The sequence below is a fragment of the Anomaloglossus baeobatrachus genome, chromosome 11 (genome assembly GCF_048569485.1).
Source record: "Anomaloglossus baeobatrachus isolate aAnoBae1 chromosome 11, aAnoBae1.hap1, whole genome shotgun sequence".
In the NCBI taxonomy this organism is placed as follows: domain Eukaryota; kingdom Metazoa; phylum Chordata; class Amphibia; order Anura; family Aromobatidae; genus Anomaloglossus; species Anomaloglossus baeobatrachus.
Window position 1 is genome coordinate 149,075,625 of NC_134363.1, and position 126,384 is coordinate 149,202,008.

Genomic DNA, 126,384 nt, shown 5'->3' on the forward strand with positions numbered 1-126,384 from the left:
AACTCTGGAACGCTTCAACGGATCCCGGTGATTCTGACATTGTTTTTTCGTGACATATTGTACTTCATGATAGTTATAAATTTAGAACGATATTTTTTGCTTTTATTTGTGAAAAAATCGGAAATTTGATGAAAATTTTGAAAATTTTGCAATTTTCAAACTTTTAATTTTTATGCCCTTAACCCAGAGAGTTATGTCACACAAAACAGTTAATAAATAACATTTCCCACATGTCTACTTTACATTAGCGCAATTTCTGAAACAAAATGTTTTGGGGTTAGGAAGTTAGAAGGGGTCAAAGTTCATCTGCAATTTCCCATTTTTTCAACAAAATTCACAAAACCATTTTTTTAGGGACCACATCACATTTGAAGTGACTTTGAGAGGCCTAAGTGACAGAAAATACCTAAAAGTGACACCATTCTCAAAACAGCACCCCTCAAAGTACTCAAAACCACATCCAAGAAGTTTATTAACCCTTCAGGTGCTTCACAGGAACTAAAGCAAAGTGGAATGAAAAAAAGCAAAAAATAAAATTTTACCTAAAATGTTGCTCTACCCCAAATTTATTCACTTTTAGAAGAAATAACACAACAAAATGAACCCCAAAACTTGTTCCCCACTTTCTTATGAGCGCGCCAATACCCCACATGTGGTCAGAAACCTTTGTTTGGACAAATGGGAGGGCTCGGAACAGAAGGAGCAATATTTGAATTTTGGAAAGCAAATTTGGCTGAAATAGATTGCGGGCACCATGTTGCATTTACATGTCCGCTAAGGTACCTAAACAGCAGAAACCCCTCACAAGTGACACCATTTTGGAAACTAGACCCCTTAAGGCTTCTATCTAGGGGTATAGTGAGCATTTTGGATCCACAAGTACTTCACAGATTTTGATAACGTTACGTTGTCACATTGAAAATTTTCATTTTTTTCTCAAAAATGTTGCTTTAGGGTATGTGCACACGTTGCTTTTTTTTCCGCGCGGAAAAAAACGCACCCTCTGGCAGAGGGGAGAATTGTAAACAATGCTTTTTGAGAAACAACGCATCGAAAACGCATGCGTTTTTCATGCGTTTTTCATGCGTTTTTCATGCGTTTTTCATGCGTTTTTTTAGGTGCGGTTTTTAAGACTTGTCAGTGATAATAAAGTTGGTTGAACACAGACCTTTGGAAAAAAAAACCTGTGATGTCATTTCCTTCTCCACATTCTGTTTGGATAAATGGGAGCGCTTGGAATGGAAGGAGCACCATTTGAATTTTGGAAAAGTTGAAATAAACTTCGCGCACCAAGCCCCTTAGGTACCTATACGTCAGAAAACCCCCACAAGTGACCCCATTTTGGAATCTGCACCCATCAAGGATTTTATTCAGGAGTATATTAAGCATTTTGAATCCACAGCTACTTCCCCCAAAATGTTGCTGTAGCAACAATATTCTCACTTTTAGGCCCGCTTCACATGTCAGTGAAAAACACTGACGTTTTTCACTGGCGTGTAAAACATGCACATGTCCCTCCGTGTGCCGTGAATCACGGCACACGTGGGTTGTCTAAGTGCAATCCGGGCTCCGTTCTCCGTGGCCCGTGATTGCACTTAGAGATTAACTCACCTGCACCCGCTCCCGCTCTCCATGGTGCTGATCGCTCACGCGGTGCAGCATCCGGCCGGCGCTGACCCCCGCAGCAGCTGGTTCCGGGTTGGCTGTGTCGTGCATCATGAATATGCGCGACAATAATGAGCCGGCACAGAAGGAGCAGGGAGGACGGGCTGCAGAGGACATCACTGGAGCCGGGTGAGTTAAAATGTTTTTTATTTTAAAAGCACGTTTTTTTCTGGCACGTGTTTCACGGACCACACCACTGCGTGGTCCGTGGGACATCAGTGATGCCAGAAAAAAATGGACATGTCTCCGTGCGGCAATCACGCACACGCGGGTACGCCGCATGGAGACACGTGCAGTGAAAAATCACTGACGTGTGAGCAGACCCATTCATTATAATGGGTCTGCGTATGTCAGTGATCCTGGTACGTTTAAAAAAAAAGCACAAACGTACCAGAATCACTGACGTGTGAAAGGGGCCTAAGGCTATGTGGCCATGATCCAGCGACACGGCGTCTAGTACACAGTGCCAGCCTTCCTGCAGCTGCCCATGCCCACGATTTGGGTTCAGGCTGCTGTGGAGCTCTATGCTACCTGCAGAGAACACTCGTCTCCGCAGCATAAATTGACATGCTGAGGCTCAGGAAGCCACGCTACCGGTCAGTTTATGCTGCGGAGAAAAGAAGCACAGTGGGCATGGGATCTCCAAAAATCCTTCCACTGTGCTTCTACTGCACAACGCAGCGTTATGGACGCAGGGAAAACACTCAGCGCCCATAACGCTGCAAACCCTGATTGTGGACACACAGCCTAAAAAGCGTCAATGGATGAATGGATGTCAAATATATAGAACGTCCTACCCCCGCCAGCATATTCTAAGCTGGCACCTTTAGTACCTTTCATGTGGCACTAAAGGGTGCCTAGCTTAGTATTTATCCAATAAAAAAAAAAAAAAAAAAAAAATGAAAAAAATGGCGTGGGGTCCCCCCTATTTTTGATAGCCAGTCAGGGTAAAGCAGACAGCTGTAGCCTGCAAACCACAGCTGGCAGCTTCATCTTGGCTGGTGATCAATTTGGAGGGCTCCCCAGGCTTTTTTTTTTATTTATAAATAAAGAATTAAAAAAAAAATAACGTGGGGTCCCCCCAAATTAGATCACCAGCCAAGGTGAAGCTGACAGCTGGGGTCTGGTATTCTCAGGGTGGGAAGAGCCATGGTTATTGGACTCTTCCCAGCCTAAAAATAGCAGGCCGCAGCCGCCCCAGAAGTGGCGCATCCATTAGATGCGCCAATCCTGGCGCTTCGCCCCAACTCATCCCGCGCCCTGGTGCGTTGGCTAACGGGGTAATAAATGGGGTTGATACCAGATGTGTAATGTCACCTGGCATCAAGCCCAGCAATTAGTGATGTCACGGCGTCTATCAGACACCCGACATAACTAATTGACAGTAAACAAAAGCAAAAAAAGACAACAAAAAATGTTTTATTAGAAAAAACACTCCCCAAATCATTCCCTTGTTCTCCAATTTAATTAAAAAAAATGGGTCCGCAGAAATCCATATGGATGTCCCACGTCGCCTCTGGACCTTCTAGAATATGGGGGCACGTTCAGGAAACGTATCCCCCATTTTCTAGGAGGGCAGACCCTCCATTTGAGGAGAGTGGGTGCAAAAATCTGCACCCACTCTCCCCGGGTCACAGCTGCAGACTGCGAGCAGCCAGCACAGCTCACACTGAACACTGTGCTGGCTGTCAGCTGCTCTGCACATGTGACCGGCCAGCGTGCACTGAAGGAGGAGGGGGCCGCGGGGGATCAGCGCTGCAACCGGACAGGTATGTATGACACCGGGGGGAATAGGGGGTGACCGGGCAGGGCCTGGGGAACAGTTTTCTGTCGCATGTGTTATTGCACATGCGACAGAAATCATAGGAGCAGGGCGGCCGATGCGCTACTGTGCGCGCGGCCATGTTGGATTTTCGGGAGGGGGGTCGGGGACTCGGGGGTCGGGGCGGGCACTTTGGCGACACCGGGGGCTTTGCCAGGAAGTGAGGTCAACAGGAAACCTCTTGACCTCACTTCCAGGTAAATGCCTGCGTTCTGGCATGCCGACAAAGGCCGCGGACCGCAACAAAAAAGCAGGTCCATGCGTTGTGGCTGCGTTCTGACCCGCATCATTGATTTCAATGGGGGAGAGAACGCAGCCACAACGCACAAAAGAAGTGACATGCTGCTTTTCTTTCCGCACCGATTTTTGGCATCCAAAACGCTGCGGAAAGAAACGCAGCATGTGCACTGATTTTTCAGCTTTCCCATACACTTTGCTGGGAAAGCTGAACGCATGCAATTTGCCACTGAAACGCTGCGGTTCAAAACGCAGCGTTTCCGCGGTAAAAAACGCATCGTGTGCACACAGCCTTAGCATCAATTTTTTCACTTTTTCAAGAGGTAATTCCAAAAATTTGACCCCAACGTTTGTTACCCACTTTTTTATGAGCGCGGTGATACCTCACTTGTGGTCTGAAACCTTTGTTTGGAGAAATGGGAGGGCTTGGAACGGAAGGAGCAATATTTGAATTTTGGAAAGGAAATTTGGCTGAAAAAGATTGCAGGCACCATGTCGCATTTGGAGGACCCCTAAGGTACGTAAACAGCAAAAAAACACCACAAGTGACCCCATATTGGAAACTAGGCCCCTCAAGGAATTTATCTTGATGTTTGGTGAGTACCCTGAACCCCCAGGTGCTTTACAGAAGTTTATAACGTTGAGCCATGAAAATAAAAAAATAAAATTTTACCACAAAATTGTTACTTCAACCAGGTAGCTTTTTTTTTCACAAGGGTAACAGGAAATAAATCACCATGAAATTTATTGCGCAATTTCTCCTGAGTTTGTTGATATCTTGTATGTGGTGGAAATCAACTGTTTGGGCACACTACAGGGCTCAGAAGAGAAGGAGTGCAGTTTGACTGCAAAATTGGCTGGAATCAATAGCGGACGCCATGTTGCATTAGGAGAGCCCCTGAGGTGCCTAAGCAGTGGAGGTCCCCCACAAGTGACCCCATTCTGGAAATAAGACCCCTCAAGGCTTTAATCTAGGTGTATATTGAGCATTTTGAATCCACGAATACTTCACAGAATTTGATAAGCTTAGGTTGCCATATTGAAATTTTCATTTTTTTCACAAAAATGTTGATTTAGCGACACATTTTTCACTTTTTCAAGAGGCAACAACAAAACGTGTACCCCACAGGTTGTTATCTAATTTCTTGTGAGCGCAGGGATACCACACATGTGGCCAAAAACCTTTGTTTGGATAAATGGGAGGGCTTGGAATGGAAGGAGCACCATTTGAATTTTGGAAAAGTTGAAGTAAATTGCGCGCACCATGTCACATTAGCAGGGCCCCTTGGGTACCTATACATCAGAAACCCCCCACAAGTGACCTCATTTTGGAAACTGGACCCCTCAAGGATTTTATTCAGGAGTATAGTAAGCATTTTGAATCCACAGGTACTTCACAAAAATGTTGCTGTAGCAACAAATTTCTCACTGTTAAGGGGGCTTTACACGCTGCGACATCGCTAATGCGGAGTCGTTAGGGTCACGGAATTGGTGACGCACATCCAGCCGCATTAGCGATGTTGCTGCGTGTGACACCGATGAGCGATTTTGCATCGTTGCAAAAACGTGCAAAATCGCTCATCGGTGACATGGGGGTCCATTCTCGATTATCGTTACTGCAGCAGTAACGATGTAGTTCGTCGCTCCTGCGGCAGCACACATCGCTATGTGTGACGCCGCAGGAACGAGGAACCTCTCCTTACCTGCCTCCCGGCCGCTATGAGGAAGGAAGAAGGTGGGCGGGATGTTCCGGCCACTCATCTCCGCCCCTCCGCTTCTATTGGGCGGCCGCTCAGTGACGTCACTGTGATGCCACACGGACCGCCCCCTTAGAAAGGAGGCGGTTCGCCGGTCACAGCGACGTCGCCGGGCAGGTAAGTATGTGTGATGCGTCTGCGCGATGTTGTGCGGCACGGGCAGCGATTTGCCCGTGTCGCACAACAGATGGGGGCGGGTACCCACACTAGCGATATCGGGACCGATATCGCAGCGTGTAAAGTAGCCTTTAGGCTATGTGGCCATGATCCAGCGACACGGCGTCTAGTACACAGTGTCAGCCTCCTGCAGAAATGTGAGTGTTGTCCACGGGAGAACGCAGCTGGCCATGCCCACGATTTGGGTTCAGGCTGCTGTGGACTTTAGTTTTATTCTACCTGCAAAGAACACTCATCTCCGCAGCATAAATTGACATGCTGAGGCTCGGGAAGCTGCGCCACAGGTCGGTTTATGCTGCGGAGAAAAGAAACACAGTGGGCACGGGATTTCTAAAAATCCTGCCACTGTGCTTCTACTGCACAACGCAGCGTTATGGACGCAGGGAAAACACTCTGCGCCCAAAACGCTGCAAACCCTGATTGTGGGCACACAGCGTAAAATGCACCAGTGGATGAATGGATAGATGTCAAACATATATAACGTCCCACCCCCCTGCATATTCTAAGCTGGCGCCCTTTAGTGCCTTTCATGTGACACTAAAGGATGCCTAGCCTTGTATTTAGCCCAAAAAAAAAAAAAAAAATTAAAATAAATGACGTGGGGTCCCCCCTATTTTTGATAGCCAGCTAGGGTAAAGCAGACAGCTGTAGCCTGCAAACCACAGCTGACAGCTTCATCTTGTCTGGTGATCAATTTGGAGGGCTCCCCAAGCTGTTTTTTTTTTTTTAATTATTTATAAATAAATAATTAAAAAAAACAAACAAACGTGGGGTCCCCCCAAATTAGATCACCAGCCAAGGTGAAGCTGACAGCTGGGGTCTGGTATTCTCAGGGTGGGAAGAGCCATGGTTATTGGACTCTTCCCAGCCTAAAAATAGCAGGCCGCAGCCGCCCCAGAAGTGGCGCATCCATTAGATGCGCCAATTCTGGCGCTTCGCCCCAGCTCATCCCGCGCCCTGGTGCGTTGGCTAACGGGGTAATGAATGGGGTTGATACCAGGTGTGTAATGTCACCTGGCATCAAGCCCAGCAATTAGTTATGTCACGGCGTCTATCAGATACCCGACATAACTAATTGACAGTAATAAGAAAAAAAATTGACAACAAAAAAAAATTTATTTGAAAAAACACTCCCCAAAACATTCCCTGATTGACCAATTTATTGAAAAGAAAAAAAAAAATCCATTTGGATGTCCCACGTCGCCTCTGGACCTTCTAGAATATGGGGGACACGTTCAGGGAACGTATCCCCCATTTTCTAGGAGGGCAGACCCTCCATTTGAGGAGAGTGGGTGCAAAAAGCTGCACCCACCCTCCCCGGGTCACAGCTGCACAGTGCTGAGCAGCCAGCGTCCTGAACACAGGAAGCTGTCATCTGCTCGGCACATGTGACCGGCGTCTGCAGAGAAGGAGGAGGGGGCCGCGGGGGATCAGCGCTCCGGTATGTATGACACCGGGGGACACCGGGGGACACCAGGGGGGGGTAGGGGGGGACCCGGCAGGGCCTAGGGAGCAGGTTTCTGTCGTATGTGTTATGGCACATACGACAGAAACCATAGGAACACTGTAAATGCGGCCGGCGCGCTGCTGTGCTCTCCGATGCGCGCGGCCATCTTGGATTTTCGGGAGGGGGTTGGGGGTCGGGGGGGGCACTTTGGGGATACCGAGGGGACCGGAGGGAACCGGGAAAAAGATTTATCTCCCATCTGGCATGTTTGATCATGCCAGATGGGAGATAAATGATTTTTTACCGGCGCGGTCATTTACTATAACTTGATGATCGGTATACGGTGTATACCGGTCATCAGGTGAGCGGGGACCGGAAAAACCGGCCCGAATCATGATCTCCAGGGTCTCAGCTACCCCCGGCAGCTGAGACCCCGGAAATTTTCTGACTCTGGGGGGCGCTAGACCCTTTTTTCCGACCGCCGTTTTAAAACGGCAGAAAGGAATAAGTACCCTTTTTTAGTGCCGTTTTAAAACGTAACGCGGTCGTAATGGGGTTAAAAATGTCAGCTCAGGACGCAAAAAGATAAGCCCTCACACAGCCCCGGAACCTGAAAAATGAGAATGTTACGGGTCTCGGAATATGGCGACAAAAGCGCAATTATTATTTTTTTTACACATTTCTGAATTTGTTTTTGCCACTAAAATAATAAAACAAACTATATGTTTGGTATCTATGAACTCGTACTGGCCTGGGGAATAATACTGCCAGGTCAGTTTTACCATATAGTGAACATGGTAAATAAAAAAGATAAATAAATAACATTATGGAATTGCACTTTTTATTTTTGCAATTTCACCGCACTTGGAATTTTTTCCCCATTTTCCAGTACACTATATGGTAAAATGAATGGTGCCATTCAAAAGTACAACTCATCCCACAAAAAAAAAAAACAAGCCTTCATATGGCTATATTGAGAGAAAAATAAAAAGTTATGGCTCTTGGAATTAAGGGAGGGAAATAAATGGCAATGAAAAAAAGATTAAACAAACTAAAGACCATAAGTGCACAAATATATGCAAATAAAATGCAAACCAAATGCCAATATTCTAAAGACACATAAAGAAACTAATCAAATCCCCCAAAGGCACATATCAATAGATGTTAATGAGATACCACAGATAGATGTTTTAAAATGAGATACAATTCCTAGCAATTGTATGCATGGATATAGGGAGACCAAAACATCTGCAAATGAAACCCACACTGCAGGTGGCGATATGTGGATATCTCCTTCTTTCCTAATCTTATCTTTGCCCTACTCACAGGCTCCTTTCATTTGCAGATTTTTTTTTATGTTGTTTCCCTGGATCGATGCATGCAAGTGCATTCACATGTAATAAAGGATATATATTTTTAGAAGATCCCAGTATTGGTATATACTTTTTTATACATAGCATATTCTCAAGTATGTATACTGGTTGATCTCTCCTCTTATTAAGAGTGCCCTCAGGTCTTTCTTCTCCTCCTATCATGCTCGGGTGCTCAGTTCTCGTAACTAGTGATGAGTGGGCACTACCATGCTTGGGTGCTCAGTACTCGTAACTAGTGATGAGCGGGCACTACCATGCTCGGGTGCTCAGTACTCATAACTAGTGATGAGCGGGCACTACCATACTCAGGTGCTCAGTACTCGTAACTAGTGATGAGCGGGCACTACCATGCTCGGGTGCTCAGTACTCGTAACTAGTGATGAGCGGGCACTATCATGCTCGGGTGCTCAGTACTCATAACTAGTGATGAGCGGGCACTACCATGCTCGGGTGCTCAGTACTCGTAACTAGTGATGAGCGGGCACTACCATGCTCGGGTGCTCAGTACTCATAACTAGTGATGAGCGGGCACTACCATACTCAGGTGCTCAGTACTCGTAACTAGTGATGAGCGGGCACTACCATGCTCGGGTGCTCAGTACTCGTAACTAGTGATGAGTGGGCACTACCATGCTCGGGTGCTCTGTACTCGTAACTAGTGATGAGCGGGCACTATCATGCTCGGGTGCTCAGTACTCATAACTAGTGATGAGCGGGCACTACCATGCTCGGGTGCTCAGTACTCGTAACTAGTGATGAGCGGGCACTACCATGCTCGGGTGCTCAGTACTCGTAACTAGTGATGAGTGGGCACTATCATGCTCGGGTGCTCAGTACGGGTAACTAGTGATGAGCGGGCACTACCATGCTCGGGTGCTCAGTACTCGTAACTAGTGATGAGCGGGCACTACCATGCTCGGGTGCTCAGTACTCGTAACTAGTGATGAGCGGGCACTACCATGCTCGGGTGCTCAGTACTCGTAACTAGTGATGAGCGGGCACTACCATGCTCGGGTGCTCAGTACTCGTAACTAGTGATGAGCGGGCACTACCATGCTCAGGTGCTCGGTACTAATAACTAGTGATGAGCGAGCACTACCATGCTCGGGTGCTTGGTACTTGTAACTAGTGATGAGCGGGCACTACCATGCTCAGGTGCTCAGTACTCGTAACTAGTGATGAGTGGGCACTACCATGCTCGGGTGCTCAGTACTCGTAACTAGTGATGAGCGAGCACTACCATGCTCAGGTGCTCGGTACTAGTAACTAGTGATGAGCGAGCACTACCATGCTCGGGTGCTTGGTACTTGTAACTAGTGAGGAGCCGGCACTACCATGCTCAGGTGCTCAGTACTCGTAACTAGTGATGAGCGGGCACTACCATGCTCGGGTGCTCAGTACTCGTAACTAGTGATGAGCGAGCACTACCATGCTCAGGTGCTCGGTACTAGTAACTAGTGATGAGCGAGCACTACCATGCTCGGGTGCTTGGTACTTGTAACTAGTGATGAGCCGGCACTACCATGCTCAGGTGCTCAGTACTCGTAACTAGTGATGAGTGGGCACTACCATGCTCGGGTGCTCAGTACTCGTAACTAGTGATGAGGGGGCACTACCATGCTCGGGTGCTCTGTACTCATAACTAGTGATAAGTGAGCACTACCATGCTCAGGTGCTTGGTACTCGTAACTAGTGATGACTGAGCAGTTATGTCACTAGTTATGAGTACCGAGCACCCAAGCATGGTAGTGCTCGATCATCAGTAGTTACGAGTACTGAGCACCCGAGCATGGTAGTGCCCGCTCATCACTAGCATTAAACACTTATAGGGCTCGTGCGCACGTTGCGTAATATCATGCATTTACGCTGCGTATTGCACTGCAGCGTAAATGCATGCATCCTGTGTCCCCAGCACAATCTATGTAGATTGTGCATGATATGTGCGCACGTTGCTTTTTTGAACGCAGCGATTTGGATGCTAAAATTTTGACCCAAATCCGTGCATTCAAAAAAGCAGCATGTCAATTAATTTGTGCGTTTTCGATGCAGCTCCCACTCTGTCTATGGCCCCGTTCACACGCACGGGAAAAACACGTGCGTGTCTTACGTTCTGTTTTTCGGGTCCGTGTTCTGTATTATATGTCCGTTTCTCCAATACGTGTGACATCCGTGTGATGGCGTATGCTAGCCGTGTGTGCATGTGGAATGTCCGTGTGTGCATGAGATACGTTCGTGTAATGTCCGTGTGTTGTCCGTGTGAAATGATCCGTGTGTGATGCACAATGTCGTTGATACATACTCGCTGACAGCAGACAGAGTCGCGCGATGAGAATGAACTCGGGTGAACTTCACCCGACTTCATTGTCATACCACGGCTCTGTTGGTGTGTCGCGTACTGATTAGCGGTCACCCGTGAAGGACTCACCGGTGACTGCTAATCCCCTGAGTGACTAAAGTGAGCAGCGTGATTAGCGCTGCTGTCACTCAGGATATCCACGGCTAGCTGGAGTCCTCCACCCGAGACCGCAACTCCCCTGTGACTTCATCGCTGATCGCGCAGCTCACTTCAGTCACTCGGGCAACTCGCTGTCACAGTTGGAGGAACCAGCGGTGGCCGCGAGTAACCTGAGTGACGTCATCGCTGATTGCGCGACTCACTTCAGTTGCTGTGTGGAGCTGACAGGAGCGGCGGTGTTCTACTGCAGCTCTTGTCAGCTTCATGTAGCTGAGCTGAGAGCGTCGTGGGGTCTCTGTGGATTACATCGGACATGGATTGGTTTTTGGGGCTAAATAAAGTGGTGAAAGAGGGTGTTTGTTATTGTTTATTATTTCAAATAAAGGATTTTTTGACTGTGTGTGTTTATTTACTTTAACTTACAGGTTAATCATGGAAGGTATCTCGGGGAGACGTCTGCCATGATTAATCTAGGACTTAGTGGCAGCTATGGGTTGCTGCCATTAACTCCTTATTACCTCGATTGCCACCGCACCAGGGCAATTCGGGATGAGTCGGGTAGAGTCCCGAAACTGTCGTATCTAATGGATGCGGCAGTTCTGGGCGGCTGCTGGCTGATATTGTTAGGCTGGGGGGCTCCCCATAACGTGGAGCTCCCCATCCTGAGAATACCAGCCTTCAGCCTTGTGGCTTTACCCTGGCTGGTATCCAAATTGGGGGGGACCGCACGTCGTTTTTTTTAGAATTATTTTTTTTTTTTTTTACTGCTTGATATAGACCCGCCCACCGGCGGCTGTGATTGGTTGCAGTGAGACAGCTGTCACTCAGCGTGGGGGCGTGTCTAACTGCAACCAATCATAGGCGCCGGTGGGCGGGGAAAGCAGTGAATACGAGATTGAATAATGAGCGGCAGGCTTTTTCAAAATAGTAAAAGCCGCCGGAGCTATTTTAACAGCTGTGCAGCGCTGCGCCGGTGATCGAGGAACGGTGAGTATGAGAGAGGGGGGAGACTGACCGACAGACTGTGAGAGGGACAGACAAGACAGAGAGATTGACCGACATACACATAAAAAGAAAGAATGACCGACATCGCTAGAAAAAAGCACAAAACGTACACGGAGCATACGGAGATGCATCCGTGTCACGTACGTGTGCTGACGGACCCATAGACTTCCACTGGGTCCGTGTGTGCGTGTTCCATGCAGAAAACGGACATGCTTCCGTGAAAAACGGATACACATACGTATCACGGACCGTATGGAATAACGCACGTGTGACCTCAAACATAGCATAACATTGGTGCACGTTTGTCCGTGTCTCCGGTATATACGGAAACGGACCAAACACGCACGTGTTTCACGGATGTGTGTTTGAGGCCTTATTCTTAGTTTGGTACTGGTTTTATCAGTTTTTTCAGAGATAACAATAAAGTTTCTCTTATTTAGCAGTCAACACACACGTCATCTGAGCGTTGTCTAAATTCTTAACGGACCTGTAGATTTTCGTTGTCGATTTTGATCTGACCCTCGAATGAATGTCGGACAAGTCCCCGCAATTTTGTGCTGGCCGCTCATTCAAAAAACAAATCGGATGTGTGAACAGCGCCACAGATTATACTAAAACTCACCAAATACTGAGGTAAAAAACTCACTAAATACTCAGTGTGCACATGGCTTAGTGATGCAATTTCTATTTTGCCACGTGCACACAAAGGTTTTTTTTTACCTCAGTATTTGGTGAGTTTTTAACCTCAGTATTTGGTGTTTTTTACCTCAGTATTTGGTGTTTTTTTTACCTCAGTATTTGGTGAGTTTTTTACCTCAGTATTTGGTGAGTTTTTTACCTCAGTATTTGGTGTTTTTTTACCTCAGTATTTGGTGAGTTTTTTACCTCAGTATTTGGTGAGGCTTTTACCTCCAGTATTTAGTTTTTTAACCTCAGTATTTAGCGAGGATTTATTTTACCTCAGTATTTAGTGAGTTTTTTGTTACCTCAGTATTTGGTGAGGGTTATTTTTACCTCAGTATTTGGTGGGTTTTTTGTTACCTCAGTATTTGGTGAGGGTTATTTTTACCTCAGTATTTGGTGAGTTTTTTGTTACCTCAGTATTTGGTGAGGGTTATTTTTACCTCAGTATTTGGTGTTTTTTTTTATCTCAGTATTTAGTGAGGTTTTTACTTCAGTATTTGGTACACAAAACCAGGAGTGGGTGAAGAATACAGAAGTGGTGATGTGTTTCTATTATACTTTTCCTCTGATTGTTCCACTCCTGGTTTTCCCTTATAAATTCTGAGGTAAAACCTCACCAAATACTCAATATGTGCACGTGGACATATGAGGTAAAATGGACATCGTCAATTAAAACTACAAGTCATCCAGCTAACAAAAAAAAACAATCTATGGCTGGCTTTTGGAAGAAAATGAGGAAAATTTCCCTTAGTTTCCTCGTACCACACAGTGAGAGACTCCGACCATGACTTCCTGTCAGCAGACGTTACGCAAGCAGCGGCGCCATGATGACTCTGCCCGGTCGCCCGCCTCTCCTCACACGTCACTTCCCCGCCCGGCCGCCATTTTAGTTCCTGTGGTGTCGGAACGCAGGCGGAAGTGCCGCCATCTACTAGCAGCGGCTGCGGTCTCCTCCTTCGCTCCTCGTCGTCAGGAGGTTTTTGTGAGGGGAGATCTCGGCGTCGTGATACAACAATGCCGTCCACACCGCTCCGTGTAGCCGTGGTGTGCTCCAGCAACCAGAACCGCAGCATGGAGGCGCACAATATTCTCAGGTAATGGCGCAGCCTCCGCTTCTTCATACATGTCTGTCCTGTCCGTGTGTGTCGTGTGGAGCTGGGTGAGGTCTCCACTCAGTATGTCATGGACATACACATTATTTCATTATAGTCGCCATTTTGTTTTACAGGTTTTTAACCGAATCCTACAATTTTTATTTTTTTTCTTTATGGTCAATCAATTTGCCACTATATATATATATATATATATTTATTTTTATTCTATGTATGGCCTGGAAGGGGTTAAAATATAATTGTGTGAGGTACTGTGACTTCTCCCTGGTCTGCTGGCACCGACTGGGTCTCGTGTAGGTGGTGGTCAGCACCAAAAGATCTGTGATGGCGACAGGACTGGCGACAATGGGTTATTTATTTTTCTGTAACCTATTTTAAGTATTACGCTTAAGGGTCTTGAATTACGAGAGTCTAATGTGGGTTTTTTATTTGGGGGGGGGAGGAAGATGGACTGTAGACTTGATTCAGGGCAAATATTATTTGGACTTAATTTTGTTGCAAGTCAATCCATTTGTCTCTGAGCAACTATGTGTGATCTAGGCAAAGATGGCTGCCAGGCGAGCGAGGGCCTATGGGCGGGTGTGCGTGCCGGGCAAACATGGCTGGCAGATGAGCAAGTGCCGGGCCTAAAGATGGCTGCCAGCCGAGCGAAAGCCTATATGTGTGAGCGAGCCAGGCAGAGATGGCTGCCAGCCAAGTGAGCACTTGTGTGTAAATGAGCCGAGCAAAGATAGCTGCCAGCTGAGCAAGGGCCCTTGTGTGAGCCGTGCAAAGATGGCTGCCAGATGAGCGCGCATCTGTGTGTGTGAGCCGTGCAAAGATGGCTGCCAGATGAGCGCGCATCTGTGTGTGTGAGCCGTGCAAAGATGGCTGCCAGATGAGCGAGCATCTGTGTGTGTGAGCCGTGCAAAGATGGCTGCCAGATGAGCGAGCATCTGTGTGTGTGTGAGCCGTGCAAAGATGGCTGCCAGATGAGCGAGCATCTGTGTGTGTGAGCCGTGCAAAGATGGCTGCCAGATGAGCGAGCATCTGTGTGTGTGTGAGCCGTGCAAAGATGGCTGCCAGATGAGCGAGCATCTGTGTGTGTGTGAGCCGTGCAAAGATGGCTGCCAGATGAGCGAGCATCTGTGTGTGTGTGAGCCGTGCAAAGATGGCTGCCAGATGAGCGAGCATCTGTGTGTGTGTGAGCCGTGCAAAGATGGCTGCCAGATGAGCGAGCATCTGTGTGTGTGTGAGCCGTGCAAAGATGGCTGCCAGATGAGCGAGCATCTGTGTGTGTGTGAGCCGTGCAAAGATGGCTGCCAGATGAGCGAGCATCTGTGTGTGTGTGAGCCGTGCAAAGATGGCTGCCAGATGAGCGAGCATCTGTGTGTGTGTGAGCCGTGCAAAGATGGCTGCCAGATGAGCGAGCATCTGTGTGTGTGTGTGAGCCGTGCAAAGATGGCTGCCAGATGAGCGAGCATCTGTGTGTGTGTGAGCCGTGCAAAGATGGCTGCCAGATGAGCGAGCATCTGTGTGTGTGTGAGCCGTGCAAAGATGGCTGCCAGATGAGCGAGCATCTGTGTGTGTGTGAGCCGTGCAAAGATGGCTGCCAGATGAGCGAGCATCTGTGTGTGTGTGAGCCGTGCAAAGATGGCTGCCAGATGAGCGAGCATCTGTGTGTGTGTGAGCCGTGCAAAGATGGCTGCCAGATGAGCGAGCATCTGTGTGTGTGTGAGCCGTGCAAAGATGGCTGCCAGATGAGCGAGCATCTGTGTGTGTGTGAGCCGTGCAAAGATGGCTGCCAGATGAGCGAGCATCTGTGTGTGTGTGAGCCGTGCAAAGATGGCTGCCAGATGAGCGAGCATCTGTGTGTGTGTGAGCCGTGCAAAGATGGCTGCCAGATGAGCGAGCATCTGTGTGTGTGTGAGCCGTGCAAAGATGGCTGCCAGATGAGCGAGCATCTGTGTGTGTGTGAGCCGTGCAAAGATGGCTGCCAGATGAGCGAGCATCTGTGTGTGTGTGAGCCGTGCAAAGATGGCTGCCAGATGAGCGAGCATCTGTGTGTGTGTGAGCCGTGCAAAGATGGCTGCCAGATGAGCGAGCATCGGTGTGTGTGTGAGCCGTGCAAAGATGGCTGCCAGATGAGCGAGCATCGGTGTGTGTGTGAGCCGTGCAAAGATGGCTGCCAGATGAGCGAGCATCGGTGTGTGTGTGAGCCGTGCAAAGATGGCTGCCAGATGAGCGAGCATCGGTGTGTGTGTGAGCCGTGCAAAGATGGCTGCCAGATGAGCGAGCATCGGTGTGTGTGTGAGCCGTGCAAAGATGGCTGCCAGATGAGCGAGCATCGGTGTGTGTGTGAGCCGTGCAAAGATGGCTGCCAGATGAGCGAGCATCGGTGTGTGTGTGAGCCGTGCAAAGATGGCTGCCAGATGAGTGTGTGTGTGATTGCAAGCTGATCAAAAAATGGCTGCCAGATGAGTGAGCGCTGGTGTGTGTATGAGTTGGGTAAATATGGCTGCCATACGAGCAAGAGTGTTTGTAATCCGGGCAAAGATTGCTGCCAGCCAAGTGAGCACCTGTGTGTAAGTAAGCCGGGCAAAGATGGCTGCCAGCTTAGCGAGCGTGCGTTTGTGAGCGAGATGCGTAAAGATGGCTGCTAGATGTGCGTGAGCGAGTTGGGGAAAGATTGCTGCCAAGCGAGCGAACACCCTTGTGTCTGTGCATGCAAGCCAGGCAGAGAAGGCTGCCAGGCGAGCGAGCACCCTTGTGTTTGTGAGCGAGCCGGGCAAAGATGGCTGCCAGACGAGTGAGCGCCTGTGTGTGTGTGAGCCAGGCAAAGATGGATGCCAGATGAGCGAGTGCCTGTGTGGGAGTGCTTTCTGGGCAAATATGGCTGCCATATGAGTGCCTGTGTTTTATAAGCGAGCCGGTCAAAAATGGCTGCCAGCCCAGCAAGTGTCCCGTCTGTGAGCGAGCTGCGCAAAGACTGCTGTCAGTAGAGCGAGCATCTGTGTGAGCGAGCGGGGCAAATGTGGCTGCAAGGTGTGCGAGCTGGGCAAAGATGGCTGCCAGGGCGAGCAAGTGTGCGAGCTGGGCAAAGATGGCTGCCAGGTGAGCGAGGGCCCGTGCGTGAGAGCGAGCCAGGCAAAGATTGATGCTCCCTGGGCTGGCAGCTATGGGCCATCTGCACTGTGTGGGGGCATTACATTTATTCTGGTTCCATGGCATATTGTCGCACCACTATCTTGCCATGTGACCGAAGTCAGCATCTGGCCCTAGTGAAAACCAAATGGTACATGAGGTGCATGTGTAATTTCGTTGACTCTTATTACCTGTTTTGTTTGGTTTTTTTTTTTTGTTGAGAAAAATATTTTGGGGTCTTTTCACAGTAAAACATCTACCCTGAATATAATCTAAAGGGTATAATAATTCACCCGTCTGCCAAGAGAGCCCTTCTCGAATCCATCTGCTCGCTGTACATCCAAGAAAAATATAGGCTGGTTTGTCAGTTTTGAAATGTTGCAAAGTTAAATTTTCTTGGGGGGGGGGGGGGGGGAAAGGGGGGAGGGGGGTTGTCAAAGGATAGGAGAGTACGTATGTAGTTTGTGCTGCCAGCAACTCAATGGAATTGAGAGCAGGGAGTGAAGAACATGCGTTGTTTTTTTTTTTTTTTTAATCTATGCATTTTGAAATTCACTGGTTTCTTCATCAGGACAAATCACAATGGCTTACCCCGATAAAAGAAAAAACCAGTGGGTATGAAAACGTGTAGATGCCATTGTTTTTTTTTTTTAATATATATTTTATTATGCGCATGCACAGAATGTGGCAGAGATGAGACTCAGTAGGTCAGAACAAATTAATAATTTATCCCACACGAGTGGTGAAATTTTGACAAATGTACTACTCCAGAAAATGACTGCAGTATGACGACCGGTCCTCAGCTCCTTTTATTCAGCCTTCTTATGTATACAGCCTGCTCCTGTAGTAAGTAGTACATTGCTCTTCAGCCCCTTCTGTATACAGCCTGCTCCTGTAGTTAGTATGTTACTCCTCAGCCCCTTCTGTATAGAGAATCCTCCTGTAGTATGTTACTCCTCAGCCCCTTCTGTATACAGCCTCCTCCTCTAGTAAGTAGTACATTGCTCTTCAGCCCCTTCTGTATACAGCCTGCTCCTGTAGTTAGTATTTTATTCCTCAGCCCCTTCTGTATAGTGTCCTCCTGTAGTTAGTGCATTGCTTGTTCTGTATACAGCCTCCTCCTGTAGTTATACCTCTCCTCAGTCCCTTCTGTATACAGCTTCCTCTTGTAGTACATTACTCCTCAGCACCTTCTGTATACAGCCTTCTCCTGTAGTTAGCACACCTCTCCTTAGCCCCAGGGGTGCAGATTCTAAAGGGTACTTCTCACATAGCGAGATCGCTGCTGAGTCACGGTTTTTGTGACGCACCAGTGACCTCATTAGCGATCTCGCTGTGTGTGACACTGAGCAGCGATCTGGCCCCTGCTGTGAAATCGCTGCTCGTTACACACAGTGCTGGTTCATTTTTTGGACGTTACTCTCCCGCTGTGAAGCACACATCGCTGTGTTTGACAGCGAGAGAGCAACGATCTGAATGTGCAGGGAGCAGGCGTCTGGCAGCCTGCGGTAAGCTGTAACCAAGGTAAATATCGGGTAACCAACCGAAGCCTTTTGCTTGCTTACCCGATATTTACCTTGGTTACTAGCGTCCGTTGCTCTCGCGCTGTCAGTGCCTGCTCCCTGCAAAAGTAGCCGGAGTACACATCGGGTAAATAAGCAAAGCGGTTTGCTTATTAACCCGATGTGTACCCTGGCTAGGAGTGCAGGGAGCCAGCGCTAAGCGGTGTGCGCTGGTAACCAAGGTAAATATCGGGTAACCAAGCGCTTGGTTACCTGATATTTACCTTAGTTACCAAGCGCAGCATCGCTTCCACGTGTCGCTGGGGGCTGGTCACTGGTCGCTGGTGACATCTGCCTGATTGAAAGCTCACCAGTGACCATGTAGCGACGCACCAGCGATACTGACCAGGTCAGATCGCTGGTGGGATCGCTGGAGCGTCGCTAAAGTGTGACGGTACCCTAAGGCTATGTGCCCACGGGACTCTGTACCTGCGGATTTTGCTGTGGAAAACCTGCGGATTTATCTGTATTTTCTACATAAATCCGCAGGTTTTAGCAAGTACAGACACTCCATGTTATCCTATGGGACATGGGGAGTGTGTCAGTGCTGCGGTATGTGCGGCTGCGGAATATGTCCCACAGCCGCATGTAACTGCATGTCAATTATTCCTGTGGAATTTCTGCGGAATTCCCGGCCCTCCACTATTGCGATAGAGGCCAGGACTTCCGCAGGTAAGTCGCACAAATGTCCACAGGTTTACTGCAGGTATTTCTCTGGAATCCCGCAGCAATGTATTGCTGCGGATTTCGGGGAGCTGTTGCGGGAAACCTGCGGATATATCTGCAGGGACAAGGTCCTGTGGGCACATAGCCTAAAGGCCCAGTCACACTAAACAACTTACCAGCGATCCCAACAACGATACAACCTGATAGGGATCGCTGGTAAGTTGCTAGGAGGTCGCTAGTGGGATGTCACACTAAGCGACGCTCCAGCGATCCCACCAGCAACCTGACCTGGCAGGGATCGCTGGAGCGTCTCTACACGGGTTGCTGGTGAGCTTGTCACACAGGCAGATCTTACCAGCAACCCGTGACCAGCCCCCAGCGCCGCGTGGAAGCGATGCTGCGCTTGGTAACTAAGGTAAATATCGGGTAACCAACCCGAAATTTACCTTGGTTACCAGCGCACACCGCTTAGCGCTGGCTCCCTGCACACCTAGCCACAGTACACATGGGGTTAATTACCCGATGTGTAGTCTGCTACGTGTGCAGGCAGCAGGAGCCGGCTTCTGCGGACGCTGGTAACCACAGTAAACATCGGGTAACCAAGAAGCCCTTACCTTGGTTACCCGATATTTACCTTCGTTACCAGCGTCCGCCGCTCTCACGCTGTCAGTGCCGGCTCCTGTTCTCTGCACACGTAGCCACAGTACACATCGGGTTAATTACCTGATGTGTACTGTGGCTACGTGTGTAGAGAACAGGAGCCGGCACTGACAGCGTGAGAGCGGCGGACGCTGGTAACGAAGGTAAATATCGGGTAACCAAGGTAAGGGCTTCTTGGTTACCCGATGTTTACTGTGGTTACCAGCGTCCGCAGAAGCCGGCTCACTGAACATTTAGTTGTTGCTCTGTCGCTGTCGCACACAGCGATGTGTGCTTCACAGCGGGAGAGCAACAACTAAAAAATGGCCCAGGACATTCAGCAGCAACCGGCGACCTCACAGCAGGGGCCAGGTTGTTGCTGGATGTCACACACAGCAACATCGTTAGCAACATCGCTGCTACGTCACAAAAGTTGTTCCTTAGCAGCGACGTTGCTTAGTGTGACGTGGCCTTAAGGCTAGTTTCACACTTGTGTTGGACGGGATCCGTAGCATTGCGTTGTGTGACGCATGCAACGGATGCGTTGCATATAGTGGCACAACGGATGCTACGGATCGTACAAAATAACGCAATCCGTTATAGGTTTTTTTTCCCTTGACTTTACACATCTGGGCATGCGCAGTTGTGTAAAGACGGATGCATTAACGGAATCCGTCAAATGACGCATTCTAACGGAATCCGTCACCATAGGCGTCCATTATAAAAACGGATTCCTGCAGGTTGCGTTTTTTGACACTCCGCCAAGCGCAGAAAAACGTTACATGCTGCGTTCCATCCGCCCGACGCAGCGTCAAAATAACGACGCTGCGTCGTCCAGCGGATGCAACGCAGACACTTGCGTTACAGTGCGTCGTCCATACAAGTCTATGGAGAATAGCGCAGTGCGTTAACGGACTGCGCTATTCTCCATAGTGACGGAATGCGCTGAACGCAAGTGTAAAACTAGCCTAAGACTCCGACTCCTAGCGATCAACAGGGCTTTTAAGAAGCTGTAACATATCAAATGTTTAGTTGCCCTTTTAAAGGGAACCTGTCATCAGAAATTTTGCACTAAACCTAAAAGTTCCCCCTCTGCAGCTCCTGGGCTGCATTCTAGCAATGTTCCTGTTTATGTGCCCCCTTTCTGACCAAAATAAAGACTTTATAAAGTGGCACCTTTTTGTATTCAGATCTTGATAATGGTACACGGGGGCGGGCTCTCTGGTGTCCGTTAGTCTGCCTCCTGTCGCTTTAGGCCGTCCCCCATCACGCAGTTTTAAAGAGGTGACGTGAGGTAAGCTGGCCAGCGCTTGCGCAGAAAGGTGGAGGCGGCGATGAAAGCGTGACCACGAGATTATGGGTGGGTACTTGCTGATGACATTCACAGCGCTGCCCATAATCTCCCGCATGCGCAACACGTCACCAGCGGTCACACTGTGCACATTGCACAGTCCCACGAGAGTGGCACGGCGCATGCACGAGATTATGGGAGGCGCTGTGATTGTCATCAGCAAGTACCCACCCATAATCTCGTAGTCACGCTTTCATCGCCGCCTCCACCTTTCTGCGCAAGCGCTTGCCAGCTTACCTCACGTCACCTCTTTGAAATTGCGCGATGGGGGACGGCCTAAATCGACAGGAGGCAGACTAACGGACACCAGAGAGCCCGCCCCCGTGTACCATTATCAAGATCTGAATACAAAAAGGTGCCACTTTATAAAATCTTTATTTTGGTCAGAAAGGGGGCACATAAACAGGAACATTGCTAGAATGCAGCCCAGGAGCTGCAGAGGGAAAATCTTTTAGGCCTAAGCCATATGGCGAGAAAAACAGTGCGAGTGGAGTGCGATAAAACATCGCATTCCCCTCGGACCAATTCTAGCCTGTGTGTCAGCACACATGGGCGATTATTTTCTCAGCCCTAATCGGACTGAGAAAACAATCGCAGCATGCTGCGATTGTAAGCTGAGTCTCTTTCTCTCGCACCCATTCAAGTGAATGGGGCGAGAGAAAAATCGCACTGCACTCGCGGTACACCGGTGTACTGCTAGTGCAGTGCGAGAATGGCAATAGCTGGCTATGCAGGAGAGAGGGAGAGAAATCCCTCCCTCCCCTCCTGAGTGCCGGCCCGCCCCCCGCAGCTGAGGTCTGCTCACACGAACGGACCTCAGTTGCAAGGACACACGCATGACACTCGGCTCTGCTGTACTGCCAGCACGAGCCGAGTGTCATGCAAGGGGATCGCAGTAGTCCCCGTGTGGCCCCAGCCTTAGGTTTAGTGCAAAATTTCTGATGACGGGTTTCCTTTAAATTGTCACTATTTCAAAAAGATAAAAGTGCCAGATGTCACTCATGGTCGTCTTGCAGTCTGGGCATTTTGTGCAGTGAACAAATGACTAGCCTGGGAATTCTGGTGCTGGTTGCCTGATGTTGGCAACACCATGTAGCACTCTGACATGACTGTTTCAGTGATTATGTCTTTTCTTTGGGAAATATAAGGCCTTGTGCGCACTAGGTGTTTTTGCTGCGTTTTTATCGGCGTTTTTTACCGCGTCTTTGTGCTGAAAACGCAGTGACATTGCTTCCCCAGCAATGTCTGAGTTTTCATTTTTGCTGTCCGCGCACAGCGGTTTTTTGTAGCTGCGTTTTTGTGGAGACCACAAAAACGCAGCATGTCAATTATTTCTGCGTTTTTTCACTGCGGTTTTCACCCATTGAGTTCAATGAGATGTTCAAAAACGCAATGAAAAACGCATATAGCTGCGTTTCTATGACTAAAAACGCAGCTATAAACGCAAGGGGTGGTTACTATAGTGACATGTACAGGAAGAGGATTCCTTCTGTTGGTAAACACAGAAGCATGAATCCTCCCGGTACCGTCACCGCTACTTCCACAACCCGCCCGGTGCCATGTCTGCTCCCGTGTGGCGCCATGTCTGGGCGGGAGGTGGAGGCAGCGGCGAAAACAAAAGTGAACAGTAGAAAAAAAAATGTCATACTCACCTGTCTGCAGGGTCCCGGTGCCATGTCAGCTCCCAGCTCCTCTCCCGGTACCGCCGCTCCGGCTGTGTGCAGTGTCCCCGGGCACGTACGATGCCTGCAGGACCTGGCGATGGATCACCTGATGCAGTCACCTGACGCATCAGCTTATCGTAATTCTCGCAGTGTCGCCGGCTTTTTAGCGCCCGGCCGGCTTAACTTATCAGCTGATCCTGCCGTCAGGAGACTGCATCAGCTGATTACCGGCAGCTCCTGCAGCGATGGGACAGGATCAGACTCTCATCCGATCGCTCCAGGAGCTGCCGGTAATAAACACGGACGTGACTCGTTTTTTTTGGTTTTTTTTTCTACTGATGCATCAGCTGATGTGTGATGTGATTCACGTCCTTGATCCTGACATCATCTGATCGCTTTGCCTTCTAGCAAACCGATCAGATGATATTGGATCCGGATTGGACGGCGCGGGACCCTTGACCCAGGATTACTGCAGAGGGAGGTTCTTTATTTCAATAAAGATGGAGTCACTAATTGTGTGGTGGTTTATTTCTAATAAAAATATTTTTCTGTGTTTTTTTTTATCTTTACTAGAAATTCATGGTGGCCATGTCTAATATTGGCGTGACATCATGAATTTCGGGCTTAGGGCCAGCTGACAATATACAGCTAGCCCTAACCCTATTATTACCCAGCAAGCCACCCAACATCAGGGCAGCTGTAAGAGTTAGATACAGCGCCAGAAGATGGCGCTTCTATGAAAGCGCCATTTTCTGGGGTGGCTGCGGACTGCAATTTTCAGCGGGGGTGCCCAGAAAGCATGGGCACCCTGTACTGCGGATTCCAATGCAGAGCTGCCTAGTTGTACCTGGCTGCACTCAAAAATTGGGTGAAGACCACGTCATTTTTTTTATATATATATATATATTTCTTGAAATTCATGAAATTAAAAAAAAGGGGCTTCCCTATATTTTTGATTGCCAGGCGGGTACAAATAGGCAGCTGGGGGTTGGGGGCAGCCCGTACCTGCCTGCTGTACCTGGCTAGCAGGGCTGTGGAGTCGGTAAGCCAAACCTTCGACTCCGACTCCTCAAATTCTCTTGCACCGACTCCGACTCCGGCTCCGACTCCGGCTCCGACTCCGACTCCTACATATATTGCTTATAGTTAGGTGAAAAATTTATTGTAGTACATGAATATGTGTATGTGAACATCAGACATTTAATAATTTTTATGATACAATAATCAAGATATTTGGATAGAACATAAAATATATTTATTGGAATACAACTTTAGAACACAAAAAACTGTAATAAATTGTAAATATGTAATACACTATGTAATATACAGTAGATTACATATATATCTTGTGTGTGTGTATATACACTGTATATATATATATATTATATATATTACATATTTACAATTTATTAGTTTTTTTGTGTTCTAAAGTTGTATTCCAATAAATATTTTATGTTCTATCCAAATCTTGATTATTGTATCATAAAAACAATTAAATGTCTGATGTTCACATTGTACTACAATAAATTTTTCACTTAAATAGAAGCATTATACTAAATGTTGTTATTTAGTAAAATATTCAGCACATTCTGCATTGCACTCCTGTCCCCAATTTATTATATATTTTAGGAGTCGGAGTCGGTGCATTTTATACCGACTCCGACTCCACCAAAATGAGCTCCGACTCCGACTCCACGACTCCGACTCCACAGCCCTGATTAAAAACGCAGTGAGCAAAAAACGCACCAAAACGTGGTAACAACGCATGCGTTTTTGCCGCGGGTGCGTTTTTAAGACAAAAACGCAGCGTGAAAAAAACGCCTAGTGCGCACATACCTTGACAGTGTTTAGCATCTGACTGTGTCAGTTGTTTTAGCTTTCATAAACAGAAGGAAAATGTTTGATGTGGCTGAATGGTAATACTGGTATATTCCATCAGACATGTAGTGGTAGTAAAGTACAGGATAGACTGCCACAATTTTTGTTCTTGGTGTACTTGTGTATTATACTGTGAAAGCTACCACCATGTACCACAGTCAAGGGGGTATTCCCAGAATTCAACATTATACTATGGGTATTTCCATAGGGTAACTTATGGTGCATTTACTAAAGCAGATTATCAGTGAAATTATTTTTCACTGTGAGGCTCATTTTTCAATTATCTGCTAGTTTAGAAATGATTCACTTTCTGAATGAGCAAAACGATTATTCGTTGGGTGATAGTTTATGCTGGCAAAAAAAATCGTGTTATCGACAGCACATCACAATTGTACAGGATGATGTGCTGCCAATAGCACAATTGTGTAAGGACATAATTGTATTAGCAATTGTTCTGTCTGTATAGTTATGTCATGTGTAAACAAGCGCCAATTGACTTGTGTATAGTCTATCTTTCTTCTAGAATATGCTCACACTTTCACCCCCACCCCCTCCTGCAAACCAGTGTAAATGGTAGCGTCCTGTGTTCTCCAGTATCCAGCACAGTTAGTTCTCTTCTGGGTCACACGGTGCTGGGTGTGACCCGGCAGTGGCTTGTATATTGTAAGCCTATGGTACGTCAGAAAGAGGACTATATGGTGCATTTACAGGCCAACATCAGCATGTCTGAATATACTATTACTTACTGCTGGAGTCTGATGGGACACTCGGTAATGCCAAAAACGGGGCGGTGCATTGCCTCACCACCATTGGAGCTAAGGTGCGTAAGGAGAGAGTACAGTTTTCGACTGTGAGGGTTTTTTTTGTTTGTTGAAAAGGAGACCTTAATGTCCCAAAGTTGACGGTTGTTTTCCATCTTGTTTTTGGTTGTTGAACCTTTCAACATATATTATGCAGTCAGAGCTTTAAGTCCATGCAGTCATTCCATAGATTTGTTGAACATGTAAATGGCTATTCCCATCCCAGCTTCTTATGGTAGCCAGGAATAACATCCAGCTGTGACCACTGGAGGTGGTTACAGAAATGGCCACATGGGCGTAAGCTATGCGGTTTCCGTAGCTCTTTAGGCTATGTGCGCACGTTGCGTACTAGCCCTGCAGATATTTCTGCAGCGATCTGAAGAGCACATGTGCGCTTTAGATCGCTGCAGAAATGTCCGTAGTGAGCGCCGATTCCATGCGCTCTGCCTGCAGCTCCTCCCATAGACAGAGCAGGAGCTGCCGGCAAAGCGCAGGAAAGAAGTGACATGTCACTTCTTTTTGCGCAGCGCTTCGGCAGTAGCCGAAGCGCTGCGCTCTGAGACGCCACGTGCGCACAGCCCCTGCACAATCTCCATAAACTGTGCAGGGGACGCAGGACGCATGCAGTTACGCTGCGCTGCAAAGCGCAGCGTAACTGCATGAATTTACGCAACGTGCGCACATAGCCTTATATAAATGTATGTAAGTTACAGAAATGTATCGTAATAGCTTGGCGCCTCCTGGCAGTTTCTGTAGCGCCGCCTGCATGAAAGACTGAGATGGTATATTTATATGTTCAATAGTATGGTTCTTTATGTTCCTATAGTAAAGAAAAGTTTTCACAGTGTAGTGTTGCTGATGCCCATTGTACAAAAGCTTATTCTGTGTTAGCAATACTTGTTGAATAATATTTTTGAATGTTAAAGCAATGACTGTCTTCGTTGTTTAACCCATTCATGACCTTGGATGTACTGGTATGTCTAAGGTCATATCCCTGTCTTTGATGCGGGCTCGCACAAAAAGCCCACACTTTAATCTGCATATATCTGCTGATCTAGTCAGCCAACTTGCCTCTAAAGGCCGCTTTACACACTGCGATATCGGTACAGATATCGCCAGCCTGCGTACCCGCCCCCATCGGTTGTGCGACACAGGCAAATCGCTGCCCGTGTCGCACAACATCGCCCGGACCAGTCACACTACTTACCTTCCCTGCGACGTCGCTGTGACCGGCGAACCGCCTCCTTTCTAAGGGGGCGTTCGTTCAGCGTCACAGCAGCGTCACTGAACCGCTGCCCAATAGAAGCGGAGGGGCGGAGATGAGCGGGATGAACATCCCGCCCACCTCCTTCCTTCTGCATTGTGGCCGGGAGGCAGGTAAGGAGAGCTTCCTCGTTCCTGCGGTGTCACACGGAGCGATGTGTGCTGCTGCAGGAGCGAGGAAAAACTTCGTTACTGCTGCAGTAACGATATTTGAGAATGGACCCCCATGTCAACGATGAGCGATTTTGCACGTTTTTGCGACGATGCAAAATCGCTCATAGGTTTCACATGCAACGGCATTGCTACAGCGGCCAGATGTGCGTCACAAAATCCGTGACACCAACGAGATCGCTGTAGCGATCTTGTATCGTAGCGTGTAAAGCCCGCTTTAGGCTATGTGCCCACGTTGCGTTCTGTCCCTGCAGAAATTTCTGCAGCGGTTTGAACAGCACACGTGGGCTTCAAATCGCTGCAGAAACAGTCCGGCATGAAAGAAGTGACATGTTGCTTTTTAGAACGCAGCGCTTCGGCAGTAGCCAAAGCGCTGCGTTCTAATACGCCATGTGGGCGTGGATTAGGCACAATCTTCATAGATTGTGCTGGGGGCGCAGGACGCATGCGGTTACGCTGCAGTGCAGATCACAGCGTAACTGCATGAAAATACGCTATGTGGGCGCACAGCCTAAGGCTAAGGCACCGCTGATAGCACGACTCACTTCAGTTGCTGCGTCGAGCTCACAGCGAGTGGTCATGCTCTATGGCTGTGAGTGTCAGATGTAGCAGAGCTGGAAGCGTCCTGGGACCTCGTGTGGATTACGTCAGACCTAGAGGGTTGTGTTGGGGTAATAAAGTGGTAAGAGGTTTTTTTTTTGTGTTTCCCCCCTTTCAAATAAAATTTTTTTTCAGTGTTTGTGTTTTACATTCACTTACAGTTTAGTGATGGAGGGGTGTCTCATTGACATCTGCCATCACTAAACTAGGACTTAGTGGCAGCTATGGGCTGCCATTCACTCATTATTACCCCGATTGCTACCGCACCAAGGCATTTGGGATGAGCTTGGTAAAGTCTCGGGAATGTCGCATTTAATGGATTTGGCAATTCCGGGCGGCTACTGGCTGATTTTTAGTCTGGGGGAGATCCCAATAATGTGTGTTGCCCCAGTCTGAGAATACCAGCTCTCAGCTGTGTGGCTTTATCTTGAATGGGTATAAATATTGGGAGGGACCACACGCCTTCACGCCCTTTTTTTTTTTTTTTTTTCCTCCGTACGGCACGATATAGACCTGCCCACCGGCAGCTATGATTGATTGCAGTCAGATGTGCCCCCATGCTGACAGCTGTCTCTTTGCAACCAATCATAGGCGCTGGTGGGCAGGGGAGGCACTGTAATGAGCAGCCGGCACTTTCCGAAGCAGTAGAGGCCGCAGGAGCAGTGTGACAGCTGCGCCAGTGATCGGTGAGTATGAAGTAGAGGGGGATAGAGAGACCTGCGTTACAGATCCAAAATGCAGTGCAAACGCACAGCTAAACATTTTGGCTACGTTTTGACACACCTCATTTCAATAGGTGGAAAATGTTCACAAAACGCAATTAAGTAACGTGCTGCTTTTGTTTTTGCAACAACTTTGACAAATACTTGTCAAACAAAACGCTGTTAAAAAAAAGCAATGTGTGGATGGAAATTCTGACTTTTCATAGACTTTGCTGGGGAAGCAAAACGCATGCATTTTGTCATTGACACGGTGCAGTTTAAAATGCAGGAAAAAACGCAACGTGCGCATATAGCCTTACTGTAATAAAACATCCTATCGCATAACTGAGGGTATGCCTGGATTCAGCATCCTAGCGCTAGTATAGCACTGTCTTTACTTTTGACTTGAAAATCTTGTAGGTTGGTTCTCTTTAAATGTTTTACTCTAATTGCATATTTAAACAGAATCTTACAAGGGATTGTTCACCAAAAGACAACCCCATCTTAATAGGACTGTTTCCCTCTTTCAAAATTTCCCATTAAATATCAAATCCTTACATTTTCAGCATTGTGATCTTGACAGGACAAACATGCATATTTTTATATAGTTGTGAAATCAGCACATCAGGCCAAAATTAATATCGGTTAGATGAATTATGCTATCTATGCCGTGTTTCAGGCTTATAGAAAGACCATGTTAAGAACCATGACCACAATATTTTCCGCCTGGGACCTCCGGGGGGGAGATATTCTGAAAGTTGGGGGATCTCCTCCTAACCTTCTAGGGACTGAAGCCACATCATATGTCCTACCCTGTTATGAGTCACCAGAGAGAGGGGAGATATGTGGTTGTAACCTTTTGTTAAGAAAAGCAGTTGCCAAATTATGATCCTTGTTCAATGGTAGGAAGATGCAATTCTCCATGGGATTGGTCCACATATCATTGGAGTTCTTTCCTGCATAACTGAGACATTTCTGAGACACAGGTTTAGTGCTTTCCTTTTGTTAATCCTTTATGTAGCTGCGTATGCTGATACTCCATACTTTTTGGGGGCCATATATAAAATGTATTTAATCTTGGTTCCTTTAGCTCTATAAACTGTATCCCTAAAAGCATATGTACCATTAACAGGTGTCCAATTAGCCCTTATGAATGATTGGTAGTAGCTAGTAATGTTTCTTGGGTTATTGTGGAGCTTGGCATTAACTGTACGTGTGTGTGTGTGTATAATATGTGCGGCCTGTGCCATTGCAGCCTCTTTTTCCATAAATATGTAAAGTTTATTTTTTTTTTCAGTTAAGATATATTCATTTGCAGCAATGTGACCCTACCATTACTAACGAGTTCCCTTTAAGGGTACGTGCCCACGATCAATGTTTGCAGCTTTTTGGACTCAGTGTGTTTTTGCTGTATCCAAAATGCTGCATTGTACAGTACAAGCACAGTGGATGGGATTTATAGAAATCCCATGCCCATTTTTTTTTTTTTTTTTTTTTTTTTTTTACACAGCATAAACTGATATGCAACGTGGCTTTCCGAGCCGCAGCATGTCAACTTATGCTTGTGGATATGAAAGTGTTTCTGGCGGGAGAACACAGCAAAAATCTGATGCGCCCAGAATCCTGATCTTGGGTACGGACACTGCATTTTTCCGCTGAGAACACAGGTGTCTAGAACGCAGGGTCTCCGGAATGTGGGCTCGTACCCGGAGGGTGACTTCACACCTGCAGGAAATTATGCAACTGAAATATGGTTCCGCTCAAGCGAATGAGGTTATTTCAGATGAATGGGACATTTGCAGAACTTTCTGGAACAAAATCTGTAACAAATACGCAATGTGTGATCAAACCCTAAGTTTACATTCCCATGATGATCCTTTGCTCAGTCTTTTTATACAGAATTTCTGGACCTAATATGTAAATTGGGTTACCAGTGTTTTCTTGCGTTGACACTGCGATTTTTCTTTCTTTTTGCTGTGTCATGCTTTAAAGCTGCTTTTGCTTTTGAAACGTCATATAATTTGGCTTTGGCAACCTTATTGATATATTTGTGTGGATTACTTGAGTTTGATCTTGCAAGACTGACAAACGAGCCATAAATAAGATGCATGTCCTGCAGGGCAGGAAAATGTACCAAATGACCCAGAACAAAGCAAATCCAATGAATCAGACCAAATCTAATGAGCATTGCTAGAAATGTTCTATGTGCTCTTTCACTAATAGTTATTATCTGAAGGTCCAATGACTTCCCTCATGCCCTGTTGGACCGGAGGTTAAGCAGCCAACTTGTAACCTAAATTACATATTACATAAAAAGAAACAGCAAATGAAGGAAGGACAGCAAAAATTGCCTTAGTTGCCAGGGAAAGGTTTTAGGCCTTGTGCGCAGGGCTGTGGAGTCGGAGTCGTGGAGTCGGAGTCGGAGCTCATTTTGGTGGAGTCGGAGTCGGTATAAAATGCACCGACTCCGACTCCTAAAATATATAATAAATTGGGGACAGGAGTGCAATGCAGAATGTGCTGAATATTTTACTAAATAACAACATTTAGTATAATGCTTATATTTAAGTGAAAAATTTATTGTAGTACAATGTGAACATCAGACATTTAATTGTTTTTATGATACAATAATCAAGATATTTGGATAGAACATAAAATATTTATTGGAATACAACTTTAGAACACAAAAAAACTAATAAATTGTAAATATGTAATATGTCACAAACCACCGGGGGGGTCACTCAGAAATCCCCCGCGCTGGCTACCAGTACGTCACAATCGGGGGGTAACAAGTGGGGGTCACCCCTCCTTTATACCTCCCGACCGACAGACAGAGCACGTGACGCGCTCTCTAGCGCCCCTCTTATAGTCAGGCCAATTATGGAATTGCCCGACCATAAGCAAGGAGGCCGCTATACTACTTATGCCGATTATTGAAGGGTCCCCGGTGAGAGTAAGGTATATATTCCCCCGACCTCCGCGGGCGGAATATATAAAACCTCCCTGAATCTCACTGGCCTCCCCACAATAATCCTTGGCACAACTCGCTGCCACCAACCGATTTACGGTAACTATTAGCCGAACACACAGACGTGGGATTCAAGATCGAGATAACAGAACAGCCCAAGATTAATTATATAATTTAATCAGCCTAAAGCACACTAGAAACTACAATATATACAATAGGGAATCTACAGAATATCCATAGGTCAGAGTACAGTTACAATCAAAGCATGGGTTACAAACAGGCATACACAGTTCCAGCAGTTACCTTGTTGCGTCTGGCCACAGGGGGGCGCTGTACCCAGGTTTCTAGGATCCTTCCCACAGATGTTTCCTACACGTGCCCCCAGCGAAAAGAACACTGGAAAATGGCCGAAGTAGGGTTATCAACCTGGGCCAATCCAGGTCCCCTCCTACCTTAGTGACCTCAGAGGGAGCACTGCTCCACCCCTGGCTTGAGTTATGGACAAAATCCACAACATGGAATATGGCCATAACTTTGCCTGGGAGCGTCGTAGGCGGACGCCAATGCTCTCATTGTGACAGTTATGAATTTAGCTACAGAACGAGGGGACTCATGACCTGTCTGCCAGTTCCCCATTGGCTGATATCACGCCTGGGGCATTTCCCAATGTCCTGCTCCCATAAAAAGGGTGTGCCGGCATCGTCCGCATGCGGAGACACCATTTTTATGGTTGCCATATTTATCGGAAATATGGCTTGCGAGATATGAACCATTTTTTACTGGAGTCGTTCTGTCTGGCTATTTCCATAGCCTTGCTAATGAGATACAGCTCTTGTTACAGGGTGACGGCAGGGAGTCATCCTGTGTCCATTGTTCCCACACCACCTCATTTCCATATCACAGGACATGGCCATGGAGGTGTAAGTGGAACACTGAGAACAAGAAGGGAGGGGGGCACTGCCAGGGAGTGATGAGGGATTATGACTGGAGTCATAATTCATCTTCATATCCCGGGATTTGCCTCACACCTCCCCCCTTTTGAGGGCGCTAGGGGGCAGCACACTCCGGTGTTCCCCCGTGCGCCCGTCCGCGACCTCTCCTTGTCGGGACAGCCCGTCTGCGTTACCGTGGTCACGGCCCCTTTTGTGGCGAATGGTGAAGTTGTATTGCTGGAGCGCAAGGCTCCATCGCAACAATCGCCCATTCGTCCCAGAGACGGTGTGCAACCAGCTGAGGGGATTGTGGTCCGTCTCCACGATGAAGTGGCGCCCGTATAGATAGGGTTGCAGACGCTGCAGGGCCCACACTATGGCCAAGCACTCCTTCTCCATCGTGGAATAGGCAACTTCCCTTGGTAACAGCTTCCTGCTCAGGTACAAGACTGGGTGCTCTTGGCTCGCAGAGTCCACCTGGCTGAGCACCGCACCGAGGCCGAAGTCACTGGCGTCGGTCTGTACTACAAACGGCCGCGTGAAGTCGGCTGCCTGTAGCACGGGCGGGCTGGACAGGGCGTCCTTTAGGGCCCGGAAGGCTGTCTCGCAGTCCATTGTCCAATCGACTGCAGAGGGCAGCTTCTTCTTGGTGAGGTCCGTCAAGGGCTTTGCCAGGCTACTATAGCATGGAACAAACCTCCTATAGTACCCAGCGGTCCCCAAGAAGGACATCACCTGCTTCTTGGTCCTGGGGGTGGGCCAGGATGCGATGGCTTCCACTTTCTCAGGCTCGGGCTTCAGTGTTCTCCCACCTACCCGGTGACCGAGGTACTGGACCTCGCTCATGGCCAGCTGACACTTTCCCGGCTTGATGGTCAAACCTGCCCGGTGGATCCGCCTGAGCACCTGTGCTAGATGCTCTAGGTGGTCCTCCCAGGTGGGACTGAAGACGGCAATGTCATCCAGGTACGCGGCCGCGTACCCTTCAAGTCCCTTGAGCAGGGTGTTGACCATCCGCTGGAAAGTGGCAGGGGCATTCCTCATCCCGAATGGCATCACCGTGGACTCGTACAGTCCAAATGGGGTAATAAAGGCAGAGCGTTCCCTGGCCTTGCGAGTCAGGGGGATCTGCCAATATCCCCGGCTCAGATCCATGATGGTCAGGTACTGAGCCCCGGCCAACTGATCGAGCAGGTCATCGATGCGTGGCATTGGGTACGCATCGGTGACCGTGACCGCATTGAGCCCCCTGTAGTCCACGCAGAATCGAGTGGTTCGGTCCTTCTTAGGGACGAGGACTACAGGCGAGGCCCAAGCGCTGTTGGATGCCTGGATCACCCCCAGCTTCAGCATCTCGTCAATCTCCTGGCGCATGTGTTGCTGCACCTCCAGGGAGACCCGATATGCTGAACGCCGGATCGGGGGATGATCCCCAGTGTCCACGTGATGGACAGCCAAGTCAGTCCTTCCGGGCTGGTTGGTAAACAACCCCCGGAAGGGGTGTAGGGTGGCCCACAGCTGGGACCGTTGGTCCTCCAAGAGCTGGTGGCCAACCTCCACATCCTCAATGGATCCGCCTGCCCTAACCTGGGCTAGCATATCCAAGAGGGTTTCCGCTTCTCCCTCCTCGGGCAGGTTGCACACGGGGAGCGCACATGCCTCCCGCTCATGATGTGCCTTCATCATGTTCACATGAAAGGGCTTCCGCCTTCCACGGGCAGGGTCCAGGGTGACCAGGTACGTCACAGGGTTGAGCTGCTGGTACACGAGGTATGGGCCTTCCCAGGCTGCCTGAAGCTTGTCCTGTGGTACGGGGACCAGTACCCACACCTTTTGACCCACTTGGTAGGTCCTCTCACAAGCGTTCTGGTCGTACCAACGCTTCTGATCGGCCTGGGCTTGAGCCATATTGTCGTGTACCAGTTGCGTCAAGGCCTGCATTTTGTCCCGGAAGCGCATGACATACTCGATAACCGACACTCCAGGGGTGGCCAAATCCCCTTCCCAAGCCTCTTTCACCAGAGCCAGGGGGCCCCGCACACGTCGCCCGTACAGGAGCTCAAACGGTGAGAATCCTGTTGAGGCCTGTGGAACCTCCCGGTAAGCAAATAACAGGTGTGGGAGATACCGCTCCCAGTCACGCCCATGGGAGTCGACCAACATCTTAAGCATCTGCTTTAAGGTGCCATTGAACCGCTCGCACAGGCCATTAGTCTGTGGATGGTACGGGCTGGCCACCAGATGTCGCACCTGGACTTGCTTACAGAGGGCCTCCATCAGCTGGGACATGAATTGGGTCCCCCGGTCAGTGAGCATTTCCTGGGGAAAACCCACTCGGGAGAAAATCTCCAGCAATGCGGTGGCCACCTTGTCAGCCCGAATGGACGACAAGGCCACTGCTTCTGGGTACCGGGTGGCATAGTCCACTACCGTCAGTATGAAGCGTTTCCCGGAGCTGCTGGGGATGGCCAGCGGGCCGACCAGATCCACAGCCACCCTCCTGAAAGGCTCATCGATGATGGGCAGAGATACCAGTGGGGCTTTGGGGCGTGGCCCTGCCTTCCCCACTCTCTGACAGGTTTCACACGAACGGCAGTAGGCAGCCACATCGGCCCCCATTTTTGGCCAGTAGAAATGCTGGTTTAACCTGGCCTTGGTCTTAGCGATCCCTAGGTGTCCGGCCATCGGAATCTCATGTGCGATCCGCAACAACTCCGTCCGGAACGGATAGGGTACCACCAACTGTCGGTCCCTGGGCCACGCCTCCGGTGAACCCTGCTGGACCGTGGCCCGGTACAGCCGTCCTTGGTCCCAGACCACTCGCTCCGGGTCCGAGTCCGAGGGAGGCTGTGCCGCCTGCTCCTTAAGAGCTTTCAGGCTGTCGTCAGCTTCTAACGCTGCCTGAAACCCCTGACTAGATGTGGCCAGAATCGACGAGACTGTCACATCTTCAGTCAGTACCCCGGGACCTGTGTCCTGGCCTCCACCTGACTCGGCTGCCACTTGGTCAGAAGGGGAAGAGCTATCGGACCTCCGGGAGGCCCCTTGGCTCCCAGCACTCCCACTGCGGGTGACAGCGGCCACAGCCGCTGCGACCGTGGGTCGTGCCTGCTCCTCCTCCGTTCCTGACCAAGTCGCCGGTTCAGGCAGACCTACCTGGCTTCCTGACACCCCGGTTGTGGGGGAACCATGCACCGAGATCTTACCTGGGAGCACTTCCGCTCCTGGACCGGCCCCAATCTCACCTGCCTGTTCCCCTCCTGCAGCAACAGAACCCCGCTGTGAAATCTCTGGGGACCCCACATTTGCTGTGGTAGCCCCCACCCCACACACTGGTCCTCCCCCTGCAGCACCCTGCTCTCTGCTTATCCCTGCAGAGGGCAACAGATCCCAGCTCACAGGCTGGTTACTTGTAGAGGCATCGTCACACCTTTCTCTGACCCCCTCCCCTCCTGTCACAGCTGCAGCTGCGTGTGTGTCTATGGTGTCTATGCAAGCAGAAATATCAGAGTTCACTCCCTCCTCCCTTACATCATTCATAGATAACACATTAACATTGTCAGGAGTCATGTCAGTACTGGCTGAAGGTTCAGCCCTTGGGGGGGGCCCAAACTGGGAGGTTATCTGCCCCAAATCTGTCCCAAGTAGCACGTTTGCAGGGATCCGATCAGTTACCCCCACCTCCCTCACCCCTCGCCCTGCGCCCCAGTCCACATAAATGTCAGCAACAGGCAGCGCCGGGTCAGTGCCTCCAATCCCGGAGACAGCGAGGGTTTTTCCAGGGATCAAGTCTTGGGGGGACACCATCTCAGGCCGCACCAGAGTCACCTCCGAGGCGCTGTCTCGCAGTCCTATGGTCACAGACCGGCCGACGGTGACAGGTTGGAAGCTGTCCAGGGACCTACCACCACCCCCACCCACACAATACACCTTGGGCGGCCCTTGGGACGGGGACGGAGCCGGGGCCTTGGGACGCTGAGGGCACATGGCCTTGAAGTGTCCAGGTAGGTTGCACTGGTGGCACCGTCTTGGTTCCGCCACGGGCCTGGAGAGGGGAGTTGAGGGGGACACCCCCTGCAGTCTAGGGGCAGGTGGGGCAGTCGCAGAATTCATCTTACCCCCTCTCCAGGTGCTGCTGGTGGCTGCTCTCCTGGCTTCAGGAGCCCGATTGTTGGTGTAGTCATCGGCCAGGGCAGCTGTAGCCGTGGACCCCTTTGGCTTCTGGTCTCGGATGAACTGGCGGAGATCCTCAGGGCAGTTCCACAAGAGTTGCTCCGTGATGAACAAGTCCAGGATCTCCGGTTCGGTGGAAAGCTGCAGGCCTTGGGTCCAGTGGTCGGCAGCTCGGGCAAGTGCCCGCCGGTGGTCAGCCCAGGAGTCCTTTGGTCCCTTCTGCAGGGTCCGGAACTTCTTGCGGTAGGACTCCGGAGTGAGGTTGAACTGTTGGATCAGGGCCCGCTTGATGGTGTCGTAGCCCTGATCTGCCTCAGCAGGCAAGTCCCCAAGGATTTCCAGGGCCTTACCCCTTAAACGGGGGGTCAGGTATTTGGCCCACTGGTCCTTGTCCAGATGGTGCTGCAAGCAAGTCCGTTCAAAAGCAGTCAAGAAAGAGTCCAAGTCTCCATCCTTCTCCAGCACTGGGAAGTCCTCAACACGGACCTTTGGAAGTTTGGTGTCTTGAAGGTCACGTGTGGCTGATGAGGGCTGGAGCTTGGCTAGATGCAGCTGGTAGTCACGGTCTGCCTGTCGCTCCGCAGCCTCACGCTCTGCCTGGCGCTCTTCACGCGCTGCTTGCCGCTCCGCAGCCTCAGCATCACGCGCTGCCTGCCGCTCTGCCCTGCGCTCTGCCAGGAGTTCCTTGTAGCCCTTCTGGTCTCCAGCCTGGAGAAGGGCCATAGCCATTTGAAGAAGGCTATCCGAGCCTCCCAGGCTCGGTGGAATGGCACGTGGTGATCTGCGGCCCGCTGCGGAGCCTGGTGCTTCACTGTCCATTGCAGAGCGGAGGGCTGGCATCTGGCTCGTTGAGGACCCTTGGGTGAGCTGCTCCTCATCTTGTCCATAATTGCTAGGTTGTGCAATGTCCTCTGCAGAGCTGTTTTCTGGCGTCGAGCTCCTGGAGGACTCGTGGGCAACCTCCTCATTGCTGTCCACAGCACCGTCCTCCCTCTCTTCGGCTCCTGCCTTAGCATTGGCCAGTTGCATAGCTCTGCTCCTGGTGCCATCAGCCATTCTTGCAGACTTTTGGTCACTGACACAGAACTGACACCTGATGCCTCCACACACCTTACAGTATCTGCACTCTGACACTCTAGTGTTGAGCTGGTCTGAAGACCCCAGCAGCCACAGCTGCTGCAGGCAGTCTTTAGTGTCTGGGAGTATGGGTCTCACACTCACACACACTATTATCTCGATCCCACCGCTATGCCACCAATATGTCACAAACCACCGGGGGGGTCACTCAGAAATCCCCCGCGCTGGCTACCAGTACGTCACAATCGGGGGGTAACAAGTGGGGGTCACCCCTCCTTTATACCTCCCGACCGACAGACAGAGCACGTGACGCGCTCTCTAGCGCCCCTCTTATAGTCAGGCCAATTATGGAATTGCCCGACCATAAGCAAGGAGGCCGCTATACTACTTATGCCGATTATTGAAGGGTCCCCGGTGAGAGTAAGGTATATATTCCCCCGACCTCCGCGGGCGGAATATATAAAACCTCCCTGAATCTCACTGGCCTCCCCACAATAATCCTTGGCACAACTCGCTGCCACCAACCGATTTACGGTAACTATTAGCCGAACACACAGACGTGGGATTCAAGATCGAGATAACAGAACAGCCCAAGATTAATTATATAATTTAATCAGCCTAAAGCACACTAGAAACTACAATATATACAATAGGGAATCTACAGAATATCCATAGGTCAGAGTACAGTTACAATCAAAGCATGGGTTACAAACAGGCATACACAGTTCCAGCAGTTACCTTGTTGCGTCTGGCCACAGGGGGGCGCTGTACCCAGGTTTCTAGGATCCTTCCCACAGATGTTTCCTACACGTGCCCCCAGCGAAAAGAACACTGGAAAATGGCCGAAGTAGGGTTATCAACCTGGGCCAATCCAGGTCCCCTCCTACCTTAGTGACCTCAGAGGGAGCACTGCTCCACCCCTGGCTTGAGTTATGGACAAAATCCACAACATGGAATATGGCCATAACTTTGCCTGGGAGCGTCGTAGGCGGACGCCAATGCTCTCATTGTGACAGTTATGAATTTAGCTACAGAACGAGGGGACTCATGACCTGTCTGCCAGTTCCCCATTGGCTGATATCACGCCTGGGGCATTTCCCAATGTCCTGCTCCCATAAAAAGGGTGTGCCGGCATCGTCCGCATGCGGAGACACCATTTTTATGGTTGCCATATTTATCGGAAATATGGCTTGCGAGATATGAACCATTTTTTACTGGAGTCGTTCTGTCTGGCTATTTCCATAGCCTTGCTAATGAGATACAACTCTTGTTACAGGGTGACGGCAGGGAGTCATCCTGTGTCCATTGTTCCCACACCACCTCATCTCCATATCACAGGACATGGCCATGGAGGTGTAAGTGGAACACTGAGAACAAGAAGGGAGGGGGGCACTGCCAGGGAGTGATGAGGGATTGACTGGAGTCATAATTCATCTTCATATCCCGGGATTTGCCTCACATAATATATATAATATATATATATATATATATATACAGTATATACACACACAAGATATATATGTAATCTACTGTATATTACATAGTGTATTACATATTTACAATTTATTACAGTTTTTTGTGTTCTAAAGTTGTATTCCAATAAATATATTTTATGTTCTATCCAAATATCTTGATTATTGTATCATAAAAATTATTAAATGTCTGATGTTCACATACACATATTCATGTACTACAATAAATTTTTCACCTAACTATAAGCAATATATGTAGGAGCCGGAGCCGGAGCAAGAGAATTTGAGGAGTCGGAGTCGAAGGTTTGGCTTACCGACTCCACAGCCCTGCTTGTGCGCACTAGAAAATGGAATTTTCTTAAAAAAATTCCGCAGCCTCCGAAAGATTACCTGCAGCAAAACCTAGCAAACCGCACCCGAAAACCGCAGCTATTTTTCCGCAGGTTGTTCCCTGCAGTATTTTACCATTATCTATGGCAAAACCCGCAGGTACCTGCGGAAAACAAGTGACAACACATGTACATTCTTTTTGCTGCAAAAATCCTGCAGCAAAACCTGTAGGTGAAAAAAGTGTGCGCACTTTTTTTAAAAACATAGGTTTTGATGGGGAAGGACTGCAGAAAGGTTCTGAACATTTTCTGCAGCAGTTCATGCAGCAAAACTGTGGCAAAAACCGCAGTGTGCGCACAGGGACTGAAGTTGCCCTCGTTTTATTAAATTAGACTGGAAGTGACTAGCAAGGAAGACCGTGTAAGGGTATGTGCGCACGTTGCGTACTTCACTGCAGAAATTTCTGCAGCGATCTGAAGAGCACATGTGCTCTTTAAATCGCTGCAGAAATGTCCGTAGTGAAGAAAAAAAATGCCGATTCCATGCGCTCTGCCTGCAGCTCCTGCCATAGACAGAGCAGGAGCTGCCGGCAAAGCGCAGGAAAGAAGTGACATGTCACTTCTTTTTGCGCAGCGCTTCGGCAGTAGCCGAAGCGCTGCGCTCTTAAACGCCACGTGTAGAAAAAAAAAAAAAGGAAAAGGAGTATACCAAAAACGGGATCACCACAATATTAATCAATAAGTATTAAATTTTATTACATTAACAAAAAACCAAAGCACAAGACACATGTCTCCACACCGAGAAAATTGCTTCAAGACACACAATGACAAATTTAAAAACATTTAAAAAGCCATAGGCATAACATGTCCGCCAGGATCCAATTGCATAATCATGTACATATAAATATAATCATGGACACCAGGGCTGTGGAGTCGGTAAGCCAAACCTTCGACTCCGACTCCTCAAATTCTCTTGCACCGACTCCGACTCCGGCTCCGACTCCGACTCCGACTCCGACTCCTACATATATTGCTTATAGTTAGGTGAAAAATTTATTGTAGTACATGAATATGTGTATGTGAACATCAGACATTTAATAATTTTTATGATACAATAATCAAGATATTTGGATAGAACATAAAATACATTTATTGGAATACAACTTTAGAACACAAAAAACTGTAATAAATTGTAAATATGTAATACACTATGTAATATACAGTAGATTACATATATATCTTTTGTGTGTATATACACTGTATATATATATATATATATATATATATATATATATATATATATATATATATTTTACATATTTACAATTTATTAGTTTTGTGTTCTAAAGTTGTATTCCAATAAATATTTTATGTTCTATCCAAATATCTTGATTATTGTATCATAAAAACAATTAAATGTCTGATGTTCACATTGTACTACAATAAATTTTTCACTTAAATAGAAGCATTATACTAAATGTTGTTATTTAGTAAAATATTCAGCACATTCTGCATTGCACTCCTGTCCCCAATTTATTATATATTTTAGGAGTCGGAGTCGGTGCATTTTATACCGACTCCGACTCCACCAAAATGAGCTCCGACTCCGACTCCACGACTCCGACTCCGACTCCACAGCCCTGATGGACACGCCAAATGATAGTAAAAAAGACCCGTATCCGGTTTTCAGAAATTATGATCCAAGACTCTGGTGGGCACATATGACCATATATACTGCAATAATGTATAGAACCACCTATAGTAGCACAATTGTAAAAATCCACAGTAGTATGTAATTACCAGCATATGATAGATTTTTTACATGGAAACACTTGCGCAGATATACAAATCTACACTCATAAATGAGCAATATAAGTTCTAATAAAAGATTGCTGGAGTCTACATCGGCACAGGAGGCCTCCAATATCTTATAGGTGATGGCATATGTTGGGTTAAAGGACAGAGACACTGATATTTAGACAGGTATAAAATACCTTAACAATATAAATAAATAACACCAAAATACATGCAGGTCCCTTATCTATACATGATAATATTATAAACCCAGGGAGCTCCCATTTAGATGCAAGATATATATTAAATCCGCAATTTTTGTCTGCTCAATACATATACCCACGCTGTGCTGCCACGTGTAGCCAGGAGCCTTGATACTGCAAGCTACCAAGGAAATATGGTGCAGTAAAATACCGCAACCAAACTACAGGTAGGCTACAAACAAATACAGAGCCGGACCTATATCCACCAACCCATGAAATGTAAAGCAACCATGCTAATGGGGTGGATTACAGGAGTGACCAAAAAAGGGGGTTAGCCTGGCGTAGACACCCCACGCGTATCGCCACGCACCCAGTGGCTTCCTCAGGGGAAAAGAAGGCAATGTAATATGGCCATATGTGTCCTATTTAAAGGAATATAATCAGTGCTTACCCGCAGCTGCGAGAGTTTACATGTGGGAGGAAAAACTCCGGTGGCGGCCGCCATCTTGCTTAGTCACATGACATGGGGAGCGTCCTCCCCTGTCCTTTAGTGCGCATGCGCAAGTCAAATAACATTTCTGAACGCACAAAGTATATTCAAGGAGCAGCGCTTCTCCCTGTTATCTTATAGCGAAGTACACAACTGGAAATCAATGTTATAATTATACTTATAGGAGCAACATAATATCTTAATGCCCTCAGTGACCCAGTCCCTGTTATGCGCATGCGCTCTACATGCAAAGGGGAAAAGAAAGATGGCGTATAAACGCCACGTGCGCACGGCCCCTGCACAATCTCTATAGACTGTGCAGGGGACGCAGGACGCATGCAGTTACGCTGCGCTGCAAAGCGCAGCGTAACTGCATGAATTTACGCAACGTGCGCACATAGCCTAATAAGTTAGCCAGACACCAGACATTTTGGAATTGTCCAGTAGTTCCTGTGCAAATTTCTTTGTACCCCTTCATATTGTGCCATTATGCTCCACCATGCTGAGCATAGATTGTCTCGCAGTCCTGGTCCCCTCTAGGCTCACAATCTAATTCTGCTCTGCATTTTTGTCTTTGCCTTTAAAAAACAAACAAATATGCATGTCTTTAATCTTTTTGCTTTTTCTTGAAACTACTACGGTAAGGCTACTTTCACACATCCTGTTTTTGCAGTGCGGCTCAATCCGGCTGTGAAACTTATGCGGCGAAAACACCGCATCCTTTGCATAAGTTTTTACATGCGGCCCGTCCATTTTTTTTTCCGGTTGCGGCACGCTACTGAGCATGCGGAGTGGAAGAAACCGCATGCGGTGGCCGGGTGCGGGTTTTTGCCGCATCGCACCGCATCCGGCGTCCATAGGCATGCATTGAAAATTGCGATATTTTTTTTTTGCCGGAGCAAAAAACATGCCAGGGAACGTTCCATCCAGCCGCCGCATCGGCTAAATCTGCCGCGTGCGGCAAAAAACGGACGGAACGCAAGCCCATGCGGCACAATGCGGCGTCAATGCTGGAAAAACTAAACCGGCAGCAAAAAAAAAACTTTCGTTTTTTCAGCAGAGCGCCGGATTGTGCCGCACTGCTACAGCTGGATGTGTGAAAGTAGCCTTAGAGTCTTTCAGTAAGGGAAACTGTAGAGGAAAATCATACTGGCTTCTGAACTTGTCTAACTGGTTTTTCAAGCCCATAGTCTGGCAATACAGTAGATTTCTTCTGAGCCTGATGTATTGAGCGACCTCACCCTCCTCAGGTGTCTGAAAGAAATGCAACATGCTCATTCTTTCAATTCCCAGGCCTATGCTAACAAGGACTGATATCTACTTTGTTTCTTTTAGGCTATGTGCGCACAGTGCGTTTTTCGCGGCGTTTTTGTGCGTTTTTCGGGTGCGTTTTTGGCCTCAAAACTGCAGGACTTTGCTTCCCCAGCAAAGTCTGAGTTTTCATTTTTGCTGTCCGCACACATCTGTTTTTTTTCAGCTGCGTTTTTGTGGTGCCACAAAAACGCAGCATGTCAATTATTCCCGCGTTTTTCACTGCGCTTTTCATCCATTGAGTTCAATGGGATGTTGAAAGACGCAATGAGAAACGCAAATAGCTGCGTTTTGGTGCGTTTCTAAGACCAAAAACGCAGCTATAAACGCAGGAGGCATCAGGGCAGCTGAAGAGTTGGGTACAGCGCCAGAAGATGGCGCTTCTATGAAAGCGCCATTTTCTGGGGTGGCTGCGGGACTGCAATTCACAGCGGGGGTGCCCAGAAAGCATGGGCACCCTGCACTGTGGATTCCAATCCCCAGCTGCCTAGTTGTACCCGGCTGGACTCAAAAATTGGGCGAAGCTAACGTAATTTTTTTTTAAAAATTATTTCATGAAATTCATGAAATAATTTTAAAAAAAAAAAAAGGGGCTTCCCTATATTTTTGGTTCCCAGCCGGGTACAAATAGGCAGCTGGGGGTTGGGGGCAGCCCGTACCTGCCTGCTGTACCCGGCTAGCATACAAAAATATGGCGAAGCCCACGTCATTTTTTTTTTGTTTGGGGGGGGCAAAGAAATCCTGCATACAGTCCTGGAAGGAGGATCCTGAGCCTTGTAGTTTGACAGCTGCTGTCTGCTCTCCTGCATACACTATTGGATGGAGGATGCTGAGCCTTGTAGGTCTGCTCCCCCTGACTCTCCCTCGAGCATACAGTCCTGGATGGAGCATGCTGAGCCTTGTAGTTCTGCAGCTGCTGTCTGCTCTCCTGCATACACTATTGGATGGAGTATGCTGAGCCTTGTAGTTCTGCAGCTGTCTGCTCTTCTGCATACACTAGTGGAGAATGAAGAACACATTGAAGGAAATGACATCAGACCTTTTTTTTTTTTTTTTTTTGTTCACTGATAAACTCATAAAGACGCAGTGAGCAAAAACGCAGCAAAAAAACGCACCAAATCGCGGCAAAACGCGTGCGTTTTTTGACGCGGGTGCGTTTTTGTGCGGTTTTAGCGGCCAAAAACGCAGCGTCAAAAAAACGCAGTGTGCGCACATAGCCTTAGGCTGCTTTCGCACTACGGTTTTTTTAACATGCGTTCTGAACGGTTTTTTTTTTTAATGCAAAAACGGATCCAGTGCAAATGTTTTCATTTAAATGCATTTGCAATGGACTCGCGTCAACATGCGTTTGCGTGTGTTATAGTGAGGATCCAGCGAGTTGCAGTTTTTTAACATTTTTCAAAAACGCTACTTGTAGCGTTTTTGAGCTGCGTCGAAATACTGAAAATTGCTGGATCCTGACTATACTGCATGCACACCCATGTGAACGCTGGCATGCTGATACAGGATCCTGCTTGCTCTACTGAGCATGCACAGAAACCAGCCTCGGGTGATCAGTCCCGCTCTCCCCCTCCCTCTCTCTTCCCCCTCCCTCTCTGCCTCTCTCTCCCTCTCCCCCCCCCCCCCCCCCCGCCTGAGAGCTGCGGACACTTGTAACCAAGATAAATATCGGGTAACCAAGCAAAGCGCTTCTCTTAGTTACCCGATCTTTACGTTGGTTTCGTGTGCAGGGAGCAGACAGCCCGGCTCCTAGCACCTGTGGATGCTCGTAACCAACGTAAATATCGGGTATCCAAGCAAGTTACCCGATGTTTACCTTGGTTACGAGCCTCCGCAGCTGTCAGAAGCCGGCTCCCAGTCTCAAGTTCAGTTCCACTGACTCCCGATCACATGACTCCAATGCCCGCCCATAAACTTAAAGTGACAGGATCCTGCAAAATAACACATGCGTTTGCATGCGTTTTTTTGCTGTAAAAGCAGGATCCGCTTTTACAGCAAAAAAAAGTTCATGACGCATGTTAAACGAACGTAGTGTGAAAGCAGCCTTAGATTTGGTCTGGCATCTGCTTTTCTCTTCACGATGTCTGTAACCAAACTGTGCTGTACAAAAAGTACTAGATCAGGGCTCTCACTAGCTTTTATTCAGCAATGTTTTAGTTAAAGTTTGAGTCATAGTTGACTCATTGCCCTTTTATTTTTCTGCTGAAGGCAGCAACTGGATTGTAAAAGCATAGGATGTAATTAACCCCTTAGTGACGGAGCTAATTTTCACCTTAATGACCAGACCAAATTTTGCAATTCTGACCAGTGTCACTTTATGAGGTTATAACTCTAGAACGCTTCAACGGATCCCGGTGATTCTGAGATTGTTTTTTCGTCACATATTGGACTTCGTGTTAGTACCAAATTTAGGACAATATTTTTTGCGTTTATTTATGAAAAAAATTGAATATTGGCAAAAATTTTGAAAATTTTGCAATTTTCAACTTTTGAATTTTTATACCGTTAAACCAGAGATTTCTGTGACACAAAATAGTTAATAAATAACATTTCCCACTTATCTACTTTACATCAGACCAATTTTGGAAACAAAATTTTTTTTTGTTAGGAAGTTAGAGGGGTTCAAAGTTTATCAGCGATTTCTCATTTTTACATCAAAATTTACAAAACCATTTTTTTAGGGACCACATCACATTTGAAGTGACTTTGAGAGGCCTAGATGACAGAAAATACCCAAAAGTGACACCATTCTAAAAACTGCACCCCCCAAAGTACTCAAAACCACGTTCAAGAAGTTTATTAACCCTTCAGGTGCTTCACATGAACAAAAGCAATGTGGAATGAAAAAAAAGCAAAAATTAAATTTTACCTAAAAATGTTGCTCTAACCCAAATTTATTCACTTTTAGAAGAAATAACACAACAAAATGGACCCCAAAACTTGTTCCCCACTTTCTTATGAACGCGCCAATACCCCACATGTGATCAGAAACCTCTGTTTGGACAAATGGGAGGGCTCGGAACAGAAGGAGCAATATTTGAATTTTGGAAAGCAAATTTGGCTGAAATAGATTGCGGGCACCATGTTGCATTTACATGTCCGCCAAGGTACCTAAACAGAAGAAATCCCTCACAAGTGACACCATTTTGGAAACTAGACCCCTCAAGGCTTCTATCTAGGGGTATAGTGAGCATTTTAGATCCACAGGTACTTCACAGATTTTGTTAACGTTACGTTGTCATATTGAAAATTTTAATAATTTTCTCAAAAATGTTGCTTTAGCATCAATTTTCTCACTTTTTCAAGAGGTAATTCCAAAAATTTGACCTCAAGGTTTGTTAACCACTTTTTTATGAGCGCGGTGATACCTCACATGTGGTCTGAAACCTTTGTTTGGACAAATGGGAGGGCTTGGAACGAAAGGGGCAATATTTGAATTTTGGAAAGGAAATTTGGCTGAAAAAGATTGCGGGCACCATGTCACATTTGGAGGACCCCTAAGGTACCTAAACAGCAGAAACCCCGCACAAGTGACCCCATTTTGGAAACTAGGCCCCTCAAGGAATTTATCTAGATGTTTGGTGAGTACCCTGAACCCCCAGGTGCTTCACAGAATTTTATAACGTTGAGCCATGAAAAAAAAAAATAAAATTTTACCACAAAATTGTTATTTCAACCAGGTAGCTTTTTTTTTTACAAGAGTAAAAGGAAAATATTCAGCATAACATTTATTGTGCAATTTCTCCTGAGTTTGGCGATACCTTATATGTGGTGGAAATCAACTGTTTGGGTGCACAGCAGGGCTCGGAAGGGAAGGAGTGCCATTTGACTGCAAAATTGGCTGGAATCAATAGCGGACGCCAGGTTGCATTTGGAGAGCCCCTGAGGTGCCTAAACAGTGGCTGTCCCCCACAAGTGACTCCATTCTGGAAACAAGACACCTCAAGGCTTTTATCTAGGTGTATAGTGAGCAGTTTGAATCCACGAATACTTCACAGATTTTGATAAGCTTAGGTTGCCATATTGAAAATTTTCATTTTTTTCACAAAAATGTTGCTTCAGCATCAAATTTCTCACTTTTTCAAGAGACAACAACAAACCGTGGACCCAACAGGTTGTTATCCAATGTCTTATGAGCACAGGGATACCCCACATGTGGCCAAAAACCTCTGTTTGGATAAATGGGAGGGCTTGGAATGGAAGGAGCACCATTTGAATTCTGGAAAAGTTGAGATAAATTGCGGGCACCATGTCACATTTGCAGGGCCCCTTGGGTACCTATACATTCGAAACCCCCCACAAGTGACTCCATTTTGGAAACTGGATTTTATTCAGGAGTATAGTAGCATTTTGAATCCACAGGTACTTCACAAAAATGTTGCTGTAGCAACAAATGTCTCACTTTTAGGCTATGTGGCCATGATCCAGCGACACGGCGTCTAGTACACAGTGTCAGCCTCCTGCAGAGATGTGAGTGTTGTCCACGGGAGTACGCAGCTGCCCATGCCCACGATTTGGGTTCAGGCCGCTGTGGAGCTCTATGCTACCTGCAGAGAACACTCATCTCCGCAGCATAAATTGACATGCTGAGGCTCGGGAAGCTGCGCCACAGGTCGGTTTATGCTGCGGAGAAGAGAAGTACATTGGGCATGGGATTTCTAAAAATCCTTCCACTGTGCTTCTACTGCACAATGCAGCGTTATGGACGCAGGGAAAACACTCTGCGCCCAAAACGCTGCAAATCCCGATTGTGGGCGCACAGCCTAAAATGCTACAATGGATGAATGGATAGATGTCAAACAAATATAACGTCCCACCCCCTGCATATTCTAAGCTGGCGCCCTTTAGTGCCTTTCATGTGGCACTAAAGGGTGCCTAGCCTTGTATTTAGCCCCCCAAAAAATTAATTAAAATAAACGACGTGGGGTCCCCCCTATTTTTGATAGCCAGCTAGGGTAAAGCAGACAGCTGTAGCCTGCAAACCACAGCTGACAGCTTCACCTTGGCTGGTGATCAATTTGGAGGGCTCCCCAGGCGTTTTTTAAAAAAAAAAAAAAACGTGGGGTCCCCCCAAATTAGATCACCAGCCAAGGTGAAGCGGACAGCTGGGGTCTGGTATTCTCAGGGTGGGAAGAGCCATGGTTATTGGACTCTTCCCAGCCTAAAAATAGCAGGCCGCAGCCGCCCCAGAAGTGGCGCATCCATTAGATGCGCCAATCCTGGCGCTTCGCTCCAGCTCATCCCGCGCCCTGGTGCGGTGGCAGACGGGGTAATATATGGGGTTGATACCAGCTGTAATGTCACCTGGCATCAAGCCCTGGGGTTAGTGATGTCACGGCATCTGAACAGATACCCGACATCACTAACCCAGTCAAGAAATAGAAAAAAATAAAGACAAAAAAAAAATTTATTTGAAAAAAAACTCCCCGAAACATTCCTCTTTTACCAATTTATTGTAAATAAATAAATTTCGGTCGCTGTAATCCATTTTTGAGGTCCCACGCCGTCTCTGGATCTTCTAGAATATGGGGGGCACGTTCAGGGAACGTATCCCCCATTTTCTGGAAGAGCAAGCTCTCCATGAGCAGTGTGGGTGCAGTAATCTGAGAATACTGCACTCACACTGCCCCGGTCCAACCTAGGGCAGAGTGACCTGCAGTAACCTCATTCCAGAATATGAGGGGCACGCTCACAGAACGTACCCCCCATTTTCTGGAACAGCAGCCTCTCCATGTGAGGAGTGTGGCTGCAGATCACTGCACTCACCCTCCCCCGGTCCACAGTGGAGCCTGTGCATCAGCGACGTCAGCAGGATCCCTGTGCAGGGATCCAGCTGACAGCCGCTGTCTGCGCATGCGCCGCCAGCATTCAAGAGAAGGAGGCGGCGTGATCGCGGGGCCGGAGCACCAGCAGACAGGTAACGTATGACCGGGGGCTGGGGGGGGTGACGGAGGGTGACGGGGGGGACCTGGGGACAACTTTCTGCCGCATGTGACGTGTCACATGCGGCAGAAAGAGTAGGATGAATGCGGCCGCCATTTTCCACGCTCCGGAGGGGGGAGGGGGGAGGGGGGAGGCGGCTCTGGAGAACCGGAGGGGGCTCCGGGGACCAGAGATCTCCGGTGGACCGGAGGAGGGGTCAGGGGGAGGACATTTCCCTCCGATCTGAAATGTTTGATCATTTCAGATCGGAGGGAAATGAATGCAGAGCCGGCGGCGGCGGCAGTTTTCAGCGCGCGGCGGAGCCATCTTGGATTTTCCGGAGGGGGGGTAGGGGTGGTGGGGGGACTCTCCGGTACCGGGGGCTTTGGGGGCACTAGAGGATTATATTTATTTCTCATCTGACATGTTTGATCACGTCAGATGAGAAATAAATCAATTTTACCGGCCATTTTTTTTTTTTTAATGTTGTCGCCGGTATACGGTGTATACCGGCGATCGCATTAACGGGGTCCAAAAAAAACACCCCGATTCATAATCTTGGGGGTCTCAGCTACCTCCGGTAGCTGAAACCCCCGAGATTTTTCGTCACTGGGGGGCGCTACAAGCTTTTTCCGGCCTGACGTCTCAAGACGTCGGAACAGAATAAGTACCCTGTTTTTCCGACGTCTTGAGACGTTAGGCCGTCGCTATGGGGTTAAAGGGAACCTGTCATCAGAAATTTAGCTATAAAGCTAAAAGTTCCCCCCTCTGCAGCTCCTGGGCTGCATTCTAGGAAGCTTCCTATAGTTTTTGTGGCCCCTTTTATTCCAAAATAAATACTTTACAAACTTGTACCTTTTTTCGTATGCAAATTTCTAAAATCTTCCATGGGGGCGGGCTGCCTGATGTACGTTGCTGTCCTTCTGCCGATTTACGCCGCCCCCGAACGCTGAATTTCAAACCTCAGGACGCCGCCCCTGGGCGCCCGTGGTCCCGCGCATGCGCTGTGCTACTGTAGCGGTGCCGTGCACGTGTGACCGCTGGTGACGCTTTTCCGCGGGCACCGACTGCTCCGTCCGCTCCTCCCATCTATTTCCTGCTGCTGAGCAGGATGGGAAGGAGGCGACGTCCGGTCATCTGGCCAGCGAGCATTTGCGCAGAACGCTGGAGGAAGAGGGGAAAGTGCGGTCACGAGGTTATGGGCGGCACTTGCTGATGACACTCACAGCGCCGCCCATAACCTCGTGCCCGCGCAAAGTGTCACTAGCGGTCACACGTGCACACAGTGCACGGCACCGCTACAGCAGCACAGCGCATGCGCGGGACCAGGGGCGGCGTCCTGAGGTTTGAAATTCAGCGTTCGGGGGCGGCGTAAATCGGCAGGAGGACAGCAACGTACATCAGGCAGCCCGCCCCCATGGAAGATTTTAGAAATTTGCATACGAAAAAGGTACAAGTTTGTAAAGTATTTATTTTGGAATAAAAGGGGCCACAAAAACTATAGGAAGCTTCCTAGAATGCAGCCCAGGAGCTGCAGAGGGGGAAACTTTTAGCTTTATAGCTAAATTTCTGATGACAGGTTCCCTTTAACCCCTTCAGCCCCGGGGCACTTTCCGTTTTTGCGTTTTTGTTTTTTGCTCCCCTTCTTCCAAGAGCCGTAACTTTTTTATTTTTCCGTCAATCTTGCCATATGAGGGCTTGTTTTTTGCGGGACAAGTTGTACTTTTAAATCAAACCATAAGTTTTACCATATTGTGTACTGGAAAGCAGCAAAAAAATTCCAAGTGTGGAAAAATTGCAAAAAAAGTGTGATGGCACAATAGTTTTTGGGATGTTTTATTCACGGTGTTCACTATATGGTAAAACTGATGTGTAGGTATGATGCCTGAGGTCGGTGCGAGTTTGTAGACACCAAACGTATAGATTTACTTGTATCTAAGGGGTTAAAAAAAATTCACAAGTTTGTCCAATAAGTGTCGCACGTTTTGCGCCATTTTCCAAAACACGTAGCGTTCTTATTTTTTGGGATCTATGGCTCAGTGACGGCTTATTTTTTGCGTCTCGAGCTGATGTTTCTAATGGTAGCCTTTTTGCGCAGATGCTACGTTTTGATCGCCTGTTATTGCATTTTGCGTAAAACTTGCGGCGACCAAAAAACGTAATTTTGGCGTTTGGAATTTTTTTGCCACTACGCCGTTTACCAATCAGATTAATTGATTTTATAGTTTGATAGATCGGGCATTTCTGAACGCGGCGATACCAAATGTGTATTTTTTTTAACCCTTTTTAATTTTCAATTGGGGAAAGGGGGGTGATTTGAACTTTTAGGTTTTTGGTTTTTTTAAATTTTTTAAAACTTTTTTTTTTACTTTTTTTATTTTACTAGTCCCCCTAGGGGGCTATAGCGATCAGCAATCCGATTGCTGATCGCTATCTGCTGATCACAGCTATACCGCTGTAAACAGCAGAAATGGTCACTTTCTTTTTTCCTCTGCTCCGTGCCGAGGAAGAATGAAAGTGAAACTTCATAGCATCAGGCGTCATCACATGACCCTGTGCTACGATGGCAACCACCAAACGTCACGTGATCACTCACGTGATGTCCGGAGGGGGCGGCGGTAAGTAAAAACATGGCCGCGCGCATATAGATCTCGCTGCCAAAGTCTGGCAGCGAGATCTAAGGGGTTAATGTTCCGGGTGGAATGCGATTCCACTCGGAACATGTAGGCACACATGTCAGCTGTTGAAAACAGCTGATATGTGTGCCGATCCACGCCGCCTGCCCGCGGCAGGGGGCGGGGCTTACTGGGACACGATCCATGACGGAAAGATCCGTCCATGGTCGTGAAGGGGTTAAACTTGGCTGTACCTACAGATAAGGTGATATTAGCCATATATTGCGGTATACTATACAGTTTGTTTTCAAGGCTACAGTAAGAAAACCTGAAAGCTACTTTAGTTGTTTTAACTACCGTATATACTTTATGTACAAAGAAGCTGCATACCTAGCAAAGGGATCTTTTTGGATAGCTGCCTTTTCACTTAAATGGGTGGTCTGAAGGCTGAAGACATTTTTAATATAAATTCTTATTTATTGCTCCAGTGTAAAGTAATTTCTAAAATGGCTGCATTAAAAAGTCGCTACCCTTTCCTGACAACAATATCGGAACTGCCTCTGCCCCCTCCCTGAAATAAAGTGACTATTATTTCATGGGCTTTTCTGGTCCCTGTGTGCCGTCATTGTGTGATTTGCACAGTGACAGGGTGTTCAGTTCAGCATAGCTCTGTGTCACAGAATCCTGTGTGTGTGTGTGTGTGTGTGTGTGTGTGTGTGTTTTTTTTTTTTTTAATATTCTATGTGCATATATATAATCACACATACATATGCTCATATATTTTAAATCAATAGCAGCTTAGTGTAGTCAGGAAGGAAATTTGTAATGCAGCCATATTAGATCATAGTTTAGATTGGGGCAATAAATAGGGATTAAAATTAAAATGTCTTCCTCTTTCAGACCACCCCTTTAAGGGTGCTTTAACACTTGCGTCGTTTGGCATCCGTAACAGTCAGACAGCTGACATGATCAACCCGTAAGTAAAGTGAATAAAACACAGACACCGAAAAATCCTTTTATTTTAAATAAAACAAACAAGCCTCGTTCACCCTTTTATTAACCCCTCCTGAAAGAAAGCTCCGATGTAATCCACAGGTCTGACGTCCTACGCTGCTTACATCCAGCCGCGACTGTCAGACACCGCGCTGAATGAATGCAGCAGAGGTAATGTGAACTCACTGCCGACCGTGGGAAATGTAGCGATCTGTCCTCTCTATCTATCTATCTATCCCTCTATCTATTCTTCTGTCTATCTATCTACTATCTCAGAATTAAATTACTTTTTTTTTTTTTAATGTGCTTTATTGCATTGAATGCAATAAAGCACATCCCAACCCGCACGCGGCAATACCGTGAACAATACCGCGGTGAAACCGCAGCAAACCGCATGCGGTTTTCGGGTGCGGTTTGCTGCGTTTTTTACCGCGGGTGCGGTAATCTTTGAGAGCATGCGGAATTTTCTCAAAATTCCATTTCCCAGTGCGCACATAGCCTAAAGGTAAAAAGTGTTTTCTGAGGTGACGGGTTCCCTTTAAGAAACTGGTGCAAGTGCACTATTTCTCACCATCATGGCTGTATGAGGGGGTTTGGTTTTTTTTTTTAGCTAATTTTGTTTTCAGTCAAATATTTTAGTTACATAAATTTACATTTTCATTAGGATAGGCTGCTTTCACACTACGTCTTTTTAACATGCGTCCTGAACGTTTTTTTGCTGCAAAAGCGGATCCTGCTTTTACAGCAAAAAATGGATCCTGCTTTTACAGCAAAAAATGCATGCAAACGCATGTCTTATTTTGCAGGATCCTGTCACTGGATGTTTAGGGGCGGGCATTGGAGTCATGTGATCGGGAGTGAGGAGAACTAAACATGCCAGACTGGGAGCCGGCATCTGACAGCTGCGAGGCTCGTAACCAAGGTAAACATCGGGTAACTTGCTTGGATACCCGATATTTACTTTGGTTACAAGCGTCTGCAGCTGCTAGGAGCCGGGCTCCCTGCACACGTTACCAACGTAAACATCGGGTAACTAAGAGAAGTGGTTACCCGATATTTACCTTGGTTACGAGTGTCCGCAGCTCTCAGGTGGGGGAGAGGGAGGTGGAGAGACAGAGAGAGAGGGAGAGAGACAGAGGGAGGAGAGAGACTGATCACGGAGGCTGGCTTCTGGGCATGCTCAGTAGAGCAAGCAGGATCCTGCCTATCAGCATGCCAGCGTTCACATGCGTTTGCATGCTGTTTAGTCAGGATCCAGCAATTTGCAGAAGTTGGACGCAGCTCAAAAACGCTACAAGTAGCGTTTTTGAAAGATGTTAAAAAACTGCAAGTCGCTGGATCCTCACTATAACGCACGCAAACGCATGTGAACGCATGTTAACGCGAGTCCATTGCAAATGCATTGAAATGAAAACGCATTTGCACTGGATCCGTTTCTGCGTTAAAAAAACGTTCAGGACGCATGTTAAAAAGACGTAGTGTGAAAGCAGCCATATACATACAATGCAATATTGCACATATTGTATGCATTAGCATTGTCTATTATGGTTTTACATTTGTGGGTTGTGTGGGTTTTTTTTTTTTTTGTTTTTGTTGGAAACCCTTGTATAAAAATTGATTTTGTACTTGCAAAGTAAAGAAGGCTGTGGATGCAGAGGCTTGGCTTATGCTTTAAACTACCATAGGATTATGGTTCCAGCCTAAAGTAGTCCATATATTGCAGGCGAAAATTGCACTTTATGCTGTCAGGGCTTATAAATGACATAAGCTAAAAGCATTTTTATTGTTGTTGGATGTGCAAATATGCAGCAAAATTGCTTCACTGCGCAGCTAGCTTTTAGCTGCAGACTGCACCGCTCAGCATACCGGCATACAGAGGCCGCAGTAACTAATTAGGCATTTTTTTTAATGTTTTAAAATTGGCCTAGTTTTTCTGGGCATGAAATTGAATGTAGAGTGGAGTGGTGTCTGTTAAGCAGCTTGATGTCATTCAGTGGGCTGAGTTGGTACCCTTCTGTCTCCTGTCTGCAGGGATGTACCCAGGTTTTGAAAGTGTGTGCACCATTGAAGTGTATGGTAATGTTACACCACTCAGTTTTGCACGGACCTGTTTTATATATGCAGCATGAGGGGACACCATAGTCATGTGACTAAATTTAACATGGAAAACAAGATGTAGATTCAGCACTGGCTGCAACTTGCCTGCCCTAGGTGTGAATCTGCTCACTGATAGTCTAAGGCTATGTGCGCACGTTGCGTTCTGTCCCTGCAGAAATTTCTGCAGCGATTTGAACAGCACATGTGCGCTTTGGAAAAAAAAGCCGATTTTCATGCGCTCTGTGCAGCCCCTCCCATAGACAGAGCGGGGGATGCATGCAGAGCGCACGGAATAAGTGACACGTCACTGCTTAGAACGCGCGCTTCGGGCAGCAGCCGAAGCGCTGCGTTCTAATACGCCACTTGCGCACGTCTCCTGCATAATCTTCATAGATTATGCTGGGGACGCAGGACACATGCAGTTAGGCTATGTGCGCACGTTGCGTAAATTCATGCAGTTACGCTGCGCTTTGCAGCGCAGCGTAACTGCATGCGTCCTGCGTCCCCTGCACAGTCTATGGAGATTGTGCAGGGGCCGTGCGCACGTGGCGTCTCAGAGCGCAGCGCTTCGGCTACTGCCGAAGCGCTGCGCAAAAAGAAGTGACATGTCACTTCTTCCGTGCGCTTTGACGGCAGCTCCTGCTCTGTCTATGGCAGGAGCTGCAGGCAGAGCGCACGTTCTCGCCGGCACCATGCGCTTCAGAACGGAGCTTTTCAGCTGCGCTCTGAAGCGCACCTTTTCGGTGCTGGGCTAGTACGCAACGTGCGCACATACCCTTACACTGCAGTGCAGATCGCAGCGTAACTGCATGCAAATACGCAACGTGCGCACGTAGCCTAATTGTGTGCAGCGTCTCATGAACGGACAAATGTTTCGATTACACGTTTGTTCCAGGTACCAATGAAATGTGTAATTGATCTAATACAGGGGGAGGGCATTATGTTAGAAAGGAACGTGCATATATACATCATGTATCCTCAGATGGTCACCTAAGAATATGCTAACGTACCCTAGGGTTGGTGTGCATCGCTTTACTGGACCCAGTCCATTTGTGCTGCTTGCCTGATGGCATCCCCAGATTTTTTTTTTTTATTACTCCCCATGGTCATGGTGACCGTGGGGATTCAGGCATTGTACCCCGCTGTTGCTGCTAAGTCACCAGCTGATCTTACAGCTGGGACACGCCTCTCACTGGCAAGAGTAGTGCTCGCCCCGCTCCTGGCAGTTTATACCCCTAAATGCTGCGAGTAGTGCGATCGCAGGAGGAGGAATCTAACTTTCCCTGGCTATCTGGTCCCTGTAATTCAATCACAGGGACCCGATGACTGCCATGGTAACCCTGAGTCGTCACCATGACGCCCCAGATTACTGAGGTATGGATTGCCTCACAGACCAAGGCACCTACTATACGTCACTGAAGTTCCCTGCAACAAGGTCCCACAGTAAAGACTGTGAGGCCTAGGTACAGGGAACCCTCGGTGATCCGCTGGCATGAAGTTGATTCAACTTGTGACGTCACCGGACTTCCTTGCAGCAACGTCCCGGGTAAAGACCACGAGACGAGGCTGCAGGGAAGCCCCATTGACATCAAAAAAGCACAACGCACAAAAAAAGTGGGCATTACACATGCGGTTTCCTGCGTTTTTCACTGACTCCATTGAAGTCAATTGGTGAAAAAACTCAAACGATTGACATGCTGCTTCTTTTTTCAACATCAAAAACTGCAAGGAAAAAAAGCAACGTGGGCACAGCAAGTCAGGATTCTCATACTTTGCCCAGATGCTTTGTCCTTGCTTTTGATTTAAAAGAAGCATGGAAAAAGCAACGTGAGCACAAGGCCTTGAACAGCTTTAGGTAATAAAGAGACTATAAAGCCCCTGTACACATTACTCTGAAGTCGGCGGAGCTTTCCCAATGTCTGTAGTATCAGCTGACAACCTGAGTATGGGAGCTTTACAACTTCTCTGTAATAAATGGCCTTGTGTTTTTAAAATTGTAAAAAAAAAAAAAATGGATTGCTATTTCTTGTATTTGCATCCACTTTGTAATTGAGTAAATTTTCACTTGAATCTTATTTGCTCCAAAAACTGATCTAAAAACACTGTTGTGAACAGAGCCTTTTTTTTTTTTTGTGAATGTTCTTGATGATTAGCTATAGCATTTGATAACGTGTTATTTTTAATCTAATAATATCTGAAACTTTCAACTAGTCTGTAAAATGTAGAATATTGCTGCCTTCCTTTTGAGTCTGAAATTCTTTTCTTTTTTTTCTTTCAGCAAACGATCCTTCAATGTCCGGTCCTTTGGAACAGGAACACATGTTAAACTTCCGGGCCCAGCACCAGACAAGCCAAATGTTTACGATTTCAAAACCACATATGAACAGATGTACAATGATCTGCTTAAGAAAGACAAAGAACTGTATCCCCAGGATTGCATTTTATGTAAACCAAAAAGGTTTCAACTCTCAAAGGCGTAAATCTTTGCATTTGCAGCTCAACTATGTGGTAGTAGGAAGGTATAACATCAATACTGTGGTATCACTTGGTTTTCAGGGAATTCTGATGCATGTGTATCTGATGTGTGGTAGTGACGTACGCTTTGTTTATAGTGTATTGGTAAAGTGCAGACTCTGCACTTGTTCTATATTGGAGGATTTAGGTTTGTCACCATGGATTAGGTAAGGAGGAGCTTCTAATTATTATCATTTTTTTATTTTTTTTTTTGTATATTTTAGGTAAGTATAATAGCTAAGTAACCTGTGTATACACTGTGTGATGTGTAAGAATGGTCTTCACTGGGTCAGCTGTATATTTGCTGGTGTAATGTTTCATTTGTGATGACATGCACAGCCACATGGACCTGCAAATTAATGCAACCAATTGCATGTTTGCATTATCATATGCTAGGTTTTAAATACCCACCTAACATTTGGATCTAATCCTTCTTCAGTTTAAAGGCATTACATTAAAGGAGTATTCCCATCTTCTAAAATAATGGCACATCGCTGGGTTATGACTTCCCTTTATGTTCAGTTTGGTCCAACCTCTGGGACCACCACCCATCCTGCATCACGAATTCCCTTGAATCTAGCTATACAGCACTTCTCAACTAATAAGTTTTATTTCTATAGCGCCAACATATTCCACAGCGCTTTACAATTAAGAGGGGACATGTACAGACAATGCAAAATAACAAAATTAAGATACCAGGAGGAGTGAGGGCCCTGCTCGTCAGCTTAGTCAATGAGGAAATAGGGGAGACACAAAAGGTGAATGGGGGGGGGGGGAGAAAAGCTTGTCATATATGGTCCAGCCATTGATTTTAATAGGGTATTCAAAAGCAGCTGCATGAACCAGTCTGAGAATTTATACAGGTACAGGGGACGAGAACTGGCAGTAAATTTTTTTGAAGGGCAGAAAGGGACTAGATTAGATCAGGGCAGAGAGTTGATAGGCTAGTCTAAAGAAATGCGTTTTTAGGGCCCGCTTAAAGGTGTGGATGTTGGGAATTAATCGGATTTCTCTTGGTAGTGTGTTCCAGAGCATAGGCGCAGCTCGTGAGAAATCTTGAAGATGGGAGTGGGAGGTTCGAATTGTTGAGTATGTCAGTCTTAAGTCATTAGCAGAGTGGAGGGGTGGGGTGATAGACAGATGAGGGAGATGTAGGGTGGTGCGGAACCGTGGAGAGCTTTGTAAGTGAGAGTGATAAGTTTATATAGGATTCTGTAACGGATAGGCAACCAGTGCAATGACTGGCAAAGAGCAGAGGCATCAGTGAATCGGTTGCAGAGGAAAATGATCCAGGCTGCGGCATTCAGAATGGATTGGAGGGGAGAGTTTAGTAAGAGGGAGGCGAATTAGTAAAGAGTTACAATAATCCAGGCGAGAATGAATGAGAGCGACAGTAAGAGTTTTTGCAGCGTCAACGGTAAGAAAAGGTCGAATTCTTGATGTTTTTGAGGTAGAAGTGACAAGAACTCTATGGCCCCTTCATTAACAGGGTTAATGGGGAACTCTGATGATAAAGTGATATCATCCTTGTGATCTGCTACTTTAATAAAGAAAAAAATGACAGTAGCTTCGGGCACTCCGTATAGTAAAAAGTTTAAACCTCCACAAATTCTAAATGTAAATTCTTTCCTTCATAGTTATAGGCCTTGAGTCACTGATAATGACTAGGTTAATAAAACCTTGTCCTTTAATAATGGCCAGAAAAGCAGACAGCTCCTGCTTGTAGCCATCACCCAGTCCAGTCACTGCTGACTTGATTCATCACGACTGGCAAAACACACATCCTGTACAAATACTCATTTCATCTCGTAAGCTGCGATATGAGGGAATGATACTGCAGTAATCGTTTTTTTGGGGGGGTTTTTCTTGGAACTTTTCCGAAATTATTTAGACTTAACCATATTTTATTAAAACCTTGTTTGGATTTTTCAGCAATCTGCTTCTTAGATTTGCATTGCCAAAGTTTAGATTTGTAAATTAGTAATGACCCTTACTTTCTATTAACTGTTTTATCATCGCAGGTAATCGTTGGAAGAAAAACAGAATTTCTCCTTAGTTAATTTATTAGCCCAGATGTGGAAATGAAATGTCCTCCTGCATCCAGTTTGTATTTAAATACATTGGATGAGGTTTGTCCAACACCCCACCCCTTTCCTTTCCTTTCCATGCTGTTGTGACAGCTCCTATACAAGACCAAGAAGTCTGTGATGTCAGTTCTACGGATGAGGGTATCGAGCACTGCAACAAATCAAATACAGAAGGTTGTGGTACTGACGGTCAGCCTGGTCTGCATGCACGTTGACAATACCTGAAAATGGGACTTCATTGGTAATTTCCAGACACTAGTACTGGTTTAACTCGACTGATAGACAACAGAATATGGAAATATATACTCAGGGTAGCAGTGGGAATAAAATGGCATAAATTAGCCACTTTTGACATTGATAAGTTCTCTGAGCAAAAAAAAGGTTTAGTTTCGCAGATGGCGTTGTACAAAAAACTTTTTTGCCAAAAAAAAATGCAACATGTGAAAGGTAACCTGTAGCTATGAAAATATAGTCCAATCTAGGCATAATGTGAGTGGGGTCAGGTGAGATATATTTTTGAGAAGACTATGAAAAAGCTGTTAACTGATTCGACTGCCAACTAGACCGAAAATGTCAGCTAAACCAGAAGTTGGAATGACGAATACAGGTTAGGCCGGTTTCAGACTTTCGTGTTTCAGGTACTGTCATCCGTCTTTAACACGGATGCCACACGTACCCATGTTCTCTGGAGTTACAAACACGTCCGTGTTTTCACACGCATTGTGTGACACCCCCCCCCCCCTCCCCCGCGAGGCCCCGCACATTCACATGGAGACATGTCAGGTTTTTTTTTTCTCCAGCATCACGGGTGTCACACATCAATGTGACACGTACTGGAGAAAACACGGGTCTTTGAAATAAGTAGATTTTCTATATTCACCAGTATCCAGCGCTGCTTTCGTCGGGTCTGCTGTCTCCTGCCTCTGAACCCTGCTAATTAGGCTCATTGAATATTCACTGCATCTCGGACCTGGAAGCAGGAGTATCGCCGGAGACAGGTGAGTATCCAGCAAGCCGTGTCTTTGCAGTGATGGCCAGGAGGTCATCTGAGTTCCCAATGAACTCTGATGAACCTGTGAAGTCACCGTTGTGACACACGTATGACCATACCCATGTGTGTGGCTTGTACCTGATTAATCAGTTGTCTGAAACCAGCTTTATACTGAATCTCTTCTCTTGAACTATACATTAATCCGCTTTTGCTTCTCTAAAACACAATGCCTGTGGTTTGGGTTGCAATTTTATAGTAATAAGTTTTCTTTAAATATTGCTATTTATTTATTTTTTTTCTTGACACTTTATTTTTGCAATACACCTAATTATTTTTATTTTGCTTCCTCTTCTCCCAAACACCACTATTAAGTGTTATTTCACATGGTCTTTTTCTTTAGAAGCTCCTTTCAACTGCTGCTCAGCTGAGATCTTCCATTTCCAGTAGAGTAATTCCCTTCTTGAGCACAGTACTGGAGAGCAGAGGGGCTCAGACCCCCGGGGTATTCTTATGGTTGCAAGTAGAGTATAGATCTTGGCTGAGCAGCAGGTGAAAGCAGCTTCTAAGGCTACATTTCCCTAATCAGTATTTGTTGTTTTTTTTCAAGCTGCTGAATTTTTGCACTTTTTAGTTTACTTGCATCTTTGTATGCGGTTTTTAAGCACAAGCATTTTTTTATTTTTTCGTATAGTGTCATGCTTTAAATAAATAATCTTTTCACTTTGAAACTTCCTGGTATTGACATTCTTAGATGCTGATTAAATGCATTTTGGCTGCATTGATGCCACAGAAGCGCACTGATAATGCATATTATTTTTTCACTTGTGGTTTTTCTGCATCTAACAAGTCTATTGAGAAATACCATACTGAAAACTCGGCGTATTCACAAGAGAAATGTACATGTTGCGGATTGGAAAAATGCACCACAGGTTAGTTTTATGCAGTATAAAAAAAAAAGCAGTGGATGTGAGATTTCTATTAATCCCATCCACTTTGCTTGAACTACAAAACGCAATCAAAATATGCAGCGTAAAAAACCACACTAAAAATATTAATGGACATGTACCCTAAAGGAGCATGGACTGGTCATGCAAAAACACACTGCATCTAGTCTTTTGGAGATTTAAATTAATGAAGTATACTACAAATTCCTTACCATGTAACTTGTCATGGATAACTAAATAAATATTTAGTAACATTTTTAAACATACACTGCAACACTTTTTTCTTTTTCCCCTCCCTCTTCCATTTTTTTATTAACTGAACTCATAAGTCGTTGATCTTATGTACGCAAGGCTTTGTTCTCTCAAATATTCTCATTCCTTTCTCGTCTTTTCATTGAGGGACACAGACAGTGGGTATTATGGTGTCTCCAGGGAGGCGTGACACTAGATTGAAAAAGTGTTAGCTCCTCCTCCCACAGCATATACCCTAGCTAGGCAGGAAACTAGCTCAGTTTTTTCTATTGTCAGCAGGAAGGCTGACATGTCTGGCCTTGCCCTACCAGGTGCCTCAGGCCAGCTTATTTTGTTTTTATTTTTTATTTTGTTTTTGTCTTCTATTTTTTTATATGTGGGAATACCAGGGTGCCTTGCCACCCTCATTCCCCCCGCGTGCGGGCAGAGGAAACCTGGCGTGCACAAGCCGTCAGTCTTCCCTCGCGCCCAAGTGGTCGGGTCTGCGTACCCCTCCAGGCTCCCTGGAAGCACCTCACACCAAGGTAGCTCCAGAGGGCTAAGCAGAGCTGAGGACCTGCTTCAGCCTTGAGCCGAAGATGCGTCCCTGAGATCCCCGCATCCATCACAGACGCGTCTTCAGACGGAGCCAGGAGCAGGTAGGGAGACGACGAGTCATCTGTCCCCTGCATCCAAACCGCCGCCTGGAAAGGTGCCAGTGGGCCGATGCAAGCCGTGATCCCGGGGAGCATCATTATTTTAGCCCCGGCTTCGGCCTGCATTCTAGCAACTCCCCCTCTCTCACTGCTCTGGAAGCCGCTCCCTCACTCAAAAGCAGCTCCTTTCCGATTGGCCGTCACGCTTAGTCCCAGCCCTGAGACCAATCAGTCTCCGGGGGCCGTCTGTCTCCTCCATGCTGCCAGGAACACTGGACGCCATTTTCCACATGGGGAGCAGACTCGGGTGAGATCACCTCCTTGGCTCTGCTCTTCTGCAGCACTATATACCGCTCTGCTCAGCGGTATATCGCTGTCTCTCTAGCGGTGTGCGCCTGCTGGCTAGTGGTGTATATCGGCTACTAGCGGTATATACTGGCTCTGCCTGCAGGTATATGCCGACTGTTTGACATTATATGCCATTTTGTTATCGGTATATACCGGCTGTGCATAGCAGTCACTTTATAATACAGCTAGTGACTCGTCACTCATACGAACAGCGGCATATCCCTATATAGGGCTGTAGAACTCTGTTGCTGACATGCGTAACCGAATGCCGGACCAGGAGGCCGCGCAGGTTTTGGATTCTGCCCCGGCCACCGGCCAGGCAGCACCCCCGTCTGATGACGTTCTTCCTGCATGGGCTCTTCTAATGTCTAAAAGGATAGATGACCTTGTCACTCAGATATCCCAGACCTCAGGCTGCCTTCCCCCGGCTCAGCTCCTTCAGAGGAGCCCGCCTGCTTCGTCTGGTCCTTCTCCCCCCCTCCTAGAACGTAAAAAGGCTGTTTCCAAGAGGCACCATTGCGACCTCTACGCCTCTTCCGACGATGGTCAGTCTGACCCGGGCTCTGTGACTTTTAGTAGTCACGATTCCCAAGACTTTGACTCTGATTCAGATGTCCCTTCAGAGTCTAGGCATATAGAAGACACACTAATTTCGGCTGTCAATCACTCTGTCGATCTCTGATCAGCCTCCGGACCCGACTTCTCAGTCGGCAATCAAGCGGGCCAAGAAGCCTCCTAAGTCCTTTGCCCAGGATCCGGTTTTTCGTCAAATCATATCTAAACGGTGGGATCACCCTGATAGGTTTAATAAAAAACCTTTCACTTCATTCGCTTATCCTTTTCCATCTGAAATGGTTAAAACCTGGTCAGTACCCCCTGTTGTGGACCCACCAGTACCCAGGCTGGCTAAACACACGGTTATGTCCATTTTCAGACAGCGCGTCTCTCAAGGACTCGTCCGACCGCGCAGTTGATGCGGCGGTCAAGTCTATTTTCCAGGCTTCAGGCTCCTCTCTTCGCCCCCTGTTTGCCTTGACATGGGTCGCGAGAGCCATGGGTGTGTGGAGTAAGAAGCTACGCAGGATGCTTCACTCTTGTAATATTCCTCCGGAGGCTTTTGAGATCCTTGATTTGATCTCCCTAGCCTCTAATTATTTTCTTCACGGCTCCCTAGATGCAGCTAGTTTGTCAGCCCTAACGGCAGCCAATGCTGTCTTTGCCCGCAGAGTCCTGTGGCTAAAGATATGGAACGCGGACAGTGCCTCCAAGAAATCCCTGTCCACACTCCCCTTCCATGGTCTTCGCCTGTTTGGAGAATCCCTGGACAAACTCATATCTGAGACGACGGGTGGAAAAAGTACCCTTCTACCACAAATGCGGCCTGTATCCAGGAATTTTAAAAAAATCTTCTTGGCGCAGGCAGTCCTTTCTGCCAGTCTCCCAAAAACCTTCAGTACAAGGATCGTCCCAACGCTCAGATCGAGGATCCCGGCCCCTCAAGGGGCTCTTCTTCGCGTTCCCACTCCAAACAACCTAAACCTGAGGGACCTCGACCTGCACAGGCCCCCTCAGCATGACGCCAGGTATCCCTCAGATCCGACTCCTGTTGGAGGGCGGCTTCTGATTTTTCGGGATATCTGGCTAGACCACACTCACGATGCTTGGGTTCGAGAAATCGTCACCTCAGGTTACAAGATCGATTTCCATTCCCTGCCGGCCAGCAGGTTTCTGCGTTCTCGTCTCCCAAAGTCCGAAACGCAAAGCCAGGCCTTATTTCAGGCCATAGCCTCGTTACAAAAAGCAAACGTTATCATTCCAGTGCCCCTGGAACAGCGCAGCAAAGGTTTCTATTCAAACCTTTTTGTCGTTCCCAAAAAAGATGGCTCTGTCCGCCCTATCCTGGATCTCAAAAGACTGAACAGATCCGTACGCATTCGGACCTTCCGAATGGAGTCATTGAGAGCAGTACTAGCCGCCATGGAACCGGAAGAATTCCTAGCCTCCATAGATGTTCAAGATGCTTATTTACACATTCCCATATGTGTGTCCAATCAACGGTTCCTTCGTTTTGCTGTAGAACACCGTCATTACCAATTCAGCGCCCTCCCCTTTGGACTGGCCACTGCGCCTCGCGCCTTCACAAAGGTCATGGCGGCCATCATGTCCATTGTGCACCCCAGAGGCGTTCTGGTCGTTCCTTATTTGGACGACCTACTTGTCAAGGGGAGCTCTCCTCAAGTTTGCTCAAAGCGTGCAGATATGCTTAGACACGCTGTCAAGGCTAGGGTGGTTTATCAACTTCAACAAGTCATCCCTCATTCCTCGTCAGCGCATCACCTTTTTAGGTATGCTGATAGACACGGCTCAGTCCCGGGTTTTTCTTCCAGAAGACAAGAGGTCTTGCCTCATCTGGGCCGCCCAATCCCTCCGCTCCCGCCGTCACACATCCCTTCGGAATGGGATGAGAGTGTTAGGCAAGATGGTGGCAGTCATGGAAGCAGTGTCCTTTGCCCAATTCCATCTGCGCTCTCTACAACTTGATCTTTTTATCCTTCTGGGACAAGAATCCAGCTTCTCTAGACCGGTCAGTCCGCTTATCTCGGACTGCGCTCCACTCCCTCGTCTGGTGGACTCAAGTCTCCTCTCTATCTCAAGGGAAGTCCTTCCGTCCTGTCCACTGGCAAGTAGTCACGACAGATGCCAGCCTCATAGGCTGGGGAGCGGTGTTCCTCCACCACACTGTTCACGGACCCTGGTCTCCCTCCGAACGCTCCCTTCACATCAACGTTCTAGAGATCAGAGCCATATTTTTGGCCCTTCAGAACTTTCAGCTCTTGCTATTGGGTCTCCCTGTTCGGATCCAGTCAGACAATGCCACGGCTGTGGCTTACATCAACCGTCAGGGAGGAACTCGCAGCAGGCCAGCGATGAAAGAAGTATCCAAGATTCTTCTTTGAGCAGAGATGCACATTCCCATTATTTCAGCTGTCCATATTCCGGGGATAGACAACTGGGCCGCAGACTTTCTCAGCAGACAGGGTCTAGCGGCAGGGGACCTCCACGACGAAATGTTCAATCAGATCACTCTTTGTTGGGGACTCCCAGATGTGGACATCATGGCGTCTCGGATGAACTTCATATCCCGGTCGAGAGACCCGCTAACGCTCGGCTCCGACGCCCTAGTCTTTCCATGGTCGCAGTTTCGCCTACCCTACATCTTCCCTCAGTTTCCTCTCATTCCGAAAGTAATCAAGGTGGAGGGAGTTCCGGTGATCCGACTGGCCCCGGACTGGCCCAGGAGAGCCTGGTACCCAGAGCTTCTCCACCTTCTCAGCGACACTCCCTGGCGTCTCCCCGATCGCCCGGATCTTCTGTCGCAAAGGTCCAATATTCCACCAGAATACAGCACAGCTGCATTTGACGGCGTAGCGCTTGAATTCTTGATTCTAGCCATGTCAGGTCTTTCTTCTAAGGTAGTTCATACCATGCTTAATGCTCGGAAGCCCTCCTCCGCCAGTATCTATCACAGGACCTGGAAGACCTATCTTTCCTGGTGTCACCGTCATCACCGGTCGCCTCTTGTTTTTTTTCAATCCCTGATGTGCTTGCCTTTCTGCAAGACGGTCTGGACTCGGACTAGCCCTCAGTACCCTTAAAGGTCAAGTTTCTGCCTTGTCAATTTTTTTCCAGAAGCTGCTGGCTTCTCGCCCTCAGGTCTGTACCTTTCTTCAAGGGGTAGCGCATTTGGTCCCTCTTATCGCCACCCCTTAGATCCCTGGGATCTGTATTTGGTTCTCGGAGCCCTTCAGCTTCCTCATTTTGAACCTTTTAAGAGAAATCTCTCATCGTCTCTCTTGGAAGGTTGCCTTTTTAGTCGCCATTACCTCTATCAAACGAGTGTCCGAACTGGCGGCCCTTTCCTGTTGCTCACCTTACCTGATATTCTATCACGATAAGGTGGTCCTTCGGCCTTCCCCCGCCTTTCTTCCGAAGGTCGTATCTTCTGTCCACTTGAACGAAGACATTGTGTTGCCGTCATTCTGTCCGGCCCCGGTCCACTCCTTTGAAAAAGCCCATCACACTCTCTAGATCTCGTCAGGGCTCTGCGGATCTATATCTCCAGAACAGCGCTGTTGTGCAAGTCCGATGCCCTCTTCGTCCTCTCAGAAGGACACACAAAGGGCAGCCAGGCTTCTAAATCCACGATTTCTCGCTGGATTAGGACTGCCATCTGTGAGGCTTACAAAGCACGAGGTTCTGTTCCCCCTCAATCTGTGCAGGCCCACGCTACGCGAGCAGTGGGTGCTTCCTGGGCTATCCGCCATCAGGCTTCGGCGGTCCAACTTTGCAAGGCCGCTAACTGGTCCAGTGTGCACACGTTTACAAAATTCTACAGAATGCATACGCATGCGTCCGCGGATGCTGCTCTTGGAAAAACAAGTCCTTCAGGCGGCAGTGGCCCATTTATAAGTGGCCACTGCTCGGTTTTTTTTACAGTGTTTTGATATATGTTCGCTGCAGTTTAGTCAGCTCTTAGTCTGATGTTATACACTGTTAATAGTTCAGTTCCCACCCAGGGACTGCTTTGGGACGTCCCAATGTCTGTGTCCCCCCAATGAAAAGGCGAGAAAGGAAGTGACATTTTTGTGTACTCATCGTAAAATGTCTGTCTTGGAGCCTTTCATTGGGGGACACAGCTCCTGCCCTTGTGGTTTTGTTCTTCTCCTACTGCTTTTTCACCAAACTGAGCTAGTTTCCTGCCTAGCTATAGGGTATATGCTGTGGGGGGAGGAGCTAACACTTTTGCAAATCTAGTGTCACGCCTCCCTGGAGACATCATAATACCCACTGTCTGTGTCCCCCAATGAAAGGCTCCAAGAAAGACATTTTACGGTGAGTACACAAAAATGTCATTTTTGTCTGTATTAGGCTAGTTTTACACATCCGGCTTTTCGCCGGATTCGGCGCACATGACAGCTTGGGACCGGCGCTTGTCGCGCTGCCATTGTACTCTATACACTGTACTGTCGTGCGCGGAATCCGGCGAAAAGCCGGATGTGTGAAACTAGCCTTAGTGAGCACTTCTCCTTTGAGATCATCCACCTCACAGGTGCGGCATATCAAGAAGCTGATTAGACAGCATCATTATTGCACAGGTGGGCCTCAGGCTGACCCAAAAAAAAGGCCACTCTAAAATGTAGAACTTTTTATCATACAGCACAATGTCACAAGTTTTGAGGGAGCGTGCAATTGGCTGTTGACTACTGGAATGTCACCAGAGCGGTTACCCATGACTTAAATGTTCATATCTCTACCAGAAGCCGTCTCCAAAGGCTTTTCAGATAATTTGGCACTACATCCAACCGGCCTCACAACCACAGACCATGTGTAACCTCACCAGCCCAGGACCTCCAAATCCAGCATCTTCACCTCCCATAATTGTCTGACACTGGCCATCTGGACAGGTGCTGCAACAATCTGTGCATAACCAAAGAATGTCTGCCCAAACCGTCTCAGGGAAGCTCATCTGCTGCTCGTCGTCCTCCTAACTTCTCCACCTAACTACAGCTCATCATTACTGATTTGAGTGGGGTAATGCTCACATTCAATGGCGTCTGGCACGTTAGAGAGGGGTTCTCTTCACGGATGAATCCTGGATTTCCCTGTACACGGCAGATGGCAGACTGCGTGTTCCGCTTCCAGTGGGTGAGCAGTTTGCTTATATCACCGTTCTGAATTGAGTGGATCATGGTGGCGGTGGGGTTATGGTATGGGCAGGCGTATATTATGGACAATGAACACAGGTGCATTTTATTGATGCGTTTTTGAATGCAGAGATACCATGACAAGATCCTGTGGCCCATTGTGCCATTCATCCACTACCATCACATCATGCTGCAGCATGATAATGCACGCCCCCATGTTGCAAGCATCTGTGCGCAAACTAAAAACATATCAGTTCTTGCATGGCAGCATACTCGCCAGCCATTTCACCCGTTGAGCATGTTTGGGATGTTCTAGATCAGCATATACCCCAGCGTGTTCACATTCCTGCCGATATCCAGCAACTTCTCAGCCATTGAAGAGGAGTGGAGCAACACACCACAGGCCACAATCACCAACCTGATCAACTCTATGCGAAGGAAATGTACTGGTCTGAGGCATTGGATGGTCACACCAGGTACTGACCGGTTTTCAGATGTGCTCTCTTCCCCAGTTTCTGTAAAGCGGCATATTTTATAGTAGCCTTTTATTGTGGGCAGCCTAAAGGCCCCTTTACACACTGAGACTTTCTAGCGATCCCACCAGCGATCCTAACCTGGCCGGGATCGCTACAAAGTCTGAGTCGCTGGTGAGCTGTCAAACAGGCAAACCTGGAAAACGACGCAACAGCGATACGGACCTGCAGAACGACCTAGCTAATCATTGAGGACGTTGTAAAGCAGCTTTTTGAAAGGGAAGTCGCTAACCAAGTCGCTGTAAAGGCCCCTTTACACACTGAGACTTTCTAGCGATCATGCTGCACAGTGGGAAACAAAGGACCAAAGAATGGTCCTGAGAGATGTGTAGTGATCAGCAACCTCACAGAATGGGCCAGGTCGCTGATGTGTTTCACACACTGCAATGTCGCTGGGGAGGTCGCTATTGCGTCACAAAACCGGTGACGTTACAGCGATGTCGTTTGCGATGTTGCAGTGTGTAAAGGGGCCTTAAGGCACACCTGTGTAATCATACTGTGTAATCAAGATCTTGATATGCCACACATGAGGAGTAATAGGTTCCCTCGGAAACGTGCTCACTAATGGATTTAGACAAAGTTGTGAACAATATTTTCAGAGAAAAAGGGCTTTTGTACATAGAAAAAGTATTAGATCTTTGAGTTCAGCTCATGAAAAATGGGAGCAAAAAAAGTTTTTGTTTTTTTTTTTTTTTTTACGTGTGCATGTGGACATATAGCGTTTGTACTGCAATGCCCTGATAAGCCATAGGTCTCCTGACTCTTAATTAAAAGCTTCATGTATGTCTGATTCCGGCATTTGTCTATCCACTGACGGTATAATGCGTTTGTGTGAATGTAGCCTAAAACACAACTTTGTTGAAGCTTATTATGGACTAAGTGACAATTTAGCTGTGACATCTAGTGACTTCGAAGTTTGGTAGGGAACATCCTAATGTCATTTCTTCATCGTTCCTTATGGGAGACCCAGACCATGGGTGTATAGCTTCTGCCTCCGGAGGACACACAAAGTACTACACTAAAAGTGTAGCTCCTCCCTCCGAGCATATACACCCCCTGGATGACAAATCTAACCAGTTCAATGCTTTGTGTTCAGGAGGTCACACACACATGCATCCTCCTGATTTTTGATTTTTAAGATTTTTGATTTCAAAGATTTGGAAGAAAAGCGGGTCCAGTCTGGACTCCCGGCATGTCCCTTCTCACCCCACTGTGTCGGCGGTGCTGTTAAGGTTGACTTTACAAGGCTGGAGCCTTCACATGCCGCGCTCCTTCACCATCCCCTGAGGCTCTGGCTTGAAGTGGGAGCCATCACGGTTCTCTCTGCTTTGCAGGAGACCGGTCTCCATCCGCAGCCCTGTCAGGATCCTGCCGGACGGAGTGTTTACCCCCCCCCCCCAGGGACCTGGCCCTGCGTCTCAAAAGCTAAGTATTGAGACGTTATTCAGGGGTCCCGGGTATATTTATTGTGGGGAGAGTGTGTTTTGTCACTTTGCTGAGATTTCCGGCCGGTTCTCTGGGTTTTTCCTGAGAACCGCGCCGAGGGTGCCTGCTCGTCGGCCGCATGTAAAAATCTAGGCCCCGGCTTCAGTTGCGGCCTAGTTTCGTTTTCAGTTCCCCTGCATGTCAGTCTTGCAGGGGAACAGTGCGGCGCCGCCCACCGGCCGTTCAGCAGAGGGGAGGACACTCCTCTCTGAGGAGATGTTTCCCTCCCCTGTATCTCTCCTTGGCCCTCCGGTTCCCGCTCTTGTGCTAAACCCCGCCCCCCCTCACTCGGCGCCATTTTATCAGCGTTCACTCACTGATCGGCGCTGGCTGCTGCAACTTCTGCATCCATTGGGGGTCCGAGCTGTGGAATCCGGAGGGCACACAAAAACCGGTCTGGTAAGCCACAACCTCTGGTTGTGGGCTTTATTATACACTCTCAGGGGGTCATTCTAAAGGAGTGTATTCTTTACTGCAGAGCCTCCATCTCAGCAGCATGTCTCTCACTAGGAGCAAAGCTGCAAGAATGTACTCTATATGCACTGCATGTCAGCTCATTCTGCCTGAACCGAGCACATATCCACATTGTGATGCCTGCTCGAACATAGTGGTGCCTCATCCTGGAGCCTCCTCAGGGGTCCCTCCGGCTGCTCCGGCCCCGGTGGCTGAACCCCCGGCTTGGGTAGCATCTTTTTCCAGAGCTATCTCCCAGTCTTTTGCCGACTCCATGGGACAGCTGTCCCGGACTCTGCTGACCATGCAGCAGCCCCCTTCTCAGGGCGCCTCTGCTGCTCCGACTCGCTCTGCAGAGCTAACAGAGCATGTTTTAGGACCCCGTCCTCCTAAACGGTGACGCAGGGACTCTTCTTCTTCGTCCCACGGCTCTGATTCACGAGCTGAATTGCAGGGCGAGGAGGATACTTTTACTGTGGGCTCAGACGCTACCTCTATGTACCCATTGATTTATCTGAGGGTAATGCGGATGTTAGTGATTTGATTGCATCCATTAACTTCGTACTGAACCTCAATCCACCAGTGTCAGAGGAACGAGCCTCTCTGGTAGAAAAACACCAGTTTACCTCACCTAAGAGAGCAAGTAGTATGTTTTTTTAACCACTCCAGTTTTCAGGCCACTGTTACCAAGCCCAGGGCCTGTCCTGACAAACGCTTCCCAAAGCGTAGCTCTGATGACAGTTTTCCCTTTCCACCAGAAGTGGTCAAGGAGTGGGCTCACTCTCCAAAGGTAGACCCTCCGGTGTCTAGAATCTCAGCCCGGACAGTCGTATCTGTGGCCGATGGCACCTCTCTTAAGGATCCCACTGACCGCCAGGTTGACCTTCTGGCCAAATCTGTATATGAGGCGGCAGGAGCCTCATTCTCCCCGTCCTTTGCAGCAGTGTGGGCTCTTAAGGCAGTTTCTGCCTCTCTGGCGGAGATACATTCACTCGCCAGGGACTCTATACCCGAGATGGTTGCCTTAACTTCCCAGGCTTCGGCTTTTTCATCCTATGCCATGTCTGCCATTCTGAAGGCTTCTCACCGCACGGCGGTGGCTTCCGCTAATTCCCTCGCGATCCGCAGGATCTTGTGGCTTCGAGAGTGGAAAGCAGACGCTTCTTCTAAGAAGTACCTTGCTGGGCTCCCCTTTGCTGGGTCCCGGCTGTTCGGTGAACAACTGGATGAAATTATTAAGGAAGCTACTGGTGGGAAGAGTACTTCCTTGCCACAAACTAAAACCAGGAAACCTGTCCAGGGCAGGAACCAGTCGAGGTTTCGTTCCTTTCGTTCCTCTAACTGGTCATCCTCTAAGCCCTCAGCTTCGTCCACTAACTCAGCCAAGGATCGAAAACCCAGCTGGCGCGCGAAGCCGCGTCCTCAGAAGAACGGAGGAGCCGCTGCCACTAAGGCAGCCTCCTCTTGACTATCTGGCTGCGCCAGCAACGTCCTTGGTCGGTGGCAGGCTCTCCCACTTTGGCGACGTGTGGTTTCAACACGTCTCCGATCAGTGGGTGCGGGATATCATCTCCCACGGCTACAGGATAGAATTTTCTTCCAGCCCGCCAAACAGATTTTTTATGTCCACTCCCCCCTGCTCCAAAGCCGCCGCCTTCTCACAGGCCGTGGCATCCTTGCAGGCCAACGGAGTAATTGTTCCGGTTCCCGCCCGGAAACGGTTCAGAGGTTTCTACTCAAACCTCTTCCTAGTCCCCAAGAAGGACGGTTCCTTCCGGCCCATCCTGGATCTCAAGCTTCTCAACAAGCATGTTCAGGTGCGGCACTTTCGCATGGAATCTCTGCGATCGGTCATTGCCTCAATGACCCAAGGAGATTTTCTAGCATCCATCGACATCAGAGATGCTTATCTGCATGTGCCAATTGCAGTTTCACACCAGCGTTGGCTACGCTTTGCAATCGGAGAGGAACATTTCCAATTCGTGGCTCTCCCCTTCGGGTTAGCCACGGCCCCTCGTGTTTTCACCAAGGTCATGGCAGCAGTGGTTGCGGTTCTGCATCTCCAGGGGTTGGCAGTAATCCCCTACCTGGACGACCTTCTAGTCAAGGCTTCATCCAGTGCAGACTGTCAGCGGAGTGTCTCGCTCACTCTCGCCACGCTTGTTCAATTCGGGTGGCTTGTTAATCTGCCCAAGTCCACTCTGACCCCGACCCAGGAACTTACGTACCTAGGGATGCAATTCGAGACTCTGCCGGCACTTGTGAAGCTGCCCTTAGTCAAACAGCAGTCCCTTCATCTGGCGGTGCGTTCTCTGTTGAAGCCCCGCCGTCATTCCATCAGGCACCTCATGCAGGTGCTGGGTCAGATGGTGGCGTCAATGGAAGCGGTTCCCTTTGCCCAGTTCCATCTGCGTCCTCTGCAGCTGGACATTCTCCGCTTTTGGGACAAGCGGACCTCTTCCTTGCACAGGCTAGTGGCTCTGTCACCACAGACCAGGAGCTCTCTTCAGTGGTGGCTTCGGCCCCTCTCTGTCTCAGGGACGCTCCTTCCTGACTCCGTCCTGGGTGATCCTCACCACAGACGCCAGTCTCTCCGGCTGGGGAGCAGTATTTCTCCACCACCGAGCACAGGGCACTTGGACTCCGTCCGAATCAGCCCTCTCGATCAATGTGCTGGAAATCAGGGCTGTACTTCTAGCTCTCGTAGCCTTTCACCACCTGTTGGCGGGCAAGCACATTCGAGTCCAGTCGGACAACGCGACAGCTGTTGCCTACATCAATCACCAGGGCAGGACTCACAGCCGCCTGGCGATTGTTGGAGGTTCAACGCATCCTCCAGTGGACGGAGGACTCCAAGTCCACCATATCCGCAGTCCACATCCCAGGCGTAGAAAACTGGGAGGCAGATTATCTCAGCCGTCAAACCGTGGACAGCGGCGAGTGGGCCCTGCATCCGGCAGTGTTCCGGTCAATCTGCCGCAAGTGGGGCACTCCGGTAGTGGATCTAATGGCATCCCGGCACAACAACAAGGTCCCGGTTTACGTGGCTCGCTCCCACGATCCTCAGGCCTTCGCAGCAGACGCGCTGGTTCAAGATTGGTCCCAGTTCCGTCTGGCCTACGTGTTTCCCCCTCTAGCTCTCTTGCCCAGAGTCCTGCGCAAGATCAGAATGGAGGGCCGTCGGGTTATAATCATTGCTCCAGACTGGCCCAGGCGAGCTTGGTACCCAGACCTGCTCCGTCTGTCCGTAGAAATGCCGTGGCATCTCCCGGACCGCCCAGACCTTCTCTCTCAAGGTCCGTTTTTCCGCCAGAATTCTGCGGCTCTCAGATTGACGGCGTGGCTCTTGAGTCCTGGATCCTGACGGCTTCAGGCATTCCTTCCGAGGTCATCTCCACTATGACTCAGGCTCGGAAGTCTTCCTCTGCCAGGATTTACCACAGGACTTGGAGGATTTTCCTGTCCTGGTGTCGCTCTTCCGGCCATGCTCCTTGGCAGTTTTCCTTGCCGACCATCCTGTCCTTTCTACAGTCCGGTCTGCAGCTAGGACTATCCCTCAATTCCCTCAAGGGACAGGTCTCTGCTCTGTCGGTATTGTTCCAGCGGCGTATCGCCCGACTGGCCCAGGTGCGCACCTTCATACAGGGCGCATCTCACATCATTCCTCCTTACCGGCGACCTTTGGATTCCTGGGACCTTAATCTGGTCCTCACGGCCTTACAGAAACCCCCCTTTGAGCCTCTTAGGGAGGTTCCTTTGTTTCGACTTTCACAGAAAGTGGTCTTTCTGGTGGCCATAACTTCTCTCAGGAGAGTCTCTGATTTGGCTGCGCTCTCTTCGGAGTCACCTTTTCTGGTTTTTCACCAAGACAAGGTGGTTCTTCGTCCGACTCCGGACTTTCTCCCTAAGGTGGTGTCTCCTTTCCACCTTAACCAGGACATTTCATTGCCTTCCCTTTGTCCGGCCCCTGTGCATCGCTTTGAGAAAGCGTTGCATACTTTGGATTTGGTGCGGGCGCTCCGAATCTGTGTCACGCACCGCCGCTCTTAGGCGGTGCACCTCTTTTTGTGCTAACCACGGGTCAGTGCAAGGGTCTCTCGGCTTCTAAACCGACCCTAGCTCGTTGGATTAGGTCGGCCATCTCCGATGCCTACCAATGTTCTCAGGTGCCCCCACCGCCAGGGATTAAGGCGCACTCGACCAGAGCTGTCGGTGCCTCCTGGGCGTTCAGGCACCAGGCTACGGCTCAGCAGGTTTGTCAGGCTGCCACTTGGTCTAGTCTGCACACCTTTTCGAAGCACTACCAAGTGCATGCTCATGCTTCGGCAGATGCGAGCTTGGGCAGACGCATCCTTCAGGCGGCTGTCGCCCATTTGTGAAGTTAGGTTTTGCCTACTTCTCAGTTCTGTTTATTTCCCACCCATGGACTGCTTTGAGACGTCCCATGGTCTGGGTCTCCCATAAGGAACGATGAAGAAAAAGAGAATTTTGTTTACCGTAAATTCTTTTTCTTATAGTTCCGACATGGGAGACCCAGCACCCTCCCTGTTGCCTGTTGGCAGTTCTTGTTCCGTGTGTTTCACCGGCTCTTGTTGTAGACAGAGGTTCCGGTTATTCCGGCTTTTACTCTATCTCTACTTATGGGTGGATGTCCTCCTTCAGCTTTTGCACTAAACTGGTTAGATTTGTCATCCAGGGGGTGTATATGCTTGGAGGGAGGAGCTACACTTTTAGTGTAGTACTTTGTGTGTCCTCCGGAGGCAGAAGCTATACACCCATGGTCTGGGTCTGCCATGTCGGAACTATAAGAAAAAGAATTTACGGTAAGTAAACAAAATTCTCTTTTTTTCCAAGTGGTACCAGATGCATTTGGTACTCTTCATATCAACTATAAATTTTAATAAAAAAATAGGACCACCAATAATGAAGTTACTGCTTATTTAACCCATCTTTTCTCTAAATATTGTAAAACTAGGCGTACAATAAATTCCTGTATACAGTGTGCTTGTAAGTACTGAGAAGTTAGGGCTTTACTGTATGTGAAAGGGTTGCTACATTTGTAGATTGACGTCATTATATATATATATATATATATATATTTCAAACAGGATTTCACATGGGCTATATACAGTAATAGATTTTGGAGGTCTCCCATGGAAGAGAGTGCAGAAAGCGCTTATGTTCAGCATTTCTCATACTGGCAGACCAAGGAAATTGGCTATTGCTGCCAGGGTCCCCATAGATTGGATTTTGAGGGATCTGTTATCATCAATGTTCCTTCATGGTCTGATAGAGGGTGTGTACTCACTAAAGGGTACTTCCAATACTACTCTCATTGCCGTGGCCAGATCATTTAACCACTGCGGGCGGTTAAATTACATCCTAGCGGTCATAGTGGGGGAGATTGGCGCACATCTCAGCTGATTTGTACATCTCGTTCCACCCGTGCCTTTTAATCCCTTAAATGGTGTCAGTATGTGACCGTGCCATAACAGCGATCGCGCTATAACTTTACTCAGTCCTCCAGCGGAAGTCACGTCACGTGATGTGATCACGTGGATCCAGTGGTTGTCATCGTAGCATAGGATCATGTGATAATTCCTGTGCTCACATGACCAAGCTCCTGTGAAAAAATAGGCAAGAACTGGCTGTTACAAGAGATGATCCTTTCTCCCGGTCTGAGTGGTGCTGCTCTGGGAGAAATGAATGAGCGATCAGACAGCTGATAGTTATAGCCCCCTAGGTGGACTAGTAAAGTGTGAAAAAAAAAAAAACAACAAAGTTTTGAAAAATTAAAACGTTCAAATCAACCCCCCCCCCATTTGCCCCATTGAAAATCAAAGGGTTAAAAAATAAACATTTGGTATCTCCGCTTTTCGAAACACTTGATCTTGCAAAATATAAAATCAATCTGATTGGTAAACAGCGTAGCGGCAAAAAAAAAAAATTCCAAACTCCAAAATTTACGTTTTTTTGGTCACCACAAATTTTGTGCAAAATACAATAAAAGGCGATTGAAACGTAGCATCTGCACAAAAATGGTAACATTAAAACCATCGGCTCAAGACGCAAAAAATAAGCAGCCCCACATCCCGAAGAATGAGTACGCTATGGGTCGCAGAATATGGCGCAAAACGTACGCCACTTCTTTTGGACAAACTTTTTATTTTATTTTATTTTTTTTTAACCCCTTAGATAAAGTAAACCTATACATGTTTGGTGTCTACGAACTCGCACCGATCTCGGGCATCACACCGACAGTTTTACCATATAGTGAACAAGGTAAATAAAATATCTCAGAAACAATAGTGCAATCGCACTTTGTTTGCAATTTTTCCGCATTTGGAATGACATTTTCCAGTACAGTACATGGTGAAACTGTTTCATTTAAAAAGTACAACTCGTTCCGCAAAAAACGAGCCCTCACATGACTACATTGACTGAAAAGCAAGTTACGTCTCAGAAGAATGGCGAAAAAAAAAACCCCTGAAAGCACAGTCGGTCGTGAAGGGGTTAATGCCTGAAGCCTGCAGCTTCCCTGGTCCCATAACAAAATGACCTGTCCTTTTTGGTCTTGATATTAATCCTAGTTGTAAGGTTATGTGCACACATTAAAGTATTTGAGGAAATGTCTGCATTTCTTGACATTAAAAACAAAGCGGCAAAAATGCATTTTGGCCGCGTGTTTTTTTGTGCATATTTTTTGCATGGATAAAATTGCAGCAAAATAAGCTGAAAGAATTAACAGGCTACAGATTTTAATTTGCTAGGAGAAAATATTCCATGTGCATGAAACTTTAGGATTCTCATTCACTTTGGCATTCGGAAACACTTAAGGTTCTGTGACAAATCTGCACTGAACAAAACAAATCTGCAATGTGTGCACACAGCTGTAGGGTTTTGTCAAAATCTCATCCAAACTACTTGTCTGAATCCGCTGATCTCATTTTGGTGTTCTATTGGAACCTCAGACCTTTGTACTCTGCATTTGGGAGCCTCTCTAGTTGCCTTTTCAGCCACCATTCTTTATTAGCGCCATTTATTCCATGGCACTTTTACATGTGAAAGGGCATACTTGCACAATAATCGTGAACATTTCAAGGCACAGACGGGTACAAGAGGAGAAAGGAACTTGCCCGAGAGGGCTCACAGTCTACAAGGAAGGGTAAGGATTCAGTAGGTGAAGGTAGAGCAGGTCGTGCAATGCTATGGTGGACTGAGGGTTACTGCAGGTTGTAGGCTTGTTGGAAGAGGTGGGTCTTCAGGTCCTTTTTGAAGGTTTCCACGGTGGGCAAGAGTCTAATATGTTGGGATGGAGAGTTTGAGTATAGTGGAAGGTGCTGGAGAAATCTTGCATGCGATTGTGGGAAGGAGGAGAGATCTTGTAAGGATCGGTGGTTACATGCAGGTAAATACCAGGAGACTAGGTCACAAATGTAGGGAGTAGACAGGTTACAGGTGGCTTTGTAGCTCATGGTTAGGGTTTTGAAACAAAGTCTTTGGGCAATGAGAAGCTAGTGAAAAGATTGGTAGAGAGGAGAGGCCAGGGTATAGTGGGAGAGAGGTGGATTAGTCAGGCAGCAGAATTTAGCATAGATTGTAGGGGAGTAAGTGTTAGAAGGGAGGCCACAGCAGGAGGTTACAGTAGTCCAGGTGGGGGATGAGGGCATGCACTAGTGTTCTTGCAGATTGTTGATCCAGGAATGTACGGAAGCGGGAAATATTTTTGAGTTTGAGTCGGCAGGCAGTGGAAAAGACTTGGATATGTGTCTCGAAGGCGAGAGCAGAGTCAAAGGTTAGCCCCAGTCAGTGAGCACACAGGACTGAGAGTGAGCAGCCATACGAATTGTGGCTTGCGCACACATCCATGTTGCCGTTCTGTGATGCAAGACTGTTCTAGAGATGCATAACGAGGTATATATAGCCTGAGTAGGGCACTGCTCGTAGCTCTCTATGCAGCACTGTTTTACAGTCAAGGAGACTATAACAAGTAAAGTTGTCAGTGGGGTTAATAGGTGCTACTGGGGTCCAACAAATCGGTGATTTCCGTTGTAAATGGAGACAACTAGGTAAAAGACAAAATGTGCATCTTCGACTGGGAGTAGCACTGTCGGCTAAAGCACAAACCATACTGTGCTATGGCCTATAGGGCAGGAGTTTGCCCCTCCATAGCTTTACAGAAAAAAAAAAATATATAATTTTGGTGTTTATTTTTTTTTAATCTCCCATGTTGCTTTTAAGATTGTAAAATTCACCCGCTTTAGGCTTTATTCACACAGCACTGGTTTCAGTGTGTGTAGAGGACAGCACAGGGACTAATTTGTTCCCCATGTACTCAAGCCATCCCCCCCCCCCCCCCGCATGAGAACTGTTTTGTTTGCCCGGAAAATATAGCCACATGCACTAGTCTGTGCCATGAAGACTTGGGCCACAACACAAGATATGCCACTAAAGATCGCTGTATTCTGCTGCTATATCGTCACATAAGGCAAGTGAATGGGGTTGCGTTTCGACCTGCATAGTACGACAAGAAAGTATCAAAGTCCAACTAGTTCTGACTTTGCAACTAGCTTGTTGCCAGTAATTCTGTGGATTACTATGTGAACCCATTTATTTTCATCATGCTGTAATTTAAAAGGGGTTATTTCTTTTTTTTTTTTTTTTTTTTTATTACCCTATTGGGCTACATTGGGGCAGGTAAGTAGATAGTGACCACTTACCTGCCCTGCTGTCAGCCCCTCTCCCCCAACTCAGAGTGGTCATGTGACCGCTCCTGCCGCGATTTTGCTGCTTCCAGTCATTTCATGTCAACGTGGGCAGGACCATGTTGACATGCAAATCTGTGAACCGCATGTTGCCGCCCTGCTGGGCGGGTACAGTGCGTGAGTCTCCTCCCCCGGCACTGCTGTGGGACCTGTGAGCGGAGGGGAGGGGCCTGCCTGCGGCTGCCCACGATGTCACCGCCAGCATTGGGCCCCCTGCTCAGGATCGCACATTCAAATGTATCAGCAGCATCTGTGATGCCGATTATATTTGAAAGCACTGATGAGAGGGAGCGCTGCTTCTCATCACTGTCCCGCACTCTGTATCTGACATTTCAGGACAGCGGTGACGTCACTACTGTGCTGATATGTCCAGACCAGACAGCGGACGAACGTGCAGGAGCGGCGGGGACCGAGGAGGGGTAAGCATGTATTCCCTACATGTGTTCCCTATGGGGGGTGGGGGAGGTCTGTGCAGAACGATGGTGGGAGGGTTCGGTACAGAGTGCTGTGTGGGGGGGAGGTTTGCAGAGCCCAATGTGTGTGTGTGTGTGTGTGTGTGTGTGTGTGTGTGTGTGTGTGTGTGTGTGTGTGTGTGTGTGTGTGTGTGTGTGTGTGTGTGGTGTGGTGTGCAGAGCAGTGTGTGGGGCTGTTATTTCCAATGCTGTAGTGATAACAGGTCAGGTGCTGGGGCAGAATACTGACAGGGAATGTGTGTGCAGGGGGGAGGGGCTGGACACTGGGCCGGGCGGTGCCAGCTCTGACTGTGAGGTTTGGCACAGGAAGAGGTCAGTTTGCTGGAGCTGAATGTAAACAAAGAGCTGCAAAGAATAGAGGGATAATTCAAGAGGAACAAAAGTTAGAAAACAAAAAATAACAATGTAGGGGTGTTTTATATGACAATACAGCACAGATTAGCTTAACAAAAATTTTTGGGTTTGTCGGACAACTCCTTTAACTGTGGCCTACAGCGAACCTCCCTGTGATCTGTGTATAGGGGATCGATGTGTGTCCAATTTTATCAGTGAATCCTGCTAATTATAAATTTTGGCACGTGATTACATACTTTGTATAATTTTACACCATCATTACTTTTTGTTGACCTTCCTGTGCAGCAATAGTCTTCACCCCACCCCCTCCACCAAAATAAAAAAAACACCCTTTCACATTTAAAGCCACTTTGCTTTTTAGAGGAGACTAGACTTTTTCAGGTGTTAACATAGAACTGGGTCTAAACTTGATGGAAAATTCAGACACATTTACAGTAGTAAATCTGCTAAACTGTGGTATCTTCACTCTGTGCCCTGAACTGGGGGGTTTTCAATCCCTTTTTAGCAGGACACGTATAGAGAACTGCAGTTATAATGTTTCACCGACCAATTGCAAATTGCCGTAGGTTTATTAGCAAATTTAACAAGCTTTTTGTAAATGAACAAGAATGCACACACCTAATTTTAACAAGTTTTCCCAAATTCAAGATGTCACTTTTACGGACTACTGTAGACTCAGAATTATTCATCCCTTCATGACAAGCGTATTTACTACTTAGTTGAGCCCTCTGGTTGTGTTTTGAGCTGCGGCAAATGTGCTGCAATTCTGAAACATTCCTTTCTCATCCTGAGGAAGGAATGTTGGCCCTTAATTCACTGTGTGCTTGGTTTGTGTTGCAACAATCACTTTTTTAAATCCCACCAAAGACCATTTATGGAGTACAAGTCAATCGTCCATGAAGCCCACTCCAAAATCTTCCAGGACTCTTTCTGAAACCAGGCCTTGGTGGACTGTGAGGTACACTCGAGAACACTGTCCTGACTGGAGGTCCAGTGAAGCCCAACTTCTCAAAAGATGTTTTCGTTTTGTTTTTTTCTCCCAGTCACCCTCCACGACAGCACCACAGAAACTGGTGCTGTAGTGGAGGGTTCCTAGAAACTGAATTACCGGTAAAACTAATTCTAATTTTTTTCCTAGGGTTTCCTGATACTGTAATCTATCTAGTCTTCCACGTGCTGCAGGTTTACTTTGTCAAAGGAGTAGAAGCAGCCCCAGAACATCATCAGTGATCCACCACCATGCCTCACTTTTATTTATTTTTTTTATTTTTTTTTTTTTTTATCTTTTTGGGTCACAATCTTTGACAATTTAATATTCTTGACTTGGTGGCTAGTGTTTTTTTTGTTTTTTTATATATATCAATCATTCTGAGTACAATGGGGCTAAATGTATAAAAACAAGCAGAAAAAAAATTGTATTAGGCTCTGCAGTTCGTCCTTTAATATTTTGTTCTATGACGCTTTGCAAAAAAGTTACTCTAGCAATCCCAGCCCCTCCTGTGAAATATAGATAACCCAGAAATTGAAAAGAATAAGTAGGAAGAGATCTTTATGTACTGTGTTCACATAGCGGTAGTGCTTGGTTGCCACCTACTATGCTTCAAATCAACACTTGCTTTAATCCAAATCCTAAAGTTTTGGAGAGAAGTTGAGCTTCAGTTGAACGAAGGTGCAATACTGCACACAACAGGGCTAAACAAGTGCATCTCAATAAATTAGAATATCATGAAAAAGTTAATTTATTTCAGTAATGCAATACAAAAAGGTAAACTCATTATATAGTCATTACACAATGATCTATTTCAAGTGTTTATTTTTGTTAATGTTGATGATTATGGCTTACAGCCAATGAAAACCCAAAAGTTATTTTCTCAGAAAATTAGAATTACCACAAAACACCTGAGAAAAGGCTTCTAAGCGTTTAAAAGTGGTCCCTTAGTCTGATTCAGTAGGCTACACAATCATGGGGAAGACTGCTGACTTGACATGTCCAGAAAGCAGTCATTGACACAAGGAGGGTAAGCCACAAAAGGTCATTACTAAAGAAGCTGGCTGTTCAGAGTGCTGTATCAAAACATATTAATGGAGAATTGAATTGATGGGAAAAAGTGTGGTAGAAAAAGGTGCACAAGCATCTGGGATAATCACAGCCTTGATAGGATTAAGAAAAGGCCATTCAAAAATTTGGGGAGGTTTAAAAGGAGTGGACTGCTGCTGGAGTCAGTGCTTCAAGATCCACCACACACAGACGTGTCCAGGACATGGGCTAAAAGTGTCACATTCCTTGTGTCAAACCACTCCTGACCAATAGACAACGCCAGAAGCGTCTTACCTGGGCCAAGGAGAAAAAGACATGGACTGTTCTCAGTGTCCAAGATGTTGTTTCCAGATGAAAGTTAATTTTGCATTCCGTTTGGAAATCGCGGTCCCAGAGTCTGGAGGAAGAGTGGAGAGGCCACAATCCAAGCTGCTGAAGTCTAGTGTGAAGTCTCCACAATCATTGATGATTTGGGCAGCCATGTCATCTGCTGATGTAGCTCCACTGTGTTTTATCAAGACCAAAGTCGGTGTAGCCGTCTAACAGGAGATGCTAGAGCACTTCATGCTTCCCTCTGCCGACAAGCTTTTTGGAGATGGAAATTTCTTTTTCCAGCAGGACTTGGCACCTGTCCACACTGCCAAAAGTACCAATACCTGGTTTACTAACCACAGTATCACTGTGCTTGATTGGCAGCAAACTCGCCTGACCTAAACCCCATAGAGAATCTATGGAGTATTGTCAAGAGGAAGATGGGAGACGCCAGACCCAACAATGCAGACAAGTTGAAGGCTGCTATCAAAGCAACCTGGGCTTCCATAACACTTCAGCAGTGCCACAGGCTGATCTCCTCCATGCCACGCTGCATTGATGCAGTAATTGATGCAAAAGGCGCCCCAACCAAGTATTGAGGCATTTACTGTACAGATTTTTAAGTAGGCCAACATTTGAGTGTAAAATCATTTATTCAGTTGGACTTTTGGGTTTTCATTGGCTGTAAGCCATAATCATCAACACTAACCGAAATAAACACGTGAAATACATCACTCTAATGGCTCTGTTTCCCTTTTTTTTTTTCAATTACTGAAATTAACTTTTTTTTTTTTTAATCTAATGTATTGAGATGCACCTATAGTTGCGGAACACAGCCATCAAAACAAGATCTGATGTCAAGCACTGGAAAACCTAATAACCAAATACGTGGCCTAACTTGGTTGCAGTCTAAGCAGTGCGAGTTGAAGAGAATTTACTCTTGCTAAGAATACACCGTTGCTGACAAAAGTTTTACAATTGTGAAAAACAAAATTTTTCGGTTTGCTGCCTGTATCAGAGGTCTGTGGTTAGAACAGTTTATTTTAATATATAATATATATAATATATATATATATATATATATATATTATATTATATTTTTTTTACTTTTTTTTTTTTTTTTTTTATCTAAAGCCTCCATATTTATCAAGATTTCAATAGAATTGAGATCTGCTGAGTTTAATGGCCATGAATTCAAAACTTCAATGTTTTGGTTACTGAGCTTCTTGGTTTATCACTTTGACCTTGTACATGGTCTCCATCATACCAGGAAAATCATTGTTCACCAAATTACTCCTGGATGGTTGGGAGAAGTTGTTCTTGGAGGCTGTTTAGATCCACTTTTTTTTTTTTTTTTTTTTCTTTCATGGGTACTGACAGAGTGAAGATACCAGACTTCGAAATATGTTTGTGTGAATAAAGATCCAGAGAAAATGCACCGTTGTTTCCACTCAATGCATGGGAATCGCCTTCCCTTTTCGGGTGTTTTGTTTTTTTTGTTTTTTAAATGTGTGGGCCACTCTCCTTTTTCATCCTATATGGAATGTGAGAGCCCTCTCTATGGATGAAAAGCCCCCACATGTGAATGGTCTCGGGATGCTTTACTGTTTGCATGACACAGTACTCTCCTTTTCTAATTCATTCATTTTTCCAGATGTCTTCAAAGGTCTGAAAGCGGCTGATGACAAGATAACTTTACCCTGCTCCTGTACAGTCCAATCCCTGTACTTCATACAGAAAGTCACTGTCCTTTTTGATTTTTGTAGATGGGGCAGCAAAGATGCCAATACTTTGACACCGGGTCCAGCCTAGAAAAAAAGCTTTTACTTCTGTGCTGCCTGTTGCCATTCCTGAGCAAGCGCTGCACTGATTTTTGACCTATCACATTACTGAATCCTTTGAGACAGTTTTGGCACTTGTTGGACTTTCTTCACAGCAAACAAACCTTTTTGAAGTTCTTGATGATTTAATAAATGCTTTAAGGGCAATATTAAAAGCAACACAGCAATGTCCTTGCCTGTGAAGCAGTTTTGATGCAGAGAAATGTCTGTATGTGGAGGTAACCATGGATAATAGGATAGCCTTCCTTTTTTACACAATCAGCATCACAGTAATATCAGCTGCTAATGAGAAAATCACTGAAATTATGTAAGCAGGTCATTTTGTGGCTGGGCTGAAATTCAGAGAAATTTTTTTATTTATTTATTTTTTTTTTTTTATGGCAAGGACTTAACCTTTTATTTATTTATTTTCCCAATTCATCTGAAAACGCTTCGTAAGTCTGCATTATTGGAAATTGCCTCTGAAAATTGAAGCAGCAAACTGAAAACCTAAAATTTGTCACTCAACTTTTGACCAGTTTTTCACCTTTCCATTGGATCAGTGATACTTGTTAGATTTGTGTGAAAGGATCAGAGCTCATGAGCGAACGAGCTGGTTCATGCAGTTTCACCTGGCTGCAAACCGTGTAATGTCCAGCCCTTTGGTTAAAAAATAATAGATTATATCTATATCTCCTATCCAAGTGGATGCTCCTTTTAAACAGGTGACCAGGAATGATGGGACTCGCCTAGCACTGGTGCAGCAAAGGAATACTGGTGCAGTACTGGTTAGGCGGCCTCTCAAAATGTGACAAGGAAAACCAAGGAATTCTCTTGTCTAATTTTTTTTATTTTTCTCCAACCCCTTAACAACCACGGGCAGTAATATTATGTCCAAAAAGCAGTCAGTCTAATCGCTGCCGGTTGCAGCCATCGGGTATCCATGCACATGTCAGCTGATTTGTACAGCTGACATGTGTGCCTTGCAGGCAGGAATGGATCTGCATTCTGCCTGTACCTGTTAACCCCTTAAATGGTGCAGTCAATGTGACAGCCATTTAAATCCCTGCCGCGATAAATCTGTACTCACCGGCTCCATCGGCGCAGTGACATGATCACTGTGAGCCGATGGTTGTAATGGTAGCACAGGGTCATGTGATGACTTCTGTAGCTAGCATGAGTCACTTCCTGTTTCACTCGGCCGGCTGCTGCCAGAGACAATGGGCGAGTTTCTAGTGAGCACAGCTGTGTAGCTATGATCAAAAGAATTGCACAGGCGATCAGTCTGCTGATCCTTATAGTCCCCTAGGGGGACTAGTAAAATAAAATGTTTTTAAAAAAAAAAAAAAAATTATGAAATTATAAAAAAAGCTAAGTTCAAATCTCCCCCCTTTCGCCCCATTGAAAATTAAAGGGTTTAAAAAAGACATGGTATCGCAGCGTTCAGAAATGCTTGATCTATCAAAATATAAAATCAATGAATCTAATCTGTAAACTGCGTAGCAGCAGAAAAATCAAAACTCAAATTTACGTTTTTTGGCTGCCACACTGCGCAAAATGCAATAACAGGCGATCAAAACATAGCCTCTGCGCAAAAATGGTGTCATAAACGTAAGCTCGAGACGCAAAAAATAAGCAGTCACTGAACCCCATATTCATATAAAAATGAACACTACGGGTTGCGGAAAATGGCACAAAACTTGCGCCACTTTTGGGCACACTTTTTTTTTTTTTTTTTTTTTTGGTATCTTTTTTAGATAAAGGTAAACCTATACATGTTTGGTGCTTTATGTACTTGCACCGACCTGAGGCATCACATCGACAGTCTTACCATATAGTGAACACAGTGAAGAAAATATCTCAAAAACAATCATGCAATCGCAGTTCCTTTTTTTTTTTTGTTGGCTTTTTTTTTTTTTTTTGGAGCTTGGAATTTTTTTGCCGATTTCCAGTACCCTATATGGTAAAACTTATGGTTTTGTTTAAAAGTACAACTCGTCCTGCAAAAAAAATAAATAAAAATGCCCTCACATGGCAAGATTGATGGAAAAATAAGAAAGTTACAACTCTCGGAAGAAGGGGAACAAAATAAAAAAAAAACACAAAAATGGAAAATTGGCCGGGGGTGAAGGGGCTAAACATCTTGACTAGGAATCCAAATTTGTGAATATTTGCAGGATTGGACAACAAGATTCTGTCTGGGGAGAAAGATCTAGCTCCTCTGATCTCCAAAGGCAGATACTTTTGTTCTCTGGGGAATAAAGGCCACGTCTCACTAAGCGACATCGCTGCTGAGTCACGGTTTTTGTGGCGCAGCAGTGATCTTGCTAGTGATGTTGCTGATTGTGACATCCAGCAACGACCTGGCCCCTGCTGTTGGGTCGCCGGTCGTTGTTGAATGTCCTGGACCATTTTTTGGTCGTTGCTCTCCCGCTGTGAAGCACACATGGTTGTGTTTGACAGCAAGAGATCAACGATCTGAATGTGCAGGGAGCAGGGGAGCCGGCTTCTGCGGACGCTGGTAACCAAGGTATACATCGGGTAACCAAGCAAAGCGCTTTGCTTGGTTACCCGATATTTACCTTGGTTACCAGCGTCCGCAGCTTCTAGAAGCAGGCTCCCTGCACACATAGCCAAGGTACACATCGGGTAACTTTTTAAGCAAAGTGCTTTGCTTAGTAACAAGATGTGTACCATGGTTACCAAGCACAGCGTCGTTACACGGGTCGCTGGTGGCTTATCTGATTGCTGTGGCGATCTGCCTGATAGCACACCAGCGACCATGTAGCGACGCTCCAGCGATCCCTGCCAGGTCAGATCGCTGGTGGGACCACTGGAGCGTCGCTAAGTGTGACGATACCTTTACATAGTAACAAACTGTCTTCAACAGCACTTTCCTTACTTTTGTAAAATTATTAGTATTCGGGGTGATATATTAACACTGCCAAAGTCTAACGGGATAAAGAACTTTCCAGATTATAGCAACAGGGCAGGAAAAAAATTATATAATTTTTAATATATATATATATATATATATATATATATATATATATATATATATATATATATATATATATATATATATATATATATATATATATATATATATATATATATATATATATATATATATATATATATATTTGTATTTATTTATAAGATGCTCCGGATTATAAGACGCACCCCAAATAGGGGGGGGGGGGGTGTTTAAAAATATGGGGCCCATCTTATCTGGTGGTATCTCAATGGAAGAGGGGGGGCAGTGGTAGTGGAGCTGGGTCACAGGCGGCAGGGGCGGAGGTGGAGCAGGGCAATGGTGTGGTGGGTGTACTGGATGCTGGCTGCCTGGGGCAGGCAAGATCCCGAAACTGCTGGGGGCGGTGAGGTGAGGCAGGGGCCATCCTTAGGTCAACGGTGCGGCCTTCAAAGAAGTGGCGCTCTGAGTCGGTGCTTGCGCAGATTGAACGAAGATCTCATCTGCACACGAGTCACCTCCAGGCGCCATGTTCCTTAACTCCGCTGCTGGGCTGGAGGCGGTGCGTGTGCAGATGAGATCTTCAGCGGAGACCTGCATCTGCGCACGCCTCGACTCCAGGCGCTATTTGAAGCCACACCGCCGACCTAAGGATGGCCCTTGCCTCATTGGCCCACAGTGCAGTGCCCAAAGAATTACCCCTGGCCACTACCTCCAGGTAAGCTACATTCGGGTTATAAGATGCACCCCTCATTTTCCTTCCAAAGTTCCAAAAAATACGGTAATTTCATGTCTGTAGTTCTTAAATATTTTTCACTTTTTGAGATGGGGTTCCTTCCTCAACCCCATCTTCAATTTTATTTATTAATATTATATTATTTACACCCCCTCACATCACAACAGGTATTGGGCTTTTTTTTTTTTTTCCTTTCCTCCCCACCCCCCCACCCCCCCCCTTTTAATCTTTTATGAATCCCATCTTTTCTGGCCCATGTTTCTATAAAAGTTCATAATTTTGATCGGTGATGGAAAAGGGAGGTAACTTAACTGTAATCTTTAGGTAACGGACAGATCAGCAAAATGTAGTATAACAGTAATCTTTTCATTACTAGATTTGTCCAACACCCTATTTGCTTGTAATTTCAGTTTCGCAAATTATGCAGACCTACTGAAAGTATATACTTTAAGTTTTACTTTTGCATTGTATGCCATGTATGTGTGCTGTTCTATAATGGCAGCTACTAAAATCTCACCATGTCTGTATATTGCTTTGGGCCAATAAAATGCCCTGTTACAAACGTCTGGTTATCAGTGTCACTTATTGAGCAGCTTTATGGGTACCGGAACCTCAACCTGATCTAGACGTGTGGCACTGGGTAGTTTCTTCAATTTTAGTATACAGTCTCCTAATGTAAGGCTAGCATCATGTCCTCCCTCTTTAATAATGTTGTTCAAGCCATGAAATGTCAACAAAAATATGCTTACCGTGACGTGATCAGAACCTCATTACAGAGTAGCTAAATATTTTAAGTACGAACATAGAAATGGAGTCAGCTCACGTGTTTCTAGTCTTCGGATGTAACTTAATGTGTAGCCAGTAGTTCTCGCACGGACTGGGCCGGAGCTCACCGCACACAGAGCCATCAAAGAGAGTCCTGCGAAGTACCATATATGCCAAGTATATTGAAAGTCTTATTCCATAGGAATATACAATCCAGAAGACAGTTAAATTGCCAATTTTACTGTCTTCTGGATTTTATATTACTTTAGAATAAAATGTAAGTTTTAATATACCTGCGATATATGGTTCTTTGCTGGACTCCTTTCATCTCCTTTGATGCCTTTAACACTAGAAGTTCCAGGAATTTCGAGCTCCATAGGGTTCCAATGATAGAAATGTTAAATGACCCCTCTCTGGGACTTCTAGTGTTAAACATTTAAGTGACTTATTTGGACTTTGCAAAGGCATTTGATACTGTACCACATAATAGTCTTATACTAAAGCTCCAGAAGCAAGGACTGGGGGAAACTATATGCAACTGGGTAAGAAATTGGCTAAAAGATGGGTAACAAAGAGTAGTCATAAATGGTACATTCTCTAAATGGGCTATAGTCCGCAGTGGGGTGCCGCAGGGATCTGTGTTAGGACCGATTTCTTTTTAATCTTTTATTAATGTGGATGGGATTGATAGTAAAGTGTCAGTCTTTGCTGATGACACCAAACTATGTAGGATATTAAAAACTGACCTTGATAGTAAAATATTACAAAAAGATCTGGATAAGATGTCAGAATGGTCAGACACTTGGCAAATGAGATTTAATGTTGATAAATGTAAAGTAATGCACCTAGGACGGAGTAATCCTATAGCTGCGTATACATTAAATGGAAGTAAACTCGGGACTACAGAACAGGAGAAGGACTTGGGTATTCTCATTACAAATAAGCTGAGCAGCAGCATCAATGTCAGGCAGCAGCTGCTAAAGCAAACAAGATTCTAGGGTGTATAAAAAGATAGATTAGATCCCGTGATCCCAACGTATTGTTACCCCTCTAGAAATCACTTGTAAGGCCACATCTGGAATATGGGATCCAGTTTTGGGCTCCACATTTTAAAAAGGACATTCAGAAGTTAGTTCAAAGGCGGATAACTAGACTATTACAAGGAATGGAGGCCGCCCGTATGATGAGAGGAATGGAGGCCGCCCGTATGATGAGAGGAATGGAGGCCGCCCGTATGATGAGAGGAATGGAGGCCGCCCGTATGATGAGAGGAATGGAGGCCGCCCGTATGATGAGAGGAATGGAGGCCGCCCGTATGATGAGAGGAATGGAGGCCGCCCGTATGATGAGAGGAATGGAGGCCGCCCGTATGATGAGAGGAATGGAGGCCGCCCGTATGATGAGAGGAATGGAGGCCGCCCGTATGATGAGAGGAATGGAGGCCGCCCGTATGATGGCAGGTTGAGAAAGTTAGATTTGTTTAGCTTAGAAAAAAGACTTCTCAGAGGAGATCTCATTTATATGTATAAATACATGTGTGGTCAATATAAAGGACTGGCACATGACTTATTTCTTCCAAAGACAATAAGGACTAGGGGGCACTCACTGCGAGTGGAAGAAAAGCGATTCCGGCAGCTAAATAGGAAAGGGTTCTTTACAGTTAGAGCAGTCAGACTGTGGAATGCCGACCACAAGAGGTAGTAATGGCAGATACTATAACAGCTTTATATCAGGGCTGGATGATTTCCTCACTACACAACATTGTTGGTTATAAATGACTTAGTGATCAAATGTAGAACTGGTGGAGGAAGGGGGAACTAGATGGACCTAGGTCTTTTTTCAACCTAAGTAACTATGTAACTGGATACATACAGTTGAAAACAGAAGTTTACATACACTCTGAAAAGACACACATTTGCAGGTTTTTCTCACTATCTGACATGAAATCAGAATCAATCTTTCCCGTTTCAATTAGGAACAAAAATTATTTTTATTTGCCAAATGCTAGAAAGAATGTTTTAAGCCATTTTTATTTCTGCAAAGTCAAAAGTTTACATACACTACAGTTCAGAAGTTTGGGGTCACCCAGATAATTGTCTTTTCTATGAAAAATCAACTTTTATTTATCACATGAGTTGCATAATGAATAGAAAATATAGTCCAGACATTGACAAGATTAGAAATAATGATTTTTATTTGAAATAATTTATCCTTCAAACTTTGCTTTTGTCAAAACATGCTCCCCTTTGCAGCAATTCCAGCTTTGCAAACCTTTGGCATTCTAGCTGTTAATTTGCGGAGTTAATCTGGAGATATTTCACCTCATGCTGCCCCCCTCCCACAAGTTGGATTGGCTTAATGGGCACTTTTTGGTACCATACGGTCAAGCTGCTCACAACAGCTCAATAGGGTTGAGATCTGGTGACTGGGCTGGCCACTCCATTACAGATGGAATACCAGCTGCCTGCTTCTCCCCTAAATAGTTCATCTATAATTTGGAGGTGTGCTCTGGGTCATTGTCCTGTTGTAGGATGAAATTTGCTCTAATCAAGCGCTGTCCACAGGGAATGGTATGGCAAAATGGAGTGATAGCCTTCCTTATTCAAAATCCCTTTTAAATTGTACAAATCTTTACCAGCACCAAAGCAACCCCATACATCACATTACCTCCACCATGCTTGACAGATGGCGTCAGGCACTCTTCCAGCATCTTTTCAGTAGTTCTGTGTCTCACAACTGTTCTTCTGTGTGATCCCAACACCTCAAACTTCGATTAGTCTGTCCATAACACTTTTTTCAATCTTCCTCTGTCCAATGCCTGTGTTCTTTGGCCCATATTAATATTTTCCTTTTTATTAGCCAGTCTCAGATATGGCTTTTTCTTTGTCACTCTACCCTGAAGACCAGCATCCCGGAGTCGCCTCTTCACTGTAGATGTTGACACTGGTGTTTTGCGGGTACTATTTAATGAAGCTGCCAGTTGAGGACCTGTGAGGCTTCGATTTCTCAAACTAGAGACTCTAATGCACTTGTCTTGTTGCTCAGTTGTGCAGCGCAGCCTCCCACTTCTTTCTGCTCTGGTTGGAGCCTGTTTGTGCTCTCCTCTGAAGGGAGTAGTACACACCGTTGTAGGAAATCTTCAGTTTCTTGGCAATTTCTTGCATGGAATATCCTTAATTTCTAAGACAAGAATAGACTGTCGAGTTTCACATGAAAGTTCTCTTTTTCTGTCCATTTTGAAAGTTTAAAGGAACCAACAAATGTAATGCTCCAGATTCTCAACTAGTTCAAAGGAAGGTCAGTTTTATAGCTTCTCTAATCAGCAAAACTGTTTTCAGCTGTGCTCACATACTTGTACAAGGATTTTCAAGGGATTTCTAAACCTCCATTAGCCTTCTAACACATTTAGCACACACAATGTACCATTAGAACACTGGAGTGGTGGTTGTTGGACATGGACCTCTATACACCTATGTAGATATTGCATTAAAACCAGACGTTTGCAGCTAGAATAGTCATTTACCACATTAACAATGTATAGTTTATTTCTGTTTTAATTTTAGCGTCATTGAAAAAAAGTGCTTTTCTATCAAAAATAAGGAAATATCTAAGCGACCCTAAACTTTTGAACTGTAGTGCACATTTCATTAGTATTTTGTAGCACTGCCCTTACACTGTGTGACTTGGCTCAAACATATTGGATTTCCTTCCACAAGCTTCTCACAATAGGTGGTTGGAATTTGGGCCCATTCCTTCCCTCCTGACAGAACTGGTGTAACTGAGCCATGTTTGTAGGTCACCGCTCGCACTGGCCTTTTCAGCTTTGCCCATGAATTTTCGATAGGATTGAGATCAGGGCTTTGTGATGGCCACTCCAAAACATTGACTTTGTTATCCTTAAGCCACTTTGCAACCAGTTTGGCAGTATGCTTCAGGTCATTGTCCATTTAGAAGACCCAATTCCACCCAAGGTTTAAGTGCCTGGCTGATATCTTGAGATGTTGCATTCAATATTGCCACATAATCTTCTTTCCTCATGATGCCATCTATTTTGTGAAGTGCACCAGTCCCTCCTGCAGCAAAGCAACCTCACAATATGATATTGCCACCCTTGTATTTCACAGTTGGGATGGTGTTCTTGGGCTTCAAAGCTTCTCCCATTTTCCTCTAAATGTAACGATGGGCATTATGGCCAAACGGTTCAATTTTAGTGTCATCAGACCACAGGGCACATGTCTCCAAAAATTAAGGTCTTTGTTCCTTTGTGCATTTTCAAACATCTGGCTTTTTCTTTTTGGAGTCATAGCTTCTTCCTGGCAGAGTGGCTCTTCAGCCCATGTTGATACAGTACTCGTTCCACTGTGGATAATGACACAATCTTACCAGCTTGCGCCAGCATCTTCACAAGGTCTTTTAGCTTTTGTTCTTGGGTTGATGTGCACAAGTCTGCCCAAAGCACATTTATCTCCGGTACACAGAACTCTTCTCATTCCTGAGCGGTATGATGGCTGGACATTCCCAGCTTGTTTGCACTTGCCTAGAACTGCTTGTACAGATGAATGAAGCACCTTCAGGTATCTGGAAATTGCACCCAAGGATGAACCAAATCCACAATTCTCATCCTGAGATCTTGGCTGATTTCTTTTGACTTTGCTTTGTGAGTCATCATGGGAGTGTTTCAGGTGGGCCTTAAGATACATCCATGGCTGTATCAGAGGTTTACAAAGACATGACATCATCATATGTGCTGTCCCATGTTAGTGTCTCGCCCCCTCTCTCGCCCCCTGGTGTCAACTCTACATAGAGCGGCTGAAATAAGGATTGCTTGAACACGTCATCAATGTTCTAAAATATATATTTCAAAATTTGCTATTGACATTCATTTCTCACCAGATGTCGGTAACAACCCATTTAATCCACACATGCAAAGAAATGAAATCATAATTATCCACAAATTAAAGCATGTGTAATAATGAGAAATTACATAGGGAAAAAGTATTGAACACCTCGTACAAAAGCCTTTGTTGGTGATGAAGCTTCAAGGACGCCTCCTGTATGGTGAAACTAGTCGCATGCATTGTTCAGGTGTGTGTGGTGTTTTTGTTTTTTTCTTGTGTTGGGGGGGGGGGGGCTGCTTTCTTCCACAAAATTACCACTCTTCACAATCAGGTCAGGTGATCGGCTCAGCCATTCTACCAACTTTTATTTCCTTTCTGTGAAATGAGTTGACGTTCCTTGGCAGTGCGTTTGGGATCATTGTCTTGTTGAAATGCCCACACTTGTTTCATCTTCATCATCCTGATAGAGGTCAATAGATTTTTATCAAGAATTTCTCCGTACACTTGTCCCTTCTTCCTTCAATGATATGAAGTCTGCCAGAGCCAAATGCTGAAAAACAGCCCAATACCATGATGGTCTCACCTCCACAATTCACTGTTGTATGGTGTTTTTGGGGTGATCTGCAGTTGCCTTTTGGTATCCGAACATTTGTGTATTATGGCATACAGAGTTCACTTTTTTTATTCTGATCTGACCAGACTATATTCTCCTAATATGTCACAGGCTTGCTTAAATGTTCTTGAGCCAAGTGTAAACACTCTTAAACATGCTTTTTTGCAATGGAGTCTTGCGTGGTGAGCGAGCATATAGGCCGTGGAGGCTGAATGCATTAGCTATTGTTTTTCTTTAAAACAATTGTAGCTGCTGTAACCAGGTCTTTCTGTAGCTCTCCACAATTGGTTCTTTGCCTTTGAAACACACGCTCTGATTAATTTCAGTCAGAAATCTTGCCTGCAGCACCTGGTAGTGGCCGGTTTATGGTGAAATTATGTTCTTTCCTCTTCTGGATTATGACCCCATCAGTGCTCACTGGAACCTTCAGTAGTTTAGAAACTCTTCTGTATACAATGCCTTCAGTATGTTTTATTACAGTAAGGTTGCCAAGGTCCTGAGACAGCTCACTGCTTAAACCCATCACGAGGTGTTTCTTGTGTCGTCTTGCTAATGAGTTTGGACTTCTGAGCTCAGCGATGCCACACAAGGGTATTGTTTGTTTTTTTTTCCTTTATTTTTAAAGGGGCAAATGGGGTGTGATTAGAACATGTTAAATTATTTTTTTTTTTAATTTTAACTTTTATTTTTTCTTTCTGTTCATTAGTCCTCTTGGGGGACTATAATTTGCGATTGTCTGATCGCTTGTGCTAAGCATTGCTGTGTATAGCAGAAATAGACAATCTCAGAGGTCTTCAGCAGAACCCCTACTGCCTTAGCAACTCAACGGTAACCATGTCACAGATGCGCCTTTGGTTTCAGTTGATAGGAGAGAAACAGGTTTAAATACCGCGCCAAACCACAGGAATCAAGATGAAATTAGTAAATCTCTTTTCTTTATTTACACAGGTCTACGCGTTTCAAGGACATATCCGTCCTCTTCCTCAGGACAAATGCAGAGAATACTATCTAGTATAGTATTCTCTGCATTTGTCCTGAGGAAGAGGACGGATATGTCCTTGAAACGCGTAGACCTGTGTAAATAAAGAGGAGATTTACTAATTTCATCTTGATTCCTGTGGTTTGGCGCGGTATTTAAACCTGCTTCTCTCCTATCAACTGAAACCACTCTGTTTTTGCGGGATTGCTGCCTTCCACGTTTCTTTTATGCTGGCAAAGGGGTTGTGACTGTCACAACCTCATCAGGTGAGTGTTCCTATTGTACATTCACTCCCCATTGTATACTGGGTAAGACCCTATTTGCGCCTTTTTTTTCCCACAGTTTATTTCACAGATGCGCCTTTGGGAGCTGAAATTGGTGCCCCATTGGCACATGTTAAATCCTACTTTTATATAGTTTGACCGCGAGATTAAACAGGTTAACAATGACAGGTGAAGCAGAGCCTGCAATTAGTTTCAAGTCCTGGCTGTCTCACACAGCCATTACCTGCTGGGAATGGGGTGAGTTTACCCCGTGAGCCCGCTTCAGGCATGTGCCGTGCATGTATTGCGAATGTCGTGAAGAAGTTACATTTTTATTCTCAAGAAAACCTATTGTTTTCTATACATAGGATAGAGGATAATTTGCTGGTTACCAGCTGCTGATACTCCCAGCAATTCCAAATTTGGGGCTTTGGAATAAACAGCATTGGGCCTTAACTCCAAGAATCGTTTAGTATTTTGCCTCGGTATTTGTGAGCCAAGATCAGGAGTGGAACCTGCAGAGAAACATTAAGGCCTCATTCACGCTTGTGTTTCACATATACACTACAGTTCAAAAGTTTGGGGTCACCCAAAAAATTTTGTCTTTTCCATGAAAAATCATATTTTTAGTTGTCAAATGAGTTGCATCATGAGTAGAAAATATAGTCCAGACATTGAGGTTAGAAATAATATTTTTTACGTCAAATACTAATTTTCTCCTTCAGACTTTGCTTTAGTCACAGAATGCTACTTTGCAGCAATTCCAGCTTTGCAGACCTTTGGCACAAGTTGGATTGACTTGATGGGCACTTTTTGGTACCATACGGTCACGCTGCTCCCACAACAGCTCAATAGGGTTGAGATCTGGTGACTGGGCTGGCCACTCCATTACAGATAGAATACCAGCTGCCGGCTTCTTCCTGAAATAGTTCATGCATAATTTGGAGGTGTGCTTTGGGTCATTGTCCTGTTGTAGGATGAAATTGGCTCCAATCAAGCGCTGTCCACAGGGTATTGCATGGTGTTTCAAAATGGAGTAATGGCCTTCCTTATTCAAAATCCCTTTTTACATTGTACAAATGTCCCACTTTACCAGCACCAAAGCAACCACAGACCATCACATTACTTCCACCATGCTTGACAGATGGCGTCAGGCACTCTTCCAGCATCTTTTCAGTAGTTCTGCATCTCACAAACTTTCTTCTGTGTGATCCCAACACCTCAAACTTCGATTAGTCTGTCCATAACAGGTTTTTTTTTTATCCAATCTTCCTCTGTCCAATGTCTGTGTTCTTTTGCCCATATTAATCTTTTCCTTTTATTAGCCAGTCTCAGATATGTTTTTTTCCTTTGCCACTCTGCCCTGAAGGGCAGCATCCCGGAGTCGCCTCTTCACTGTAGACGTTAACACTGGCGTTTTGCGGGTACTAATTAATGAATCTGCCAGTTGAGGACCTGAGAGGCATCGATTTCTCAAACTAGAGACTGTAATGTACTTGTCTTGTTGCTCAGTTGTGCAGCGCGGCCTCCCACTTCTCTTTCTACTCTGGTTAGATCCTGTTTGTGCTCTCCTCTGAAGGGAGTAGTACACACCGTTGTAAGAAATTTTCAGTTTTTTGGCAATTTCTCGCATGGAATATCTTCATTCTAAGAATAAGAATAGACTGTCGTGTTTCACGTGAAAGTTCTCTTTTTCTGGCCATTTTGAGAGTTTAATGGAACCAACAAATGTAATGCTCCAGATTCTCAACTAGCTCAAAGAAAGGTCAGTTTTATAGCTTCTCTAATCAGCAAAACTGTTTTCAGCTGTGCTAACATACTTGCACAAGGGTTTTCAAGGGATTTCTAAACATCAATTAGCCTTCTAACACAGCAAACACAATGTACCATTAGAACACTGGAGTGGCGGTTGTTGGAAATGGACCTCTATACACCTATGTAGATATTTCATTCAAAACCAGTATTCTGCAGCTAGAATAGTCATTTACCACATTAACAATGTATAGAGTGTACGTCTGTTTAATTCCATGTTGGCTTCATTGACAAAAAATGTGCTTTTCTTTCAAAAATAAGGAAATATCTAATGGACCCCAAACTTTTGAACTGTAGTGTGTAAATGGTGCTTCCATTTTTTTCAACATTTGATGGCAAAAACTTGACACACGAACAGTATACTCATGGATCCAAAAATACCTTTCTTTTTTTTTTTTTTTTTCTTTCATCTACCCCCTCCCACCCCCACGTTCTTGTTTAAACATGTGAATAAAGTCTAATGGAAAGAGTCCCGCCTGTTCGCCTTAGAAAAACGCTGCTGCCCCAACCTGCATGGCGAGATGGCTCTACCTCTCCTTCATCACTGGGGCTGCATGACACAATGGAGCCCAGCGCTTGGCTTTCTCCGGTAGTGTCGTAGATGAGCAAAAGTTGAACTTTGACACCTCCTTCCTGTTCAAGAAGGAACATTAGAGCCCTGATTTCTGAACTGCTGGGGGTCCCAATGGCTGGATCTCCCGGTGTTCAGCAAGGTTTACCCCTATACAATTGATTGGACTAACGTGTGTGTGTGTGTCGTCTGTAAGAATAGTGTTAGTCTTGGGCGACACGTCACACGAGAAAGGAATCGCAGTGTAACATTGTCGTTGCCTGAGTTCCTTTTGGTGTCGCTTTGACTGGTCCCAACTTTGCGGTTTTCATTTTTCAGCCAAATCAGAGCTCTAACATCGTTGCATGACAGCAAGTTGCATGGACATTTTTGTTGCATAACTTTTCTGACAATTGCTGTCATGTGACAAATGTCATCGTGTAGAAATGCGATCACACAACTAGAGACGCACTGACAACAGTTTAGGGTGTGATTTTTGAACAGTTGAAACCAAAGGCACAGTCTGACTACATCATCTGAGTAATCTATAGTACAGGCACAGGACCGATGACTGCTATTCTGTGCCTTCTCTTACCATACCCTCTCTACTAGGGTATTTTATATGATGCAGTAATTTTTACCTTGTTGTTTAAGAGAAAATCTTACCAGTTTTAAAGTGGTTGTCCACTACTCAGACAACAACTTCTCAATCTCTCTCCCCCCAGTAACATAACACTTCCACTCGCCGCTGATGCCATTCCAACATTGTCTACACCAGCTCTCCCAGGGCTCATGTGACGTAGCAATGTCAATCGGTGCTTACCTCACGCTCCCCTCCTTTGGACAAATCTAACATCTGGAGGAAATGGAGTTACTGCTGCTCCAACTCCCTCCAGGTGTTTATGTCCACAGGCGAGGAGCCGGCACTGATTGGCTGCAGGGATCACATGATCTAATGTCACGCAATTCCCGGGAGAGCCAGGGCTGGAATGGTGTCTGCACCGGACTCGTGAATAGGTGTTGTGTCACGGGGAGAAACGAGAAACACAAGAATTGAGGAGCTTGTCAGAGTACTAATACTGAGGGTCTACTGTGTGTGTGTGTATGTATGTGTGTATGTATATGTGTGTGTGTATGTATATATATATATATATATATATATATGTATGTATGTATGTATGTATGTATGTATGTATATATATATGTGTGTGTATATATATATGTATATATATATGTATATATATATATATATATATATATATATATATATATATATATATATATATATATATATATATATATATATAATTAGTGTATATAATACATTTTTTACTTCCCCCTCCTTCCACATATTGGCTGCCATTATGGGGACACATTGAGAATGACTTTGTATATCGGCCATTTTACACTATAATAAACATATCTTCATTAAGTTGCCCTTAGTGCCATAAACTTGATATTGTTAACCTTTGACAATTATGGCCTATGGATCTGACCCCATCCCCACACTTAGTGAGGCATCACTGCATCCCTGTAGAGAACAGGTGCAGATGTGGCCATGTGTCTGTAGAATGAATTTTACTAATAGGCTAGGACACACGGCGAGTAAAACAGAGGGTGGAATGTGATTAAAAAAAATTGCATTCCACTCGGACCAATGTTACTCTATGGGGTCGCTTCCATGAGCAATTTTTTTTTCTCAGCCCTAATCAGACTAAGGCTACTTTCACACATCCGGATTTTTGCTCTGCGGCACAATACGGCGTTCTGCAGAAAAACCGCAACCGGCTTTTGTAACGCCGGTTGCGGGTTTTTTTGCATAGACTTACATTAGTGCCGTATTGTGCCGCAGGGGCTTGCGTTCGGTCCGGTTTTTGCCGCATGCGGCAGATTTAGCCGATGCCGCGGCCGGATCGAACGTTCCCTGCAACGTTTTTTGCTCCGGCAAAAAACACTGCATCCGGCCGCTGCGGCGCATGTTTCAATGCATGCCTATGGAGGCCGGATGCGGCGCGGTGCGGAAAAAAACGCATCCGCTCGCCACATGCGGTTTTTTCCACTGCGCATGCTCAGTAGCATGCCGCAACCGGAAAAAACGGACGGGCCGCATGTAAAAACTTATGCAAAGGATGCGGTGTTTTCGCCGCATCCGTTGCATAGTTTTCACAGCCGGATTGAGCCGCAGTGCTCAAACCGGATGTGTGAAAGTAGCCTTAGAAAACAATCGCAGCATGCTGTGGGTGGAATCCGATTTGTTTTCACTCGAACCCACTCAAGTCTATGGGTGTGAGAGAAACATCGCACTGCACTCGCATTACACCGGAGTTGCATCAGCTGACAATGGAGCATATAGGGAGATTAGTCCCCCCCCCCTCCACAGCTGTGCTCCGATCACAGGATTGCATCACAGCATAATGACACTCTGCTTACACTCGCAGTAGAGCGGGAGCCGGGGTCATGTGATGCACTCACAGTAATGCCAGTGTGTACTTAGCCTAAAGGGGCTGTTTTATCTCATAATTTTCACTGTTTATACAGCTGTAAGGAATGAACTGTCCTCCTGTAATGGAGAGCATTCATCTCTGCAGCACATTTTCAAACAAAACTTGAACTAAAGTGTGTATATATGCATGTTATATATCTCACACATTGTGTGTGTGTGTGTGTGTGTGTATATTATATTAGTATAGACCAAAAGTTTGGACACACCTTCTCATTCAAAGAGTCTTCTTTATTTTCATGACTCTGAAAATTGTAGATTCACATTGAAGGCATCAAAACTATGAATTAACACATGTGGAATGAAATACTTAACAAAAAAGTGTGAAACAACTGGAAATATGTCTTATATTCTAGGTTCTTCAAAGTAGCCACCTTTTTGCTTTGATTACTGCTTTGCACACTCTTGGCATTCTCTTGATGAGCTTCAAGAGGTAGTCACCAGAAATGGTTTTCCAACAGTCTTGAAGGAGTTCCCAGAGATGCTTAGCAGTTGTTGGCCTTTTGCCTTCACTCTGCGGTCCAGCTCACCCCAAACCATCTCGATTGGGTTCAGGTCTGGTGACTGTGGAGACCAGGTCATCTGGTGTAGCACCCCATCACTCTCCTGCTTAGTCAAATAGCCCTTCCACGGCCTGGAGGTGTGTTTGGGGTTTTTGTCCTGTTGAAAAATAAATGATGGTCCAACTAAACGCAAACCGGATGCAATAGCATGCAGCTGCAAGATGCTGTGGTAGCCATGCTGGTTCTGTATGCCTTCAATTTTGAATAAATCCCCAACAGTGTCAGCAGCAAAGCACCCCACACCATCACACCTCTTCTTCCATGCTTCACGGTGGGAACCAGGCATGTAGAGTCCATCCATTCACCTTTTCTACAAAGACACGGTGGTTGGATCCAAAGATCTCAAATTTGGACTCATCAGACCAAAGCACAGATTTCCAGTAGTCTAATGTCCATTCCTTGTGTTCTTTAGCCCAAACAAGTCTCTTCTGCTTGTTGCCTGTCCTTAGCAGTGGTTTCCTAGCAGCTATTTTACCATGAAGGCCTGCTGCACAAAGTCTCCTCTTAACAGTTGTTGTAGAGATGTGTCTGCTGCTAGAACTCTGTGTGTTAACCTGGTCTCTAATCTGAGCTGCTGTTAACCTGCGATTTCTGAGGCTGGTGACTCGGATAGACTTATCCTCTGCAGCAGAGGTGACTCTTGGTCTTGGTTTCCTGGGGTGGTCCTTATGTGAGCCAGTTTCTTTGTAGAGTTTGATGGTTTTTGCCACTGCACTTGGGGACACTTTCAAAGTTTTCCCAATTTTTCGGACTGACTGACCTTCATTTCTTACAGTAATGATGGCCACTCGTTTTTCTTTGCTTAGCTGCTTTTTTCTTGCCATAATACAAATTCTAACAGTCTATTCAGTAAGACTATCAGCTGTGTATCCACCAGACGTCTGCACAACACAACTGATGGTCCCAACGCCATTTATAAGGCAAGAAATCCCACTTATTAAACCTGACAGGGCACACCTGTGAAGTGAAGACCATTTCCGGTGACTACCTCTTGAAGCTCATCAAGAGAATGCCAAGAGTGTGCAAAGCAGTAATCAAAGCAAAAGGTGACTACTTTGAAGAACCTAGAATATAAGACATATTTTCAGTTGTTTCACACTTTAACTATTTCATTCCACATGTGTTAATTCATAGTTTTGATGCCTTCAATGTGAATCTACAATTTTCAGAGTCATGAAAATAAAGAAAACTCTTTGAATGAGAAGGTGTCCAAACTTTTTGTCTGTAAAATGTGTGTGTGTGTGTGTGTGTGTGTGTGTGTATATGTATATGTATATATGTGTATATGTATGTAGTAGTAGAATATTTTGTAGAATGTTTTTAATGAATAATTATTTTTAAGAACATCAGTGAGCGATATACAATGTATGTGATACCCAGAGGCAGACTACCCCTTTAAGCGGAAATATCTAGGCAGCAGAGGACAAGTGAAGGACAGATATTTTTACTTCTAGTAGACCTGCCCTTTTAAGTACAGCTTATTAAGCAAGTCATTATTACATTGTAAAACAGCGACCCTAATGAATGGCCCAATAATGTCACCGATCACTTCCAACCCCCCCAGTAAATGAATAAATGTATGTCGGTAGCGGCCTCTTTTCCCCTCAGTTGATAAAATTAGCACACGGCATAAAATGTAAATGCAAAGCAGAGACCGTCCGCCGCGTCTCGTGTTCCCGCAGATCGACACAAATCTTGCTGGAAGCTTTTCTCTTATTGATTTGAGAACTGCCATTCACTAGATTGAATATTCTCGGTCGCTAATAATTAATGCAGTCTAATGAAAAGACCCATAAATTGATTTTTTTTTTTTTTTTTTTTGCAATTCTACATTTGCACAGACCATGAATGATATATACGCCTCGGCTTCTCCTCGCCTGATTATAAGATGTGGCAGACGGTGAAGGTTTGCTGACTGCTGTGTAAATCCTGCATGTGTCGTAATGTGTTGTGTTTGTGTGTGTGCTGGCTTTGTGTGTGTGCTTATTACTGATTAGGTACCTTAACTCGAGATCACTCAGATATACACAGAACGGTATCTTACACATGCTGGACAGAAACAAGAGGATCAAACCGCGACCGGAGAGGTTTCAGAACTGCAAAGACCACTTCGACCTGGTGATCACCTGCGAGGAGAGAGTCTACGATCAAGTAGTTGAAGGTACGTCAGTGTTGTGTGTCCTATAAGAGGGGGATTCTTGTGTCTTCACCTCAAGTGAATGGTTTGGGCTGTGCACCTGTAAACTTGGGAAAGCCACATTCATCAAATCCAGTCAGGGGTGCGGAGTCTGGCCCCCACTGATCTGATACGAACAGGCCATCAATATGAAAGTGCTGGAATTCTCTTTGGATTCCTGCAGATATCTTTATAGACTTTATATGTATTAGCGCCCCCTGAGGAAAACATTGCTTGAAACGCACGTCGGGGTTTCACGGTATACAGGACTCGTGACCATCTTAAGGTATAGTGCCCTGATAATGATTCATACACTTTGGATTTATTTATACCTTTTTGGCATTTTTTTTATGCCTTTTGGAATTACCTTTATTGATATAAATATCTAGGTTATATACAACTTTTACTACTAGAATGTGGTCACTGCACTAGGCACTTTAGAAAATCTGATAATCCACGGCTAACATTTGGGAAATTGATCTGGTCCAGCATTTGTTTTATATTTATTCTGTACATGATATTTTTAATGTTAAAAATTAATAAAAATGTATATTTTATATTAAAAAAACTGTCACTATCCCTTTTATTTGAATTTTTGAGGGTCTTTTTTTTTTTGTCTGTATAGATATCTTTATAGGTAGCATTTTCTAATCCAGAGCTCCATATCACGTGCACAGACCTGCAACCACCACTAGAGGGAGCACTGTAGCTTTCTGTATACTGTTGTCATTGCTTATAATGGCAGGTAGCACGAGGGGTTAACTGCATGCACTTTAAAATCTATGGCTGTGCAGAGGATTTGGTGCTTTGTATCTGGAAAATTGAATTGCCTACTATAGTAGTGTAAGTAAACTTTATTTTTAATTATTTTTGAATTTTGTCCAGCAGCACCGTGATGAAACTTTGCAAGACACCTGCAAAAGAGGATTTGTCTTCATTCCTGTAAAAAAAAAAAATAATAAATAAATGGATCCAAACCATTTTTTTTTTTTTTTCACTAATCTAATGGCCTGTTTTCAGCTACTCTAATCAAAATGTATTGATTACAGGTGATGGCTCATTATATTGATATAATGTACTCCTCTGGAGTACAGATGATGGCAGTGATGGCTCAGTGCAGCACCTGTCATTAACTCTGGTGCGAAGCTGTAGGAGACTGTTCTCCTAGACAAAACTCAGGAGGAGGCAGGTGCTGACCCATCATTGCTATCGTCAGTACTCCAAATGTGTACGTTCTGACATTAACATATCAGTCATTTCTTTAAATGACAAATATATCGTAAGTGACTGACATGCTAATATCAGAACATATACATTTGGAGTACAGATGATGGCAGTAATGGGTCAGCACCTCAGTGTTCTGCCTAGAAGAGGAGCCTCCCTACAGCTTCCCTAGAGTTAAAGGCACAGGTGCTGCCCTGAACAATCACTGCCATCATCTGTACTCCAAATGAATACATTATATCAATACAGCTGAAAACAGGCCATTAGATTGGTGGGGAAAAAAACGATTTCAAAGCCACTTAGATGCATTTTTTTTATAAGAATGAAGAAAAATTCCCTGTGATTTGCAAAGTTTCATAACTTTCCATGCTGGACAAAATTATTAAAGTACAGTTTTCAGAAAGTTTAGTGTAGTATTTTGAACGTTGGGTGACATCCACTTCAAGGTCTCGAGCATACAACCGCATGATCATCCATAGCATATACAACCGCATGATCATCCATAGCATATACAACCACATGATCATCCATAGCATATACAACCACATGATCATCCATAGCATATACAACCACATGATCATCCATAGCATATACAACCGCATGATCATCCATAGCATATACAACCACATGATCATCCATAGCATATACAACCGCATGATCATCCATAGCATATACAACCACATGATCATCCATAGCATATACAACCACATGATCATCCATAGCATATACAACCGCATGATCATCCATAGCATATACAACCACATGATCATCCATAGCATATACAACCACATGATCAGCCATAGCATATACAACCACATGATCATCCATAGCATATACAACCACATGATCAGCCATAGCATATACAACCACATGATCAGCCATAGCATATACAACCACATGATCAGCCATAATATATACAACCACATGATCAGCCATAGCATATACAACCACATGATCAGCCATAGCATATACAACCACATGATCATCCATAGCATATACAACCACATGATCAGCCATAGCATATACAACCACATGATCAGCCATAATATATACAACCACATGATCATCCATAGCATATACAACCACATGATCAGCCATAGCATATACAACCACATGATCATCCATAGCATATACAACCACATGATCAGCCATAGCATATACAACCACATGATCATCCATAGCATATACAACCACATGATCAGCCATAGCATATACAACCACATGATCAGCCATAGCATATACAACCACATGATCAGCCATAATATATACAACCACATGATCATCCATAGCATATACAACCACATGATCAGCCATAGCATATACAACCACATGATCATCCATAGCATATACAACCACATGATCATCCATAGCATATACAACCACATGATCATCCATAGCATATACAACCGCATGATCATCCATAGCATATACAACCGCATGATCATCCATAGCATATACAACCGCATGATCATCCATAGCATACAACCGCATGATCATCCATAGCATATACAACCACATGATCATCCATAGAATATACAACCACATGATCATCCATAGCATATACAACCACATGATCATCCATAGCATATACAACCACATGATCATCCATAGCATATACAACCGCATGATCAGCCATAGCATACAACCGCATGATCAGCCATAGCATACAACCGCATGATCAGCCATAGCATACAACCACATGATCATCCATAGCATATGGCAGGGATGAAGCCCAACCTGCGCTTGTTCCATGTTTGAGTAGAATACGCTGTTCCCAGGCCACAGTTCTCATCGTGTCATTATGGACTGTTTATTCCACAGACCTGAACTCCAGAGAACAAGAAACATGTCAGCCCGTACACGTCATCAATGTCGATATCCAGGACAATCATGAAGAGGCCACGCTAGGAGCTTTCCTAATTTGTGAACTTTGCCAATGTGTAAGCTGTTTTTTTTTTTTGTTTTTTTTTTTGGGCTATTTTACCTCCATTTCCAGGGAACGGTGCTCTATAAATACTACAGCCCCAGGCCCTGTGCAGGCTGCAGAGATGTATGTGCGGCTTCCATGGTGGACTATCTGTGTCATACTGCGCCCATACCTGACACTTTTTGTGTTTGAAAATCGAGGCGTCATCCTGAGCCTGTGGGATTGAGGCCTTATATAGAAACGTTCTCATTGCAATGTACGCCACCTTGTGGCCTACAAGGGTAATACAGCTGTTGTGGTTTTTTGGGTTTTTTTTTACAACTAGTAAATATAGTGTATATACTTTTTAAGTCTGTTATGGCTGATTTTAGTTCCTTGTTAATGGTGCTTTAAAGGGAACCTGTCAGGTCCAATATGCACCCAGAATCTCGAGCAGTTCTGGGTGTATATTGCTAATCCCTGCCTAACTAACCCTGTATCTACCGTGTTTCCCCGAAAGTAAGACAGTGTCTTACATTCTTTTTACCCCCAAAAGTGCCACTATGTCTTACTTTCGGGGTATGTCTTATATTGGAAAAAATCCCACAGCAATCGCAGCAAGTCTCCATGCAATGTACCGTATGTGGACTTGCCGCGATTGCGCCCTAAGTGTACCGCAAGTTAAGGAAACTTAACCACCAGCGGCTGCACATGAGGGCACTAAGGCTGCGTGATTTTGTATGTTGTCCATGGTCCTGATGGACCACGGACAACATTACTGCAACATTTCTCGGTAGCCGAGCGTTCAGCTGAGCGCCCGACCGCCGGCATGTGTCAGCTCTCAGCTGAGCGCTCAGCCGCCGGCATGTCAGGGCGTTCAGCTGAGCGCCAGACCGCCGGCATGTGTCAGCTCTCAGCTGAGCGCTAAGCCGCCGGCATGTCAGGGCGCTCAGCTGAGAGCTGTCACATGCCGGCGGCATGTAAGGGCGCTCAGCTGAGCGCTCGGCCGCCGGCATGTTAGGGCGCTCAGCTGAGCGCTTTGCCGCCGGCATGTCAGGACTCTCAGCTGAGAGCTGTCACATGCCGGCGGCATGTCAGGGCACTCAGCTGAGCGCTCGGCCGCCGGCATGTTAGGGCGCTCAGCTGAGCGCTTTGCCTCCGGAAAGTCAGGGCGCTCAGCTGAGCGCTTTGCCGCCGGCCGGCCGCTCGGCCGCTGTAACTGTACTGTAAAGAAGAAAAAAAATAAATACATTTTTTACTACGTCTTACTTTCGGGGTACGTCTTACATTAGCCGACCCCCCCAAAACCCCCACTACGTCTTACTATCGGGGGTGTCTTACTATCAGGGAAACACGGTAGTAACATAGATAAAGAGATCTATAGAAAAAGTATTTCTAAAGTTCCTTGATTATATTCTGAGACCAGGGACTAGTCACAAGGGCATTAGTTCCCTTGGCTAGTCTGCCCCATAGCATGTTAGCACACACATGTGGGCATGCTAATAAATGCGTAGCGTCCGAAGCATGGTCGCTCTCACCTCTGCTGCCACCGCTGGTTTTCGACTCAGTGCGCAAGATCACAAGCCGGGACACGTACACTCTGTTTCACAGTGCGCATGACTGGAAGTCCGGGACTTCTGATCATGTGCAATGAGCTGAAAACAAGCATCGGGGGCGGTGGCAACAGAGAGCGGTGAGAGTGACCATGCCTCTGATGCTGTGAATTCATTCGTATGTAAGCAAGCCCCTGTGGGTGTGATAACATGCTAAAGGGGCCGACTAGCCAAGGTAACTAATGCCCTTGCGACTAGTCGCTGACCTCATTAGCATATGATAAAGAATATTTAGAAATACCTTTTCTAAAGATCTCTTTATCTATGCTAGTGTATACAGGGACGGTTAGGCATGGTTTAGAGATATACACCTAGAACTGCTCGTGGTTCTGGGTGCATATTGCACCTGACAGGTTCCCTTTAAAAGGGGGCAGCCATAGAGTGGAATGAAACCTATATCATACTAATATAAGTATTGTGTAGGATTCATACCACTCTATGGTTGCCCCCATTGTTAAGGCACCAAAAAAATAAAAGACTGAGGACCTTTCAGTGAGATAAACATCGATCATCTGCCGATGACAATTCGCTGCATTGTGGACAGTCTTTACCATTAGTATCGTGAGGAGGCCAGAGACTTGGCACCATGGACGACGATTCCTTCCAAAACTCCTTCCTATCTTAATTTATAAACTAGGATGCTCTATTAATCTGTCGTCCTTTACTGGCATCTTCCAAGGACAGAGTTTCTCTACCAGAGGCTCTTGTTCCAGGGTTAGACAAAACTTATAAAATAGCGCGATGCTGCAGATGATCAAACTGGATGATAACCCCTTTGCATATAAACTTTGCACAGCGCGGACAACGTTGCTTTTAGGCTCTGTGCGCACTAGTGCGTTTTTCCCGCGGATTTGCCGCGGAAATTTCTTGAGAAATGTCTGCAATCTTTGTGCAGACATTTCCCAGCAAATTCTATGGTAAAAAAAAAAAGCTGTGCGGATTTTTCTCAAGAAATTTCCTTGAGAAGAATTTCTCGAGAAACTTTCTTGAGAAAATGAACATGTCCATTATTTCCGCAGGTACCCTGCGGATTTCGGCAGTACAGCCTGCAAAAATCCGCAGGGAACCACCCGCGGGAAAATCGCGGCTAATCCGCGGCAAATCCGCATGCGGATTTGGTGCGGATTTTTTCCGGAGGTCCGGAAATCTTTCACTCCCAGAAGTTTCTCAAGAAATTTTCTTGAGAAACTTCTCATTTCTAGTGCGCACAGAGCCTTAAGGATCCACCTTTAGTAACTTTTTTTTTTTTTTTTGTAACATACGGCCAGCTGAGGCTTTTAAAACTACAGCCATATTAGTGTTTCTACAACTGGGCCAACTTCAATAGAAAAAGTGGATGTCCTGATGACCAAAAATCCTGGCTGCCAGGACTTTACCTCTTATAGAAATCATATTGTAATGATTCACTAATAGATGCAACTGCCTCTGTTTCTAGATTTTGCTGTAGTTTTATTTGCTCAGTTATTGCCGGACCGGTTTGTGGTTTCCCTTTCAGTCCATTAGTTAACATTGCAAATTAATTGTTAGGTCCTCTGTAGTATAAATATAGTATAGTGGTCTGCTTTAACCCCTTAACAACCGCGGGCAGTAATATTGCGTAAGGAAGGAAGGAACAGATTTGAATTCTGCACCAATTCCATAAAAAAAAATCTTTGATCCTTTATTGAAGAAAGTATGCTTTAAAGTTCCAGCCAGAACCGCACAGTGCAGGAGTATAGACAGGGTACACTTTACGCGTTTCAGACTGAATGCATAAAAACAGGAGTCCTTAATCATCAGGACTCCTCTGTTTTTATGCATTCAGTCCAAAACACGTAAAGTGTACCCTGTCTGTACTCCTGCACTGTGCGGTTCTGGCTGGAATTTTCAAGCATACTTTCTTCAATAAAGGATCAAAGATTTTTGTTATGGAATTGGTGCAGAATTCAAATCTGTTCCTTCCTTACTTCTGCTATACCGGTGTGGACTAGCCGGAGAACTGCGAGCACCCTGGAATTATTTAAAGGAGCAGGGAACAGGTGAGCTGAAAAACACTTCCTTTTTTCACAGTAATATTGCGTCCCTGCGGTCAGTGTTAATCCCCACCTGCTGCTGCGGGCTGCAGGCGGTGATCAGCGCAGATGTCTGCTGATTTGTACAGCTGACATGTGTGCCTCGCAGGTACGAGTGGAATCACTTTCCACCCGTACCTGTTAATTCCTTAAATGGAGCTGTCAAGATGTGACAGTGCCATTTTAACAGCGATCATGGTAATTGAATACTCACAGGCCACCACCGGAAGTCACATCACGTGACGTGATCACATGGATCCGATGGTTGTCATGGTAGCACAGGGTCAAGTGATGAATCCTCTAGCTCACATGACTCAGGTCCTTTAACCAGCAGCCAAGTACTGCAGGTTACAAGACCGGATCATTTCTCCCGATCTGAACGATGCTGCTCTGATCGGGAGAAATAAATGAGCAATCAGACTGCTGACCCTTTATAGCCCCCTAGGGGACTAGTAAAATAATAAAAAAAAAAAAAAAACAAACATGTAAGTGTTGAAAAATAAAAATCTGAAAATTAAAGGGTTAAAAAATATACACACATTTGCTATCGCCGCATTCAGAAATGCCCGCTGTATCAAAATATAAAATCAATTAGACTGATCAGTAAATGGCGTAACGGCAAAAAACATTGCAAAATTAAGTTTTTTGATCGCCGCATATTTTGCACAAAATGCAATAACAGGCGATCAAAACTTGGCATCGGCGAAAAAATTGTACCATTAAAAAAAGGCAGTCCGAGACGCAAAATATAAGCCATCACTAAGCCGTAGATCCCGAAAAATGAGAACGCTACGGGTCGTGGAAAATGGCGCAAAACGTACTCCACTTTTTTCGGACAAACTGCTGATTTGTTTTTTTTTTAACCCCTTAGATAAAAGTAAACCTATGCATGTTTGGGGTCTACGAACTCACGCAGACCTCGGGCATCACACCCACACATCCGTTTTACCATATAGTGAGCACAGTGAATAAAATATCCCAAAAACAATAGTGCAGTCACACTTTTTTTTTTTTTTTTTTTTGCAATTTTTCCGCATTTGGAATTTTTTTTGCCATTTTCCAGTACACTATAGAGTAAAACTCATGGTTTCATTTAAAAGTACAACTCCTCCCGCAAAAAAAAAAAGCCCACATATGGCAAGATTGACTGGAAAAAAAAATGGCGAAAAAAACCGGAAAGCACAAAATAGGCCGGTCGTAAAGGGGTTAAGACAGACTAGTTTAGTAAATCCCAGCTTTCTCCACATTGCACTGAGTGTCAGCACCATGGCATATGTTAGAGATGTCCGTCTTTGTCTTCCAGATACAACACACAGATGACATGGAGAACGAAATAGATGAACTGCTACAGGAGTTTGAGGACAAGAGTGGCCGGACCTTCCTTCACACCATCTGCTTCTATTGACGCAAGCCCACTCAGGCCTTATTATGCTTCATTTCCCGGATTTTCTTTTTTTTTTTTTTCTCTTTAATTTTTTTTTTTTTGTGTTTTTTTTTTTATTTTTTTTTTTTTTCCTCCTTCAGGAATTTTGTCCAAGAAAGGACAGAGGAGATGTACAAATGGTTGTGTATATATAGGAAAAATGAAAGACTACAAGAGCGAGAGATATATGGAAAGAAAAGATTGAAAACAAAAAAAATCAGGATTGCCTAAAATTTGTGCTGAATGAGTATTATTTTAAACTTTTTTATATATACAGTATATTCTTTCCAAATGAGAAGTTTCTGTTTGTGGTTCTAGTTGCCTTGTAACCCTTCGCGGTCAGAGGAGGGGGAAGAAAGGCAGTGATGGACCCGCTTTATCAGTACGTGGGTAATACTGACACATGGTGGTGATGTCAGATCTACAAATATGAATATCAATATCTGTAAAATAATAGGTAATAAATTGGAAACGTACGCTAATCGTTGTGACATGTCATTATTATGTGTGACCGTTCTTAGATCATAATACCCGGCCTGACCTTAGCTAAATGCATTGGTGTAGGTTTGGGTCAGGAAGTCAACAACCGGTCCAGAAATCGCGATCTCTACTTGGACTGTTTAATGTCAAGACATGTAAAACTGGCCTTAATCAAACGCTTGGTGATCTAAAATGCACATCCTAATAAAATTGGCGCATCTTGGACAACGGTAGGTCATAGCGGTGGAGGAGATGGAAGAAAGGGTTAATCCGCGCTGCCAAGAAGATCACTGAAGATCAATGGGGATTAAGACATTGTATTTTATTGTTCTACACGTTTCTGAGCTGTATAACCCCTTCTTCAGGAACAAAAATCAATAATGTACATTACCTAACAGTATAATATAATATTTTTATGGGTGGCACGGTGGCTCAGTGGTTAGCACTGCAGCCTTGTGGGGGCTCAGTAGTTAGCACTGCAGCCTTGTGGTGGCTCAGTGGTTGGCACTGCAGCATTGCGGGGGCTCAGTGGTTGGCACTGCAGCATTGCGGAGGCTCAGTGGTTAGCACTGCAGCCTTGCAGCGCTGGGGTCCTGAGTTTAAATCCCACCAAGGACACCATCTGTAAGGAGTTTGTATGCTCTCCCCGTGTTTGTGTGGGTTTCCTCCAGGTTTTCCGGTTTCCTCCCACACTCCAAAGACATACAGATAGGGAACTTAGATTGTGAGCCCCAATGGGGACAGTGTTGCCATTGTATGTAAAGCGCTGTGGAATTAATAGCGCTATATAAATGAATAAATATAAATATTATAATAATGTACATTACCTAACAGTATGTCATAAACTGACATGGCTTGTGTAGATTTCATCAGTCTCTCGTATAAAGATGTCAAATAACAGGTGCCATCAGATTTCCTACTAAGCCCTGTCCTAAAAAAAAGGTTAAAAAAAAACAAAAAAAACTCCGATACCATAAAAAATATTTAGCCTTATTGTGTCTTCTCAATGGCTTCAATATCACGTTACTATATAAGAGGACTTCAGTGTGTCCTGATATCTACTGGTCGGAGTCAGGCAGTGACTGGCTGCGTCTTTGGAGCTATACCAGCAGTGAACTGTTGCCACAGTGCCGAAACACGTAGCCAACATTGTGTGTGGCTTTGTATCTGGAAGTTCAAGGAGTCTGCAGATGAATCATAAATGTGATATCCATGAGGTCCAGTGCTTGACCCGCTGACCACACACTGGCTGAGGTACAGCTTACGTGACCTGGACATTAATCTTTCTGCTTGTGTTTTTTTATGTTGTCAGTCTTGCTGCAAATAGTTGGGTCATTTGTGCTAAACTAACCATGTTAATGCTGTGAATTGACATTAGGTGGGAAAGCCGGCTCCTGTGTAAGTGCTTATTACTATAGACTGGTGTATAACTGTGTGATCCCAGCTTTTACACCATATACAGGTCTCCATATTCGTGGGACATGTTTACATCAGCCCTACCTCTACTTTAGGCAGGTTTCCAAGGTTGTGCTCAATTCCCTATGGCAGATGCCTTACTATAATAAGTCCGATTGGCAAATTTTTGGTCATTTCTTAACATTTGTAAGGAAGTTTTATGAATGACAGGAAATAGAAATTATACGTCTTTAAAGCAAACAATAACCAGGATTTACCTACATAACCTAAAGCCAGTGCTATACTGGCACTATCAGGCTGATTCTATACAGACCTTTTAGTTGTCAGCTAGGATGTGTAGCTTTTGAAACACAAGTAGTTTTTAAAATGAACAGCTTTTTGAATGACAGCAGCTGCCAATCAGCTGATAGCTGGGGTGGGTATTCATAGTGATTCCTGTCCGTCCTCCCCCTCTTATTTATGATAATTCTATTATAGAATTGTTTTACTGACTAGAAGGAGCTGTGCTGATGTCATACCCATGTGACCAGAAGGGGCGGGGCCTCAGCCAACATAGCTGATACCAGAAAGCAACATTCTTTTTCTGTTGGCTGAAGCACCACCCCTTCTAGTCACATGGGTATGACATCAGCACAGGTCCTTCTAGTCAGTAAAATGATTCTATAAAAGCATTAGCATAAATTACAGGGGGAGGATGTACAGGCAGAGGATGGGAATCACTATGAAAACGCACCCCAGCTATACGCTGATCGGCAGCTGCTGTCATTCCAAAAGCTGTTCATTTTACAAACTAGTTGTCAGCTAGGATGTATAGGTTTTGAAACACAAGTAGTTTGTAAAATGAAGAGCTTTTTGAATGGCAGCAGCTGCCGATCAGCGTATAGCTGGGGTGCGTTTTCATAGTGATTCCCGTCCTCTGCCTATACATCCTCCCCCTGTTATTTATGCTAATTATTTTATAGAATCGTTTTACTAACTGACTAAAAGGACCTGTGCTGATGTCATACCCATGTGACCAGAAGGGGCGGTGCCTAAGGCAACAGAAAAATGTTGCTTCCTGGTATCCGCTATGTTGGTTGAGGCCCCCAACCCTTCTGGTCACATGGGTATCACATCAGCACAGGTCCTTCTAGTCAGTAAAACGATTCTATAATAGAATTATCATAAATAACAGGGAGGAGGGACTGGAATCACTATGAATACCCACCCCAACTATCAGCTGATCGGCAGCTGCTGTCATTCAAAAAGCTGCTCATTTACAAACTTGCTTTTTTTTGCAAAACCTATACATCCTAGCTGACAACTAAAGGTATGTATAGGATCAGCCTGATAGTGCCAGTATAGCACTGGCTTTAGGTTATATAGGAAAATCCTGGTGATTGGTGCACTTCAAAGGCGTTATCAAGTGACATCCAAAGCATCAGAAGTAGCCCTGAAATGATGTGAATACCTGCTGAGATCCTGTATGTGTCCTGTTAATTAGATTAGAGCTTAGTGCCCACATCTCAGCAGCTGTGCACAGGTCGTAATGTTATCAGCGCCACTCACTTCCAATGTGTAAATGAGCGACTAGATATCTCTGGATAAAACCTTTAATTCAACCAATAACTTCTGTTATATCCATCTGACTGACTTCTAGGAAAACATATTGTCGCGTGAAGACACCCACTGTCTATATTCTTTTAGAGCATGTGAGTCACTTTGTATTACAAATGTCAGCCTTTTACTACATTTTTACTGTAGTGGCCACCTAGCTGGCTGCAACACTCCCTGGAGAATGGAGATTCCTCCGGGGCCATACTTTGAGAGATTTGCCAGGGAGAGACAAATACATATATATATATATATATATATATATATATATATATATATATATATATATATTTCAAGGAATCTGCCCGGTACATAGAATAGTGGCAGCAGAGCTAAATAAATGTATTTTTTTAATTTCTCCCCACTGTTGTGGAGATATTTAGCTTGTAAAGTTCAAATTCTAAGTCTAAAATGAGCTGTACTTCTTCCTCTGGATGAGGTGTACGTCTCCCCCCCCCCCCCCCCCCCTCCCCGGATGAGGTGTACGTCTTCCCCCCCCGGATGAGGTGTATGTCTCCCCCCCCCCCCCCCCCCTCCCCGGATGAGGTGTACGTCTTCCCCCCCCGGATGAGGTGTATGTCTCCCCCCCCCCCCCCCCCCCCGGATGAGGTGTACGTCTTTCCCCCCCCCACCCCTGGATGAGGTGTATGTCTTTCCCCCCCCCCCACCCCTGGATGAGGTGTATGTCTTCCCCCCCCCCGGATGAGGTGTACGTCTGCCCCCCCTGGATGAGGTGTACGTCTGCCCCCCCTGGATGAGGTGTACGTCTCCCCCCCGGATGAGGTGTACGTCTCCCCACCCCCCCACCCCCCCCCTGGATGAGGTGTACGCCTTCCCCCCCCCCCCCCTTGGATGAGGTGTACATCCCCCCCCCCCCCCCCCCGGATGAGGTGTACGTCCCCCCCCCCCCCCCCTGGATGAGGTGTACGTCTCATAACCCCCCACCCCCCTTGATGAGGCGTACGCCTCTCCCCCCCCCCCCCCCGGATGAGGTGTACGCCTTCCCCCCCCGCCCGGATGTGGTGTACGTCTCCCTCCCCCCCCCCCTTGATGAGGCGCACGTCCCCCCCCCCCCCCCCCCCCGGATGAGGTGTACTACTTCCCCCCCTGGATGCAGTGCACGTCTGCCCCCCCTGGATGAGGTGTAAGTCTCCCCCACTGGATGAGGTGTACGTCTCCCCCCCCCCCCCGGATGAGGTGTACGCCTCCCCCCCCCCCCCCTGGATGAGGTGTACGTCTTCCCCCCCCCCCCCCCCGGATGAGCTGTACGTCCTGTCCCCCCCCCCCCCGATGAGGCGTACGTCTTCCCCCCCCCCCCCCCCCCTGGATGAGGCGTACGTCTTCCCCCCCCCCCCCCCCCCCCTGGATGAGGCGTACGTCTTCCCACCCCCCCCACCCCCTGGATGAGGCGTACGTCTTTCCCCCCCCCCCCCCGCCCCCCTCTGGATGAGGCGTACGACCCCCCCCCCCCCCCCCCCTGGATGAGGCGTACGACCCCCTCCCCCCCCCCCCCTGGATGAGGCGTACTTCCCCCCCCCCCCCCCCCGGATGAGGCCGACCAATCATAAGGAGGCAGCAAGATACAGAGGAAAAGAACACGCCCCCACAATAACTTGGACCGGGTTTTCTCCTGTGTGAGACATATGAAAAACTGATCTGCTCACTGCAGAATGATTACAAGTGCTGAGAGTAGTGCAGAGATGAATGTGATTGCAAACTCAGTTCAGCTTTCACCTCACAATAATCATTTTCGGGGGAGGGGCAGTACAGCAGAATTTAGCAGTCTCATTACAAACCCTTCTTTCAGCTTTCTCATAATGTTCTCAGCCCCCACAGGGACTGCTGTGAGATGAAAGCTGAAGGTGTATGTAATCACACTCCTCTCTGCTCTACTCCTAGCACTTTGTAATCACACGCTGCTCTGCAGTGAGAGCAGACTTTCTGCCATTACATGTCTCACTGAGAAATCTGCTCTTTTATGTTGCTGCTGACTTATGACTGGTCAGTATCATATAGGGAAAGAAGAAAAATATCTAACTCCTTTTATTTAGGGTCCAGCTACTATGTTTCCCCTGAAAGGAAGACAGGGTCTTATGATGTTGTTTTTGGCTCCAAAAGATGTGCTAGGGCTTATTTTCAGAGGATGAAAATATATTGTATTTTTATTGCTGTATGTTGCCCTGTTGTGTTGATGCAAGCCCTGGAAAAGATAGTCTTGTGTGTTAATGCAAAATGAATATTCACCCCTACCCTCGCCCACCCCTCTGTGCCGGTGTCAGTGATTGGGTGCAGTCAGATTGCTGTATTATTGCAATCCTCGGAATGGCCGGCGGCTCTCATTACGCAAGCATGACAGGTCAGGAGCGCAGACTGCTTGTCCGAGGATTGCGATGCGATCCTCGGGTGAGTAATAATGCAGTCTGACTCTGCACCCAATCACAGATGTCTGCATAGACGGGTGGGCGGGGGAAGGGGTGAATATTCATTTTGCATTAAAATAAGTTGAACTTGCCGATACGCGACAAAACTTTCTGGGGGTTTACAGGAACACCACAGGGCAACATACAACAATATAAAAAGAAAAATAAAGATGCTATTGCTCTTGAAAGTAGTGGAGGAAAAATGGAAAATTGCTAGGGGCGAAGGAGGATCAAGGTCAGGAGATCTCCGGCCCTTACATGGATATTGTTTCGTAGACAACCGAATTTTGCCTAAAAGAACAATTCTAGGCTAGTGCCTCAATGTACTCAGTGAAGAATGTGATCTCCATTAATGTATATATGTCTGTCTATTAATTGATCAGTTCAGGCCTGATTGTGATAATGGCTACAACTGCTTTTTGTCAGCACTTGGTAGGGTCTGTGTGTGTCTGACCCTAGAGAGCGCTATATGTATCAAGAGGAGCTCCAGAACTACTGTTCTTCTGCTTGGATTACAAAATTTAAGATTTCTTTTTTTCTTTTTCACAACCATGAACGCACCATGAGATAGAGGGATCAGCTCTTCAAGGACAGGAAATGTACAGGATAGAAAGGAGTGGTACCTCTCCCACACATCAGTTTGGTTTTCTATCCTTGAATGAGGAACCTCCGTGAGATCCAGGGCCCTGATGAAAGTGACGAGCAGAATATTTCTGATGGCATAAACCATCTGAAGTAATTGACGGCTGTTCATATAAAAGGAAAGGAGAGACGCACGGTGGACTTTCTAATCCTCAGCCGGCTAAGACACTGAGAATGGATTTTAAATCAGTCCAATTTCAATCAGATTGTGGACATGTAGGTGTGACCAGTCAATGGACCTCTTTAGCAAACAAGCTGAACAGGAAAGTCCGACTGTTCTGCTCCTCATATCCCAAACAACGACCTCATGTGGTAGATTCTTTCCTAACCAAGTGGACTTTCAGTCGAGTGTATGCCTTCCCTCCAATAATTCTGATCCCGACAGTCCTAAGGAAACACTGCGAAGACAAGACAGAGGTCCTATTATTAGCATCGTTCTGCCCAGAGGGCCGTGGTTGTTTTGGTTGAGGACGATGTCAGTCACCCATCCATGGGTGCTGCCGGAAGTTCCAGACCTGCTTTCCCAAGGGCCAATTCATCACCCTTGAACAAAGATTGCATTTAACAGTTTGGAGTTTGAGAGGTCACAACTGAAGGATAGAAGGTTTTTCCCTCAACTTGATATCCACCCTTCTTCGGAGTAGAAAGCCGGTTACCACAAAGATCTATGGTACAACTTTGCAAACGTTTTTATCCTCTACTGGAACGAATCTAGGGGTGACAGTGCTGATCAAGTCTATTTTGGAGTTCCTTCAGAAAGGGTTAGAGCAGGGTGTCAGTACTCTCAAAGTCCAGGTATCGGCTCTGGGGGTCCTTTTATAAGTATGATCTGGCGGAAGACCTTTTGGTTTTCTCGGTTCATCAAAGCCTGTTGTAGATCAAAACCTATTTGTAACATAGCTTTGCCTCTGTGGGACCACAATTTCGTTCTGACAATTCCTTCCTTTGAACCTAAAGGTTGAATATCAGAAAAATGTTGATCACTGAGAACCGTTCTCTTAGAGCCTGAATATCACTCAACCTAGGGTCTGATGTCAGAGCTGTTATCAGTAGATCCATCTTTTACACAATTGCTTGGAAGTCGGGAGATCTGCTGGATCTGGTTTCAAAATTACTCTAAGGTGGTTTCAACATTCCATAGATAATTCTCAGGATATTGTCCTTTCGTCATCCTGTGCTAATCCTAAGAATCATGAAGCGAAACTGCATTCTTTAGATGTTAGAATATGCTTGAAGAAAATATTTGTTACTAATGCATGTAAGAAAGATAAATCATTATTTGCGAACCTTCGGGGGCCATAAAGGGTTTTGAGCATAAAAAGCAACTTTAGCCAGATTGAGGAGGTGTCACAAGGTGACAGGGGGGGCGGTGCTGTGACTAACCCTCAGACTAAACGTACAATAGGCTTTCCCTGAACCCAGAGGTACACTTAAAGGTAGTGAGGTCTGAGCCCTCAATGTCTCCCTATCCCGTACCACAGCTGGGGGGGGACAGGCAAGAAAAGAAGTAAACAACCTCAATGACAAAGACTGACGGGTCGCAGCAACAAACACTCAAGGGCACCTAAGAACAACACCGGGGAACATCAAAAGGTGTACAGGAAGGAGTAACTAGGGAAAGAACATAACAAAACAGGCTACTATAACACACCCAAACAGCAGCCCGTAGCAGCGACACAAGGCACAGCTCCAGGCCTAACTCCAAAGTGATCTGAATATCCATAATACAAGAATTGCCGGCACCTAAGCTTCTAGTCTGAACTGGTGCAAACTGAACATAGCATACATTATCAAAAATAGCAGTTGCACACAAGTAGAGGGAAGAAGAAAAAACATGTATATGGTGAACATTGGAATGTAAAAATGCATTACTGCAAAGAAAACTTGAAAAAAATTTTAAAAAATGTTGAGGAAAAAATGTTATTTTGCAAATAAAATGGGCCTAGTTTACTCAAGCCCAGTTACCATGCCAAGGTATAACTTTCAACTGGGTCCTAATCTTATATTTAAAAGGCCTTATAAAGAAATCAGAATGGAATGAAAAGAGGCAGAAATTTAGATTAGGATCCAGTTGAGGGTTTTACATTGGCGCGTTAACTGGGCTCGAGTAAACTTGGCCAATTTTATTTGCAAAATAACTCATTTTTTTCCCCAAAAATGTTTTCAAATTTTTTATGTTTTCTTTGCAGTAATGCATTTTCACATTCCAGTGTTCATCTACATATTTGTTTTTTCTCCTTACCTCTACTGGAGTGCAACTGCTATTTTTGATCTGAATAACCGGCATCCTCTGCTGGGAGCAGAGGGTATTTATCCAGGCCAGGGTGATACTCTGAGAAAACACCTGGGCTGGGTTAATGAGCTTGCAGCTAGCAAGAAGAACTGACATTAACAGTGCAACTGCCAAAAAAAAAACATTTAATGTGTATGGCCTCAGATGAAAACGAGAGTCCAGCCTGACGCTAATCTTAGGAAGAGAAGACCGTGACAGTAGGCCACCAGTTTAGCCTATTCTGTGAGTGGTAGGGAGGTTCCTGTAGGACTAAAGGCTCACTCCACGAGAGTGGTAGCGTCTTCCTGGGCAGAAAAATCAGCCATCGAACAAATCTAAGGCAGCGACCTGGTCCACTTTCTGTAGACATTATAGACTGGATCTTTCATTCTCCTACCTCACCTTTGGGAGAAGGGTCCTGCAGGCTGTGGTCCCTTCCTAAATTCTTTCTCTGTAATCCTCTCGTGGTACTGTCATGAGTGAATGAAAAACTTATTTTTTTCCTTTTTTCACACTTGTATGAAGTGTCTGTGGTTAGTTATAGGATTAATAATGTCTATTCGGAGATCCTTTCATGCTCTGTAATCCAACTGATACGTGGGAGAGTTACCACTCTTTTTATCCTGTAGACTTCCTGTCCTTGAAGGGCAGATCCCTCTCTTTTCTCTTGCTGTCATGCGTTCTGAAATTTATTTTTTTAACTAGTAAGTAACTACATATTTCTTCAGGCAAACAAAGTTGTATCTGAAGGAAGCTACATCCAAGATCTGCAGGTCCTTAAATAAGACACGTCTTCACATTACCTAATACAATACCAGAGCATGAGAGGAGGGTCAACACATTATTGGTGGAGCCTCATTACGCTATACCTTATTATATATGGTCAGTGTAGGTCAATGTTAGTTTGAGCTGGATACGTTAGGAAATTGAGATGCAAAGAAAGGAATTTACAGAGGGGCAAAACAGAGGACAGAGGTGGATTAGTAGGGCAGCAGAGTTAAGTACGATCTGGAGAGGAGCGAGACTGTTAGCATGGAGGCCACAGAGGAGGATATTGCAGTAGTCAAGGCAGGAGATGATGCGGTCATGCACTATATGAAGATAATTTCAGTTTTGTAGACCTTGATCTTTAGGAAGCAAGAGGAGAAGGAGTATATGGTCTATAGACATTCCTAGATCCTGGACAGCTGAGAGGTGACGTCTAAGCCAAAGAGGTAGATCTGAGTGTCATCTGGAAGCCATGGGACTTTGGCTTGGGACAACTCCTAAAGGTAAAGATTAAGAACAACAAGGGACCCAGGACGGAGCCTTGACAGGGAATGATGAGGAGGTGGGGGTGGCGTGGGAGACTCTAAATTAACAGTTGGAAAGGTATAAGGGGATCAAGGAAAGGGCAAGGTGTCTGTTACCAAGGGACTAAATGATCTAGAGTACAAGGAAGTGGTCGACTAGGTCACTAGCAGAGGACATGTCTAGGAGTATGGAGAATTGTCTGTTCGCTTTTGGGTTAAGTGGTTAGGGATTTTGGTCAGGGTAGTTTCGGTGGAGTGGTGGGGGTGGCAGCCAGATGTAATGCCGGCATCCCTAAAAAACCTAACCCTCCTCCCGGCAGAGACTCCAACATGCTCATCATCTTGGACATGCTGTTGTAGACTCCCCACGTCTGAAGCATCCATGCTTATTTGGAAGGTGCCTGCAGCAATTTGGCTGGGAGGCACTGGGTACTTAAGGTTTCCTCCCCCTTAGGAAGGTGCCTGGGCAATTGATATTTTTTAGTTTGCCTGTATGTTTGCAAGTTTCTGGTCCCTGTTATCCAGTGCTCATCCTGTATACCAGAAACTGTCGTGTGAACCCAAACCCGAGATCCTGTACCTGTCCTGTGCTCGCTGTCCAGCCTGTGCCAGCCAACCTGTCGGTGTCTGCCATCTCGTCAGGTACCCAAAGTCCAGACCTGCGTTACTGACCCCTGGGGTCAGCTGCCCAGTGCCCTGAAGTTGTACCTGGTGGCTACCTGCAGCACAAGCCTATCAATACCATCAGTGGCTAAAGAGAAGAACCAGGTAGTCTCTTAATCATGCCCCTCTAAGATAAGCCCTGCCTCATGGCTTAGTAGTGGTCCCCACCCACTAGTGTGACAGTTTACTCAGGCCATGGACCCTGCTGACCCTAAATCACCCCTACGCTTCCGGCGTTGTACCAAGAGATGATCTGCCAGCCGTATCAGCAAGATCAGATCCTGACCTATACGCGATCCGTGAATGCCCACTTAAATGCTGTGGCACCGGCTGCTTCATCTGCATTTGTTCAGTCTGCAGTCCCAGCACAGCCGGTTACTCCTGTACCTAGTTTTGGACTCTGTTTGCTTCATAGCGGTTTGAGGGTGACCCCAAGAAATTGCAAGGATTTATTAACCAAAGCACGCTGCAATTTGAACTTTTGGCTCACCAATTTCCGTCGGACCGAGCCAAGTTGGCATTTATTATGTTTCACCTGGGAGGAGAGGTCCTTGCATGACTTAACCCTTTATTGTAGAGAGGGAATCTCACAATCTTGAAACTACAAACTTTTCTGGAGACATTCCGCAAGGTTTTTGATGAGCCAGGCCACGTCACCTCTGCAGCGCCCTCTCTCCTCAGACTGTCCCAGGGAAATCTTATAGTAGGTTAGTTTGCTGTTTGATTGAATATCTTGTCCTCAGAACTCTTGGAATAATGAGGCGCTGGTAGCAGCCTACTGGGATGGCCTGACCGGGAGAATTATGGTTAAACTGACCGGGAGAATTATGGTTAAACTAGCAGGTCTTGACATTCCCATCTCTTTAGATGACCTGGGTCCCTGGCTATCCAAATCGACCTCAGGTTTCAATAATGCTCCAGAGCATTGATCCTTCAGAAGAATTCAATGTGTCTGGCTCCGACTTTCTAGAGACCATTCGTTCCGCAGACTTCAGCTTCTACTTTTTTCCCAGAACCCATGCAAGTTGATCACATGAAGCTGGCTGAGCAACATCAGGAACTCCGGCGTGCTGAGGGGAAGTGCTTCTACTGCGGTAGCTCTGAACACACTCCACTCTTGTCCGAGAAGCCAGGAAACTCCCAAGTCTAGGGTCGGTTGGAGAGGCTACTCTAGGCAAGAGCAATTCCTCTCCGCCGCTGAAGCCGCATCCTGTTCCTGTGGTAATATGCTGTTCTCCGAGATACCTATCTGGATTCCATTTCTGCTTAAAACTTCATGCAACAAGCCGTGGTTGACCAGTACCGGGTTTGCATTCAACGCTTTCTGTCCCCTTTGCTGGTGTAGTCTGTAGGAGAGCCCTATCCAAGGCCATCCATTTAGTTACTGAGCAGGTGGAGCTTCGGTAGGAAGCCTGCATTTTGAGAAGGTCACCTACAATGTGCTACCAGGAATGGCACATCCACTTCTCCTGGGTCTGCCGTGTTTATGAACTCGCAAGCCGTCTTGAATTAGAGGCCCAGAGAGGTGCATCGATGGAATCACTCCTTTCACAAGAGATGTCTCATTCCCATAATTCCTGCCCAACCTCCGGTGACACTGGCTAGCCTACCTGGTCTGCCTTTCGCCTACTGGTCCTTTTGCAGACTTCTCTAAGATGGAAACCGAGATGTTGCCTCCACATAGGCCGTACGATTGTCTGATAAACCTGCTTATGGGCGCTTCATCTACTCGAGGCTGTGTCTACCCTCTGTCTCAGGTGGAGACCCTTGCCATGTCCAATTAAAGATAATCTAGTTAGGGAATTCATTCAGAACTCTTCATCCTCAGTGGGAGCCAGATTCTTCTTCGTAAAGTGAAAGAATGGAACGCTCCCACGTGAATAGATTATAGGGGGCTCAATCAGATAGTCATCAATAATAAATATTCCTTGCCTCTCATTCCAGAGTTGTTTGATCTCCTCTGAGGTTCTAGGATCTTCTCTAAACTTGATCTGCGAGGAGCATACAATCTGATCCGCATCCACCAGAGGGACGAATGGAAAACCTCCTTTACCACCCAGGACGGACACTACGAGTACCGTGCAATGCCGTTTGGACTCCGTAATGCCCCAGCGGTCTTCCAAGAATTTAACATATTCCGAGACCTTTTTTACTCTTGTGTGGTGGTATACCTAAATTACATCCTAGTGTTTTATCCAGATCTGCCCACTCACAGGAGGAATGTTCACCAGGTCATGCAGAGACTTCGGGAGAACCGCTTGTATGCGAAATTTGAGAAGTGCATCATTGAGCAGACCTCTCTTCCTTTCCCAGGATACATTATTTCTGAAACTGGACTGAAGATGGATCTAGAGGTGTCTGCGATTTTGAAATTGAATCATCCTGACTGAGTTAAGGCAATCCAGCTATTTTTGGGATTCGACAATTATTACCGTCAATTTATACCATTCGCATTCCAAACTGCTCCATTTTCTGCCATGATCCACAAGGGTGCTAATCTGCAGGTTTGGACTCTGGAGGCGGAGAACGTTTCTATCTCTCTGAAACAGGCATTTTCATCGGCTCCAGTGTTGCATAGACCAGAAATCAATAAACAGTTCTTTCTGGAAGTGGATTCTTCTTCCGCTGGGGCTGCTCTCACACAGACTCTTCCTACGGGCGAATGGTCACCTGTGGATTTTTCTACACGGCCTTTTCAGCACCCGAAAGAAACTATTCCATCGGTGATTGTGAGTTGCTGGAAAATATTATGGCCTTAGGAGAGTGATGTTAACTTCTCAAAGATGTGACTCATCCAGTAGACATTTACACCGACCACAAGATATTGGCTTATCTGCAATCTGCATAGAGATTGAATCCTCGCCAAGCCTGTTGATTGCTGTTTTTGCCTGATTCACTTTTATTCTCCATTTTCGACTGGCAGACAAGAACACCAAGGCAAACTGTCTTTCCCAACTCTTTCTGTCTACAGATCAAGAAGAGGACCCTCAACATATTGAGATGCCAAGATGCTTTCTATGGCTCCGGTATACTTGTCTCAGGTTCCACCAGGAAAACCCTTTGTTGCAGAAGCTGACAGGAGGCATGTACTACAGTGTGGTCACTCATCTAAACTGGTTGGACGCGCCGTTCAGAAGATGATGATCCTACTAATCTTGCGTCATTATTGGTGGCCTACACTGTGCAAAGACATTGAGTTCTTCGTTTCCACATGTCCCTAGTGTGCCCGTAGTAAAATCCCTAACCAACTTCCATCCATTTAGTTGTCACCACTTCCTGTGCCTTACGCTCCCTGGCAGCACATTGCGATGGATTTTATTACAGATCTTCCGGTGTTCTGTCATTTGGGTGGTTGTGGACCATTTTTCTAAAATGGCCCACTTTACACCCTTGTCTAGTCTTTCCTCTGCTCCTCTGATCGCTGAGCGGTTTAGTCAACATATTTTCTGCCTTCACGGGCTACCGCTGCATATCGTTTTGGATACAGGCGTCAAATACATGTCCCGGTTTTTGGAGAGCTACCTGTAAATATCTGAACGTGTCCTTGGAATTCTCTTTTGCCTACGACACTCAATGCAAGTCAGGTGGAGTGGGTCAACCAGATCCTGACTAACGTCCCGTGGCACTTTGTCAATTCTCACCACAGTGATTGGGTCAAGCTTTTGCTTTGGGTGGCGTTCTCATATAAAAACCATCTGAACAAGGCTTCAGCTAGTTCTCCATTCTTCATCATGTATGGTCAACAGCCCCATATTCCATTTCCTGTGTCTACTGCTTCTGGCGTCTCCATGGCCAATGCTCTCACCAAGAGTTTCTCCAAAATCTGGGAGGACACCAGAGCCACACTGGATGAGAAGGCACGCAGATAAGAGCCACTTGGACCCACCTAGTTTTTGGCCTGGAGACAAGGTATGACTTTCATCCATCTTGGGGTACTTTCCTACAATTTGGGTCTTCACTACATTGGACTTTTCGTTGCACTTACAAAAATGAATCCCATATCCTACAAGTTCAAGCTTCCAGCTTCGTTACGTATCCCCAACTCTTTCCATATCTCTCCCCAAGCCTGTTATCTTGAGTTGCTACATTAAGGATTCTAGTGCCTTGCTGTCGCCTGTAAGCTTGGAGGACATCTTTGAGGTGAAAAACATCCTGGCATGAAGAGGTTTAGAGGGAAAACTTGATTTCTGCTAGCTTGGATGGGTTTTGGTCCTGAGGAGAGATCTTGGGAGCCCAGAGAGAACATTTATACCCCTCTTTTCCTGATGAGATTATTTTTGGGCTTGGAGAGAGAAGGTTATAAGCGAGAGGGTACTGTAATGCTGGTATCCCGGCAAACATTCTCAGCCTCCTCCAGGCAGAGATGCCGACGTGCTCACCATC

At 46.0% G+C, this 126,384-nt stretch overlaps 1 protein-coding gene across 1 annotated transcript; it reads left to right on the forward strand.

The window, feature by feature from the left end:
* Positions 1-13,502: 13,502 nt before the first annotated feature.
* Positions 13,503-111,705, forward strand: SSU72 (SSU72 homolog, RNA polymerase II CTD phosphatase). The gene is made up of 5 exons (XM_075328490.1): positions 13,503-13,716; positions 56,807-56,950; positions 102,852-102,991; positions 106,052-106,170; positions 111,104-111,705. Exons 1-5 carry the CDS (start codon positions 13,637-13,639, stop codon positions 111,203-111,205), a joined length of 585 nt encoding a protein of 194 aa, XP_075184605.1. The 5' UTR covers positions 13,503-13,636; the 3' UTR covers positions 111,206-111,705.
* The last annotated feature ends 14,679 nt before the right edge of the window (positions 111,706-126,384 follow it).

Coding starts and splice junctions, on each gene's coding strand:
- SSU72 (XM_075328490.1), top strand. CDS start 13,637: ATGCCGTCCACACCGCTCCGTGTAGCCGTGGTGTGCTCCAGCAACCAG. Junction 13,717..56,806: donor GAGGCGCACAATATTCTCAG/GTAATGGCGCAG, acceptor TTTTTCTTTCAG/CAAACGATCCTTCAATGTCC. Junction 106,171..111,103: donor TTTGTGAACTTTGCCAATGT/GTAAGCTGTTTT, acceptor TTTGTCTTCCAG/ATACAACACACAGATGACAT.